Below are 131787 nucleotides of genomic sequence, written 5' to 3' on the forward strand. Positions count from 1 at the left end.
GTCTCGAATGACACCCCAATTCCTACTGAATTGCTTCTCTAGAACACAACTGTAATGTCTCAGCTTTTAAAAAAAAAAAAATACATGGTCAGATTTTTTTTAAGTCCCACATGCTCCCACCTACCCCACCCATCCCCACCACTCATTTTCACATTCCCTCACACTGTCTTGGCCAGCCAAAGACTCTCACATCCCTTTCTTTTTCTTCTTTTTTCATTTTTTCTCTCAAAAACTTCTCCTCTCACTCCCCCATCCTCTCCCACCGATGCCACTCCACACCACCATCTCCACAATCATTTTTCGACTAGAACATGGGAAAAACTTCTTAGGAACCTTAGCATCTTCATCCCTTTTATTTAAGGTAAAGATTTCTAATCTTTTGATGGGTTTTGTACTTTGGCTTGAGGTTATTTTAATCTAAGTTTTGATAATGATATTTATGTGATTTATGAGATTTGGAAGTGATATTTATTTGTTTATATGTATGGATTTTATCTTGATAGATTTATTTGACGAGTGGTGTAAGGTTGAATTTATTCAACCATCTAATTGGCTTTATTCCGTGCCAAATTTGCTTGTAATTCAGCATTTAGTAACCCTGTATTTAGGTGGGTTTGTTGTAAGGGTAGTGAGTGAGATAGAGTGAAGATTACTCAAGAGTGTGCAAGAAAACAGAGACTCGTGGCTGGGACTCGCGGGTGACTCGCGGCTGCAAGCCGCCAGAAGCAGCACACGTGCCAAGCATGCTGGAAGATGAACAGTCATGCTAGCTGGAGCACTACAGGACAACTGGCCAGACGGTTAACTCGCGACTGGATCTCGCGACTTAGTCAAGCCGCGAGGTCAAGCCGCGAGCCACCCCTGTTTTGTAAAACCTGACATTTCACATTCCTCTCCCACTCCAGTATAAATACCCCTTTTACCCACGATTGAAAGAGAGCTTCCAGAGAGAATTTTGAGAGAGAAACCCTAAAGAAAAACAAGATTGTTTCACCCACAATCTATACCTTAGAGTCTCTTCAAATTCCTCTACTCTCTTCCTCTCCATTGTCAAATCCTTGAGAGGCATTATACCAAACCTGGTTCTCACCATCATCATCATTGTGAGACAGTTGTTTGGATTTCTGGGAAGCAGTTAGGAAGGAACCAATCTTCATTGGTTGATGCTACGGTCTAGTAGCGGAATCCGGGAAGCTAGAAAAGAAAAAGGTTCGGCGCAACCTCGTTGGAGCAAGAAGCTTGGAGGGCTTAGGTGCACTGGGTAGATTAGGCTTGGAGGGTCTATTGCTGTCCTTGTATCCCAACTGTATTTTCTAGTGGATTGTTTACCGCTTGGAGGGCGGCGGAGAGGTTTTTCGCCGAGGACTTCGGTTTCCTCTTCGATAACACGTCGCGTGTTGTCTTTGTGTTTGCATCTTCCTTCCTCTCTATCTTTGCCTTTTTATTATCTGCTGTGGTTTTATTTTGTTATGGCTTAGATAGTCTTTAACCAATTTCGTATTATAGCATGTGTTAAGTTTCCGCACACTAGTTGTTTGACATATTGCTTGTATTGGTTAAGTTGTAATTTGAGGGTCTAAACGTTCAAAAGTGTTTTTTACACGTTTTTGAACTTTCAATTGGTATCAGAGCGGGTACACTGCTATTGGTTTAATTACCATTGTGTGATCCTTGACTCCCTTTTGAGATGGATAGGTCTCAATCCCTAAATGCACCTCCATATTTTGATGGTAGTAATTATGCTTTTTGGAAGGTTCGCATGAGAGCTTTTCTGTGTTCTATTGATGAATCCGTTTGGGATGCTGTTGAGATTGGTTGGACCAAACCTGAGGCAGCCAAATCCACATGGGATAAGGCAGCACTTGCTGCATCTAATGCTAACAGTAAAGCACTCAATGCTATTTTCTGTGGTGTGTCTCCAGATGAATTTCACAGGATTTCTCATATTACCGTTGCCAAAGAAGCATGGGAGATTTTGGAAACCACCTATGAAGGCACGAAGAAAGTGAAAGACACCAAGTTGCAAATGCTGACCACTCGGTTTGAGGAACTCAAAATGAGTGAGGATGAGTCTTTTGACTCTTTCTATGGGAAGCTAAATGAGGTGGTGGTCAGTAAGTTCAACTTGGGGGAGAAAACGGAGGACTCAAAGATTGTAAGGAAGATCCTTCGATCATTGCCGGAAAGTTTTCGTGCTAAAGTGACAGCAATTGAAGAGAGCAAGGATCTTGATGACATCAAAGTACAGGAGCTGGTTGGTTCTCTGCAGACTTATGAGATGTCGCTGCCCAATCAACGGAAGAGTAAATCCCTTGCTCTAAAGACCATTAATGAGAAGGTGGAAGATCAAGACTCATCGGGAGAAGATGTGGTTGACAAAGATGTAGCTTACCTTGTCAAAAATTTCAGAAAATTCTTGAAATTCAAAAATAATGGCAAATTTGATGATAAAAGAAAATTCCAAAATTCTAGAAGGGAGAAAAGGGAATTCAAAAGAAAAGATGGAAAAGAATCCCAACCCACACAAGGTGTCACTTGTTTCGAATGTAACGGACATGGACACTTTAAGAAGGAATGTCCGAATTATTTGAAATCGAAAGGTAAAGTGTATGCCACGACCTTGAGTGACTCGGATTCGTCTGACTTAGAATCTGAAGAGAGCTGTGATGGAGAGGGGAACTATTCGGCTTTTATGACTATTGCTCATGTTGAGTCTTCGGATGAGTTGAATCTGCTTGTACGAGACCTTGGAGAACATAGTGATGATGAATCACTAGGAATTGTTGAAGAATCAGATGCTGAAGAAGATGAAAGCACAACAAATCTTCAAAAGAATTATAACTCACTTTTGGAGAAGTCGGGTGAGTACACAAGGGTGGCCAAGGTTGCTGTGAGAAAAATGAAGAAGGTTGAGGAGGACTACAAAAGTCTCCTAATTCGATATAGGGAGGCCAAATGTGAGATAGAAACACTGAATGGTGAGTTGTCCGAAACTTACACAAAAGTGAGATTTCTTGAGAATGAGGTTGTGCAAGCGAATGCTAAAATAGAGAGGGTCACCACCAAGAAGCTAGATGATGTTATATCATCTCAAAAGAGCTTTTCAGACAAATCAGGATTGGGATATACCGGAGGAAGTAGTTCATTTGGAAATGTCACTAAAGAAGTGAAGTTTGTAAAGGCCAAAGATCCAGTTATAGCTGACCTTACTGGTGAGAAGCTCGAGGGGGAGGAGAAGAAGAATGTGGTGAACCAACGGATGCTGAATCCCTGTAATCAGTCTGTGGGCAGGTCTGAATCTCGTGCCAAGTCACGTCCACGACCACAAAGAGGTCCTAGAGGAACTTATGTGTGCCATTATTGCGGACTTCAAGGGCATACTCGACCAAATTGCCAAAAGCTGAGAGCAAAGAACAGTGCAACTCCTCAAAGGTCAGGAGGACCCAGAAATGATAGGAGAATTTGGGCAAGTGATCAATCTAGAGATCAAAATGGAGATCCCAGAATGATGAACGTGATGAAGATGATTGGTGCATTCACCAACTGCTTGGAAAGCTTCTCACGAAGGTTTGAAAACCCTAACTCTCGTACCCAATCCTATAAGGAAATCACCCCAAACGCAAGTGACGTGTGGGTGAAAAATGGTACTCATGCATAAGCATTACAACATGTCCATGCATTAATACTTCCTAAGCTTTGTGACAATGTTTGTTTGGTTTGCTTGCTGTTTTTGATGTTGGTTGTTTGCTTGTCTACTTGTGAATATTTTTGATTTTGTTTTATCAATCTTTTTGTTTCTTGTGTCAAAAATCCAAAAATCACATAAAAAATTAGAAAATCAAAAAGCTTGATTGACTTTGTTGAGTTTTGTCTCAAAACTTATTTTGTCTTGTACCTTTGTGCTAATGGCTTTGTGCATTTTCGAGCATTGCTTATTTTCATGCACTTATATCACTATGGGAAAAATCTTGAAATCTATGTGATTGTTGTAAATAGATCTTCAAACTTGTCATGAATGATTAGTGAATGGTTATATTGATCTTGAGACATGCATAGACTTGTGTCTATATATCTTCCCACTCTTTATTTTTGTTTTGCTAAAAAGAGCTCACCAAATGTAAATCTCCAAATGAAAAGAGATATTGAGCTGCAAAAGCCTGTCGCACATTCTAGTATTCGACTAGGAAAAAGGGTAAGCGACCTTATATTAAAGTGAATGTTTATTCAAAAAGCCAAAGGCTTGTTCTTTAAAGTAAAATGTCAAATATCACTCTCACAATGAGAGGTGATTGCCTCAAAAGATCAAAAAGATCAACTGTTATGATTAAAAGTGGAGTAAAATGTAAAGCTCCAAGTCATGTTTTCAAGTTTTGTGGGAGGTCATATATACATATTTCTATAATTGAGATAGACCACATGATCTAGTGCTAATTGTGTATGCCTTGGTTGAATCGATCATTGAAGCTTCACATTAGACGAAGGACTATATCATTGTTGATATCCACACACAACACACAAGTTTATGTTCAATAAATGCCATATTCATTTGTGTGATTGTACTTGATGAAATGTGTTTTCACATGCTCAATCTTTGTTAATTCAAGCACAAAAAGATTTTTGAGTGTTTTAGGTGTTTTTGGAAAGTATTTTTTTTGAAAAATCTGAAAATTTCAAAAATCCAGTTTTGCCCTGTTTTGGCGGCTCAGTCGCGGGTATGTCAAGTCGCGTGCCTTAGTCGCATCTTCGCTGGTCATTTTGGCGACTTGTTCGCGAGTGGAAGGTCCAGTCGCGAGGTTCACTCAGAGATTTTCGCGGCTCAGCTCGCGACTCACTCGCGGGTAGACTTTCCAGTCGCGAAAAACACTTAGAAAAATTTTCAAATTTTTGTTCTTGAGTGCTTTGGCGGCTTGAGCTGGCGACTGTGTGGCGACTTAATCAAATCGCGAAAATCGCGTGTTTGGCAGAAACAGGGGCAGTTTTTAAACCTCTTTTCAGTTTTCCCTCGAACTTTTGTAACTATTCATCTTCTCTCTAAACTATCTTCCTTCCAAACACTTCGTGAATCCTTTTTCAAACCTCATTGGTGCTTCATCTCTTATCCAATTCATCAAGAAAAGGTATGGGTTTTGCTTTCTCAATCTCATTTTCCTTTTTCCTGCATATTTTTGTTACCGTTTGGACTGATATAGTGTTCGAAATACTTTTCTCTTTGTGTAATGGGTATGGCGTGTCTTGTTTGATATTGTTCTCACCTGTTTTCATGCTGAGCGGTCACAATGTGTTTTTCTTTGTTCTGATATTTGCCTATTATTGAGTCTGAAAATCTTTTCTTAAATGGGTTTGGTGTCTATTTGACTTACTCATCTCACTTGCTTAAGTTTTGATGTTGGTGTTCGGTATTGGTTACTGAGTTTTTATGATAACATAATGTATGTCTCTCAACCATGTGCTCTAGTGTGGATGATTGGTTTTTTTTTTTGAAATATTTTCCCCTTGTTCATATCTCTGGTGGGGTGATTTATGTTATCTGCTCTAAATGTTCTAATGCTGTATCTGTTTGCATATCATGGTCATGCTAACCTGTCTCATTGACAGTTTTGTCAGTTGTGTTGTCTATCTATGTCTTGGTACACTATCACCATTTTGCTGCACTTGTTATTTTGTGCTTCTTTGTATTGTTGGTAGTTTGGTTGGGCCTGCATTATCTTCAGTTTGTGTTTATATATTGAAATTTTGTTTACACTAAATCTTGTTGACAATTATCTTGTGTGGTATTGTTGTTTGGTTCTTTGCTGTGGGCCTGTTCTCTTGCAGATGTCTCGTCGATCTTCCAGGGGTAAAGATATTGTTGCTGACGAACCAGCAACACCAGTTGCTAAAAGGACTCGACTATCATCTCAGGCATCTCAAGATCCCAATGAGGATAGGTTCAGACTTCCGATTAACTCACACGTCTACTCAAACGTGTTTGACAAGTCAACCACTATAGTGGAACGGGTGGTAGAGTTCAACACCTTAGGGACCACTTTCATCCCTCGAATCTTTGAGAAACGAGATTAGGCAAACTTGTTCGGGAACTTTGATGATCCAATGGATGAGCTGGTCAAAGAATGCTTCTCCAATGCAACTGATCTTGGACCTGAACTCATTTTCTGGGTCAAAGGAACAGAGTTTAGTGTTACCCCAGACTCCATCGCAGATCTTCTCGGCATCACCAAACCTCAGAATGTGAATATAACTCCTTACGATGAACGAAATCCAGAAGTTGGAGAAATTTTACAAATCCTAGGATACGATCATGAAGTATCCAGTGCAGGAACATCCATCAGCACCGCAAAGTTTGCACCTGAGCTGACCACACTGAAGTTGATCATGTTCACCAATCTCTACCCACTGTCCAACACTACATTCATCAATCTTGGGAGAGCTCTATTTCTTTGTGACCTTATTATAGGAGCCCCCATTGATATATGTGCTCACATCTACTACACCTTGAGGAAGATCGCGTGTCGATCTGCAGCTCGAGGAGTTATTCCATTTTGCAGTCTCATCATGAAGCTCATTCTTCTTGAAGGCATTATTCCTCCTGCAGATGGAAAAATGTTGACTCGTCAACGTCCCATTTCCTTGTTCACTCTTCAAGCTAGCAGAAGTCACTCCTCTAAATCACCAAGGAGTGCTCACATCTCTCCGGTTACTCCATCTGCCCCTGACTCAGAGACACCTGCACATACCACATCTACATCACGTGCTGTTCCTGAAGCTTCACCGGCTAGTATTCCACAAGCACAGACTGCTCCTCATACTGATAGAGTCGGCAGTGTACTTGAGCATATTCAGAAACGCGTTGATGAGCTTGCGGCACTTCTCTACTCCACAAACAACCATGTCTAAACACACACACATACTTTTGTCATACTTTTGTTTTTAGTCTTATCCTCTAAACTTATGGTTTTAGGTTTATGTTTGTTGGGTACTATTTAATGTTTTTATGGGTTTGATACACTGTGTTTTGGTGTATAGCTATTTCTAACTCTTAACCTATACTCTTGGTTTAAACTTTAATATATTTTGATGATGTTATTCAGGATGTTTTTGTGTTTGTACCCATGTGCTTTTGTAAGCTTTTAAGGTTAATGTTTTATGCATAGTTTGTAGGCTTTATGGTATGTACCTTGCTTAATGCAGCCTTTATGCTATGTTGAAATCAGTACTTTAATCTAAATGTTCTGCATTTTGGTTTATGTACTGTCACTCTTGTGCCCTTGTAGGATTGTTCCTAGATGCATATACCGTGTGTGTTATGCATTGGTTGAGTGTTGAGCATACAAGTGTCTTGCCTTGTGCTTGTTAACTTGTATGTCCTTGTGTTTATTCCAAGTGTGAATGAGCACCGTGATCACTACCTTGTGGTGTTCACTTGGTTGATCAAGCCATGATTTGTTTCTTAACTCCATCTTTGCTTGATCACATATTGCTTGTTTCATATGCATTTATAATTTTCTGCTTACAATGATCATGGTGTATTGTTGTGTTTCAGGAGTATTATGTTCATATGATTCAAGTGCTTCACAGCTTCTAGAGTTAGGTGTGAGCAAGTTTTGTTCAACTGTTCCTAACTCACATGTTAAGTCTAGAGTCTGTTTTAGGGTTTTGTCACGGAATAGCCAAAGGGGGAGATTGTAAGGTTGAATTTATTCAACCATCTAATTGGCTTTATTCCGTGCCAAATTTGCTTGTAATTCAGCATTTAGTAACCCTGTATTTAGGTGGGTTTGTTGTAAGGGTAGTGAGTGAGATAGAGTGAAGATTGCTCAAGAGTGTGCAAGAAAACAGAGACTCGCGGCTGGGACTCGCGGGTGACTCGCGGCTGCAAGCCACCAGAAGCAGCACACGTGCCAAGCATGCTGGAAGATGAACAGTCATGCTAGCTGGAGCACTACAGGACAAAACAGGACAACTGGCCAGACGGTTAACTCGCGACTGGATCTCGCGACTTAGTCAAGCCGCGAGATCAAGCCGCGAGCCACCCCTGTTTTGTAAAACCTGACGTTTCACATTCCTCTCCCACTCCAGTATAAATACCCCTTTTACCCACGATTGAAAGAGAGCTTCCAGAGAGAATTTTGAGAGAGAAACCCTAAAGAAAAACAAGATTGTTTCACCCACAATCTATACCTTAGAGTCTCTTCAAATTCCTCTACTCTCTTCCTCTCCATTGTCAAATCCTTGAGAGGCATTATACCAAACCTGGTTCTCACCATCATCATCACTGTGAGACAGTTGTTTGGATTTCTGGGAAGCAGTTAGGAAGGAACCAATCTTCATTGGTTGATGCTACGGTCTAGTAGCGGAATCCGGGAAGCTAGAAAAGAAAAAGGTTCGGCGCAACCTCGTTGGAGTAAGAAGCTTGGAGGGCTTAGGTGCACTGGGTAGATTAGGCTTGGAGGGTCTATTGCTGTCCTTGTATCCCAACTGTATTTTCTAGTGGATTGTTTACCGCTTGGAGGGCGGCGGAGAGGTTTTTCACCGAGGACTTCGGTTTCCTCTTCGATAACACATCGAGTGTTGTCTTTGTGTTTGCATCTTCCTTCCTCTCTATCTTTGCCTTTTTATTATCTGCTGTGGTTTTATTTTGTTATGGCTTAGATAGTCTTTAACCAATTTCGTATTATAGCATGTGTTAAGTTTCCGCACACTAGTTGTTTGACATATTGCTTGTATTGGTTAAGTTGTAATTTGGGGGTCTAAACGTTCAAAAGTGTTTTGTACACGTTTTTGAACTTTCAATTGGGTTTATAGTTTTTACAATGGTGGCTATTTAAGTGGTGAAGATTTGGGGGTTTTGGTTTTTTAATGTGAAATAGATGGTGAATATAATTTTTATTGATTATTTGGAGCTAGTTAAAGATTCAAATTGTTTGTCTTGGGGGATATTATGATTTTTGGTGTCATGCGTCTCTTGTTGATGTGGGGTAAATCTTGTGGGAACTACTTAGAAATTGTTGAGGTTTTGATATTAGAGATAACACCTTGGATGATTCATGAGTATAATTGGAGTCTATGCCTTGTAAATTAATTGGTTGAGAAACTTTGGAAGTGGAAAATATTATTTGTGAGGCTAAATACTAGGCTTGCCTAATTAAGTGCTTATTTGGCAATTCCTAATTTGTAGCTAGATACAATTTCAAACTTTATGCTTATTGTGATAAGTTTGCTTGATATTTTTTAGGTTCTAGCGAATCTCATTTGGAGCTTGGAGAGTTAGGCTTTTTGCGGTTGCAAGGTAAGTAGCTTTTTTAATGGGATTTTTAGAAAATAACCATGTTGCATAAACATTATTTTTAGGTCAAACACATTTTGGAAAATTATTTGTGGAACTAAGTTTTCTTAAAAAGTGTTGTGTTGTGTTGTGACCCTATTATATATGGTTATTTATGAAAAGCACATCATGTTTAATATTGCATTTGGGGAAATGCATGAATTGTTGACATGGAAAATATGAGCATCTTTGATTTAATCTTTGATAAGGAATTCATTGATTTTATGGTATATTGGAAAATTTAAAGATGCTTATCTTATCTTGTTATTTGGGAAATTGATAGAAAATCTTTTTTACTAGAATGAAGTTGAAAACCTAACAAACTTTGTGGAAGTTAGATTATTTAAATTTTTTCTAAAATTACCTGGATATAAACTATGTATTTAAAAGTACATGTAACCTGTGAGTTTTATGTTGTTTTAACCTTATGCCATGTGTGATTTCCTGGTGATTACCCGATTTGATTTTTGTAATCTTTGTAACAACAGTGTCAAATTTAGATCAGTGCCATTTCAGTTTGGATGACGCAGTCTTCCCTACTGCCTATGAGGGGAAGAGGTTCCTCGATTGTGCGTGGGTGAAGCTACTGCCCATGGGGCCAAAAGACCACGTACAAAAAAGGTCATATTTGACGCATTCTTCCTGCTACCCATAGGGGGAGAGAAAAAACCTTGAGGGTATGGGTGAGGCTACTACCCATGGGGCCAAGAGACTATATACCAGAGGACAATATCATGCCAGTTGTGAATGGGTGGATCTCTTGACCGGTCTATGTGATATTGTGGTTTCTTTGTGATAATTTACCTTATGTTAGATATTTTATGGCTTTGGAAATTAGATTGTTAGTGCTCACAAATTATAGTATGTAGTTTCAAGGTTATTACTTTGAGAAACTTTATGTTTCATTATTTAATCATTCTTGTCATATTATTATTGAAAATGATCTTATAGTATTCAGTTAGAAATTTCCCAAACTAGAACATGCTTTGTAAACTGTTCATCATCATGAAACTTGCATTTCCCCTACCTCCATTAATTATGCTACTTACTAAGCTCTGTCTCATCCCATTCTTTTACCAAATTTTTCAGAGTAGGCAATGATTGTTTTGAGACATAATTTTGTGGCTAGCAGTAGTTAGACTAACTCCTGATGGAGGCTAGACTTTTGTGATGGAGATATTTAGATGATGTATATCTTGACTCATTCTTTTGTATATTATAGTGGTTATGACTTTATTTCCACTAATGGGACAAGTTAATGATTTGTAATTGTATTTATTCAGACCTCTATTCTTTTGTGACCAATGGTCCTTGTAATTATTGCATAGAACTTTGACTTACTTTAGAAATATCATTAATGAAATTTTTATGATAATTCTTGATGTTGATACTTTGATAATGAATTTTAGATTAAATTTTCAAAAAGGAAAAATCAGCAAGTACCTTTGAGATGTTTTTCTCTTACTTTGGACCCTTTTGGGTTTGGGGCATGACAGCTCCATCGAAGTTGGCCTTGTACTTGGATTGAGTTGGCGAGCACCAATGAGGCTTGATGGAAGTCTGGACTACCACGGGCATGGACTCCTATACATTTAGGAAATCCTGGAGAATTCCACCTGCTGCAAGGACTATGTTAGCCACGGGTTAAGTAGGGTTGTTTAGTCGAGCTAAGCCGCATTTTGCCAATTCCATAACAGCCAAGCCATGATAATGAAAAACTCAGCTTTATAGTTATCAGAAACCTGCAAAAAACTTGAAATAAGATTAGTGAGGTCCCCAGGTGAGGGGTGAACAAAATAGTAAGCCCAGCTGAGATTTCTTCACACACTTTCAACCTCCATACAACCCCACACCACATGTAGAATATCTTTGGGCTAAGACTAGCTTGCACTAGTTACACAAATCAAATGAAACAATATGTGATGTACATATAGTAAGTTGTAAAATGGTGTGTTATAACAGATAAAGTAACTTTTTAATATGTCAAATGCTAAATTTTGTAGAAGAGCAAATGCTAGTGGTCTAAGTAAAGAGTTACAACATTTATTAATAAAAATAAATGAATAGAAGTGAAAAATAAGAGATGTGATGTTTATATAGTAAGTTGTAAAATAATGTGTTACAACAGATAACTTTTTAATATGTCAAACACTAATTTTGTAGAAGAGCAAATGCTAGTGGTCTAAGTAACTACAAAAAACGCAGGCTTTAGCCGCGTTTCAAAAATGCAACTATAGGCCCTAAAAACGCAGCTATAGGCTATAGCCATGTTTACAAACATGGCTTTTACTGCGTGACAATAGCCCCCTACGGGGTCTATAGCCGTGTTTTTTTAAACGCAACTACAAGTCCCCCTATATCTGCATTTTTCCACCCCCTATAAGCTGAGACTTATAGCTGTGTTTTGTAAAAAATGCGGCAAAAGGCCCGCTTTGGGCTGCGTTTAAAACGCGGCTATAGGTACAGTTTGGGCTACATTTTTAAAAATGCAGCTAAAGCCTCCTACAGCTGCATTTCTGAAATGCGGCTACAGGTTTTTTAAAATATATATATATATATATTCTAGGGTTTTTTTTTCCCCAAAAAATTCAAAATCAAACACAAACCCAGAAAATTCAAAATCAAATACAACATACTCACAATACAAACACGCCCAGAAAATTCAAAATCAAACACAACATACTGACAATAGAAACACATTCTGCTCCAAAATATAAGAACACAAACCCATGAATCTCCTCTCATTCAACAAAACCAACCCAAATCTAACACTAATTCCATTCAAGGAACACAAAAGCACAAGCTCAGAAACACAAAAGAACAAGCTCAAGAACACAAACTCATTTAAACATAAGCACAATATCAGTAACACAATAGCACAAATTCAAGCACAGATCCAAAAAATTGAAAATCAAAACTCAAATCCAAATCAAGATATAGACACAAATATTGCTAGAATATCCACTTCATTCAAAATTTTCAACATTTCCTCCATTTTCTTACTAACTAAACATAAAATAACAACAACAAAAAAAAAACTAGATCTATAGACAAATTAGTGTGCTAGAGATGAAGAAAAAAAGAAAGAAAGAAAAAAAAAAAAGTAGCTGCAAAGAAACAAAGAAAAAAAAAAAGTACAGCTGGAATGAAAAAAAAAAAAAAGAAGGAAGAACTTGGTGTGACTTGCAAAAGAAAGAGCAAAAAAAGAAGAAAAAAAGAAGCAACAACTCCAAAGAAACAAAGAAAAAACAAAGAGTTACAATGGAGTGAAGAAGGAAAACAAAAAAACAAAAAAAGAAAGAAAAGGAAGAACCTGGTGTGACTTGCAAAAGAAAGGAGCAAAAAAAGAAGCAGCAACTCCAAAGAAACAAAGAAAAAAAAATGAAGAAGAAGAAGAAGAAGAAGAAGCACTGAAGAGTTGTGCTGGAGTGAGTGAAGAAGGAAGAAAGAAAAAAGAAAGAAAAGATGAAAGTGGGGGTAGGTTGGAAAGTGGGGGGTACATGGGAAAGGAAAGAAAAAGTTTTTTTTTTTTTTTTTTTGGTGTTACATATAGCTGCGTTTTAAAACATGGTTATAGGTTAGCTATAGCCGCGTTTTTAAAACGCAACTATAGGTCCCCCTTAAAAAAAAAAAAAAAAAAAAAATTTATTCAGCTAGTCCTAAGAACGCGGCTATAGAATTAACCTATAGTTGCGTTTTTAAAAAACACAACTATAGATCAACTATAGCCACGTTTTTTGTAAACAAGGCTAAAAAAAACACGGTTATAGCCCGTGTTTTTTGTAGTGGGCCCATATCTGAGACCAATAGGGCATAACTCTATTACATAATAATGTATGCATTAAAAACATGACAGAATTGATAAGAGCATACGAGTAGAAGGTTAAGACTTCTAACAAGCCATTAAACCAAAGGAAAGCCCTAAAAAATGAAAAATAACTCTTAAACCACCTTAATTTCATTCCTAAGGTTGTTACCCCTTGAAGTTGGTTTAATGACCATTAAATAAATCTAGATATCCCAATGCAAATAGAATTCTCATATGAAAAATGTTTTGTTTTTGTTTTTTTTTAACAAACTAATTTAATGGCTATAATTGACCACCTCTTTTGACCCCTTAAACCTCAACATTATTTGTAAATACAAATTTGTAGCCCTGTGAATCACCTTTCTAACTTTGTTTTCTCCAATCCATCATTTAAGCCAAACATAATGTGTATAAAACAAGAAGATTTGCACAAGCTTAATCCAAAATGGATGTGGATTTGATGCGACAATCCTTTGATTGCTTGCTTCCTTTGTGGGCTTAAATTGAATTGAGTTGACCTTCTTTAATCTGATGAAAGACCATGTCAAAATTCAATCCATTATACGAGAAATTATTAGGTCTACTAAGCGAGCTGCTGAAGTGGTCCTCATGGTCTTTCTAACCAATAAAACACTACTATTTATACAAATGTGACATCACTTAATGGGTTTTAATTTTTAATTCTTGTGCTGATTAGAAATCTAACTCATACATTTGCATAAATGGCATTATTTTATTGATTGAGAGAACCACTTCAGCATTCCTCTTGGTAGCTCTAATAATTTCTCCTATTATACTCCCCTCTTAAATTAATCTACTTATGCTATTCTTGTGCAATTTACGCAAAAACTCATGTGAATTTGATAAAGCTTGTTAGAATTACATTCAAACTCCTTCAAAAGACATATCCATACCTTAAAACTCATTTTAAGTGTCCTTCCCCACACCCCCCCCCCCCCCAAAAAAAATCATTTTAAGTAAAAAAATTAATTATTGAACATTATTCCAACCCATATATAAAATGTATGAGTTAACATAAAATATGTATAATGATACTCATTATCAAGAAAGAGTATAATAATAATATAAATATGTAAAATTAAGCTACTACTCTTACAATAGCTTTGTATGCATGATGACAATGTTTAGGATTTGGAACATGTTATCTTGGATGGGTATGTTACATGTGTGTGTCTAAATATGTTGGATTAGATTGTTTGAGTATGTGTTGTGCGGATGTGTTAAGTTTCATATCAAATGTTTACTAATGTATATATTTAATTTATAAATAATTACAAGTAACCTCTCAATCACTACAGGACTAGTAAAAATGGTTGAATTAAATAAAGTTTAAAAAAATTTCTCTAAAAAATTTAAAGAATAGGGTCAAAAGATTTTTTTTTTTTTTTTTTTGAGAAGACGGGTCAAAAGAAATTAAAATTACAAAACTCAGGCTGTGTTTGGTTCATGTAAAATATTTTCCAGAAAATAAATATTTTTCGAAAATGTTATTTTCGGGAAAGGAAAATATTTTCAAGTGTTTGGCTGCATTATGAAAATTGTTCTAGAAAATGTTTTCATGTGTTTGGTTGCATTCTGAAAATGCTATTTTCCTACTATTTCTCACATTTTCTCACCCATTTTCTCAGTTAGCAAACAATTTTTATAATAGAAAATTTCAATACATAAACTTAAAACAAACAAAAATCAAAACAAAACCAAACAAAAATCAGAACAAAACATTTCCACAATTCAAAAACTCGGTCAAACGGAGAGAAGGAGGAAGAGAGAGTGATCAACAAGTGAGGGAAAGGGAGAGGTAGATCGAGAAAGAGAGAGATCGGGCATGGGTGGGTCATGGGTGCGATCTCAGTGGTACTACAGGCGACGCGAGATCAGGTGGGTGTGGATCGGGCAAGGTGGGTGTGGGTTTGCCGAAATGGGGATTGGGTTATGTTTCTTTGGGTAGCTTGGATGTGGATCGGAGCTCATGGTGGTGTGCGATCTTGCCGGTGCTGAGGTGCGGCGAGCCGGTGTTGGTGTGCGATCTCACCGGTGTTAGGGTGCGACGAGCTGGTGCTGGTGTGCGATCTCCGTGGTGCTTCAGGTGGAGTGAGCTCGCCGGTGCTGGTGTGCGATCTCTCTTCCTTGCTGTTTCTCTCTCTCTTCTGTTTTCCTGGGGTGGAATTGATTTGAAGGTAAAATACAAACAGAAATGGTTTTACAGGGTCAGGTGGCATATTTTACGATCAACGGAAATGATTTTCCGTTTGACCCAATTTTCTTTGCGCACCCAAACACCTGCATTTACAGAAAAACATTTTCGAAAGTGATTTGAAGCCAAAACAAACATAGACTAAATTACATTTTAGGTAAAATTTTAAGGTACAATCTTATAATAAAGTTTTCATTTTTTTTTTTTTTTTTTTTTGGCATTTTGAGTCTTAGACATGATTGCCACGTGCAAGATGTCGGAATTTTTTTTTGCTAAACACGTCGGAATTAAGTAATTTAATTTAATACACACAAAAAATTCAATCGCTTTCGTGTACTTAACTTTTGCGTTGCGTTGAGTCTTTCGTAGAAACAGAGAGACAGAGTAAGAGAGAGGGGCTATTTCTTTTGTCTTGATAATTCTGTCAAACCCCTCCTTCATTTTCTTCTTTTTCTTTTGTCGAATTACGATTTTTCTTCTCTTATAAATTGTTGATCTTGATCCATCAATCGATCACTGTGATGGCTACCACCGGCAACAAGAATATCAACGCTAAGTTGGTGAGATTTTTTTTCTTCTTTAATTTAAGATCAGTTTGACTGTGCAAATTCTGATGTGGGTTTGATTTGATTTTGAAGAATTTTCTCTTCTGGATGATTTTTTATGCAAATTCTGATGCGGGTTTTGCTTATTTTTCAAGAATTTTCATTTTTTGCTTGGTTGTTTGATAATCTTGATGCAATTTCTAATATAGGTCAATGATTTTATTTTGGGCTGTTCGCAATTTTGATGCAATTTTTTTGATGTTGGTTTGCTTTGATTCTCGAGGATTTTGATTGGGTTGTGCTGTGCATATGCAAATTCTGATGTGAGTCTTAGCTCTGAAGGATTTTGTCTGTGTTGAGCTTAATTTTTGGTGCAATCTTGTTATTTTTTCAGTTCTTGGATTTGCTAATGCTTTTCATTCAAACCCTCAGTTGAGGGGTATGAAGCTTTTTTTCTTTATTTGGTATATTCTTTGAACAAATTGTGATTAGTTCTGTAGAATCTTATGATGCTTGTCTCTTTTTACATGCAAATGCTGATGTTTGGTTTGATTTTGTTATCAATTATAACTTCAAAATCCGTACCGAAAAGTTTTTCTTCTTTTTGTTTGAATTGTTAATAACTCTTGTTTTGGTGTGATATTGTCAAGCATGAGTTGTATGACATGAGTTGCACGATTGGTCCACTTTGTTTCGATGAACAGCAAGGTCATTTTTCAATATGTATGGAATTTTTTGATTAGGGCAATTAACATAGGGTGTAATGTATATTAGGACACCTTTTTCTTTGATTGGTAAGCTATACACACCTTGTGGATCTTGAGCCATGATCTTATCCTCCATCCTATTATTGTGAGACGTGGAAGTGACATTTAAAGTAGTTCTCATTGGCTTGTCGGTTTGTTAGTGCACTAGAATATATGAAATTTAGAATCTTTAAGTCAAGAAGTTTGTTGAAATGCAAAGCTTTTTTTTTTTTTTTCTTTGTTGTATAGGTATGTTCTCATATGAAGATGGGGTTATAGTTATGAATAAAATTGTTAAGATTTTTCATTTCTTTCTTTTGCAATTTCTTTGAGATGATACTGAGTTGCATAAGGGTAATTTTGGTGTTTGCTTCAGGTGCTTCTTGGTGATGTTGGAGCTGGAAAGTCTAGTTTAGTGTTGCGCTTTGTTAAAGGGCAATTTATTGAATTTCAGGTTGGATGCTATCAAAATTTTGGGGTTTATAACATTTTCTATTGAAATTTTTTTTTTTTATCCTGGTGGTTGACACTTTTTCATTTACTGTTTTTAGGAATCAACCATAGGTGCTGCCTTTTTCTCACAAACATTGGCTGTAAATGATGCAACTGTAAAATTTGAGATTTGGGATACAGCAGGTCAAGAGAGATATCATAGCTTAGCTCCTATGTACTACCGAGGAGCTGCTGCTGCAATAATTGTGTATGATATTACAAACCAAGTAAGTTAATTATGACAATGTGGATGGCACCTTTCCTTTTGGTTGTAAAAAATTTGTAATGCTGCTGCAATTGTCTTTTGTTGTGATAATTATTCTGTAATTGTACTGGCAATGCTTTCTAGCTCAATCCCTTGTAAGTGTAAGGCAGAGGTTGATGTTGTGAGTTCAAGACCCACTAGTGCATGTGTACCGTACCAATAAAAAAAGAGTTATGTAATTGTAATGAATTACAATGAGAAGACAGATGTGTTATGTGTTCAAGGTTATGTAAAAATGCGAAATAACTCTCAACTATATGTACATATGGGAAGTAGGGTATGTATAGAAGACAAGAAATTCAATAGATTGTTGACCACGCATTGTTATATATGGTAAGGATTTATAAGTGAACCTCTTGTGGTTTGGTCATTTCACAATATTGTCCATAAATTTTCAATTGCTACGTTTGAACCCTTAAACAGAAACAACAAGTCTTTGTTCCAAAACTTTGGGTTTGGCTATAGATTCTCAAACAAACTAATCAAGGTCTGTCACATGTACTCTTTCTGCCATTCAATCCTATCCTAAATCATACTCTTTCACTCTTCTTCTACCTCTTTTTTTGTTCCATTGATTTGAATCTACTTATTTAATTGCTTTTCTCTGCACATGACCAAATCATCTCAAGTGACTCTCTCATTTTTTCATCAATATGGGCCACTCTTTATCTTTAGGCAGATTTCTTCATTTCAAACCCTATCTTTCCTTATATTTCCAGTCATCCATCTTAAAATTCTCACTTCATAATCACTCATTTTTTAAAATGTTACTTCTTAATAGCCCAATATTCAGGATCATTAAAGCATAGCTGTTTTTATAACAGTTTTATAAAAGTTTTCATTTAACTTAATAGGTTTCTACAATCACACAATACTCCTCATGTGCTTCTCCACCTTATCCACCCTGCTCTGGTACTACAATTCACTTCATTTTCATTCTATTCATCCTTATGAATTATTAATCAGTGAAAGCACTCACTCATCTAGTTTTGTTAATATACCTTCTATATTCTTTGTTGTAGTCCTACATGGTTGAAAACCTGTAGATTCTAAAACTTCTCTCCATATTTCTAACATTCAATATGAACTAGAGTAGCCTATGAAAGGTGATGAGAACTGAGAAGGCCTCACTTCAAAACTAGATCACAATTTTTGAATATCTTGGTATTCAACCTTGTTTCTCCTCATACTCTTTGCTAGTTGCATCAGGATTTTCTTGACATTTTCCCTAGCCCAGTGTGTACGCTGTGTCACTGTCACAAAAACCCCCCTCCCAATTGACTTGTCTAAATGAAATTGTTTAGGCTTGCTTAGCTGGAGATCTGTATGCAGCATGTCAAAAATTTATATATTTCTCTGTTTATTATTGTGTGCTTTCATATTTTTTATATTATTTTTTCTCCTTGTATGACATTATCTATTGCTTATATTTACACCTGAAATTTGTTAGCTTCTTGGATGGTTATAGAAGTTGGAAAATTATGTGTGCATAATTATGTTAATGATGCAGACTGTAGCCTCTTATATCACCAAAAAAAAGATGTTGACTGTAGCCTTGTTTATTGTAATTCAATTTAAGCCAAGTTCCAACATTGGTTTCTTCTTTTGTAGGCCTCATTTGAGCGAGCGAAAAAATGGGTCCAAGAACTTCAAGCACAGGGTAGTGTTTTACATCCTATGTTGTCTGTAGACAAACATGATTTTATGTGACTCTATTTCTTATGATTTTGTTATGCCATTCATTGATTGAACACAAACTTGTATTGACTGCAATGGAAGATATAACTCATATTACTAAATGGTTTTTGTGACTCTATTTCTTCCAGAATTATTAAATAATTTTATTTTACTTTTTGTGGACACAAGGAAATCCAAATATGGTCATGGCACTGGCTGGCAACAAAGCAGATTTGCTAGATGCAAAAAAGGTGGAAGCAGAGGCAAGTACATTAGTTTTGCTTTTAGTAATGTGCTTCTTAGTCTTTAATTAGCCTCAATTTCCCCTGTTGTAAATCATTGAATTTGAGATGACTATAACAGATTCACGAGATCACGAAATTCCAAAAAAATTTAAAGAGTCTTTTAGATTTTGCAGAGTTTAAAATATATGCTTAGATGTCTGAGTATTTTGTGATTTTGAGAGTTGTCTTTGTAGAGAATATGACAAATGATTTGCTTCACTATTCCACAAGATGACAGTTGACATGCATGTTGGGAATTTTTGCTTAAAGTAAATTTTTTTGCCACTTTTTGCAAGTCTCACTCCAATCCTCTGCTCTGAACGAAAAGTTAACAGAAATAAGCGGAAAATGGTGGATCAGACTGACGGTATTAAGATTACTGTCAGACTATGAGAGATTTGATTTCTAGCATAGTGGAAAAAGATGGAGCGAGAAACCAAAGAACATTACTTGTGAACTAAAGTCATGACCTTCCACTCTCTTCTAATATATATATATATATATATATATGTTTTTTTTTTTATAGGTAATAAAATCTTTATTGAAAAGAAAAGTACAATGAGTTCACAATAGTAAACTCACAGCAAAAAAATGGATACAAACAAATCAATGGGAAAGCTAATAGAATTAAGGAAATCAGACAAAGAAGTACAATGTGTAAAACTCCAAATTCGAGACCACTCAAATAAATTCCTAGTTAGCAAAGACTTCAACAGGTCCACAGTTCTATTCATGTCCTCAAATGTTCGGGCATTACATTCCTTCCAGGTTAACCACATAAGACACGCCAGTACCATATTCCAAACGCTTGAAGAATGATTCCCCAACCAATTCCACCATGTAGAAAGGAGAGAGACTACTGTCTTCGGCATTACCAACTGAACCCCAAAGAAGGAGAGGACTTCGCTCCACAAGGTATGGACAAACTTGCAATGGAGCAATAAATAATCCACGGTTTCCTCATCACACCGACATAAGCAACACCAATTAACAAGAGGGAAGTTCTTCTTAACAAGGTTATCTATTGTGAGAATCCCACCCCTAGCCGTTGTCCATAAGAAAAAAGACACCCTTCTATTCTTAACACTCCAAATGCACTACCAAGGTAAAAAAAAAAAAAAAACCAACAGAGCTTCCAATAATGAATTATAAAAAGAACGCACATCAAAGACACCACTACAATTCAATTGCCAAACCATGGTGGCATCAACCCCCCTTAGGTATTTTGGATGAGATATGCACAAAGAAAGCATAAAACCTTTCCATCTCCCAATCCTGAAACTCACAGCGAAAGAGTAAGTTCCAGCTTATATCACCCCCATCAAGTGCAATAACAACCATATCAGAAATCCTAGCTTCTTTATCCACAGCACAAGCAAACATTTCCGGATATAATTCTTTCAAAGAAGTAGGAATTCTCCAAGGGTCATGCCAGAACCGAATACCAAAACCCTCTCCTATCGCATACAACACATGACCAAAGAAACTCTCAGCCCCCTTCCTAATGTTCTTCCACATCCCACAGCCATGCATTCCTCTAGCAGCTTCAGTTTTCTCCTTTTGTCTTTCTATCTTTGTGTGACTGTATTTTGCCATCTTTTTTTTGGGGCAAGGGGTGGGGGGTTGGATCATTTAGGTTGCTTTCCAGAACTGTCTTGTTTGCTTATCTCACGTGTGTGTTGGAAAAAATTTTAATTTGTATTAATTTACTCTACTTTTTGCAATTCTCAGTCCTCTCAGAAAAATAGAGATCTGGGTTTCAGCTTCCTTTCCTTTTGTGGGTGTCTGCTGCTTCCTTTTGTTTGGCATCCAAAATTTAATGTTGAACCAGCCCTCTCAAAACAGTGCATATGCCAAAACTTTGTTTTAATCTTTTTTCTTCGTCCCATCCCCCAAACCCCCAAATTATTAACGAAAAATATTGGATATGCCTTTAAACTCAATTAAGACTGTCTTCCTTTTGTTTTATTCTATCTCTATCATCCCATCACCGAGACCCCCAAATTATTTATGAAAAATATCGGATACACCTTTAAACTCAATTAAGATTGCATTTAATGCAATCGAGAATGTCAATTTTTTTGGATGTTACACATAGCTGATATTCCTATGTTCTGATCAAACCTGTTAAGTGGCTAAACATGCTCCATGTGGGAAAGAAAAAAGAAAAAAAAATTAAAGGTAAACATATAATGAAAATGGATGTGTTATATCTAAACCATACATCTTCTGAGGGCTGATTTGTGATGTAGTCACCTCCTTGGAGTTCTATATTATACATTATTGAAGTGAGTTACATTTAGTAATTCTACTCTAGATCTCAGGCTGGAACCTGGCTCTTGTTTACAAATTATTTTAGTTTGTCCTAACTTCTGTCTGCATGTTGTATGTTCAAGGGTTTGTGTGTTGCTTATGTGATTATCACTTTTGTTACAGGAAGCACAAGCATATGCTCAGGAGCATGGCCTTTTCTTCATGGAAACCTCTGCAAAAACTGCAGCCAATGTCAATGACGTCTTCTGTGAGATAGGTATACTTCTAGGGAATATTACTTAAAGGTGCCTTGCCAGTTGAAACACAAGTTTGAAACTGAAATTTAATATAAAAGTATTAAGTTGGTCATTTAGATTGGGAAATCAGAAGAATATTTAAAGGTCTTGAATCAAAAACTAGTTTAAATTGTACTCAGGCAACAATAAATCTTGTATTTTGTCTCTAATTTTGTGAGACCTGTTTCTGTATTTAGACTTTACTGGATGCATTTGCTAAAGTTAATCTGAAGAAAGTTTCTTCAAATTGTTGACCTGTTAATTTGAGAATAATGCTGAAAACTTATGAATGACCAACATAATCATTTAGGGTGTTTTCCAAAGCCAACTACATCTTTCACACCTACCGAAACAAAATTGCTAGTGCTGAGTGTTTGTACATGTAATTTCTCTGTGAAACTATAGTTGATTATTTCATTTTTCTGTACAGCTAAAAGGCTACCTCGAGTGCAGCCGGCACAGAACTCATCAGGAATGGTTCTTATGGATAGACCTGCAGAAAGGGTTGCAAGTACATCTTGTTGCTCTTAAAAGACCCAGGGAACTTTTGCACGTTGCCTGCGCAGCCTTTGTGATGCACAGTTGAAATCAATGTTCTAGTTATCAAGTTTGGCTGTGGGTGTACAAGAACTAGGCTGCACAGCTGAAATCAATGTTCTAGTTATCAAGTTTGGCTGTGGGTGTACAACTCATTCTGAACTGTACATGCATGTTTGTTGATGCTGTATTTACTGGCAGTAAATGATTGTGGATATTGTGTTATGTAACTAATGGTGTGTTATGCTTTAGTTTCAGTTGCAAATTAACCGGGTTCAGTTGCCAGTAATAATTTTTTTTGTTTTTTTGTTTTTTAAAAAAATGATTCAGTAAAACATTTCCATTGAGAAGCAAACATGATTATAAGCTTACAATACATGTGACAGATCTACATGTAAAAGTAATAAATGCTGTTACTGGGAAAAATAACCTTGAGGTATATAACAATGTTAAGCAGCCAATGAAAGAGTGCCTGTTACCTTGAGAAGCAAGCATTGTTGTTCAATTTAAATATTTGGTATAGTTTCACTAGTAAATATAATTGATGAGTTTGACCTACCTTAAAATGTATAATAATGTTCATGTATTAGTGATCAATAGCTTTTATGGGGTAACATCTACATGCATACTTGTATCTTGAACCCATAATCTCAACCTTCAGGTGTTAGTTCGCATAGCTCTATGATTCTTCATTTTTACAAATTCTTGCTTTCTGTTTGAGGGCTCATAAATTTAGCGAAAGTCATTTGAGAGTTACATACTAATTTAAAATCAGTCTTCTCATCCCTCTCCTTGCCCCCATTTTATTTTCTTCTCCCCCTTTTTCTTTACCACTGCAAACCAGGTGGCCTACGGTTTGTTATGGTGAAGTTTGATTTTAAACCAGTGTGAAGCAAGGATTAGTTTTAAAATAAATAAATAAATTTAAAAAAAGAAAGAACTAAAAAAACAAGAGCTAAATTAAAGAAATATTTTAATAAAATAATTAAGGTTTGGATGTCTCTAAGGCAAAAATTCAAATAGTATTTATTTTATACTGAAATTGTGTCTTAAAGAAACACAATTTCAGTTCACATATGAGTTTGGATATCAAACATTCACAAGCAAAAATTCAATCTTATTCATGTTATTTAAAAATCATGTCTTCCAAACACAATTTTAGTTATACTTGTCAATTTGGATATCAGACATTTAAACATTTAAAACACAATTACTGTATAACATGAATTATATTAAATTTTTGCGTTAGAAATATCCAAACCTTCAAATTTTAGATATCTAATATCCAAACTAATATGCAGAACAAAAATAGTATTTTTAAGACACAATTTTTGTATAACATGAATTTTACTGAATTTTTACCTTAAAGATTTAGGATTTGGATGTTTGATATCCAAGCTGATATATAGAACTGAAAAAGTGTTTATAAGATATGTTTTCTATATAGCATGAATTCTAATGAATTTTTGTCTTAAAAATATCTAAACCTTAAAGGCTTGAATGTCTTATATCCAAACTGATAAGTAGAACTGAAATTGTGTTTTTAAGACAATTTCTAAATAATATGAAAAAGTAAATCATATGAATAAGATTAAACTTTTTAGTTAGAAATATCCAAAATTCCAAACCTTAATAGATATCCGTTCAGCTTTATTCCTAAAATTCAAGCCACAAGTAACTTCAAATCTTCATATTAGCTTTGCATTTGGTCAAACCTCACATACAAAATTTCTCCATTGCCTCTGTTAAAGGCATTCTCATTTTGTAGATCTACAAAAGAAATAGTCATTATTGTGTAAAAAAAAAAAATCATTTCCCAAAGAAAACCATTCTGTAAATTTGTGATTTCACGTATTAAAATTCTTTGTTCTTGCATGATATGAATTGCACACTAACTATCACAATGCAACGCCATGTTGTCTTGCTTCAAACAAACTCATCAACCAGGCCTCTAAGTCAGTTGCTTCCTTTATTGCCTCTATTTTTATCATATACTCAGTGCAACCGTGTAAACCCCGCATTTCATTAACTTAAAATTTTGGAACTTTTGAATTGAATGCTTTAATATTTGAATATTTGATTAGTTTATAATATTTAATTTTCTATTATTTTTGTTTAATGAGAGAATCAATTTGACTTCAAAAGGTTTGGTCTTAAAAAAATATCCAATTGACACAAAAATTGACGTGTATTAAGAGCGTAAAGAATATGTAATTCAACGGTTAGATTTTCAAAATATGCACTAATATTTATTTTATTGAGTGAGTTTGTAGCCTAAAACTACAACCAATTTTGTAGTTAAACTTTGTCCATCTATTAATTACCTATACATATATCATCTGGCTTGCAATCAGGCATTTAAAATATATTTTGAAAATATCCACACTCATAGGACTATATATGTGATTTGCATGCCATGTCTAACCATGATCAGTTTGGTTATTTGTATATATGGTATGGTTATGTCTATTTGATATCTCATATGTCTTTCAATTTTTACCCAAAATAAGAAAATCATTTGTTGTTGGAAAGCTTATGAGATGTAAATGGCAGCTATGCAATTTTTTGTTTCTACAATTAACCAATTTATTTCATGAAAATGCGGCACAAAGTTTTAAGTCGAAAAACTAGAGTTTGACTTATCTCTCAACCCACACCACCAATGGCCATCAAATTTTAAAGGCATGTTTCCGAGGATAATTTCATCAAATGGGTATATGCCACAAAAACGGTGCTAATTCAAGCATGATTCCTTGTCATTTTTTTAACTTAAAAAAAAAACAAAAACAAAAACAAAAAAGAAAAACCATTAAGAGACATACATACAAGAAAAGGGAAATGAAGAACGTAGAAAGCAATAATTCTTTATTTTATGTATATATTCTCAGTTGTTCAGACTATTTTACTTCCTACTTTTATGAGACATTCAAGAAACCACATAAACTAAGAGTCTCTTTGGGATTCGCTTATTTTGCTGAAATTGAAAAAATTTTGCGAAAGTACTATAGATAAAGGTAAATGTTAGTTGAAATAATATAGTGAGACCCATGAATAGTATCAAAAAGTGTAATAGGACCCATGAATAGTAATAAAAATAAGCTGAATAGTAAAATAAGCTGGCAAAAATAAACTAGCTAAACAGACACTAATAATGTGGTGAATTAAACCTAAAACCTCTGAATTTATGTCACGCTCCAAACTAATAAGCCTACCACCCAGATACACACATAGAGATTCTTTATTCACATGCCTTCGTTAATCAAGCTCACAAATAAATAGGATATTTGTAAGTGTTCAACGTTGTATTTTACTACCTCTCATGAACAAAATATTAATGTGAGAATCACACGGTGGTATTCTATTCAAGAACAAAACACACGATATCCACAACTTAATGCACTCAGAGAGAGAGAGATTTCCTTGTGTGTTGTTCTGAACGCCACTCAAAATGATTGTCTAACAACAAAGTGTAGTATCCTATATTCCTATTTGTAGACACAAAGCACCTCATCATGAAATTTTGGGGTCGTCAAGCAGTTGCAACTTTTGCCAAAGGTTATAATCCTTTACCAAGAGTCACGCCAATTCGCCGAGAATTAAACCAATGCATGAAGAGTCACAACTCCTCATTATGAATTGGATTGAGCTCACTTTGGGCATACTCATTTTGGATTCAACCTAGCACAATATTTTTAACAGCTATATTCTCACAATTTCAAAGTTTTCAAGCTGTCATTGGATGGTTCTATTCTCCAAGATTCACTGTCTTTCATTCTTATAACCTAAGTATAAGGAAAATTTTAAAAAAAAAAATTCAAAAACTTTTGTTTTCAATATTTCTTCTTTCTCATAATTTTCCCATTGAATTTAAAGTTTTAAGATAGTAGGTTATTGAGTTTTGAGGTGGGCATACTCATTTTTGGATTCAACCTAGCACAATATTCTTAACAGCTATATTCTCACAATTTCAAAGTTTTCAAATTGTCATTGGATGGTTCTATTCTCCAAGTTTCATTGTCTTACTTTTTTTTCTTTTTTTTTGGGTGGGGGACCATGGTTGTCAAAATCACAATTTAGATCACATGATCCTACAATCTCACATGCCCAAAACGATCTAGATCGTTCAAGGATTGTTCACATTCAAGGATCGGTGGTAGGATCGTTCAAGATCGTTAGTATTGTATGATCCTAACGATCCCACACGATCCTAGTTTCTGGCATTTTTCTTAAGCCTAACAGAAGCTCAAATGAAAAACAACGTCCCAATAGGTCCCATTTTGTTGTTCTAAGGTTTATGAGAAGAAAGAGAGAGAGTTTTTACAAAATCTACCCAAAACAAACTCACACATTTGTGAGATAGAGGGCTGAAGATCAAAAAGTGAAAGAAGTAGCATAGATCTTTATTCTACATAGCCATTAATGCTTCATAGTTCATAGATTTGCAATGAAGACTTTGAGTTGAAATAGAGGAGAAAAGGAATTACAAAAGAGAGAGAGAGAGAGTTCAAGTAAATGAGGAGAAAGATAAAAGAAGAAATTAGAAAGTGGAGGAAGGGAAAAATTCTTAGGTAATCCTAGAGTACGAAGAAATTGTGTTCCTTCCTCTCACATTCGTGGTAAACACTACCATGAATTTAATAAATATACCCCATTATGAATGTGAAATGAGGAAGTATCATTCTCTGTGTCCCGGGAGTACCTAGGAATTACTCAGGAAATATGGGGAATTGGGGTTTAAGATGGAGCTTGGAGTAGGAATGGCAATTTTGCCTCACTCCACAAAGGTGGTGGGACGGGAATAGGGCAAGATTTTAGCCCCGCACCACGGGGCAGGGTGGCGATGGGTTTAGACTTTTTAGACCCAACCCGCCCCACCCTGTCCCCCCCCTCCCCCCACCCCGCATTGATAAATGTTAAATTGTAAATTTTTCATACCTTAAAACTCTATTATTTAAACAAACGTATCATCAACTTATTTTATTCTACTTAGTAAGGCTTTCAGCCTCTTTTTTTTTTTTTTTTTTTTTTTTTTTGTAGCAAAGTTGGAAATAAGGTACCAATTTTAACATTTTCTTTTGTCTTTATTATAAACAAATTTATATACTATTGAATCATTGATTATTATATTATGAGATTTTTGTTTTTGTTGTGATATTGTCTCGTTAACCACTTTAATAATATTGTTCAATTTTTGCTAAAAATTAGTTTGATTTGATGGGATAAATTTATTTGTAATTTCAAGTATATTTTTACTAACGAAACAAGTTTTATTAGAAACAATTGTAATAGTTGTGGGCAAATTAACAAGAAGTAGAGTTTTCTAGGGTAGGACAAGGCTTTGTAGGGCCCCAAGGGGCAGGGATGAGGCAAGAAAATTTTTACCGTAATGCAAGGTGGGGCAGAGATGGGGCAAAGACAAAATCATGCATAGCGAGGGCAAAGACTCCATCCTTCAGACCCGCCCCACCCCATTTCCATCCCTAGCTTGGAGTGCCACATTTTGGGTTTTAAATTTTAATAGTTAGGTTTTTTTCCCCCTTGAAATGATGATGCTAGGGTATTAGTAAATTTGACTATTCAACCTTTCCTAGTATTTTGAATTTCAAATAAAACTTAACCTTTTTTTTTCCTTCTAATGCCATTGATGGTCCGGTTGGTATTTTTATAACTGAAGTTTTCTGGTTTTTTAATTTTTAAGCAAATTGAAATTGATGGTCCGGTTTGATAATAACTTGTTGTACTTGGTTCCTAATAAATATTTATTGAATTTTTAGGATAAATTGTGCTTAAATTTAAATATATTTATTTCGTTAGTATAAGCGTAATAATATATGATATACAAATTATCTCATATTAATGCAAATCTTTTTTCTTTTCTTTTTTCTTTTTTTATGAATGCATGATTTATGTGATTATTTAACATACAAAGTCACTACAATGTGAGTGAGTTCCAATTAACTCAATTGGTAAAGTTTCTAATGATTGAATAAGAAATCTAGAATTCAATCCCCACTTACACCAAAAACCAATTGGTATCTTAGTTTGATGATAAAGAGCTATCATCAGGAGCAGACATCATAGGTTGAAACTCTAAAAAAAAAAAAAAGTCACTACAATGTGCATGTTTTTTGCATTTTTTTTTCTAAAAAAATGTAAGATCTTACGATTCACGATCTCACCTACCTCCCACAATCCTAGGTAGGATCCCAATTTTAACAACCTTGGGAGGACCGACCTTTGTTTTCAAGATTTCTTCTATTTCTCAAAATTTAAAAGATGGAGTAAGGGATGACCTTTCCTATCATGCTCTTATCACTTATTTGTAATAGCTATAGCTGTTATTAGCTGTGGTAGGCAATTTCTTATTTACCCACTCAATTGTTGAGGAGATAAACACCTTGAGAGTATCTTTAATTAGTTAATATAATATATAGAGACAAATTTTAACCCAAAAGGCATAAAGACAATAGGTATGTGCTCAATTATATTATATTAACTACTTATTCTTCTCAATGTTATTCAATGTGGGCTTTACTAACGTTTATACCCAACATTAATTTTGGTCTAAAGTCATTTGAAAGCTAAGAATTTTTTGCAATAGTTAAGAGGACGAATAGGGTACTCTAATGGTCAATTCTAGTTTTTTTTTTTTTTTTTTAATATTTTTTTATACAAAATAGAAATTCTACTCTAACCTAATCTATATATGTGTGTGTGTGAAACTCCCTCCTGAAAACTTGAATCTCGGCTCTTACCCCCACACCCCACAGGCAAAAGAGATGTGATAGAGGCAAATGGGTACTAATTTCATCATCCAATTATCCATACAAAGGTCAATGCAGTAGGTGGTCTAATGGCTAGACAGTAGTCCAACAAGGCAAAGGGCCAACGCTAGGTTCATTGGTGCCCATCTTTCTTTGTGTTGTTCTAGGCATGTAGGGTTGCCACCTTCCCATTCTTATGCTTTTTGTTTTTTGTTTTTTTTTTCACCCAAAAATAAATAAATAATCTACACGAAGAAACGTATGAGAAAAAATGGAGTGAAATTATACTTTATTCTCTTAAACTATCACTTTTTTATACTTATCGCCTTAAATTATAAAAATGCACATTTACTCCATAAATTATTATCTATATAAGTTGTAACACTTTACACTTTATTTTATGAGTAATAGTTTAGAGAAATAAATGTGCATTTTTATAGTTTAGAAGAGTAAAATATAAAAGATCATCTTTATACTTACTCCTCTAAACTATGAAAATACTCACTTACTTTCCTAAAATATTAAAGGGTAAGTATAAAAGGGATATAATTTAAAATATAAACGTACATTCTCATAATTTTAAGAACTAAATGTGTATTCTGGTAATTTTGTGGGAAAGTATAAAAGGAGTATTGTTTAAAGGGATAATGCATAATTTTCCCAAAAAAAGAAAAAGTGTGGCATTTAAGGTCCGTTTAGATACAGCTGAAAATTGAAAAGTTTGTAACAAATTAATTTTTAAATATGTAAATAGTTCTGTGATGCTTATTTTAATGAAAAAATTGTTGAAAAGTAAAGTTTGTGAGTCCCATAAATAATACACGGACCCACTTGTGTGGCTGAAAAATAGTAAAAAAGTCAAATTGTGCTGCTTAAAAACCAAAAAAAAAAAAAAAAAAAAAAAAAAAACTGAAAACGCAAACTCAAATTGTGCGGCTAAAAATAAAAAATAAAAAATAAAAAAGCTGAAAACGCAAATATCTAGCGTGAACACGCAAACCAAACACATACTTAAGATATCTATCTTTTTCTTTTTTTTCATCCTTCTCAATATATATATGATTTAAAAAAAAAAAAAAATTTAAGCTGAAATGCCCGTTATATCCAGGCTCTCTCTCTCTCTCAATCTCAAAAGGGAAAAGGCAAACTTTAGCAAAGCTCTTTTGTCAGAAAATACAACTGAGGCTACGGCCTACAAAAAAATTGCCAATAATAACCCCTTCATACAGTCAGAATTCTTAGTGGGAAAGTAAAGGATCCAGACAAATTACAAATAAAAGTTTAAAAAAAAAAAAAAATACCAACTTTATTTTTTGTCACTACAGAATGCAATTACCAAATAATAATAATAATAATAATAAAAACTGATGGTAGCTTGGTAAAACAGAAGGGCAAAGCATCTCTCTCTCTCACAAACACAGTCACAGGGTCAGAGAGATCATTGACTGGTCGCCTTTGACCAGTCTTTTGGGGATGTCATTACCTGCACTTTTTTCAGATGTACTGCTCCCTCCCTGTACTACTCTTACTCACTGCCAACATTTCTCCCACCTATTTCTTTCTACCCTCATTAATGATACTTTAGCTACCTCTACCTCCACCCCAACCTTTTCTAAGAGCGTTCGCTACACGCTCTTACCCATTTCATCCTCATCAATCTCTAATCTCTTCCTCTAGCTAAATATAAATAAAGTTTTCTTAAAATAGATTATTAATATATGACTTAAAGACACACATTAGTAAATTTCTATAAATAAATAAATAATTTAGTAAGTTAAAATTTGAAAGAAAATTTTTTTTCACAATTTTTTTTTTTAATGATTACTTCTATTAATTATTGGAAAATGTTAACGAGCATGGGTGCTTATTAAGGTTTCCTTAATATAGGTTCTATTTAATAAAATGATTAGATAAATGAGAGAAAAATACATAAAAGTAGTCACAGTTTATTTTAATATTTTTTTTTCTCTTTATAAAGTTGTTAACGAGTAACTTACAGTACTCGTTAACACAACCTTTACTTGTTTGTAAATTGGAATCGATCTCTAATGGTCCGTTTAGATTGAGAAAGAGGGAAAGGGAGTAGAGTAGAGTAAATTTGGCCCAAAATCAATCTATTTGAGCTAACTCTACTCCCCTCCACTCTCGCTCCTTCCCTCCTCAATCCAAACGGGCAAGTTTGAACTAAAATGAAATTATAAGGATTTTGTCTAAAGTATTCCTAATAATTTCATTTTAAACAAAACTTTAAAAAGGTAAAGATGCAGTAATTGAAAAAACTTGTAAAATTAAATTGTGAATGATCCAAACCATGAGGAGTTAAATTGTATATACACAAATTACAAAATTTGTTAATTTGAACAAAATCTAATTATTTCATTTTAGGGTTTTGTTAACAAGTGTGCTTTTAAGGTATTTTATAATGAATTATTTTTAAAAAGTTTTAATGCCAAAAATCAGTTGCATTTTTATTTTTTCATAAAATATTTCTAAAAACATTTCTTAAACTTATACCCTTAGGATCTTTATTAGCTGTTTCCTTCATTTTAATCCAAAATTTAAAGATTCTAATAGAGCAATTGAAATTTTGAGAATTATTTTATGAGCAAATCATAAGAAAGGTAAATTGTAATTTATTCAAATAAAAATTCACAACTTTACTCGCACATTTTATGATAATATATAATAATTAGTAGATAATAAACATGGATCTCATTTAAAAATGATTACCGATTACAAATTGCTATCTTAACAATTTTCCCCCCCGGGGGGGGCCTTTTGATACGGTTTTCATTTGTTTTCTAAAGAGGATTTTTCATGTTAGACCCATATTTGCATGAGGTACTACTATCTCTATGCATATTCAAAGCTTTTCTGATTGTGTGACTTGTCGACAAGAGTGGCAAATTCAAATGCACCGTACTGTATGTAATTGCAAAGCATAAGGTGTTCTGGACTTCATTGCCCATGTTCGATGTCACACAAATCAATCATGGTTTTGTCTTGATGAAGTGGTCCTAGAAAAGATTATACAAAGTCATTAAATTGTGATGTCCCCTTTTCTTTTTCTTTTTTTGAGAATAGAGGAGGTATGTTGTGCCAAATCAATTTCACGTGTGTGTGTATATATATATATATATATAAGTTTTGTGAGTGAAAGTTCTATGTAAATACGTAAGAGTGTTACATACATTACAATACTTTTTTTGATCAAGTCACGTATAAAACAATATAATAGAATTAGAGCCTAACCCTCTACGTAAATACGTGAGTGAGTGTTACATACATTACAATACTTTTTTTATCAAGTCACACTTATAGAACATTATAATAGAATTAGAGCCTAACCCTTTAGGTTATAGGGTCAATATGAGAGAGAGAGAGAGAGAGAGAGAGAGAGAATTAGAAATAAAAGTGAATAAAATATTCAAACATAAAATAAAGCATGCACAAATGGGAACTTTTTTTTAATGAAAAGTGCACACAAATAGGATTAGAATTATTAACAAAAGTCAATCAAAAATAAAATAGAGCATGCACAAATGGGATCAGAATTATTGATAAAAGGGAATCAAACATGGAATAGAGCATGCACAAATGGGATTAGAATTATTGATTAAAGGGAATCAAACATGGAATAGAGATTTAATTAGAATTGTTAACAAAAGTCAATCAATTAAACATGAAATAGAGCATGCATAAGTGGGATTAGAAATTGGTTAACAAAAGTGAATCAAACATGAAACAGATGCACAAATGGGATTAGAATTATTGATAAAAGTGAATCAAACATGAAATAGAGCATGCACAAATGAGATTAGAATTTATGTACACCCAACAAAATAGGATTAAAATCTCTCTTTTGCTCTTTCTCTCTCTCTCTCTCTATCTTAATTCTTAGCTATAATTAAATGCATATTAATAATGTTTATTTACTAGTAAAGTAAGATCATTTTGGAGCTGATTGGGTCTTGTGGGAAGCCAAGGCATGGATGGAATCTGCCAGCTTGTTGATAGCATCAACAAGGCCATTAATGCCTTGCCTACTGATTTCTGTCTTAGATTCCTCAATCTTCAGCCTTCTCTCATGCAAATTCAAAAGTTCTCTGTGCCTCCTCTCTTCTCTCGCCTCGCTTGCTTGAAGGGCTTCTGCTATGATAGAAGCGCTTTTGGAAATGGCAGTGCCCACTTCATGTGATGAGCTGCTTGCATTTGCAGTGCCACTGGTCCCCTCTCCACTTTCACCTCCTTTTCTCCTTCTCTTTGCTGGTGAGTCTGAATGCTCACTCGTATCAGAATCTGAGCTATCACACATCTCCAAATCATATACATATGGAACTAAATCAAACCAAAAATAAATAAATAAAATACTGACTGAAAAATATTAATTAACATTCATCTATAACCATCAACAGTGATGATGAAATCACTCAAATGTTACCTTCATTTTTCTTCTGAGAATAAATTAATATTAAAAACAGATATACATAGTTGCGTGTGGTATGACATTAAATTTTGTGCATCTCAGTTTTATAATTCTGCTGAAAGTACATTGCATAGAAGAGAAATTAAATTCCATAATAAATGTACGTCATACGGTGAAGTTTAGGCATCAATTTTTTTTTTTTCCTTGGGTAGAAAAATGAATGGCCAAAATTTTCTGCTGTAATTTTTCAGGTTCTGTTGCTTTCCTTCAGGTTCTGTTGTAATCCAGCTTCTTTTCATTGAAATTGTTATGTTCCCATCAAAAAAAAGAAAAAGAAAAAAGAAAGTGGAGCTTTTGCTCCAGAGAGATTAATGATACCTACATTGCTGATGCTCATATGAGTTTGCTTAATATATTATCTCCTGATATGCTAATCTTAGAACTTGAAAAATGCATAAAAGAGATGGAGAGGTTTTTGATTCATTTAGAGAGAGTACCTACTGTGGGCGTATGCTGAGAATATGTTAGAGCAGGAATTGGTGCTGCTGGTGATGGCAGTGGAGGAAGAGTAGGTGCTGCTGGTGCTGGTAGTGCTAATGTTGGAGGTGGAGTAGTAGTAGCAGTAGTAGAAGAGATGTGATGCTGTGCTAGAGGCAAAGACGCAGGTCTGTCCATCACAAAGCCAATATTGGGATTGGAAGCTACAGACATAGGCACACCACTAGTACCAACCACAACCCTTTGACTTACAATTGCTCCTGGTTTCTTCTCCACAACCTCCACCAAAGCCTGATATATCTGAGGGGACATATTGGTGGGCAAGTTCCTCTCTTTTCTCTCATTCCTCTCAATATTCCAATATGACCCTTCAACATTGTTTCCTTCTCCTCTCTCAGCTATCCTCCTCTCATAGTCCCTCACTTTCTTGTAATCCCTCATAAGGTTATCCCACTTGTCATTGCACTGGTTTTGGCTCCTGAAACACCCTTTTCTCCAACAATAATCTTCAACCCATTTCCATCTTGGCTCTATAGATTTGCTCCTCCCTTCGCTACTAGTGTCCCCACTACTAATCCTCTTCGTTCTTCTCTCATCATCCATCTTCTTTGCATCAATCAAAATCATTGTCTCATCTGGCGTCCAGTTCCCTTTCCTATAGTCCCTCATTATACTATTACCCCCTTGTTCAGCCATCAACCAAATGCATGCAAGCAACACACAAACGAGTGAGAGAGAGGGTGTGTGTGCTTGTGTTTGAGAGAGAGAGAGAGAGAGAGCTAGTCTCTAGAAAAGATCAAGAAGAGTGGCGTCATGCAGTGAAAATTTGGTCCAAGGGGCCCTTATATATCTCTCTTTTGATTTGATGTGTTTGTGCGTGTTCAAAGTTCAAACTAGTCAAATCCCACAAAAGATTTCTAGTTCAGGTAAAACATAATTAAGGTATACCTAAACATACGGATCAGTGGCTCTAAAACCATAACACAGTCTGAGACAAAATGGGGTCTTGCTGTTTCCATGATTTTTGTGGTTTGTATGTGCATCTGAAAATGATTACATATCAAGATAATGATACACCAAAGGTGTGTTGATGCATGTTTTCACCATCTTTTTCTACTACTCCTTTTTCTTAAAATTTTCAACCTTTTTGGAGCTTTATCTTTGATTGGCACTCTCTCCCCTTAAAATCTTCAAAAATCTTCAAAGTTTAAAGGTGAAATCTAAATCTACTTATTCAAACCAGTGCTCCCCACAGAGTAAGGGGAACCCTGTGAGAGAGAGAGAGAGAGTCATGAAGCGTACCATTATAAGAAAAGGCCAAGCAAACCCATTCAAACTGACAGATCAACAAACCCCAAAAAATTTCAGAGAGAGAAAGAGAGATTTGAAGAGAAAAGATATGGTGTTTGTGTTAATGTGTACGAGCATGACTCCCACTACCCCTACTACACGTGGTCAAGCCCCCCAATCATCACACCCGTTTGAATTGCAAGTATTCATTATTTCATTATGTGTTAAAGACTTAAAGTTGCTGCAATGGAAGCCAGTCCCAAAAGTGTAGGGCTTGTGGGACTCTATGACTCTATACTCTATTTGCCTCTCTTTTTGATAATGAAATCAGTTGCACTTGCACCTATACCACAAGGAATTTTGTCTGTTTTATTTCTCATAGCTCACCAATAACAAAAAAAATTAAATGATATAATATGACATGCAGTCACATACACACATTATAATAAAGGAAGTAATATTTCAGAACTTTTTAAAAAAAGAATTAAAAATTCATCTCTATCACTCTCATAAGGTGCATGGGAAATATTTTAGTAAAAAAAAGTTACTTTAGTTTAAGACCCTTTCTTTTATTAGAGCATTTTCAATTGCAAATGGGAAATGTAGAGGAAAAGTACAATCAAGGCACAAAAAGGTGTTAGCAACTGGACTTGTAAAATGCCAGAATTGTAAATTTTTTTGCAATTGTATTACAATGCCATTTTAAATGTAGGATAATACTGTAGTACAATTGTGCAAATTATAATATATTTTAATTGATAAAGTGGAAGAGAGATGAAGAATTATATTGGAATATATTATATTATTTTAGTAGATAATATATACTATTTTAATGAGTAGAATAGGAAAATAAAAATTGGGATGTTGGGTGTGTTATAAAATGGTATGGTATAATTGATAAAATAGCTTTTTGAGATAGTAAAATAGGATAAGATACAATTTTCCATTGCGAATGCTCTTACAATCTAAATCTAACGAGTACATGTTACACCTATATAAGAAAGTATGCCTCACCTATATTCATGTTTAAGGCCTTTTGTACTTTTTATAAATTTTTTTTGATGAAAAAATAATAATTAGCTTGTCTTCTGCATAAAAATAAAAAGTTGTTAGACCCAAAACATTGATCAGATAGGTATGATATTTTGTGCCATTCCTCTGTGCAGACTTACTTTTGTTTGTATAGAATACTTGTGATGAACCAAATATTGCAACACTACCATCCTAAAAGGCACAACTTCATCGTGCAGGTCATTGAGACTTCCTTTAAGCTTTAAAATTACTTATGTGTTTTTAAAATTTATATTAAGCTATATACTGTTACCAATAAATGCAAGGCAAACTGTCTGAATCCTACAGATGAAAAAAAATTCCATATTTCAAAATTTTATGGTTTAGGGTTTAGTTCATAGTGAAATTATTTTTCAAAAGCTACTATTTAACAAATCATTCACAAACATTAATATAACATTCAGTACAAATTTAAGACTATACTTATTCAGCAAAAAGAAATTAACTATAATTTGACAAAAAAATAGTGAAGATGAAAGTTTGTACTCACTAGCTAGATGATTTGTTACCAAAATTAAGTTTATAATTAGAATGGTATCAATATAATTGATATGAACAATGCTTCAAAATAAACTTAACAATTATTGAGTTATCAAGTTATTATTAATTCTCATGTGAGTTTATCACTTATACTATTTTATATATATATATATATATATATATATATATAGGAGAGAGAGAGAGAGAGAGAGAGAATTTCAACCTATGACGAATGTTTCATGATGATTTGTCTTTATCTCAAATTAAAACATCAATTCACTTTAATGTATAGATGGTGTTTAAATCACATATCTCTTGAACTCACTATTGATACCGTTTTATTGTCTATTATTTACAATTTATCGCTCCATCGATTAGAATAAATTTGTGGAAAAAAAAAAAAAAAGGTTGACCTCAGACCCACTGACTAATTAATGGGGTTTATAACTTGAAAGAGAGAAGCCATGGGCCAATGTGTGCATGGTGGATGGGTTGCAGACTTGTAGTGTCAATGATGGAGTGCGAAGCACCGTAGTACAAATACTTAATTTGTTGAAGAAAATCAAGCAGAAGAAATCTACATCAAAAGGTTAAGCAGCCCCTAAATCCTAATCATTTGGTTAACCTCACAAATCATCATTCATATAAATCCCATGTAATCGCAAAGAATATATATAATAATTGCAAGTTAAAATTTAACCCCTATCCTTCCTCTAATTTACATGACCACCCCCAAAATTTGGATTTTGTGAGTTCTGACAGAGAGGACAGTTTTGTCCTTTTAAGAAAATACAGATGTCAATTTCGTCTTTTGAGGCAAGGACATTTAAAGCCTGGATGCCACGTAGGAAACTTTTTTGTTTTTGTTTTGTTTTGTTTTTTTTTTTTTTTTTTTTTTTTTTTTTCTTTTGTTTTGTATTGTGCCAGCTTGGACATGAGAGTTGTAAGAGTTTGAAAGGGGGGGGGGGGGGGGGGGGGGGTACTGGTTTGACTAGGGTTTGACCAGAGAGGACAGCTCTATGTTATGGAGGTCATGACTCATAAGAACCCTGACCAGTCTCTTTCGTTCTTAGTTTTTGGAGTCTAGCCTGCACTTTTTAGTGTACACCAAAATTAAGGGTAGTTTCGTCATTGGTAAATGCAAAATAAAATAAGATAAAAATAATAAATTTTTTAATAATTTCAATTTTTTTCTAAGGTAAGATGTAAAAATTGTTCTTAAAAAATATCCAATTTGCTCCATAAACAAAATCAACGCTTAAACTATTTGAAAGTTCTTTATTCCTTTAAGTCTTTAGCTCCCTTCCAAGTCTCGACAGCTTGATTTAACTACAAAAGAGCACTCGCATCAATTATGGTAAAATCGCATCAACTATGGTTAAGTAAAACATAAAAAGTACATTCTGATTCTAAAATATAGAGAAATTTTTTCCCAAGCAACAATTATATATGCAAGTGTTTGGGTAGTCAATAGTAAATAATAGAGGAGAGGAATAGTGGCATTAATATAAATTCAAGGGATGATTTTTGTATCTTACCCAATAAAATAAATCAAACAAATAAGATATTTGAATCTTGTGCAATAGTTAGCACTATTTCACCATATAATTACCAACCACGTGATATGTAAAAGTTTATTCGATAAAAATTCTATTGATCTTTCTAATTTTTTGACCTTTTCAACTTTAATATCCCTCATGGGATTGTAAGAAAAAATTAAGGACCATGCCCTTTTATGCCAAAACTTTGCCACAATTTTGATATAGTGGGCTATGAGTAATGAAGAAAAAATAATGGGTCAATATAAAAGTGACAAACAACTAACTATAATTTACTATATACAATAGTTATGAAAAAGAATGCCGATAAAAGGTGTAGTCTTACGAATCAGGGGTAGAACCAGGAATTTTTGTTTGGAGGGTTAAATTACAATACTAATATATTTATCAAGACAACCCTCCAACATACACACACACACACATATGTGTGTGTGTGTGTGTGTATACACACTTTTTATTTGATAAGTTATATATATACACACACCCAACAAAAAAAGAACTTAGTATTTTCAATCGAAATTATGTTTGATGGTGATCTTTCATAAAATAAAAATCATTTTTTACCATTTTCATAATAAAATTCTTAAAAAGTTTCATTTTAAATACAAACTAGTCGCTAACCCGTGCGATGCACGGGAAAACTATTAGAAAATAATAAAGCATGCATATATTAAAAGACAATTTAAGTTCATGTGTGCTTGTAAGGGATACATACCTAAATAGTTCTTACGGTAGAAATAAAACCTTATCTTTGAGATAAAACTAACTTTACATAAAACAAATTAAAAAAAAAAAAAAAAAAACATAAAACTGATATCACGGGAAATTCAACCACATAGTAGTAATATATAAATCTCTTAAAACCTAAACCTAAACCTAAACGTAAGGACTAAATATTTATGCGCCTTCTCTTGCTTTCTTGATGTATTTGGTTAAAAATATAAAACTGATGTCACGGGAAATTTAGCCACATAGTAGTAATATATAAATCTCTTAAAACCTGAACCTAAATCTAAACCTAAACCTAAACGTAAGGACTAAATATATAAACAAACTAACCTTACAAAAGCTGAACTTTATAAGCTAAAATCTATACCGTGAGTTGTAGATCTTGAATGCTATACCGTGCGTTTTGGGCTTCCTACATCTGGAGAGAAAGAGAGAGAGTTTGCAGAAACCAAAGAAAATCTCTCTATAACTTAAGAAACACAATATAATAAAATCAAAGAGATAAAATTTTCAGAGGACAAAATATTGTAGATAATTTAAAATAATTTTGGTTTAATTCTTGAACACCGCAACTCCATAAAATTCATACTAATAATAATATTTTATGATAGCACAGTTAGAATTTTGGTTTAATTCTTGAACACTGAATTGGAAATTGATTATATGAGTATTCAATGGTGAACAAAGTACTATGTATTAATCTATATGTAAACAACACTAACCTTACAAAAGCTGAACTTTATAAGCTAAAATCTATACTGTGCATTGTAAATCTTGAATACTTTAGGGCTTCCTACGTCTGGAGAGAGAGAGAGAGAGAGTTTGCAGAAACCGTGACTTTATATTTTTTAACTTGAGAGAGGGGTAAGGTTGCTAGGGTTTTGAGAAGTTATAATTTTTATTTATTTTTTATTTTTTAAATATTGTGCTGACGTGGAAAATTGTGGTGCCAGCAAAAGTTTCGATTTTATATATATATATATATATAGATGATCAAATTTTATACTAAAGTAAGTAAAAAATATTTCAATTAAACTAATGAAATTTTCAAAAACATGAATGATCCAAAACTTGGAGGAATAAGTTAGGCTCTAAAGTCCAAACATATTTGAAACTATCTTGTTCTAACTCATTATGTAACAACTAAAGAGACATTTCTTGTGTAGTTTTAGTCACAAGATTTTTTTTTTTAATGAATCAATGATTTGTTAATCGCCACATTGCAAGTTGAAAAATGATAGATCTAAACATGTTTTGTGCCAAATTTTATCAAATATTTAACAAATATAAAAGCACATTTTACAAAAAATAAATTAAATTAAATTGAGAAAAATAAAATTATGTCTTTATAACTATTAAACCAATTATTTTTTAAGAGAATTGTTGGACTAACTCAAATATTTGGAGGATGGAGGGCAACTCTTATTTTTGTAGGCTAAATTTTGAAAATATTAAAATAAGGGTTGTGTTAATTGGCATCGTAAGGTGCTCGTTAATTATAGTCTACTATACTTTTTATGCAGTTTCATTGCATATTTATGTCATATTTTTGCAGTTTTTAAGTTGTGGAGCTAGTTTTATAAAGAAAAAAATATTTAAATAAATTGTGGGGTCAATTTTATATCTTTTTCTTTTATTTATTCAATTTTTTTTATTAAATGAGACCTATATTAGTGTAACCTTAACAAACACGGTACGATATTCCCTTTAAATAATTATATAAATTCTAAGTAAAAGTTCAAAATGGGGGGCCCACCCATGTATGTAACTCCGACTTTGCTATGAATTACTGAAGGGTAATTGTATGATGCAGTAGTATCTCAATCCGCCGATTCTCTCTCTCTCTCTCCCTGCTATTAACTACTGTATTCCTTATTTTATAGTGGGCCACTGTGTCAGAACTTCAATTTGGATTTTGATAGAGATGCAAGACCACGTGTGTGTAAGATCAGATGTCCACACCAACTATGGTGCTACCCCCCTCCCCACATATCCAAACCACTTCCATAAATTCTATAATTAATTACAACTCATATATTTACCCCAAAAAAGAAAAGAAAAAAGAAAGGTAAGAAATATTTCATAATAAGATTGTTAACAATATTTCATAATAAGAAATAAAATAAATATCAGATATTTATTATTTCATGGGTTTCATTTAAGGTTTTTGTCCCCTTAGAAATGGGAATTTTATATTATTTTTCACATATTAATAGTTTACAAACCAAATTTATGTACAACATAGAGACGTCATATTCATGTCATCCCACAAATGATAGGGAGGCTCCACAAAATTTTTTTTTTAATTTTTAATTTTTTTAAATCTGATATTTCCATGACAAAACCAAAACTTAGGCATTTCAGGCCCACCCCTACTTGCCATGCCAATTTTCCTCTTTTTCTAAATATAAACTTCATGGGCTTTGGCCATGGCTGCGTTTGGGAATTTTTTTTTCTTTTATTTATGGGCTTGATTCCTTTTGGACATAGGTGGCCCTTTCAATGAAGAATGAAGATTGTAGGCCAGTGTCAATCGTGGGTTGGGTCAGGCTTTTGGGCCTTTGGCATAGGAAAAAAATGCAAAAGCAAAAGTGTCCTCTACACTATTTTAGTTGTCTCTTCTCCTAATTAACTCAATCCTATTTCCAATCTACCTAACCTCAACAATTCCCTTTTTAAGAATTTTTTTATATTATCCGTACCATCTACCTATTTTTATATTTTCTTCTCTCTCTCTCTCTCTCTCTATATATATATATATATATATATCAATTTTTTGTGTAAACAAAAATTGAACTCCAAATCTTTTATTTAACTATCAAAGATTTTATCAATTGATATCACTTGATATCATATTTAGTGATTTTTTTTTCAACTACCAAACTAAAGTTTTCAAAAAAAAAAAAAAAAAAAGGACAACATTATATTATATAAAAGTGAAAATTATTTTTTAATGAAAATACAAAGACATAAAAAGAAAACCAAAAATTATGCTTAAAATTTAAAACCCAAAGAATCAATGTTTAAAGTTAAAAAAATAAATAAATAAATAAACGTTATGGAAATTCATAATGAGTTTTTATTCGAACACAACAAAGTCTCACAACATTTTTACAATATGTTGACATCACTCACCATAGGTATGAACAAAATTATTAATTTTTTCAATTAAGGGTATACCTAGTATTTTTCATGATTTTTTTTTTACAGATATAATATAATCTTTTTTTTTTTTTTTTATAGAATATATCCTTTAAATTTGTGAAGCTAGTAGAAATTGTTAATAACAATTGGGTATTTCGCATATTACCAATACATTAGGGGGATATTGCCCGATTTAAAAGTTTATGGGAGATTGAATAGTACCCCATAGTTAAAGGGGGGAGTGCAATTAATCCAAGGTTAAATAATATATTAAGTTTTAAATTTATGGTCTAAAGTTCAATAGTCTAAAAAGTTTACAAGAGAATAAAAGAAAAACTAAATGCCCTGGACCAAATATCAACCTTAGGTGCATTTTTTATAATATATAAAATATGTAATAAAGTTAATAGAATAAAAACCAACATTTAAATTTTACTCAGATTTATCATGGTAGGCGTATGGGGTAGAAACCGAATAACTCTCTTGAGTTGGGCCCTTAATTGAAACAACTCATTTATAGAAATGGGCTTAAAAACTACTTTCAAAATAGTGAAAAGAAATTTTAAAGTAAAAAGACTTATATACTGTAAGATATGATATATGAAGAAAGTTCTTTTATAAACTCACCTCAGTTTGTCCAAGGAAGGCTAATACATAGTGATAATCATAATATAATATCCAAGTTTTTTACAATAATCTCTCTCTCCAGGCTTAATCTTATTTTTTAAGATCCTTAACACAATGGATCTTTTCCTATTTATAGGTTAGTTGCTTCCATCTCAGCTGTCCACTTGTAGGATGGATGATTCTTCAAGTGAGATACTTGTCTCATCTTTCCACTCACCTCCTTTTGAGGCTAAGATGTGAAGGTAACAAGCTCTCAGAGCACTATTCTGGAGGGTCATTCAGTCATAAATACGGCATAACTGGTTGGTGTAATATATTTAATGTAGAGGAGATAGTTGCTTTATTAGGAAATTTCCTCCAACCTTCACTTGAGTAAATTATTATTCTTTTGCCAGATTGTATCCTAGGTGTAGTCTGATAATCTTCAATTGCCTGCCTATGCTTCTGAGCTTGCCCTTCTCCTTGGTCCGTTTTCGAACAAGTCTTCTATGTCTATGGGCCAAATCTTTTTAACTTTGGATTTGAAATGCTTGGTTTGAACTTTGATCCTAATTCTCTTTCATTAGCGCACAATTGAGCCTTTTTAAAGCTCAAACCAGGCCCAATCCTCTCTGATTTAACCTTCGCCCCTACAGTAGGATGATGCATGTACGGTGTATTAGGTTGATTTAGCCCAAGTGATTCAAATAAGTTTAATAATATTTTTAAAAATGTCAATGATGTCTTATAGAAGGTAACTAACACTAAAAATATATTACACAAATTTTACTAAAAACATCTGCCATATTTAATACATTTTTTTTTTATAAATATTAAATCTATATAATAAATTTTTATGTACTATAAATGAAGATGACTAAAGAAATTTTGATATAAAATACAGAAAAGGCTTATGGGAGTTTTTTTTAATACTAAGAGCATCCACAGCAGTGGATGTAAAATTTTAGCTATTTAGCTATACAAAAAGTCACTTTATCTATTTTACCTACATACATGTTACAGCAGTGGATCTATTTTAGCTTTTAACACAATAAAATAATATAAACACTACAATAAAATAATATTTCATTCAACCACCAACGTTCAGCCACGACCACCGCCAAATCCATAAAAATCACTGCACAACCACAACAACCACAACACGTCGTGTCCATCAAAACCAGTGAAGAAGAACAAAACAAAAACCCAGAAAAATCAACACAGCCAAACTGAAACCCATGCCCGATACCCTGTCCGTTTCGGTACCGGCCGACGAGACCTGCGCCAAGGGGCATGGTTTCACGGTCTTCACTGACGAATCGAGCCCTAACTGATACTGACCGCCCGATTTCGCCGCCAACGGCGTGGCTTGGTCCTTCTCGATCGAAACGGAATGAGTGCAAAGCGAAACGGAAGGGTCTGTGGCGGCTGGGCTTGTGAGATCGACGATGGAGAGAAGGTTTGTGGCGGTTGGGCTTGTGAGATCGGCGATGGAGAAAAGGGTCGGCGGCTGGGCTTGTGAGATCGGCGATGGAGAGAAGGGTTTGTGGCGGTTGGGCTTGTGAGATCGGCGATGGAGAGAAGGTCTGTGGAGGAAGAAAGAAGAGATGGAGAGACAGTGAGGAGAGAGACACGGAGAATGAAATGCAGAAATAATAAAAAATAAAAAGGTAATGTGAACATAAAATAAAAAATTAATATTTTTTTTTAGCTTTGATGAACAGTGCACATCTATATATAGATGTGCACTGTAGCAATGGAGCTAAATTTTTTAGATTTAGCTCCACTGCTGCAGCCAAGTTTTTGTGTTTGTGGAGCTAAATTTTAGCATTATAGCATTATAGCTCCACTGCTGCAAACGCTCTAATAAATTCAATAATGGATATTGACCCGTACATATTATCCAAATATACCTTAAAAAATTACATCAAATTTTTTGTTTTTGTTTTGTTTTATATATATATATATATATAACACTTGGTGGTTACCTTGAATTGGAATGAATTTGTTGCAAAAGGCAAGTTTTATACCTTCTTTTACGGCTGAAATTGGAAGTTGTTACCATTAAATAAAATATATTAAAAAAAAAAGTTAAAAAGTTAAAATTAAAAGTAAAAAATAAAAAATAAAAAATAAAAATTTGTAGGAGAAAGTGGATGACTTTGCTAATGGGACCGGCTCACCTCCCATTTTTAAATAGATTTGAGACACCTGTCAAATGATAAATCTAATGGGCAAAAACAAAACCACGTTACCCAACCTTATTTATCACACCTCTACTCTCTTTTTTGTCTCAAACTCTCTCCCTCTGCAACATCACTGTTGCCTCACCATCACTGGAAAGAAGTCGCCGGAGAGAAGACGCCGGTGACTCCGCCCCCCACTACTGTCATCAGGGTTAGATAAATTTCTGGGTTGGTGTTAAATAATAATCAATCATTTGTTCAAAAATTTTCACAACTGCATCTGCCATAGAGAGTATTTCTCTTACTTTTTGACTTCATATGATATTCTCCTTTCCTTCATAGATTCTTGTGAAATTTGTACTGGGTTTGGTGTCTTCATTTTCTTGCTACTGCTTTTGCTCTTTTTTGCTGCTCAAGTGGGGTCTAATTCTACTGTTTTGCTCAAAACTGTGCCTTGCCTTTAGCTTTTGTGTTCAATTTCTGTCTTTATCTAATGTGGTATATTGACATTGGATGGTGTAAATATGGCCTTTTACACCGCATCTTTATCAAATTTTGTATGCACTCTTTTTTCAGTTTAGTATAGTTTATCTGGGAGAGTATTTACACCATATATATTCTTTATTATATAAGTCTCTCTCTCCTTTTTACAGGCACCAGCAGGAAACGCAGTGAACACACTACACAACACAACACAACACAACACAATCACAGCCAAGCCACCCTCTGCAGCCTCACTCCCAAATGGTTCTTATACTTTTTTTTTAGGTAAGGTTTTGTAACTATCCTTTCCACAATTACATTTATTTTTATTTTGCATCTATAGCTATTATCTATATATCTCTGTCTGTCACAAGAATTTCTTTTATTTATTATCAAATTTTAAATAAAAATAATTTCCACGATCGATTATGCTCCTGATTATTTGCTGGGATTTTATGCTATATGTGTATTTGTTGTTTTAAAATTTGAAGGAGTACTAGATGGTGCACTGTGTTTGTGTGAGAGAGAGAGATTGCTTTTCTGAAACCATGTTAAGTAAGGTCAGACCCAGTTGTGATTTTCCAATGCAGCATCTCTGAAATAGTCTTTCATTGGATTTGAAACCCATCGTTTCTTAGATTCGAAACTAAAAAAATCATTGCTTTCCTTTTCTTCAAACACTATACATACTCTACCAAGTGCTTTCAAGATAAAGCCTATAACAAGGCTTTTATGTTGTGGTCGGATGGTGATAGTTAGTACCCATTGGAGAAGTATATGGAAATTGTATGTGTAAATTGCATTGGGAGATAATTATGGATACAGGGCACCTATATCTTCGTAATGATATAGGTAAAGAAATGTGGGGTCTTGTATTTTGCTTGTTTTGGATTTGCTGGGTCATGCAAAAGGCGACAATTGAACTATTTGAAGAATTTTTGGGAGGAAGCACATGTTGGAGGGCACACTTTGGTGAACATTATAGCAATGAAATTTGGAAGGCAATTCCTTTGTGTGACGTGGTTTCCGTGGAGAGAGGATTGCACATACTTTTGAGGTTTGTGAATTATTAGTAACTTGGATCTCTTGTTTGGGTCGAGGAATTGGTTTGGGAATCATTCATCAGATATTTGGAATTTCATCCCGTTATGTTTGATGTGGCTATTGTGGTTTGAGTGAAATAGTTAGATTTTTGAAGATGAAGAAACATCAAGGGCCCAGTTGGAGTTATTGCTGAATTGAACTCTGTTTGATTGGGCTCTTGCGTGGGGTCTTACAAATTGCCACTCTCTATTTTGGGCATAATTCTTTTGCCTCAGATCAGCTTGACCTCCAAATCTCCTCTCCCTGCAAATTTTCTTTTCTTCGAAGCTATAAGATTGTTTTAAAAATGTTGTCGGCATTACATGTTTGATGATATTTTGTATGAAACATGGTTGTAGTAAATTATAACCGGTTCTGCACGACTCCTTGGCCACCATTTATTTGGCAATATGTCTAATTGTTTGATGAGATAATGGATAGAGGAAAATTGTGATTTAGTATATTAGACCAATTTGGGAATTGTATGACTATAGAGCTTGTTATGGTCCATGTAGGACCTGATATGTCATGCCTTAATAGTTAAATTGTATCTAACTAATGGTTCAAACAGTTATCATAATAGTGGATCGATATTAAGAAGATTAACATGGCAGTAAAAATAAGGGAATTATTTTAAAAGACCCTTGGAGATTTGGCTTTGCACTTTGGTGAAATCGTGTTCAAACTTTATAAGCATGTTCAACCCCCCCTCTCCCAAACCTTTCACAACTACTTTAGGAAGGGCAGATCATGGCATTTTACTGTGCTATTCTAATTGATGAGTCATGAGAGAATTGAGCTGGTTTGCACTAAGTGATGCACAAAAATTAGTGTTCGTGCTTAGTTCTAGGAAAAACACTAGAGTCATAAATTCTTTGAGTCCAATAATTTGATGATTTGTAGGCACCAAACAATTAGAAAATGGTTAGGGGGCATAACTGGGTTTGTGCCAATCCAGCTAAATTCTTTTATCTTTTATTTGTTTATCATGCATAGTTTCATCAAACATTCATCTTAGAGGTATCTTTTACAAACCCTCCAGCTCAGATTGAGAGGTGCAACACCTTCACAGAAAGGTGAGCAAGGCATCAACTTTCAGGAGAGCTTTCAATAATGCATCCAAATCACTCATGCTTAGAAAAGGATGCAATCATGTCTCCAATCAAACCATTACAATTTGCCTTTAAATTAGTAACATAATTTAATAAATATCTCAATGGCTCAACACTTGTATCTGTTATACACTTATTTTCATCAATATTGTTTGATCATGGTATAAATATTGAAAATTTTATTGATACAATTTGATAAAATGGAAAATATCACTTATCAAAAAAAATAAAATGGAAAATATAGAAAACTGTTTAGAAATGTTTTGTTTGATAAACTTGGAAAATCTATTTTAAACAAGAATTGAAAAATTGTAAGTCACTTTAACACCCAGTGTGAATGCCCTGTTTTGCATCTAGTAACAGTGGGTGTTTTCGATGGCATTGATATAACACTGGTTGGCAAGTCTTGGATAAATGATAAATTCTCCTAGTAGGTCATGCCTAGAGCATTTTAATGAAGCATAAGTGGGGTTTTTTTTTTTTTTTTGGGAGACACATTCCGGTGCATAATAGATGAAGTTATGAAAATTAAGTTTCCATTGAAAAAGTCTTTTGTTGTCGAAAAAGAGCGGACACCATAGGTTTGAAATACCATTGTATCTATAAAAATAATAATAGATACAAAAGAACTCAAGTTGCCTCTTATATAGAGTTGATGAGTTATAGTAGGTTTTTTCATTGGGAGGCTTTTTGCCTTCGCAAAAATAGCATTATTCTTGCATTGTAATTTCTTTCACTTTTTTTATTTTTTAAATTGTTGGTATAATTTCAACTTAGGACTTATCACACCCCATCCAACTTCATCTTCTCAAGGATTTTTTTTTTTTTTTTTCTCCTTTCCCTCAAACCTAAGATGGCTATATCTGATTGTTTTATTGTTTTGTTTGAGTGAAGCTAAGATTAAGATTGTGTCTATTCCATTATTAAATTATTAATGTTCTTCTATGTATGGGCTATACGTGCTGAAATTATTTGTAAACATTTTACAGAGCAAATTCCAAGATAATAAGAGAATCTCAGGATGTCTTCTTACCTTCATATAGTGTAATGGGATTCCCCAAACCTGATACTGACTTATTACACTTCTTAACCTGATCTCTGTTGATTGGACCACTTATAGCTTACTGAATTTTTTATTTTATTGATAGTTTCTTCCATTTTGAAGATGATGTTCATAATTATCTGTTTACTCTGTTCATGTCACATCCCATTTCTTATAATTTTGTTGGTAGATTCAGGTTTCACCCTCAATTGAGACAACTATTGCTTGGTCTCACAGCTGTTTGGCTACAGTATTTTTAGAAGAGCCCATTCCACCCAATGATATTGGGTTCCGTAATTTTTTGAGGTATTGTGACACAGATTACAGAATCTTTGTCACCTGTCTGGCTCTCTCTCTCTACCATACAAACGCCTGAAATCAGATTATCAACAGCTGGAAACTATGCAGACTGTTTCACATCTTCATTCATCCTTGTACTTCTCTAACAGGTTTCTCTCTCTCTCTCTCTCTCTCTCTTGCATGCATGCACATGCTTTGTGCTTGATGTCTATCAACTTCTTATTTAAGTTTTAAACAATTTGCAGAAGAAACACTATAAATCGAGATAGGCAGACAAAAATGCAATACTCTTATCAACATCGCTTTGCAGTAAGACCTTCGACTTATAAATTTCTAATGCCTGTGCCACCAACTAGATTGTGTGCTATTCCCAACGAAGGTGATGGTTACCCATCTGCCCATGTGTTAGAAGAAGATACAAATACCAACCACGCACCTAATCTGGAACCAGAGACTTTATTTAGCAAATGGTCACCACCTAGGTATCTGTGGAGGGGATTGACAGTTCCTATACTGGCAGGGCAGGTTATTATCAGGACAATAAAGGGAAAAGTCCACTGGAGGAATACTATCCAACAGCTGGAGAGAGTTGGGCCAAGATCAGTGGGTGTCTGTCTTCTAACTTCAGCTTTTGTTGGGATGGCTTTCACCATCCAATTTGTTAGGGAATTCACCAGATTGGGATTAAACAGATCTATTGGTGGGGTATTAGCACTGGCCTTCTCAAGGGAACTGAGCCCCGTGGTTACATCAATAGTTGTTGCAGGGCGAATTGGAAGTGCATTTGCAGCAGAGTTAGGAACAATGCAGGTTTCTGAGCAAACTGACACATTAAGAGTCCTTGGGGCAGACCCTGTTGATTATCTTGTGACTCCTAGGGTAATTGCCTCCTGTATTGCGCTGCCATTTTTGACTCTTATGTGTTTCACAGTGGGGTTGGCATCTAGTGCGCTCTTGGCTGATAGTGTTTATGGGATTAGCATTAACATTATCTTGGATTCTGCCCAGAGAGCGCTTAAAGCTTGGGACATAATTAGTGCAATGATAAAGTCGCAAGTGTTTGGTGCAATAATATCTGTTGTGAGCTGTGCATGGGGGGTTACTACTTTGGGAGGTGCTAAAGGTGTTGGGGAGTCTACTACTTCAGCTGTGGTTATCTCACTTGTTGGTATATTTATGGCTGACTTTGCACTCTCTTACGTCTTCTTCCAAGGTGCTGGAGATTCACTTAAGAATTGCGTATAAACAGTTGGTGAGTCTGTTGTTTAATGGGAGTTTCTGCCATTCTTGTCAGTCAATGGATATTGCCTAGAATTTAGATGAGCAAAACACACATCATGTATAAATAGTTGCTACTTTATGATTTTTAGCCATGTGCATTCCAGCTTGATTTCCCCTTCCTATTACTTTATTTTTTAAGGTAGAAGTGTTGGGGATGTCGCTTCCCCCATTATATGTTGACTTCCATATTTGTTGTTTAAGGACTTCTATGGGCAACGTTGATTCCTCCTTTTTTAATATTCAAGACAAGATGAATAAGGGGATTTTGGTTAATAGTACTTTTTTTTAATAATTAATTTTCAAAGTAGGATCACTTTGAATATTTTGGGAGCCTTTTCATAATTCTCTCTTGAAGGGACAAATTCAGGTATACACAACACATAACATACCTGACAATGCTAGACAACAAGTCTATGTTGAAATCGTCTTTCCAAAAGGCGAGTATTCTGAAATCGTCTTTGCAAAGGTCAAGTTCAAAAATCGTTTTTCCAAAAGATGAGTTCTAGACTTCTCTTTCAGAAAAACGAGTTCAAAATTAAAACTAAAATAATCTTTTAAAGATGTTTATAGAGTTTACATTTCAATGTATAAATCTATATGTCCAAATTGATATTGGATGGCAAAGGTGTCAACCATGAGTTCCAAGAGTTTATAATCAAAGAGATGTGTCAAAGATGAGTTACAATCTCCTTTTACATGTGCATTGTATGCAACTCCAATTGAGTCGCACCTACATATATACATAGACTATTATAGGGTGACATGAAAAATGCAGGAGTTTGCTAACATTTCAATTAACTCTGTGTCTTTGGAGTGTTGGACATGTTATGATAGGTAAGCCTAGTCAAGTAACTGCAAAGCAACATTCCACAAACGTCACTTAAAAACCATTGTGGTCAAAATTATGAGAAAGGATGTGAGTTTGAGGTGCTAAAGGGCTATGAGCGAGGCATCAATTTCATTATTAGCAAAACTATTAACTTGAAATATGATTAGGAGATATTTGACTTTTGAGATTCAAGCAACAATGATTTTTCGAATATCTACCTACACATCTAAGATGCTTATGTCCAACAAGTTTGCTGTTAATGTATGGTTGTGCATTAAAACTGTTTGTTTTTGTTAAATCATTACTTTTAAAATGAACTAGTTGCTAATTCGTGCGATGCACGGGAAAATTCCAAAATGAAATATTTATGAAGGAGTTTGATAATTGTTCTTTTGTTTGAAGAAAAGGAATGCAAACTAAGTAGTTCATAGTCTTAGTATAGTGGTTTGTTGGAGGGAAAAATAGACTTTTGTACTGTTTAGTTGGTTTGTATATTTTCTTTTTCCAGAATATATGGTAGAATTAAATAGTCTGAATTTTTTATCAGTCATGCGAGTTTGGGTCAAAAATTCATTAAATTACTTATTGCTCCACAGTTGATTTTCCAACTACTATAATTGCAATTAACACCTTCCTTTTGAATGAAATCAATATTGTTGGCCTGAAAAGTATGAAACAAAAATGCCATGAGCGTAGCAACAGAATTGTGCAAAGTCCTTCTCTAGTGTTACTGCTCAAGGCACCTTTTGAGGGAACTTTGTTGGAGAAATATAGCTACATAGGGCTGATTGAACATTTGATAGAAGTGGAGACAAATAACAAAGTCAAAACTCTAATCCAATTACCACTGGTACCAATCTACGCTAACATAGAACATTTGATAGAAGTGGAGACAAACAACAACGTCAAAACTCTAATCCAATTATCGTGGGTACCAATAGTCTACACTGACACAGAACATTTGATACAAGTGGAGACAAACAACAAAGTCAAAACTCTAATCCAATTACCTTGGGTATCAATCTACGCTGACACATAAAATTTGATACAGATATTTGGCATTGTAATACATACACAAATTTCTCATCCCACTATCACAAAGAAAAGCTGCTACAATATTGAAAACTCTAATCGAATTACCTTGGGTATCAATCTATGTTGACACAAATATTTGGCATTGTATTACATACATAGATTTCTCATTCCACTATCACCAAGGGAATTGGGAAAATTTCTTAAGTTGCAACAATATTGATTTATATAACATTGCCTTATTTTGCACACACTACACGAATTAATCTGAGTCGCACTAAAGTCATTGGAATCACACAAGATAAGACCCATTCCAAAAACTTAAGATGAATAGACCATAAAGAGGTAGAGCTCTGATTAAAAACTATCCACACCATAGCATGAAAGAGGCAGTAAAATAAATGTAAAAAGGGAATAAAAAACATCAAGCAAAAGAATAGAGCACAAAACAAACTGGGATTTAGAGATACCTCAACTAAATCATCCAGCTTTTGTTAGTATTTATATACTATGAGGAGAGGAGGAAGGAAGACAGAGAGGCTACCGTTAGAAGGTGGGGAAGGGGAAGGACCTAAATTTGCGTGAGAAACAAAAGGTGGAGAAGGCGAAGGAACTAAACATGGGGAGACTAGAATTTTAAACCGTGAAACAAAAGGGAAGGAAATACAGAAAATTGTAACCGTGATTTTTAAAGGGTTTTCAGTTGAAAAGGCTTGGGTTTGGGTTTTACGGTGGAATTAAATTTACAAGAAGTGGGCTAGTGGAATTAGATTTATAAGAAGTGAGCTTTATAGTGGAGATGGGCTGGAAATTATTTTAATTTTATTAGTATTTTAAAATTGTAAGACAAATTTAGAAAGAATGATGGAAATGACATGGTTACTGATGTGGCTTAACGTGAGCGTAGTAACATTAAATGTTACGCTTCAGCTTTTAGTATTATTATATAGACTGCATGTGGTTTATTATACCTTCAAACAATATATCTATATATATATATATATATGTGTGTGTGTGTGTGTGTGTGTGTATAATTTTTATTTAAATAAATTATTCAAATTCTTCATTATCTTAAAAGAGATTATTATGATAATCAAAATTTTACTCTCTAATTATATATTAAGTTTTGGTTATCATACTAAATATGTATAATTTATTCTCTAAATTTTATTATAGATAACTTGTTCTCTTTAAAAATTAAACAATTTCAAAAAGTAATTTCCATCACTCTATTTTTACAAATATATAATTTTATCATTTTGATTGATATTATTATTTTTTGAAATTGTCCATATTCTTCTAATTATTTTTATTATGCATTATGTTTTCCTAGTTTCTTTTGATGCAATTAACATTTTTAAATTTCAAAGTTATTATTCAAATTTCTCACTCTCTTAAGGAGATTATTATGATAACCAAAACTTATCATATAATTACAATTGATATTACTCAACTAATTGATAATACTCTCAACTCAAACTTGTTTTTTCTCATTCTTAAGTAGGTACACCGAATTGGACCGAAGTGATCTGAAATAGACCAAATGGACCAAATAGATCTAAGTGAAGTGAATGGACCAAATTGAAGTAAATAGACCAAAGTGGACCGAATTGGACCTAATGTACCAAATTGGATAGAATCGACCAAAGTGGACTGAACAGGGCAGAATTGATCAAAGTAGACCGAATGGACCGAAATAGACCAAAGTAAACAAATGGACCGAATTAGACTGAATTGACTAAAGTAGAACGAATTGACCTAATTGAACTCAAGTGGACCGAAGTAGGCCAAATTGGACCGAAGTAAACTGAACTAGACCGAACTAGACCAAATAGAAGAAGTGGACCGAATGCTGATCTGTAATTAACATAGCCAAGATTGTGTTATGATATAAACTCAAATTCTTACTTCCAAAATAATCACGTATTAACTCAAATGAAAATCAAACCAAAACTATTAGAGAAAGAGATGCTACTTGTAATGGGGACAAAAAAATTAACACCAAAGCAAAAGAACCCAAAATAGAGTTTTAAAAATCACGGTGATTCATCATGAGAGAGAGAGAGAGAGAGAGAGAGAGAGAGAGAGAGAGAGAGAGAGAGAGAGAGAGAGAGAGAGAGAGAGAGAGTAACCACTTTTTTCAAGAGAGAATAATAAGAAATTTATATAAAATAATATGAGAAGAAAAAAAGTAATAAATACCAAATTATCTAAGTCATGTTATATTATATAATAAAAAAATATTATATTCTTATATACTATCTTTAAAATGCAATAGTATAACATTTATGAAATCAAAGAGAATAAAAAATATAACAACTTAAAAACATAATTTAATCACATTAACCTAAAGTAGAGTTCCAAATAATGCAAAAATTTATCAACCTAAAGTAAAGATGCAAGAAAACAAAATTCCACCAAAAAATGACAAACAAAATTTTGAGAGACATGAGTGTTTTAGAAGGATTATTTTATTACGTTCTTAGTTGTTACTTTTTTGATTAGTGTGTGTGAGTGAAGTGAGTGTTTTAAAAGAGGTAGTTATTCATGATGGAAATAATAAAAAATAATGAAATAATTAATTTTTATTGAAATAATTTTTTTTGAGAATCTATTGAAATAATTTTTAAAATAGGTAATTTGATGTTGGTATTTTGAAATAAAAAAGTGGTTATATAAAATAAATAAATAAAATAGGTTCTTATACTAAAATAGATGATAAAAAAAAAAAAAAAAAAAATTGCTTGAGCCGAAATGCTCTTAAGAGGACATATTTATATCTATCCTATTATATTATCTTCTTTGTCATCATTATTTGTATCAGAGCTAGAATTCTAGGGTGATATAGTCAATATGGATAAAGCAATGCTGCAATTATTTTGATATAAATAATACAAATATGTGATTTAAAAGAAAGAGAACCAAATTTAATTTTTCCAAAAGAAAATGTTGAAAAATAAATAATAAAGAGAATCAAATTAACAATGGTGAGAAATTCTTAAGTAAACCATAGAAATGACTAAAAATTGAACACTTGAAGTGATATTTTGGCTATTTATTTCAAGTTTAAAAACAAAACAAAAGACTTAAAAAATTCATGAATAAAATTACATAATGAAAGGAAAATAAGATTATTTGATTAAAATAACATAAAAATATCAAACTATTCGGAAAAAACGGTGCAATTGGGTAATTTTCTTTTCGAGTAGAGTCTATTACACACTTGCTAATACACTTTCTTGTTTATACAAAAAATGAATTGAAAACCAAATTAGCAATCGTCTCATTTGTTGTGGACTTGTGGGTAAGAATGTGCATTAATGTATATCAGTATATATAACCACGTTTTCCCTTTTCTAAAACAAAAATGCTAGGACCACACAACGGAGTTGTGAGTGGTGGTAGAGTAAAGAGACCAAAATTTTACTTTACCACTCACAATTCACTAAATTGCGGCAAACTTGTGTCAAAAGTTGTGATTCTAGCATTATTTTTTTTTTAAATAGTTTGGTTGTTTTTCACACTTTCACTCTTAAATTTGAGAAATTATACAGTTTTCATGATAGATCACGTTACTTGTCTATCGTTTTATTGAAAAACTCTCATGATCTTATATGTTTAAAATTGCTGAATTAGTTTAATTAATTTTTTTATCATAACTTAACAATTTAAAACAAACCGGTGTCTTTTAGTGAAATAGTGGATAAATGACGGATCTATCATTAGTATTGTATAATTTCTTGTAAAATTGGGTATTTATACAATTCATCCGTTTGACTATTGAACTAAAATTCCCTTTGCGATAAGTGGATAAGTATGGAATACACAACAGACAGAAGCATGAATTGTTTGTTGTTAATGATGAGAGAGAGTCAAGAAGAAACATAATTGGGTAGTAATGATAAAAAAACAAGTGAAGAAGTCAAACAAAATTGGGTAGTAATAATTAAAAAAAAAAGTGAATAAGCCAGCGGGAACATCGTATCGTTTCAACTTGCTGTAATGTCATACATAGAAAATTATAGATATAGACGGACTCTGCTTCTGTTCAGTGGCCACTGGACGCGTTGGATACACGACACGTGTTGCGTATTTAACGTGTCCAATGGCACTGGCCACTGAACAAAAACCAGACCCGACATAGACACACACGCATGTACTCATTAACTTTGGAATAAAACCAAACTATAAATAAGGAGCAACCATAAAAGGAAAATGCTCTAGAAGAGTGTAGACACAGAAATCCGAAACCCATGTCCCAAGTTAGCTTTTTGAAACCCAGATACTTTTTTATTTATTTTTGTTTAGTGAAGAAAAGAATAAGAAAAAAAAAAAAAAAGGCTTATAAGACTTAGTTTTTAGTGTGGATTTTTATTTTTATTTTGAGTGGAGAGAAGAATGGAGAAAGAAGTAGTAGAAGATTGCTGCGTCACGCAATTGATTGACGCTAATGGGAATTTCAATGTGGAAGGGCTTGATAATTTCATGGAGAAAGTGAAACTCATCAACTGTGGCCTCTCCTATGCCATTGTAGCCATCATGGGTCCTCAAAGTAGCGGTATTCATATTAACTTTCTTCTTCTTGTTGCATTTCTTTCTTAATTTTTTTCCAATACAATTATTATATTCTTAATGAATTTTTTATTTAATTAATTATTTCATCTGAGCAGGGAAGAGCACCTTATTGAATCATCTTTTCCATACAAATTTCAGGGAGATGGATGCTTACAAGGGAAGGTTTTTTCTTCTTCTTCTTCTTATTGTGCTCTCTTATTTATTTATTTATTTGTTCTCCTCCTAATCCAATATTATTATCAGGCTCTGATTAATGGGTGCCTAAAGCATTCAGTTTGTTGGTTTTTTATTGGGATTCGAGTCATGTCACTTTCAGTTCAAAGGATGTTTGTTTTTGTAGTTTTGTTACTTTAGGTGGGGCCCACTTTAAACTTCCTTATGGAGTGCATAAGGGCACCCCTTGTTGTTATAACAAAATCCTTATTTTTGATATTGATTGTGTTATTATAGGATTCAAACAACTAAAGGAATTTGGATAGCTAAATGTGTTGGCATTCAACCTTTCACTATTGCCATGGATTTGGAGGGTACTGATGGCAGAGAAAGAGGCCTGGTATTCACACTTTTATATATATTTTAATATAAAAAAGGGATGCTTGTTATGCTTTTATTGCTAATAGAGCAGTATTAGTAGATGTCAACACTCAAGGGCATATGGATTGTGGTGTAATGTATTTCTCTTCAAGCGTTTCTTTAGCATTGAAGTCTCTTTCCGCTTTACTTTTAATAATTGTAGAGGTGTCTGAGCATTTTTTAAATTCTGAGGCCCATTCTCACTTCTTAGTTTTATAAATGGTGTTTGTGTGAACAACAGGATACATATGAATATATTTTTTTGATGAGTAACTTTCACTTGAAACTTTTATCAAACTTATAAACCTCTGTTGGAATTTCGTTTATACTCACTGTGTCCTATTTCTCACTTCAGGATGATACTACATTTGAGAAACAAAGTGCACTATTTGCTTTGGCAATTTCTGACATTGTACTGATAAACATGTAAGTAGTTTTTCTTTTTTAGGATCGTGATTATTATTACTGATTATATATATGTATATATTATGTTTAAAGGGTCCGGTTAATGTGTGCCCACATATTAAGCCATTCATTTTTGGAAACATTTTCTCGGAAATTGAAAAAGCTGTCAATACTTTTTCAATTCTCGAAATTTTTTTTTTTCAAAAAATGGTTAATTATTGTGTGCCCTTAGGGCACACATTAGCAAAATCCATATTAAAAATATATGTCTTTAGAAAGAACTGTGCTTTTTGGAGAGGCTGTTCAATTAATGAGCCTTTGGTCTGGTGTTTCTTAGATTTTGATGAAAATATGAAGTTAACAGTATTTTGTACACATATACATGCAACATTTAGTATGCTAATTGATTAATGTATGCAAGTAATGAAGAATCATTTTAGATTCCAACCAGAGATTAGATATTATGTGCAGGTGGTGCCATGATATTGGTCGGGAGCATGCTGCTAATAGACCGCTTCTAAAAACAGTTTTTCAGGTATTGTGTAGCCATGTTGTTTCCAATCAACAGTTGTTGGTCAGTATGTGATCTTATGGGTATTGTGTGGTATGTAGGTCATGATGCGTTTGTTCAGCCCCCGTAAAACAACACTGATGTTTGTTATACGTGATAAAACAAAGGTCTGCTCTAGATTGATTTATTTAGGCAATGTGTTTCTCAATACTTAGTCCTCTTTTCTTGAAATCCGCCATTTTTCCTTATTAAATCTTTGTCGTCTTTGTGGCTGTCCATGTAGACCCCACTTGAACTTTTGGAACCTGTTTTAAGGGAAGATATTCAGAAGGTTGTCTTTTATTCTTATATACAGATTTTTGTCTTTTACTCTCTTAATTTTCTTTAGCATCTCAATGGTTATATGTTCTGCAGATATGGGTTGAAGTTCCTAAGCCCCAGGCTCATAAGAATACTCCTCTAAGTGATTTTTTTAATGTAACATACACCCTCTCTCTGATCAGTTATTGTGCATTTTATGTTTTCTTGGTAATTAATCTTAACTTGTGTCTCTGATTTATTTTCTGACATGAAGGTTGAGATCACTGCTTTATCCAGTTATGAAGAGAAGGAGGAGAATTTCAAAGAGGAGGTACTCCATTTAAATTATTATTTTTTTATAAAATCTTCTCTTGAAGGCCCTTCTACTGTTGCTCCAATCGTTTCTGGAAATTTCGGATTCTTTATCATGTAAACTTTAATTTTTCTTTTTTGGATTAGCTACTTGTATGCTTCTCTTGTATTTCAATCATGCTTTGCTGGATTTTATAACAAGTTATCTTATTTAAAAAAAAAAAAAAATTTCTCAATAATTGGAACTTAAGATTCTAGACATCCAGGTGTCATATGATCAGACCTTGGAAAATTTCCATTTTTCTTGAGTTTAGCGTGGTATTATAGGCTTACAGCTTTGTATGCCATCTTATACAGGTTGCTCAACTGAGGCAGCGATTTTTCCATTCTATTTCTCCAGGAGGGCTTGCTGGTGATAGAAGTGGTGTTGTTCCTGCTTCAGGATTTTCATTCAGTGCACAACAGATTTGGAAAGTTATAAAAGAGAACAAAGATCTGGATCTCCCTGCACACAAGGTTATGTATTTTTTTCTTCTTCTTCTTCTTCTCTCTCTCTCTATGTGCGTGTGTGCGTGTAATTAATTCTAGTAATTTCATATGCATTTATCTTTTTGTTTATCAGATAATGGTTGCCACTGTCCGGTGTGAAGAGATTGCCAATGAGAAACTAAGTCGTTTGACCTCTGATGAGGTACTCATTTGTGCATCCTCTATTCCAAAGTTCCTTCTTGACAACAAAGAAATAATATTCCTTATCAGTCAGTATTGAATTTAATTTAGGGTTGGTTGGAATTGGAGGATGCTGTTCAAGCAGGTCCAGTATTAGGTTTTGGGGAAAAGCTCAGCTCAGTTTTAGAAATGTATTTTTCAGAGTAAGTTCCATTCTTCTTATGTATTTGATGTTCAAATTCTAAATACACATGTATATCCAAGCAGTAAATGACTTGCAATGCATAAGATCACAGAAGTTTCATTTAACTCTTTTGATCAAGGGAAAATATTTCTTATATAGTCTCTGTTTGCACACTATATTTTAGTTAACTTTGATCTTCTACATTCATTGCACAATCCTTACTTTTGGTAGATGGAAAGGTAACATTACTATAATTCATGACTTCGCATATACATCCTATGTTGTCTGAGGTCAGTCACTGTTAACACTTACCGTTGAGGGGTATGTCACTCTTTGTTGTGGTTGTTGTTGGTAAGTTATGCATGCACCCAATGAGTTTTTAACCCAAAACCTCACTCTCCACCTATTCATGTGAGAGAAAGAAGTGCCACTTGATTTAGAACTCATTGATTGAACTACATGCTTTGAATCTAGTGCTGCATTCACCTCTGTACTTTATTATTATTATTTTTTTTTTGAGAAGACATTCACCTCTTACTTTATTCTATTAATTGGAATGCATCCCACTGTTGCCCTATTGACCATAATTGATTTACCCCAATAAGAATCAGCAAGCGGTGTTTCAATCCCAAGTGCTTCTACACACACACACGCACGCACATACAATTCTTGATGCGGGAAGCTAAGAAATATTTATTTTGATTTTCGATGTCAATTTTATTTTAATTTTAAGTCATATTTTAATTAGGTTACTTTATTAATTTCCTAGAGTAAAAGGTATTTTTGTAATTTAATAATTGGGTTTCCAATGTCAACTAGAATTATAGTTTAGTTTTAGCATTCTCTCTTGCTTGGTGTTGACTCTTAGGTTTCCTATCCTCTATTTTTTCTGTTCAATTTTATTGTTGCATATTTTTTGTTTTTGTCTTCTGTCAATTTTTAGTATGTTATAAATAGTCTAGGACTGTTTTCTTTTTCTAACGTATCTAATCTTACTTATGCGTTGTCAATTTCTTTTCCCATAGATATGACATGGAGACAATCTATTATGATGAAGGTGTAAGAAATGCCAAACGACAACAACTGGTGTCAAAAGCATTGCAAGTAAGGCTTCATTTTTCTCAATTGTTTCAGTTATTAACATAGTTGTGCTTACATTATTTGCTAATTCTGTTGGCTATTTGATGCACCCTTGAAGATTAATTTGTTATTACATTCTAAATTCATATCTTCAAGATTTTTTTTTATAGGGCTCACGTGTGAAGTGTAATTGAAGTTAAATCATGTGGTTTTATAGGCCTAGTTATATGTGTACTAAAATTTTAAATTTGGATTTTTTTTTCAACAAATTATGGTCAATTTTGTACTTAGGGGAAAACTGTCATTTCTGTAGCCCTTGTGACTGTGATAATTTACTTGATTCTAGAATTTTTTAGGATATCCCAAATATTTTATTTTTTTATTTTCTTGGAGTACAAGTTAGTCTTTTATTATTCATTACCTTATTAGGTCTTTTGTTTGTTAGTCAAACTAAGAGTCCTAATATTACTAGTACTAGAAAGTTTTGATTGAGATTTGTGTGATGCAACCTTCTTTGATATGTGATGTCGAGGAAACCCTCAGTGTGATGCTTAGGAAGTCTAGGTGTGATGCCTAGAAGTTTATTTTTTATTCTTCTTCATCCTTAATTTCCAGCAACTTGAAACCTAGCAACTAAACATTGAATTTTCATCGTTAAAATTCTAAAATACAAAATTTCAAAACCCTAAATCACCCACTTTTTCAATAGCCCGAATAACCCACGAAGTGCCAAAGTACTGTTCCCGGGTTGCTCTTCACTGCCCTGGAACAGCAACCCAAATCTTAGGTCTTCCCCTTTGTTTCATCCCCAATACTCCTAGTCCTTTTCACCATTAGAAATCCTGTATTTATTATTATTATTTTCCACCAATTTCCCCACCAAACCCTATCCTAATTCTTCAAAACCCTGGCTGTCCAAAACTTCCAAATCTGATTTGGTTTCATTCCATTTGTCCTATGTCATATTCTGATATAAAATACACAGTTTATATTCTTAAAACTCTGTCTTAAAGAAAAGTTTGTCTTATTGTTAGTTTTCATTTCTATAATATGTTTTATCTTCAATTGATTATTGGTGTCTTATGAATTTTCCAGTTTGTGCACCCTGCTTACACTACCATGTTGGGACATCTGCATTATAACGCACTCGAGAGTTTTAAGACTAGACTGGAGCAGGCATTGCATAAAGGAGAAGGGTTTGCAGCATCTGTTTGTACCTGTACTCACTCTTGTATACTTGAGTTTGACCATGAATGTGCAGGTAATAGCAGATGAAGTTTTAATCCATACAGCATACACACACTTGTGCAGGGACATCATTATGTTTGTGTCTGTGGCTATGTTGTATGTCAATCATTAGATGGGTGTGCTTACTATTTTTGTTTATTCTACATTGAATTGGAGTTGTATTCTTCTTTTCCTGGTGAATTTTCTAGCTGCTTCTTAATATGCGTTTATCACATTACATTTGATGTGCAACATCTGAGAAGTTTGTGCAACCATTGTGAAAAGTTGAATCGACTACTATTTCTGTCCATGTAGTTTGTGAAAACTGGGTCTCATTTTAACAAAAAAAGAAAAAAAAAAGAAAACTGGGTCTTATTTTGTGCTAGGTTTACATGTAACGATTGGAATTTGCTCATGTCTTTGTTAATGAGATTATTGAACAATTGTTAGCAATTTTCACTAGTTCCTTATATGAGTGTCTCGCGTTTGGGGTTTTACAACTAGTCATTCTATTGCATCTTTTATAGAGTCATTGCCTTTTTGTACATAATTCTTTCTTGTTGTAATTCTTTACGCTACTTTGTGACCTTTATTCATTATGTAGTCTCTTTTAATAAAATTATTCTTTCTTACCTATCCCAAAAAAAAAAAAAAAAAAAAAAAGGGATGATGATAGTAATGTAGGAGAATTTTAGCCCAAAAGGAAATAAAAAGGTCCATTAGTCCATTGTTATATTTTAAGGAGGTGACAGAGTATTATTTTGGATAGGATAGAATGATGACAAAGAATTTAGGTGAAGTATCATGATTGGTTTGTTGAGGATCCATAGCCGACCATAGTTTTCGGACAAAGGCTTTGTTGTTATTGTATGTATTTAATATTTAAAAGGTCGTGTGACTAACATGTGACTTTTAATAAAGTAGGATGGTAATGATTTAATTTTTATATGTAAGAGGAAGATTAGGATTCTAGAAGGTTATCATAAATAGCCTCTTTTGAGTAATTTCCGGCAGACTTTTCTTATTTGATCTATAAAATTTCAGATTTGAATATTTCTTGAGCTCTTTGAGCCTAGAGATCAATGTTATACAGTTCCAAATTCCATCCTATTTTCTTCTCCCAGCTGTAATCTTGTTTTATTTCTGGAAATTTCTGCTTAAATTCTTCTTCTACACTTAAGTTCTCCTCACTGCATCAGATAGCCATTGGCAATGTCCCTTCACTTTCTTTTTTGAACTTTCTTGATCTTTTGAACTTTAGATTGTAATGGTTAGGGTACTCTTAGTCTTTGGTATGCTTCCTGTGTAATTAAGTGTTCTCATTTTTTTCTTTTTGTGAAATTTTATATATCAAAGAAAGAGGAACTCAAGGCGATTTCTAATGTGGTTGTTTGATATAGATTTGATTTCTGACGCGTCTTCTTTTATGAATATTTAGCTGAAAGTTTGATATCTAGTTTGCTTATATGCATGGTCTTATTAACACTTTAGTCTCTTGTGAATTAGTTTGGGCCTTGTTAAATGTACTGCTCTTTAGTTGTGTTGAAGGAAAATAATTTTCTCTGATGTAAGATCTTACTTTGGATATCTTATGTGTAGTCTACCAATTTCAGCTTTTAAATTACTGATTTGCCTTATTGGTATTTAAATCTTGTATGGAATTTTAATAGTCAATCATAGAGTCAGTCCTGCCTCCATTTGATGACCTTCTATGTTCTCCTTTCAGAAGCTGCCATAAGACAGGCTAATTGGGATGCTTCAGAAGTCCGGGACAAACTTTGTCGTGATATTGATGCGCATGCATCATCTGTCTGTAGTGCTAAGTTGTCTGAAATTATTGCCATTTATGAGGTATTGTCCATGATTAATATATGCTCTTTTTGTTTTGCTGTAAAATGTTTTACAAAAAAATATTTTCAGCATTTTACCATGTTTGTTTCATTGTAATATTTGGTCAAACCTGAAAATGTTTTTGCATAAAATCTGTTGTAAAACGTTTTACCCTTAAAACCTTGGTAAAACATTTTACAAAAACAAACAGTGGCTCTGCCCCCATCTGTTGTCTGGGTCGCTGGAGCTGCAGGTGCCAGCAATAAGGTGGGCAGTACTGGTCACTGGACCTTCAGTACTGGTGGCTGAGCCACCGATTTTGGTGGTCTGTGTTTGAAGAATTTTACATGTCAAACCAAACACCTAAAAATATTTTATTAAACATGTTTTACAAGTAAAATATTTTGCATTTGAAAACATTTTACAACAGAACAAATGGAGTGGCAAAGAGTAATGACTGGCTTTTGGACCAGGGTGTTCTTCAAATCTTGCCTGTTATATATCATTCGCCGAATCACAAACACTCCATTTGGAACCAATTCAAGGTTGACTTGAATTTATACTTATTGTGATGAAATGAAATGCAATTCAAATTTACTATTCAATTCATTCATTCATTCATGAATTGACTTTGTTATTCAATTTATATGTTTGAGATAGCAATATTGTCCAGAATTGATTGAAATCATTTGAGTAAATTGTAATTAATTGGAAATCGGGGAAAATTTGATGAAATCGGGGAAAATTTGATGCAATTGGTCCTTTGTTGGCCAATTCACTTGAATTCTAAATCAATTCAATTCATTAAGTTTATTTGGTATTCCAAAAACATGAATTGAATATGAATGAATTTTGTTCCGATGACATGATTTGCATAGAATGAAGTCCTATTTAATTCATTTTAGTCAATTCATTGGTTTCCAAAAAGTCGCTAAATGCAAATACCATTTTGTGTGCAGAAACAACTTACCCTAGCATTGAATGAACCTGTAGAATCCCTACTTGAAGCTGGTAGGAGGGACACCTGGGCTTCTATAAGAAAGCTTCTTAAACGTGAGACTGAGGTTGCTGTATCAGATTTTTCAAATACGATTGCAGGTTTTGAGTTGAAACAAACAACAGTTGATTCGATGGTGCAAAAGTTAAGGGATTACGCAAGAAACTTGGTAAGGAAAAAGGCAAGAGAAGTTTCTGGGAAAGCTTTGATCCATATGAAGGACAGGTAACAAACTTAAATATTTGGAATTTTTCTTTTTATTCTTTTTGTTTTTGGCATTTTAGTTGCTTACTGCATTGGTTAATAAATTTCAGGTTCTCAACAGTATTCAAGCAGGACAATGATTCGATGCCTAGGGTTTGGACTGGGAAGGAAGATATTAGAGCTATTACAAAGGATGCACGCTCTGCGGTAATCTTTAAAGGACTTTTATGAATGGATTTTAATAAGATCTACCTGTGTATTCCTAAAATGAAATCATCTACAATCTTTCTGGCAGTCTCTAAGGCTTTTATCGGTTCTGGCTGCCATACGCTTGAGTGAAAATCCAGATAAGATTGAAAACATACTTTTTTCCTGTCTCATGGATGGTGCTGTTGCTGTTCCATCTTCTCAAGATAGAAGCATTAAAGCTTCTACAGACCCTCTTGCCTCAAGCACATGGGAGGAGGTACTAGTTGTGTCTTTTAGCATAATGTTCTCATTACCAAACCAATTTCTCATTAAGCATCAGCTATAATATAGGTTTCCCCAATGGATACATTGATTACACCAGTGCAGTGTAAGTCTTTGTGGAGACAATTCAAAGCGGAGACTGAGTATACTGTTACTCAAGCTATTTCAGCACAGGTAAATTTCTATGCATTCTGTTTCTCTTTTATAAGTTATTCTGCATTTTTTCTTATGTTATTTAATAGTACCTGCAATATTTACTAATGGTTTTCAATAGAAATGAATAACCTTTTTCATTAATCTGAAGTTTCTATCATGGATTGACTATTAAGTTAATTAGAACTTGGAAGCTTTATATTTTAATGTGTGCTAAGTATGGTTCTGCTGAATAGAAATGAATAACCTTTTTAATTTGAAAAGTTTCTTTGTCTATCACTTTCTGACCCTTAACTTATGTGCTGATTGGTAAGCTTTAGATTTTAACAAAGTATGGGTATGCACCATCCAAAACTGTTTCTTAACATGTATTTTGATTTGTGTATCTAATATCTGAGTTTCTGTTACGAGTTTTGAGTTGCGATTTCTGTGAAACAAGCCATGCTATTGTGATTATTTGCACTACAGAGGAGTGATCCGAGGAGTTGCATCCTTGAAAAACTACTAATTGGTATTTACTATAAATTATAGTATATACATGAATTTGAAGGGGCATGTTGGGGCTGAATTCTCATTTTTAAATAAACGTTTTCAAAATGTTATGAAATATTATGAATTTTGAAGTGTGTGGTTGTATGAAAATGCTTGTGGATATGATATATGACTTGGTCAAATCTTTTTACAACCCAAAATAGAAAGGAAAACCCTCATACTATAATTTTTAGGACTATTGAAAATATTACAAGTTCACAGAAACAACTTGTAAAAAATTTACCTTTGTTTATCTAAAGCATGTAGAATTATTGAACCATTATGTGCCCCCCGCCCCCCACAACCACCACCACCACCACCACCACCACACACACACACACACACAAAAAGAGTAGAAATTATAGTTATATTTTTTACTATCTTTAGTGTTTGCATGCAAATAGACAGAGACAGGATATATATAAATTAGATTCATGAAGACACACGTATATAGGTGCTTCAGAAATGGACTAAGCCAAGAGAAGTGCCAGAACTTCTCTGAACTTTTTCAAAGAATTGAGCAAGAAATTACATTTAACACTATTTTTTTTTATATGTAAGTAAATAATTATTTTTAAGACGAGTAGAAAGCTCTATTATATATGTAGTATTCTAGAACTACTTTTAAACGTTACAATTGAAAGTTTAAAAGATCAATAAAATCTACAAAAAAAGTAGAATGAACCCCTCCAAAGGTAGACATCCAATCATACAAAATTCTCAAGAATAAAGGTTTTATTGAGATTAATGCAAGTTCAACACCTTCAAAAGCTCGACTATTCCTGTCTCTACAAATTGTAAGGCAAGGTGACTACGACCATGTTTGCCTTGCCAACAAAGTGAACAAACTAATAGGTGTCCTTGGCATCACTAATCTAACTCCGAAAATAGAAGACAAGCAAGCGAAGTTGGTTGTGTCTTCCTATGGATGCATGTCACAACATTTTAGGGAGACCATGATTATATGACAATGACATGATCCATCACACTACAGCTAATACATACTCCTTCTGAAGGGTAACACAAATACAGCTTGTCCTCTTATGGAAGATATCATAATTTTGTCTTGAGACAGCAGGTTAATGGCATCTTGACTGCTGAAAAGTTTGAAGTTGAAAATCAAGATATGGGACAAATTTGGGAAAGAAGTTCAGCTTTTGGAGTTTGATGATTATCCTGTAGAGATTTGGCAACTATTATAAAATTTTAAGGAGCTGTTTGTCCTACAATGAGAATTATTCAACAGGCTTTTGATTTAGTACCAAGGGCAGCAATAACAAATCTGCCAACTTACAGAATGCCACCTATGTAGTAGGCTGAAATGCAAAGCAAGTTGAGGAGTTGACTGCTAAAGGTATGGTATTTGAGAGCAAAACCCCCACGTGCTGCCATTGCTCTTGCTTATATCTAAAAATGATCGTTCAAGTAATGGATTCCAGTCCCTTGTTTATCATATATGCTTGACATGCTAGTTGGATCAAGGTTTTCTCCAAAAATAGACTTGGGGAGTGATATTGTCATATTAGATTGAGTGGCGATAAATGGAAGACTACATTCAAGACACTAGATGGGATTAATGAGTAGCTAGTGATGACATTTTGACTCTTATGCATCAAGCACTTTCATACATGTTATGGTTGAGGTAGGTAAACCTTTCTTGGGCTATAAGATGTAGATTTGAAACTAGAGAAGATCATTTGAACCAAGTTTTAGAGGTATCAACAAAGCGAAATTCTCTATGAACTTGAAGAAGTGCTCTTTCTTGCGTCGCAATGGTGGGTTTCTTGGTTTCTTGTTTCAGTAAATGGATTTTGATTGGATCTTAAGAAAGAGAGGGCTATCAGGGAGAGTGAACAGTACCATGATCTATGGGGGATGTTTGTAGCTTTCATGGATTAGCCTCATTTTACAATAGATTTATCAGAAATTCCAGCACTATCATAAGTCCTATCATTGAGTGCTTAAAGGTTGCTAATTCTGGGTGGATCAAATCAACATAAAAGGCCATTGAACAAATCCACACTAGTCACAAAATCTCTGATTCTTGTTCTATTGCTGGAGTTTCTTCTTAAAGCCTCTGTAAGTGTAAATTTGCTTGAAAGGTTGTATCTTTTTGGCTAGATTAGATAATACCTACATTCCCTTTTTTTCCGAGTGTAAGATGGGGGATTGAAATTAACCCACTGGTGCATGCCATTTGGCCATAAGGCCATTGACATTCAGATAAGGCCTACATAAGGTCTACATAAGGTCTATGTTTTTCTTGCTTCATTAGAAGTGCTTAGCACTGCTTGAATAGCTTTCTTATTCTCTTTTATTAATTTATCAATGGTGAGAAGTGTCCAGAACTTAAGGATGCAAAACCTGATCATTATGAATATAAAATGTGCAATTTAAGAGACAACTGCTTAAATAGCTTCTCACACTCTTTTTTTAATATTTCAATCAAGAAAAGTGACCACAACTAAAGGGAGCAAAATTCTTATCATTATGAATATGGAATGTGCTACTTAAGGGACAACGAACTGGGGGTCTATCCTTATTGGATTTGAGGTGAAAATGTTGCTTGTGGAGCTTGTTAGCTTGAGTGATGGTAGCATGGGTTCATGAAGTCCCATCTTTCAGTCCCAGCGTCACCAAACTTGGAATAGAAGAAGCCCTCAGTACAAACAGAGAAGCAATATAGATAATCAATTTTAATCTAAAGATCAGGCAGTAATAAAGTAGTGGTGGTGGGAGTGGTCTTTTGCTTTAGAAATATTTCTACTTAAGTAAGCCATAATCCCAACTGAATTGGGGATAGAGTCCTGAAATTTTTTTTTTTCTAATTTCAGTATATGTTTTAGATTTAGTAGTTCTCTCTCTATCTCTCTCTCTCACTCCAAACTAGAATCTGTCTACTCTTTTAAGTATATAGTTTGAGTTCTTGAGGTGTAAACCTCTATCAGAAACAGAACACTCTATGTGGAATTGAGTTTATTAAATTTTCTCTTCTAGTATATGTTATGAATCCTTATATTAGATGTTATTATATATTATATTTGAAACATATTTGCTTTACTTTTTATTAGGCGTGAACGTCTAGGCTCCAAGAGGCTTGTGTGCTTAAACAGACTTGACTCATATACCACCATTGTTTGACTTTGGTAGCACCTCTTCTTCCTCTTCAAGTTTTACATGGGTCACATGTGCCCTTGTGGACATGCATATGAGGTGTGTCCCTCTTCTTGTAATGCAAAACATAGCACCTTTGACCCCCAACCATCATTGGAATCAGCCAGATCGGAATTGCTTTGTACTTCATACCTTACTACGTCATTTCCCTTTTTACTCCTATCAATATTAGCAACATTTTTCTCTTCTGTTTGGATCATTATGATAGTATGTCAACCAATCATTTTTGCTACATGGCAACATGGAACACTTTGAAGTTTACACAACTGTTGAACCCCTTCGTGGTGCACCGTATACTCTTCCAAACAAAGGGTCTCCTCATATCATAATGCAACACCTGACTTTCTTCCATTAAGGAATATTGTTGAGCATCTTCAAGGTTAAACAAATCAACCACTCCTAATTCATCTCTGATGAATTGGTTTAAACCATTAAGTTAACATGATGTTATTTTCTCGTTAGTCTGATAGATGCCAACTCAAATAGACAGATTTTGTACTTCAAAGTGCATTATTCCACAAACATTCCACTTTGTTTCAATGTATGGGATCTTTCACACAATTCCATTGCATAATTAGTTGACAAAAATTATTACTGCTACTTTGCTTTCATGTGCTCTTGTGTTTGATTTTTTTTCTTGCCTTTTCAAGCATGCTGATCACCAACCCTCTTCCACCATTGAAGCACAATACCCTTCACTTTAAGCTTCACAAACAACAAATTTTATCTTCACTCATGGTCTTCTACTCAGATAAGCCTCCAAACTAGCTTCCCAGTCTATATAATCCTCTAAGTGCACCAACAGATCCTCCAATCTGCCTCCTGTGGCATTCTACTAGTTTGGCATCATGAAAGGGCTTTCATCTTCTATATCATGTTTCTCATCTTCAAGCCTGCCTTCTTGTATGTTTAAGGTTTCTTGGTTGCCTTTCAAAGTCTTTAATTATACAACTCATCTCAGCCATCTTTGTCTACCAGCCTTGATTTCCTATATCCCCATGACGTCTAAACCACAGCCTAAAGTTACAACCTTTAACTCAGATTTGAATAGTGTGGCTTAGATCTAGGCTCTTTTGTTTTTGTCCCATTTTATGTGGAAAGGAGAACTGAAGGTCCTGTGTAGATCTGATATGATCCAGTTGAAAGATGCCACCTTTCAAGCAAATTGATGTTTACAAAGGGTTTAAATAAGTGCTAGCTGTAAAACAAGATTATAGCTAGGAGAAGAAAATGAGATTGAAATTTGAAGTTAGAACGCTAAAAAATCAATTTCTAGGCCCAAAGTATAGGAAATATGAAATTTGATCTGTAAAGAAAAGACTGCTTACAATAACTCAAAAGAGAGTATTTATAATAGCTTTTAGTAACTTAGGATCCTAGCCCTTACTCTTTTTTTATAACAAAAAGAATCCTAACCCTCCATTTTATTTAAAGGCATATGCTAGCCACATGACCACTAAAATACTAAAAGAGATGTTAAAGAAAACATAACATAGACACATAACTATTCTTGTAATAGCTACGGGCTAGACGAAATGGTCTAATGGGCCTTCTTTGCTGTGCACTTAGATGCTCCTGCACCAGATGTATTTGTGTTGAATTGATTTCTTTATACTTTACTGAACTGAGGATAGTTTTGAGTCTAGGATACATTTTCTGGGAAACGGCTTAGCAGAAAGCTACTGCTATTGGTGGTGCTTCAGATGCCCCAACTACCTAACCTGGGAATATTGAGAATTGGGTGGAGCTTGCTTAACAGAAGACACTACTAGTGGCAGCGCATAGGATGCCCCAATTTCAACCTGGGAATATTGAGGATTGGGCTCCTTTTAAATCAGGGCATTCTTTATGTTAAAATATCAAAAAGGGGTAGAGGAGATGATTTTGAGAAGCTTTTTAGGACTTTGAATACTACCTTAATGATTGGAAAATTATCTTTAAAAGACCCTTGAGTTAAAAGTAAGATACCAGCCTTTTTCCCCCTCGTAAATCTAGGTGGTGTCATTGTACTGTAAATAAAATATGGTGATGTGAGGTTTAGAGGTTGTGAGCTAGTGTTATGTTAAAAAATGAAAAATAACTTGTAAATTGAGGGAAAAGTAGAGGAAGCGGGCAGATTGCCAAATTAATGTCAGCATTGTTTCTCTTGGAGAGGTTTCCTATTTGACTGTGCTGTATGTCACCACGGGATTGTTCACTACTAGGGAACTTGATCTTATGTAAACTTAATGCCAAGAGCTTTGTGGCTCAGTGGCATTACCCTTTTCAATCCCCCACTCCCACTTGTAAGCACCAAAAAAAAAAGGTCATTGTAGTTGTGCGGTTATTTTTAGACTATGCTTTTAATTATTCCTTCATCTATAATTGAGTCAATTTTTTTTCCCAATTGGATGATTTTTCTTGTACAAATTGTTTGGTGCCCCTGTTTATGTGATTAACAATATTGAAAATGCCTGCTTCTAAGATCTACACTGTTAATGTGCTCATAGGCAGGGTTTTCCTGTGGTGGAATCTGAGTTTACTGACATTGTGTTTTCTGGAGACCCAATGCATATTGGGAAAAACGCTTTAGTCCTAAGAATTAAGTACACAACTAAAACAAGGAATTATTTGTTTAACTTGTTCAATATGTTGCCTTGTTTGTCAATATCTCACTTTATTTTAGATTTAGCTTCTCCTCTGCAGCAGTTTGCTATTCACAAGTGATTTGTTGAATGCAGTTTGGTCTTTATGAAAAAATGAATTTGTATTGGGAATTTATAGTGTTTTAGTTCTTGGTCTTATAATGTGAAAATTCCCCCATTCATTTGTTTCTTATCTCTGCAGTTGCTCATGATCTTTTCACTTTATCTTGGCACCTATCCAGCACACTCATGTATGATCCTTTTTTTCTAGGAGGCTCATAGGAAAAGTAATAATTGGTTACCTCCTCCATGGGCGATATTGGCAATGATTGTCCTTGGTTTTAATGAATTTATGCTCCTTTTAAGGTAATTTTAGCTAATGCAGTCTCTTAATCCCTGTATAATTAATTTTAAGTCTGATGTTCTTAGCATTTGGCTCTTTAGTCTTCTTGTGTTCATTGACATGTTTTCTCAAATGAAACAGGAATCCGCTCTATCTCATGGCTTTATTTATCTTCCTTTTACTATCAAAAGCCTTGTGGGTACAGATGGACATACCTAGAGAGTTTCAAAATAGCACTGTGAGTATACAAGGAAAATTAATCACTTTTCCCTTTATTTAAAATAAATGAATCTTTAGGTGTAACAAAATAAAACCTAACTTCTTAATGTTTATGAAATAAGACCTGTTACAGATGACTTTGTTATAAGCAACTGCTATTTGGTCCATGAGTTTTTAAATGGTACCACTTCTAACATCCATACGGTTCCAATGTAAGGCTTGTTGTATCTGTATGAATTATTCTGGTAATATATCCCTTGTTATCAATTAAACATTAATGGCTAAAGTATATGCTTGGTCTCTAAAATTTTAATTCAATTTCAATTTTGTCTATCAGAAATATTTCAAGTTACTCTTTATGTTTTTCCCCCACTTTTTTATCAAATGAATCAATTTCATCTCTTAACACAGTTGTGACCAGAAAGGCTGATGTGCACTATTTTATTTATTCATTTTTTTATTTTTTACTTGATACATAACAAAATACACATCTTGCTTAGAAAGCCAACTCCCAAATATTTGTGGGGGAGAGTTTCCCCCCTTCATTTTCCTTCCCATTTTGCTGCACATGCGTGTAATGCACAGCACAATTCACCACTGATTTTTTTGAGAGTTGACTGAATAGGTAACATGTTTATTTTGGCATGCACCACCATGTCATAATAAAAGGGTACCACTATAGTCTCATCAGACTAAATGGACCCATTTGAAAAATTATTAGGACTAACTTGACACAAAATATTATCTAGGGATGAAATTGAAATTTGGCTAATTTTTTAGGAACCAAACATATACTTTAGCCAAATCCGACTTATATCATATCATAAAAAATTTTGACATTGCATAGTTTGATATCTAGTTGGTTGTAACTTTAGTATCATTTTTAGATAAACAAAGTTTAGAAACATAACAAGCCCCTTGAGGAATGATGTTGTAGGAGAGGCTGCTTAAATCTGAGCGTGTCCTTCTCTGAACAGATGCTGAATATTGTGTGTTTTCTTATCAGCTGGCTGGACTACTATCAATTTCATCAAGGTTTCTTCCCACTGTCATGAACCTTCTAAGACGACTTGCTGAAGAAGCTCAAGGGCATCCAACACCTGAAGCACCAAGACCACCATATTCTTCGGCTTCTCAGAGTTTCAGGAATCAAACCCCTCAGCCAAATCCTGTTTCAAAGTCGATTCCTGAGTCATCTGTATCATCTGATATTTCATTTTCTGATAGTGGTGTTGATTACTCAAGCCCAAACTTGATACACAGGCGTACTACAAACATTCAAGAAGAACTTTCTTGATGCAAAATTGCTCTTACATGTATAACGTGTATCATATTAGGATAGCTGCTCCCTCATGCAATGCTTTTCACTTTTACTCAAATTTTTTCCCTCCTTTTCTTTATTGAGAAAAAGGAAAGAAGGGGTAAGATGATGAGGGAAAGATGGTAATGTTGGGGGGTGGGGGGGTAGTTTTACAAAATAAAGTGAAGATTGTTAATGCTGTATAACATACAAATATTTTGTATATATATAATGTGGTTATTTTATGATGCTGACATGGCATTTTACGAGTTGTGCATCTTGTCTCGAAGTGTTTGCAAATTTTTACAATACAGAAGCAAGTATGGAAAGGATGAACAGTGGTGATTGTTGGTCCTTCGTTTCCTTTCTCCAGTTAAGAGGTTTTTTTTTTTAATTTTTATTTATTTTTAATAAGGCATACATATGTCCTATTAGCTTTCAAACTTTAAATATATGATGTCTTTTGATGTTGTATTGCTTAATTTATATTTTTATATTTTAAGATTTAAATTGTTTATATTTTTTAATTGATGTATCGTTATGTTTGAATTGTTTTTATGTATTGCAATACTTGAATTGTTGTATTGTTATGCTTTAAGAAGGTTTTGTAATGTTAGGACTTCTTTTTAAAAATAATATTTTATGAGTTTTATCAATGATATAGTTCAAATAAACTTGTAATAAGTTATATATATATATATATATATATATATATATATAAAACTCGATTGTAATAGGAAGGGCAATTACTGATTGGTACCCATTAGGACGGGCCGAGAAAAAAAAATGCCTTGAAGCAAGAGTGAGGTGGGGGGCAAAGAATAGAAAACCAGCCCCATTGTGATCCCCAAAGAATATCAATTTTATGCAAATAATTGGAGTATTGTAATGTATTATGTATAGTAAGATATTCATTATGTTATAAGAAAAAATTTACTTGGTTTTTTTTTCTTTAAATGTTAATTAATTAAAGAATTCAAATATTTTATGTAAACATCCCTCATTTATTATAAACATAACAATTTATATACATGAATATAAACATTTATGTAACAATAATTTCATTAGCAAAAAATTTTTATTTCCATAATATATTTTGTTTCTTAAACATCACCCTTCATGATATGTTAAATCCAAAATTATAAGGAGTGGAATTGTAAGAATAGTAATTTGGAGTTAAAATTAGATTTTTTTTCCACTTTAAGTTTTATCTTAAAAACATAGTTCTACACATGTATACAATGATAACAAATAGTATCATAACAAATTTTATCTTTAATCTCTAATGGGTCTCCAAAATTGTAGGGATTGTTTTCAAATAAGAAGTTGATTCATTTAAATTATTATATTAAGCTTACATTTAAAGATAAATCCAATTATAATCTTCTAAAAAAAAGATAAATACAATAATAACATTTTAAACATAACCACCTTAAAAATCTTTGACATTTTTTTTATAAGAATTGTTCTTTCAATTCAAACTCAGTTCTTGATATAATTAACCACCTTCTTTTGGGGTAATAAAATTAACATAAAAAAAGTTGTATAGGATATTATACAATAATCAAGAGTAATTCTATATCTGAGGCTCTTTCGAAGTTCAAAATTATAGTGGATTGCTTGTCATTGTCAGCAAAGCTAATATATACACTATGTCAAAGTTGATATAAAGAAATTAAACGTCCTACAAAATTTATTTTACATTATCGCAATATTTTCATACAATTCTTATATCATCATTTTTTTTTTTGGGTGCATAATTTGGTTTGTGAATTAAACCATTATTTATCTTTGAATATAAAAAGTTGTTGGGCATGTGGCACGTATAGTTTATGCTTGAAAATTGTATTCTCTGGGCCATATTCTAATGTCATTTTATTTGGTTAACAAGAATGGACAAAAAATTTAGAAATGAATGCTGAAATAATGATTGGACATAGGTTATGAAAAATATCAGTCTTGTGCTGGTATTAAAATTTTATAATGTAGTGTGAATTGTGAAATTTATTATTTTATAAGAAAATGTAAATTAACAAATAATTACAATATTTTACACAAAATCCCTTAAATATATCTATAAACATATAGAATCCTAAACATGTTCATAAACATATAAATAACAGTAATTATTTTAGGCAAACATTATTTCCATATTGAATTTTGTTTCTTAAACTTCACCCTTCTTATATGGTAGATCTGAAAGTAAAAGAAGTGGAGTTGAGAAAAAAAAAATGGAGTCAAAATAGGAATTTATTTTTCCACTTCAAATACTATATTAAACATATTGGCACACATAAACACAACATTAATGAGTATAAACAAGCCAAATTTTATCTTTAATCTCTAACACCATGAAAGTTATTTTTGAGTACAAAAATGTTTCATTCAAATATTATGTTCAACATATGTGTAAACATAATAAGAAAATTTTAACATTCTCTTTTAATATGCACCTTTATTCATTTAATTGTAACTCAGGCTGTGTTTGACAATATGTATAATGTTTTCCGAGTGTAAAATATTTTTAGTTTGAAATATTTTACTAAAAGGAAAATAATTTCATTTGTTTATTTGTGTCTTGTAAAAATTACCAAAAAAGTATTTTCAGTGTTTGGTATTGCATGTAAAAACATATTTTCAGAAAACCCAGTCACCATCATAATCCTAGCAACCACTAGCTACAATAAACCCACCACCATCAACAACCACATAACCAATTAACCTAAAAAATCATATAAAAAATCATAATTATAATCAAAATTCATTAATCTCAAAATCAATATCAAAACTCATATACCAAAACCCACAAACCACCACAGCCACCGATCCGCTACCCCTAATTGGCCACTATCAAAACCCAAGAAGAAATGTTATTTTACAATAAATAAATAAAAAACCCAAAGAGGGCTACAACGGCGTGGGTAGGGGATGGGTTGAGGTAGTGAGATTGATATGTGTGGAGGATCTGGGCTTGGGTTTGAGAGAGATGGAAGAGCAAAGGTCGAAAATGGAAGAGAAGAAGAGATGAGGAAGAAAAGGAGAACTCACTGGCGCAATCTGGGTGGTGGGGCCGCATGATCAGGGCAATGGTCTGAAGCTTGGCTGGGTTCCTAGCTCACTCTCTCTCTCTTCGGGTTTGTGAGTCTGGAAAAGCAATTGAAGGTAAATTGGATGTGTAAAATCATTTATGGGTCAAGGGGCCTTATTTTACGGCCAATTGAAATTATTTTTAGTTTGACCGTATTGTACATGTGCACCCAAACACATACGAGGCTATAAAATATTTTCCCAAGTCCATTTACACCCAAAACAAATATAGCCTAAGTTCTTCAAGAAATTAACTATTTATACATAGGATTTGGGGGGGTGGGGGGTGGGGGGAGGTGGATGCTACAAAATCAACTCCAAAATCTTTTGCATTACTAAGAAAGGGGCTTGTATTTATTATAATTCATAAATTACAGGGAAACATTAACTAAAACACAAACCAGTGTCTAAGTAGGATTTCTATTCCAAGGGTGATACCAAATTCATATGGGGCAACCCAAACTTAACCAATATGATAAATGAGGGTAGGGTGGATGAATATGTTTAATATTTTCTGGTCTATGGGATAATAAAAATACTCAATAAATAAAGTGATAGACAAGTTCACCATCAAAGTAAATCCAAAGGGATACAGATAACACAACCCAAATGAATTTAGTTAAGGATACAAAACTAGATTGACTCACCACTATGGGATACAGATTAACATCACCCAAGAGATATAAAAACCGATACTCGCCACCCAAAGGAATCCACTCAAGAGATAAGAGATAATTTAGAAGAAATCCATCTTCTGAAAAACACAAGGGTTTTAATTCTGAAAATACACTCAGATTTTTATTAGATTCAGCCAAAAGGCTTAAATAGAGCTTGGAACAACCCCACAAGCATAGGAAAATGAAAATAATAATTAAAACATATACTTAACTTGACCAAAGTCAGATTTGACTCTTAGGAACTAGAAACACAATAAAATACTTGTCTGCCTAGGAAAAATAAAATATAAATTCTGATACATCCTAAGAAACACTAATTAAATACTGTTTTGACTTCTTTATTAATAACAAAAAAAAAAAAAAAATTCAAAATAACGTGTTATTCTTCTAATTTTCAAGGAAAGCTTTTGAGCCGGATTGATATCAGATTGAGCTTGCTAGATCTTGGAACACTTCGGTGTCAAATGGGTAGGGGGAGATTAATAGATAAGATTTAAAGCAAAATTTGTCTAAAAATTATCAATCAAGATCAACAAAAATAAATAGAGAATTATATATTAATTCAATTTCATACAAATCGTAATATATATGTAAGCTATAATTTTTTTTCATTATTTATGCTCATATTTTTTTCTTCACAATCTCAATTAATTATAAGTTTGTGTATTTTTTTATTATCAAAAGATAAAAACAAAAAACAAAATAAATTAAACAAACAATCAATTCATTAATAATAAAATCAAATTAAAGATTAGCTTCAATACATAAAATTTAAACATGTAATTTGATTACTCAAAATAAATTGAAAAAAATAAAGCAATGTAAAAGTGTTTAAAATAGAGCAATAATTGAAAAGTTGTATATTGCCCACTGCCTTGATTGCATTTTAAAAACATGTAAAATATAACTTTCTTTTCCCTATTCTTCAAATTATTTAAAATTTGAGTTTGTAGTAAAAACCCAAAATTTGAAAGTGTGAAAAAGTTAAGAGATTGAAGGGAAAAAAGATTAGTGGAGAGAAAATGGCAATGAGGATTTATTGCCATAATTTTTTTTTTTAATTTTTAAAATATGGGACCCATTATTTTGATTTGAACAAAAAAAAAAAAAAAAACCATAATACAGGAAATTGAATTTTAGTTGTTGTGAAAGTATTATGTCGTGAGTCCATTGTATGTTTTTTGTTTTTAAATAATTTTTTGTACTTATTACTTAGAGGGGTGCTAGAAACTAATCTATAAATCCTGTCAAGGTCAAGGGAGCAAACTAATCATGATTCCTGCATGAAAGGAGGTTTTGGGGAGGTCATGGGGGCACTTGCCCCCTTCTCCTCTTGGCTTCACCTTTGATGCAAACAGAAGCTCATAATTCTTGCCACGTCCCAATAGTCTCTAAGCAAAGTGAGTTTCAATGGTTATTACTTGGTCCAAGATTCTTTAACCACACACATTCATTCATGATCATTTATACATATTCAATGTGCTCCCATACTATTCATCTATTCGACTATCAATCATATATAGCAAGTCATTCTTTTCTAACCAAATCAGTTTCATACAAAATTTTGTATTGAAACGCCTCATATTTTATACAAAATGAAATGATAAGTTGACAAATGAAATGGTAATCATCGACCAACATCTCAATTTTGTTGTTGTTATCTTTTAAAAATCATTCTTTATAATTTTTAGGGTTTCTAGTGAATTTATGGGGAAAAAAGAAAAGAAAAAGGAAAAAGAAAAAAAAAGCATCTTTACAGGCAATTGCTCCTCACACACATTCTTACTTCAACTATTGGCATTTTTAATAATGGCCACCTCCTAGTAGGACAAGAACAGATTGACTTAAATCCGAATGCTATGTGATGTGAATAATGCATATTAAATTTGAAACTTTGGAGACAACATCAAAATTATTCTAAGCTTTAAAAAGTATAAATGTAATTTAGTTAAAAAAAAAAAAAGAAAAAAAAAAAAAAAAGAGAGTCTAACACTCAATTTGGTTTTAAAGTATAAATAATAAGAAAGTAAGGACCAATCCTATTAGCGGAAGAAAATATACTTCTTTTGTCCTTATATTTTCTTTTTGGGCATCATATTTTTGGAATTTTAAATTTGGTTTTTGAGTTATTGAATTTCCTGTCATTTTTTATTCCTACCACTCAATGCCTGAAAAAACTTACTGAATTGCACATATGTGGCAAAAAAAAATATAACATGGAAATTTAATCGGTATTAAGAAAAGCCATCTCAACATTTAAATATATAAAAAATATTTTTTAATTTGAAGAAAGAAAGCATAAATTTAATTCCTCAACTTTAAAGAAAGAAAATTTTATTTTATTTTTTAAAAAAAGGAGCTTAAATTGACAATTTATATTTTTCTCTCATTTCAACCAAACATACAACATACGCAAAACAAATCAAATAATCAGGAGAAAATGGGCAAATGCCCATTTAAAAAAAAAAAACCAGCATTTTGTCCTATTTCCCAAACTAATTAGGGAAATCCCCTTTTTTGAAACTCAATTTTCTCAAAATCGAGTTATAAAAAAATAAAAAAAAAAATTCTGGAGCCTTATAATGACATTTTAAGGAGTCTATAGTGACGTTTTAAGGACCTATAATGGCATTTTGTAACTTGATTTCCATGAAGTCGAGTTACATGCAATTTTTTTTCTTTTTTTTTTGCCTATAATTCAATTTCAAGGAACTCAAGTTTCAAAACGCCACTATATGTCCTTAAAACGTCATTATAGGCTCCTTAAAAACGTTATTATAAGGCTTAACTCGATTTTGAGAAAATTGAGTTTCAAAAGAGATATATTTCCCTAATTAGTTTGGGAAAGAGGGCAAAATGCTAGATTGTTTTTTTTAAAAAGGCAAAGGCCAATTTTTTCCCAAATAATCAATCCTTAATTTCATGAAATCCTTAAATTTCCACCACAAACTTCAACAATACATTTCATTCTCATACCAGCTCATTTAAATGAGGGATTGATGAGTTGAATATTTCATTGGGGAAAACGTTGGAATCGGCCGGTGACCTCGAAGTAATTGAGTTGAAGAAACATGTCCGGCCTCCGTTTGTAGTTGAGTTCTCTAGCCTCCCTCAAATTATAAAAGCGTCTCTTTCACAATCACATAGACAAGCATTCATAAACAACGTTGGCTCCCTGAGTACTTAAGTATGACACCAGCTCATATATAAATAGTATCAAAAATAAAAATAAAACTCACAAATAGCAACCTGCATTAATGGGGAAGACATACATGCTCATCTACACTATCGGAGTAAGGAAAAAAAAAATATTATTGCTTCAATTTATTAGATGCCTTTCAATAACAAAAATTAGAAGAAATTTTGTTCAAACCTGAACATGTTCAGGTTTGAACAAAATTTCTTCTCATTTTGAAGGTGTAAGAGTTTCTTTTAAAGACATATGATATTGATATTGATAGGGTTTTTATAATTTGAGGTGTAAGAGTTTCTCTCTGACTTTCTTAAAACATATGATATTGATAGGGTTCATAGAAATAGATCTCATAAACGAAATGTACTTTTCATTTTGTAGTGGAAACTTATGTGATTTTGTAGTTGAAGTTTCACCACTAAAAACGCCAATTTAAGCTGCATTTTCTAAAAATGCAGCTCCAGGGTCGTAATTTGAGCTGCGTTTTTTAAAAACGCAGCTTCAGGGTGCTATTTGAGCTGTGTTTATTAAACCCGGCCATAGACCAGCTCTGAAGCTGCGTTTTCTGATGTTGGAGCTACGTTTACCCAGGTAGGAATGAAGTTGCGTTTCCAAAAATGCAGCTTTAGAGCCATCCTGGGATTTTTTTTTTTTTTTTTCAATATATCTCAGAGCTGCGTTTAACAAACGCAGCTTCAAAACTTATAGAGCTGCGTTGTTCTAAACGCAGCTCCAGACATGTTAAAGCTGCGTTTAAAACAACGCAGCTCTAATATGTGGTAGAGATTGATGGATTGATTTTTTTGGGTGTGTTGCGTGCTTTGTTGCCAATAAAGTGAGGGGGGGGGGGAATCAGATTAAGCCTTTTCTTTTAAATTCTTTTTTATCATTTTTTTTTTAATGACTTGGCTTTTTAATCCATTTAAATGTTGATGTGGTTTTTTTTTTTTAGTGTAAACTAAAATTTTTATTATTATTTTATTAGCCAACCACATCATCTTTAATTTTTCCAACTATATAATCCGTCAACCAAGCAAGTTTTATCATTGGGATGATGATAAAGATCAAAAAAATAATAAGTTCAAAAGGTCAAGGACTAAATTGAAAGTTCTAAAATATGAGAACCAAAATGAAAATAAGCAAAAATATATATATAAATCAAAAGATCGTTTTTCTATAGTTAAAGCTCTATTTGGTTGGGAGGATAGAAAGTAAGAGGATAAAAAAGATTGAGAGGATAAAAAATATGTTTTTTTCCAATTTTCATCATGCGTGTTTGGTAGAGAGGATAGAACACGGAATAAGGATATAAAGTAAACTACCATTATACATTTATTATTAAAAATAGAAGAATCAAAAAGTGGCTGGGGTAGTTTTTATTTTTATTTTTCTTCTAAATTCTCTCATCATTTTTCTCCAATTTGATAGATATGATAAATTTTCAATTTATATTGTTTGCTTTATGATAATTGTTTTTAATTGTAAGGCTAAAATATTAGTTGTCAACTTGTCATCGAACCTTGGATTCTTCATTTGATGACAAAAAACCTTCCAGCTGACTTAATTGAAATCCACTTTCCCAATTTGATGAGAAAAAAAAAAGTGTGTTTGAGTGGAAAACTCTATCTACCCTATTTCTTTCCTCTTATTTTTCACTCCAACCAAAAAAAAATTGAAAAGTCACATTTTTCTCTAGAAAACAACGAAGAATGGTTTTCCGTTTGTACAAGGCGTCCAAATATTCTAAAATGAAGATTCCCAAATCCAATCCCTAGGATATAGATTATAGACAATGACTCATACTATATTTTATCATACTGAAAAATAATAATATGTTTTCTTCTTTTATGAAATATATTTTCTAACTTTTGGGTTTGGGTAATTAGGTTAATATACATACATACAAGATAGGTTTAAGTTACATTTGGTGTGACTCTAAAAAAGTTACACTTTTTTATACCATTTCAGTCAAAAAAAAAAAGTTACACTTTCTTTAAACCATTGAATTTAAGTAGATCCAACGGTCAAAAAAGACTCTCATTAATACTAGTATTCTAATTGATTTAATTTATTATCATTTATTTAATACATTTCATACTTATTTCTAAACCCAAAAAAAATTATATGCCTGACTCTTTCTCTGTCTCTTTCTCTTTGCACATTTCTCTCTCTATCTCCTCCACAACCCTTCCACCTCCATGGCCAGGTCGCCGGCAGCAACCAAAAAAAAAATAAAAAAAGTCATAGCCACCAGACTTTGTTGAATAGCACAACTATTGCTTTTAGTTGTTCTCTATCTCCACGTTTCTAGACTTTGTTGTAGGTATTGAAAGACTCGCAAAATACTTTTACTTTCATTGACAGAAGCAACTTTCATTGTAGATATAGGCAGAGATCTAACATGGACACTGTGAGCCATGTGAAAAATGTTACAAGCAAAACCTTCCACTCTTTGATCCTCGGCAAGCTTCAACATATGGTAATGTGCCTTGCAATTCAAGTCCTTGCAAGGCATTAGACACTGCCTCTTGTGGCACTAATAAAAATACCTGTCAGTATGGTTATTTATATGGGGACCAATCATTCACTGATGGTGATCTTAGTGTTGAAACCTTAACCATTGGCTCAACTACTAGCCATCAAGCCACAATACCGAAGATTGTATTTGGGTGTGGGCATAATAATGATGGTACATTTGGCGAGGCAGGATCAAGCATAATTGGCCTAGGAGGTGACCCTCTTTCTCTAGTCTCTCAACTAAACAAGTCTATCGGTGGAAAATTTTCTTAGTATTTAGTTCCCACAGAAAATTCAAATGTTACAAGCAAGATTAATTTTGGTAGCAATGGCTTGGTTTCTGTTACAAGGTCAGAGAGCATGCTGTGACAAAGCAGTACATCACAGTTCAAATTTTAACTACTACTTTGCATGATTACTTTCAAGAGTTTTAGTCAAACCAGTGAATTAAGGTCACTATAAAAGTTGACACCTGCTTCTTTAACAATTGAAAGTCCAGCACAACTGCCTCCATGCCCAAAAACGTTGAGAAATATGCTCTTGTGCGAGGTTAGGGATGAATTAATTAGGAGAGAGAAAGAAAGTTAAAAAGAAAATAATGTAATATTTTCTCAAATTAATTAGGTTAGCTAATATAAAAAGTAATTAATTTTAAAGATGAAATTGATTATAGTGATTTTCTAACCTTTAGATTTCTTAAAAATCTACGGTATAAAAAATGTATAGCTTTTGTAGAATTACAGTAGGTGTAGCTTGAACCCATTTATATATATATATATATATATATATCAAATTATAAGTTTAATATTAATTTGTGACTTTTTTTTTTTTTTAATTGATAAACCCAAGTTCCATACTTACAAAGAAAATCTCATTGAACACAAAAGGGCATTTAAAGAAAGAAAATTAAAAATCCATGCAAGAAAACCCGGTCTGGTTCGGTCCAGAAATCTTCCAAGCCGCTCAAGCCAGTTCCCTGCAGGGCCTGCGCACATCGCACTGAGCTGCAGAGGCAGTGTCGTAAATCAAGCTCCTCCCATTGTCGAACCGGTCCGAACCGGGCGGGTGCATCCCACGGAAGTAGCGGTATATCCATGACAGACCGGCCGCAAGGGCAACACCAAAGCCACACAGGGACATGAACCCTGCGGTTACAACAAGGAGGAATGCCACAATGGGGAACCATATGGGGCTCGTGAAAAGGATTAATGGGGAGAAGAAGATGATGCAGAGGACTGTGGCAGTGACAGTGAGGCCAGTGAGGAGGAGCAAGATGGAGCCTGAGATGAGGAGGGTTGGTGCATGGTCTTTGATTTTACGTAGGAATGCAGAGGTGGTGGAGTTGGAGAAGGTGATGGAATGGTTTTGGTGGGGACGTCGCTCCTCCATCATGAGATATTGTGAGAGAGAGACAATGAGAGAGTGAGAAACGGAGAGGGTTTCTAATTTGTGACTTTCAATAATAAAGCATACTACTTATTATATGCTAGTAAAATAACAATTAGAAAAGAAAGGAATTCCGTGTTCCTCTCTCTTGGAGCATTCTCTCCATTCTATTCTATTCTATTCGTGGTCTTTGGTCTTATCCATCCCTCACCGATTCCTCTCTTCCTCTTCTAGAAAACCCAGAGTGGGAAAAGTATACACTCAACTAGATTCGGAGGCTTTAATAAAAATATTAAAAAAATTAATAGTACTTGTATGTATTCAAATTAAATCACTCAAAAGAAAAGTAGGCCAAGTATCATGTAGGAATTCTCGTTTTAGTTATGGACACGGACGGAGGGAACAATTTGAATTCCTAAAACATAGCTACTTTTTTCTCAATTAAAAAAAAAAAAAAGTACTAATTTTTGCAATTTTATTCTATAATATAGCCAATAAATGCCGGCTCTATAATAGAAGCTTGATGCGTTGCTTAAAACCCAAAGTAAAAAAAGGCCCCCAATTTTTAAATAACAGGGTCATTTTTTTAACTATAACAATATTACTTAAGTCTAAATATTTTTCACAATAAATCCTAAGTAACAGGTTGTTACAAGATGTTATTGATGACAAAAAATTAATTTCGGTGATGAGTTCAAATTAGAACTAGTAACAATTTAATACGTAAGATTTGTTGTGAAAATATTGTGAATGTAGCACTTCTCAACAAAAAAAAAAAGAGCAATACACAAAAAAAAAAAATACAACATTTTTCACAAGGTAATAGTTGACAAACTTTTTCTAGTTCTTGTATTAGTAGTAATTATGCATCTAAAACAAGATAATAGAATTTAAGTAACATTTATTTTTTTAAATCATATTTAAATATAGAAAAGACCTCAATTTTAGTTTTCGTCTTAAGCCCCTAAATGCATTAAGCTGCCCCTGACTATAGCCACAAATTTTTTTACAATATTTTACAAACGGTTGAGGTAGCAAATTATTATTGGTTTGCATTTGGGCTCACAATTTACACCACTATTTTACTTACTAATAACTACTTACCACATCAGTTATTTGTAAAAAAAAAAATTTAAAACTCTAACTTTTCTTCATTTTAAAGACCATAAAAAATTTATAGATTTAAAATCTAAAACAAAATATACAAACTCAAAAAAAAAAAAGTTCAATCAACTAATTTAACCCCAAAAAAAAAAAAAAACCCTGGCCCTTTAAAAAAATTTTGACAAAATATTTTTGTCCTTATCAAGCTGCTAACGCACAAAAAAAATAAAATAAAATAAAAAATCACTCAGTGACCAAGCAACAATAGAGTGGACGTTGGAGCCGCCACCGCACATAATTAGCAGTAGAGCCACCCCCTAACCTCAAGTCCTAATTTCGTCCTTGATTATGAAATACCCTAGAAAGCCAACGACCTGTACTAAAATAATGCCTCTCTCCAGATATGTCTAATTTGCTTTAGAGTTCTGCTTAAGCTTGATGAGTGAATGTGATTTCAAGAATGAAGAGAAAATCCTAACATTCACTTACCTAATGCATCCCTTATAATGCTTCCTAATATATAAAGCTGGATTAGAAAATCTCCTAACACTGCTACCTATGTTTGTTGTTACAAAAGAGTGATCGACAGGTATCCAAGTAATATCTTGAGTAGAGTAGTCCTTGTTTTGGAATATACTTAAATTGTTAAATTCATGTAAGGGAGGATTGAGTATCTCAAACCAGGCACAACATCATCGCGTTCGTTGACGCACATCATTGCGTAAGAGACGCACATCATCGCATACCTGACATACATCATCGCATAAGAGATGCATATCATCCAACAAAGCAACCGATGTCTTCTCAATGCCACTAGGAGGAGCTGAAGCGGAAGTAGATGGACCAAGAGCATAGGCAGCGTCTTTAGCAAAATCCTCTAGCAATGGAATACTAGCATTATTGCTAGGCTTTGTTTTCTTCCGTGCATTAGCAGAATCTTTTGGCAATGAATGAGTAATGATGTTGCACAGAATCAGTAGGCTGAATGCTCCGACTTCGGTGGGCTACTAGTGGCTATGGAAGGCCTACAAAGATGAACACACAATCAAAAGGAAACCAGAGTTGACCGGCCAAACACCCTTTGTTTCTCACAAAAATAGAGTTCCAACTTTGTAGGAGTAAAATTTCAGAAAGTACTTGCCTTGGTTTGATTCAGACCGGTCCTTTATATAGAGAACCTTGGAGCGGTTATTAACTTAGTAACTTCCCCAAGATTCGTGGAAACCAATGAGTCCAGACATAACTTCCTCAATGACTACAGAAGTTGCAACCGCTAATGGAAGTTAAGTATTTGATGAATTTATGGCGATAATCATGGGTTTGGTAACCGTTTCAAGGTGCTGAGAATTTCCTAAGTGTTGCACGTTCGTCTATCCATTTTATGGACGATTTGGTTGTTCTTGGACGTCTGATCATCGTCCATGGACGACTTCATCATCGTCCATGGAAGATTTCATTGTTCATGAGCAATATTCTCGTCCATGAACATCTTTCTAATCCTTGGGTGATTCCTGATCCTGCTTGCTCTCTGGGTCCTAGACGATACCTTTGGATGAATTGGAGGTAAACTAATTTTTCGCTATCCCATCAAGTAACATTACTGCCAGGCTTTCTTTTCTTTTGTGCATTAACAAGATCTTTTGGCGATGAATAAGTAACTTCTCTACTAGCCTCTAGAGCTACAAAATATTTGGTTTGCTTACTTATAGTGTCAGCTTGACAACAGATAGTAATTAGTAGAAGTAGAAGTTTTGCAAACCCACATGCTAATTGATGTATAACAAAATCAATTGGCTATCAAAAGAAAATGTAAAGAAAAAATAATTGATGAAATAAGTATATACCTCGAGCTGACTTCTTGTTGGTTTGATTCCTTTCCCTACGTTGCTCTAATCGTGACTTGCTCCTTTGCCGGCTAATTTTATCAAACAGCATAATTTTAAGAAAAATTTAGGAGAAATGCATTTGGCCAAACTTATTTAGTTATGAACTCGAATTTTGAGCAAAACTTGAGTATACCAAACTCGAGTTCCAAGCATTATGTTTGATCAGACATGCGAGTCCCATAATACTTGGTGTTGGGTGCGCTGCACCATGTTCCAACCCACACTTTGTCTTAGCTCATTAAATGAGCTTGTTGAAAAATTGGCAAGAAGTCAGCAAAGCAAATTGAACATGCTGGAGAAGCTTGTCCGAAAGAGAAGAAATTGGGTTCATCTTTTCCTCTATAATTATGTACAAAAGTCAAGCCACATAAATGAAGATGTGATGTTAAACTTGTGAGACACGTTAGAAGGAAGAAAGAAAAGAAAGAAGCAAAAGGCAAGGGTCATTTGGCTAAGGGAGAGCTGAAGAAAAGAAATTGGTTGAAGCAAAGTCAAGGTAAGTGCCTTGCATTTATTGTGACTAGATGTGAAGAGTGTGAAATGGAGAAAAGAAGGAAAAGATGAAGAAATAAATAGAGAGGCCATTCGGCCAGTGAAGATGGGCTAAAGAAGTGAAGTCCCAAGGGGGTGAAGATGTGAAGCCCCCAGAGAAAAAAGAGAAGTCCCAGCAAGTGAGACTGAGGACTGGTGCAGTATTGAAGAACTGCGTGAGTGAGAGCAAGCAAAAAAGAAGAGAAAAATAGAGAGGGTAAGAGAAAATACACAGTGAGAAAGAGAGCAGTGAGTGAAGAGAAAAAAAAAGAGTTTTTTTTTTTTTTTTTACTCAAGTTGTATCTCTAAGTGTTATAATCTCTATTTTATATAGTGAAATTATTCGGAATTTGTCCCGTGATTTTTTCCTTCAAGGAAAAAGGGTTTTCACGTAAATCTCTGTGTTTTTGTGTGGTTGTGCTTCCGCTGTACTTGCTGAAATTTATTCACAGTTATATAAAATTTTTCCTAACACTTGGGACTTTGATAAACTTGAGTTTAACTTGGAACACGAGTTTGACAAACTTGAGTTTCAAAAAAGTGTTACATAACTAAATAAATTTGGTTGAATACATTTGTCCTAAATTTTTCTTAAAATTATGCTATATGCCAAGAAGGGCCCAACTTTGCCTCCTCTCGTTGTATTCTTCCAAATCTTGAAACCTACGCTCATTTTTCCAATCCATTAAAAAATAAAATAAAATAATAACTCAAAAGGTTTTTTTTTAGATGGTTTTAGTGGCTGGGTTTGACCAATATAGAATCAAAATGGCTGCAAGTTAAACTCTTTAATTTTTTTTTTTTTTAAATATCATGTTCCATCATTGGGACAATTATTTATTTATGTATTTGTAACTCATACAAGTTGATGGGTTCGTATGTAAATTGACATTTGGCAATGAATCACAACATGCAAGTCAAAACAATTAATACAAATATTTTTGGGTAATATTAGCTTGTCTACCAAACTTATCTCTCACATCTTTGTCCAAAATGGTTTTGGGATTTAGGGTTGTGAGCATGACTGCTTGGATTACAAAGTGTGTATTTTAACCACACATTTTGCCACAACTTTTGCCTTCCCAAAACTATTGAAAAGCACAATCAACCCCCCAATTTCAAAAATATGTTTTACTTATCCCTTTGTCATATGTTTTGTTGTTAATTCTAACAAAATTTAGCATCAAAAAAACCAATTTACCTCAGCTACTTATTTTGTAGAGAGGAATAAATTATTTTTTTAATACTAAATTTTGTTAGACATAACACCAAAACAAAGAATAGGAAAAAACATTAAAACAAAGTTGTAACTTTGGGGGTCCAATCGCGCGTTTTAATAGTTGAAGACGTTAAGTTTAATTTGCCCTTTTTAAAAAAAAAAAAAAAAAAAAAAAAAAAAAATCTAAAGGAAACTAGAGGGGGAAGAGTTTCTCTTTGACTTTCTCAAAGCATTGATGGGGTTTACAGGTATCAAAAACCAAATGTTTAATTTATGTTGTGGCAGAAATTTATATGATTTTGCAGTTGAAGATTTTATGAAAGGGTTCGGTTAATGTATGCTTTTAAGGAATTGAAAAAACTGTATTGAGGAATTGAAAAAAATTGTCAAAACAGTAAATCACTTCTTCATTTTCAATATAAAGTTTTCTAAAATAGTTTATTAATATATATTCTAAAGGCACACATTAGTAAAACCTTTTATGAAATTAGATATTGATGGTTTTATTTTATTTTATTTATTTTTAGATTAGCTATGTGCTTTTGTTGCTAAGAAAGTAACAAATTAAGCCTTTTCTATGAATTTCTTTTTTCATTCTTTAAAATTCAAGAATTAAATTTTTTTTTATAACATGATTTTTTTATTCAACTTAAATGTTGATTTTTTATAAAACATAATTTTTGTGTCAACTAAATTTCTTTATTAATATTTATTAGCCATTCGCATCATTTTTAACTGTCTCAAATTCTCAATTGCGTAATCCATCAATCATGTAAGTATTTTTTGTCACTTAAACAAGTGCAAAGACCAACCAAATAAAAAAAAAAAAAATTCTAAAGCACGAGGATAAAAATAAAAATAATTCAGAAATATACCTACCAAAAAGATATTTTTACCGTAGGTAAAAGACGAAAAAGAGTCCCAGTAAAAAAAAATCAAAACAAGAGGGGTTTCCGTTCGTACTAGACGTCCGAAGATTCTAAAAGTGGAAAATCACAAATCCAATCCCACGGATAAAGACAAAGTATCATATTTTATAGTATATTTATACATCTTATAATGAGAATAATATAGTATATAAATAAATATAAATATAATATATATAATTTTTGAGAAATAAAAATATTATATATTAAATTTTTACCTACATTAAAAATTTATGGATATATTGACATGATAATAAAGAGTTTGGTCTAAAAAGCTGACGTAATAAATAAAAATAAAAAATAGTATAGTTTAAAATAGGAGATTAATTTTCTAAGTATATAGTAGTTAAAAAAAAAAAAAAAAAAAAAGTCCATAAGAATAAGATATAATCGCATATATTTAGAAAAGAAAGGAATTCCATCTTCCTCTCTCTCTCTCTCTCTACCTTCCCTGACTCATTCCCCCCTTTCTCCTCCAGAGAATCCGTTTCCTTCCTTCTGGATCTCAATCCATCCCCTCAAGCGCTTTCAGGTACACTTTTTCATTCCTCAAATTTTTTTGTTTTTTTTTTTAATTTTGAATTTAATGTCTGATTAGTTTTGATTTTTGGAGAATTTGGTTCTTAATTGATTTATCTCAAAATGAAAATCAATTAATTTCAGTGCTGCTGCTGCTTTGCCAAGCGATCGTCAGGAAGAAGGGGGCCCAGGGAAGGGGCTCGCTACTTTTGAAAAATAATCAGGTAATTTTTTTTTTTTTTTTTTGTATTTGATTTTTCTGTGCAATAATAATAATAATTGAATTATTGTTTTATTAAGTGTAAATTAAAATCTTAGGACATGTTCATGAGATTTTCTATTTTTTTGACTTTGTTGCAACAAACAACAAATGATTTTGCAAAAAAAAAACGTTGTAAAGTCAAGGGACCCTTATACATAAATGACGGATCTTACGTTTATTTTTTAATAACGGGACCCACTTTTATATGAGAGGAAGAAGTACCATGTCGCGGAAGGAAGAGGGAGTTGGTGAGAAGTAATGAATTACATTGATAATGTAAGGGGTTGGACTAGACAATAGGATATGTTCATAAGGATGGCCTGCATTTTTAACGTTGGACAGATTCTAAGTCTGGTCTATTTGTGCTTGTAGTGGTCTTTAAAGGTAGCAGAATTTTGTTTGTGGGTTTAAGGTATAGTTTCATAAATGTGGATTTATTTTATTTGACATTGCAGATATGCAGAGCCAGCTCGTTTGTAACGGGTGTAGGAGCGTTCTTCTGTATCCTGGAGGAGCGACAAATGTTTGCTGTGCATTATGCAACACAGTGACACCAGTCCCTGGTAATTTCTTTATGTTTTGTTTTTGTTTTTTGTTTTTCCTTTACAATTGCAAATTTCGAGCATTTACTGATATGCGAATACTTTTAAGAATTTCTTTGTAACTGTGTATATGGAAGCTTGATAGTCTGAAAGATTCTTTTTTTAAGTAGTAACTATGTGGGTTCCTTATGTTTAAAGTAGTTTATGCCACTGAATCAGAAAAATAGGTTTGGCTGAGCGAGAGTATTCATGGGTGTGTAAGCAAAATTATGCGATAAATAGATAAGAGAATCTAATTGGTCTTCAATGATGAATTTTGAAACTAATTGAATGCAAGGGCGCATAGAAGTAAAAAGATAATGAAGCCAAAACCTTATAGATTAGCATTTTAAATTTTAATCTGTCAGTTGAAAATCTTTAACTTCCATAGGGAAATTCATCAATAACAATGGTTTACAAGTGATGCAGCCATAGAAGATTAATTTTTTACTACTTAACAAATTCATCTATTCAAGATTTAGTTTAGGGGCATGTGTAATGTCCAATTGAAGTAAAAGTGTGTTTTTAAAGGTCTAGTTATATGTGTTCTAGGATTATGACAGTTTTTAATTTGGGTTTTCTATTTTACAAATTGTGCTCAGATTTGTATTCAAGTGCAAAACTGTAATTTCTGCAACATTTGTGGATTCAGGTTTATTTAATAATTTACTTGAGTCTAAAATTTTCTAGGATATCCTAAGTATTTTAGGTTTATTTTCTTTGAGTCCAAGTTAGTCTTTTATTTTCTAGAACTTTCTTTGAGTTTGGGACTAAGGCTTTTTCAATAGATAATGTGTTATACAATCATCTTTATGCAGCAACATTAGTATTAACTATATATATGCATTCCATGCGAAAAAGTCCTTATTTGCACCCCAAGTTGGTATATAATATATATATATATATATATAACTGATGTTTATGGTTTTATCATTGCATCAAGCCAAGTATCAATTATAAGTAAAAGTAATTTTGTGGTATAATTACATTATGTTTATCATTGAAAAGATGCAAAACTTAGTTGTTGTTGTTGTTGTTCTTATTTTGTTTTTTTTTTTTTTTCTTCTCTCTCTCTCTCTCTGTTATGCCCAAAAAAAAAAGCTTTGATTATTTCATACATGCCTTGATGAAAAAACAAACTACATGAGAGCTTTGATTTGGGCATTGAGAAAAAACACTTGCTATAGACAGCAACAACCATTTGATTGCCACACAAGCACTTGTGATCAAGCACCATTGTGTTTTGCACCTAATATCCAGGATTTTTGGTTCAGCAAAATCAGTTTGGTGACCATGCAACACTAAGTAAAGATCTAGATAACAAAAATTTGTAAACAATTTAAAACAAACAAAAACATCTACTCCCTTAGCCTGACTGTTTTAACACAATTCAAAACCCTCAAACTAAATACATTTTTGTACTTGACCATGCATTTACTCTAAAAAGAAATCATACTTCAATACCCATTACTCTTCCCAAATTCTTCTTTGTCATTTTGAAAAAAAGGCAGTACCCAATGCACAATGTTCCCACTTTTGTGGGTTTTATGAGAAATGATTGGTAGGCAACCTTATCTCCCCCACTCTCCACTATTTTTGAAAGGTTGATTCCTGGACTCGAACTCGCAACATGCTGTTTTGGATGGAAGATACTTGCCATCACACACCAAGGCCTGACCTTTATCCTATCCAAAATTATATTCCTTGTTACTTCCTTAATTAGCATGTCATTTTTACTACTTTACTATTGTAAGTTTAGGTCTTTTTATACCTATTTATATTCCATCAATTTGAATCAAATCACTCTTTCTCACTTGTTTATAATCGCTCTCTATTGCACATGGCCAAATCATCTTAAGTGATTTTCCGTCATCTTTTCGTTAATGGAAGCCACTTTAATTGTTAATCAAATTTCTTCATTTTGTATCATATCTTACCTTGTATTTCACCCATCCATTTTAACATACTAATTTCAACTACATTTAGTATTACATGAACATGTTATTTCTTAATAGTCCAAAATTTAGTATTATATAGCATGGCTAGTTTTATTGCAGTCTTGTAGAACTTTCCTTTTAATCTAATAGGTATTCTAGCAATCACACAATATTTCTGATGTGATTCTCCACTTCATCCATCATTCTTTTGTCTTATGATTCACATTCTCTTCAATCTCAACATCTTATGAATTATTAATCCAAGATATCGAAAGTACGCACTCTTTGGTATCTCTTGACCATTAAGCTTTACAACTCTTTCATCTTATTTATCCTGTTACTAAACGTACTTCATGTACTCTGTTTTAGACATACTTAACCTAAACCCTTTAAATTCTAAAGCATCCCTCCAGATTTCGAACTTGGCATCGACTCCACATCTAGCTTCCCATGCCTCACTCCTTACTAATCTTCCCAGAGCCATTCATCTTGTAGGGTTGTCATAAATTTGATTTTGTCTTTAATCGGTGATTATCTAAAACTGCTCTTGCTACTGTCATCACTCCTCCTTGGTATGTAGCACATGTATTATTAATTGCTCAGAGTTCTAAGCTAGTAAATCTCTAAGAACCTATTATTCCCACTGTTCTCTTATGGTTTGTTTGGATTGAGGGGGAGGGAGGGGAGTAGAGTGGAGTTGGCCAAAAATTAGCCTATTTCCGGCCAACTCTACTCTGCTCTCCTCCACTCCCCTTCCCTCCCCCCTCAATCCAAACGGGCCCTCAAAGTCAACTTTCAGTACAGAAATTTAATTCCATTAGAACCAGGGAGGAGATTTTAGTCAGATGTTGACTTATAACTTTGAGGCATGGTTGTCAAAGTACTTTTGCAAGTAATGATATGGCATCGGTGACTGCCTATTGATGGCTTAACGAGTGCCGTCGTCCATATTATAATTCACCAGTCAGGTGTTGCATATGTAGCAAAATCTTTGTTAATCTTGGCCTGCAGCAAGGAAACGTTGCTCTCTTTGTATATATATTGTTAGGAACTTGGGTTTGCTGATGGTTGACATGAGCTTCTGTCATGAATTGTATGTATTTTAGAACATGTACATAAAAATAAATGCAGACTGATATGGTGGTTGGCAGAATGGATAGTATGGAGGGAATTAGTGATTATGAGTGGAAATATGCAGAACATTTGCATTGACATATGCAGGAGAAGATGCTACAACATGCAATGTGGGACCAAACACTTTTTGGACTTGTATTTAACATGTTCATGATATAAGCATATTTAGAGGGGTTCAATTACTAAGTTTGTACGTTGCCTCTGCAGGGACGGAAATGGCTCAGCTTGTATGTGCAGGATGCAGGACATTGCTAATGTATACACGCGCGGCGACAAGTGTTAGATGCTCTTGCTGCAGCACAGTGAACCTAGCACCAGGTACAATATATGCTTCATGTGCATAAGGTGTGAATCTGTAAGTCAACGTGTCATGAAATTGCAAATCTCATTCTGTTCTGCCTGGGCAGTTGATGGTTCAATCTTGTGCTTCAGTGTTGCAATAGGACTCATCTTCTTGTCCTACTCTTTCGCAAAGTAAACAACTTAGGGGTTGGGATGCCCTTTGTAATGACTATGGGGAATTTTAACTCTACAAATCTACATCAGAAACAAGTTGAACAATGTATTTTTAACATCATTTCGTGCATGAAATTGCTGCGTCTGTGTCTTTGTGTGCGACTGTATAATCAACTTCCAGGAACTACATCATTCTAGTATACTTAACGTTTAGGGCCTATATGATATTGCATTAGACAGGCTTAAATCTGTTTAGCAAAAATTGCCACCCTTTTGGTAAGTTTGTTAAATAGCATTCTCTCCCAGTCTAAAGCTGGAATTCCAAGCTTTAGCTTTAAATTTCTTTGGGTAAAACTTAGATGCAGTTCATTAGGTTCCTCAATTGAATTCAAACACTTGGTTGTTTTGAATTTAATTTTCCTTGGAAAAGATGACACTATTTGTCTTATTGGTCAATGTAACCAAGTGTTTGAATTCAATTGGGGAACCTAATGCACTACACTAAGATATTGTATCTAAGTTTTATTCAAACTCTTTAGTGCATTGTTTCATATTAGAAGTAAAAAAAATGGATAGAAATGCCCGTGCTTATTTTTCAAAAAGACAGCTGATGCATAGGGAGTGAACACGGTTTGGTGAGGCTGATTTTAGGAAAAGATTTGGGCTGCACTGTAAGGGTCAGTTGTTTTAAATCCCAACTGCCGCACACCACAGGGTTGAAATTCCAACCCCATCAGTGGCCAATTTTGTTGGTGCAGTAGTTGGCTTCTGGCCGGCAAGGAAAAGAAGAAAAGTAAACCCACAACCATGAGAAAGAGAGTAGATCTGAGAGAGACTAATAGAGTTCAAAAGATCAAAATCCACGAAAATCAGATAGACTAAATCGCAACACAACCCACAAATCTCAAAAACGCTCTGCACTAAAATCTCAGATCTCAAATTCAGAAAATGAAGAAGTTTTCTTTTAGTGCAGATGTAAAGCCCTTTAGAGTAGATCTCTTTGATTTGGAGTTTGGAAACTTTTTTTTTCTTTGAGTTGGAGTGAGGGATGGCAATTGGAGCTTGAGGAAGGCAGAGGTGGTGACTGGAGAGGAAAGGGGCGATGGAGGGGACCGATTAAAAGAAAAATATATTCTTGCTTGCTTATCAAAAAAGAAGTTGCTTTCTGAGAACATTGGTAGTGGATTGGCCATTCTTTTTACTTTTATAAGAACAAGAAAACTGTAAGGCTGGTAACTAGCAGTTTGTCTAGTGATTAGTTGTAGTCTTTATTTTTTGTTTATAAGCACCCATGGTGCCATTTTTTTTTGGGAATGGTAAAATCTTTTAGACTTTTGCTCTTGCTTCTTATGACCAAACACTGAAATCTGCCACCAAACAGTAAACTGCCTTTGACACTTTTCCATATGCTTGGTACTTATAAAATGATTGTTCCATATGCTTCACAGCCAGCTTGTGAAATTTTCTGGCTTAGTCAGTTTCTTATTAGGTTTTATCATACATTCCTTGACATTTGACAGTATGCATGAATGGTCATAATCTACTACTACATTTCCTTGTAATTTTTGCTATGAGATTGTTTACTGACTTTTGCTGTTTTGGATTTTGTGACTATGAAAAAGTACCTACTCAGTATGCCCATGTCAATTGTGGGAGCTGTCGGACAACACTCATGTATCCATATGGAGCTCCATCTGTCAAATGTGCAGTCTGTCATTATGTTACTAATGTTGGTGTAAGTAGGATTGATCTTATCTTTGTTAAAGAAACAGTTGCTTATATTTGAATTTAATTCTTACTTCAGATCCCAGAGTTTTGTTTTTTTTTTTTTAATTCTTGGTCAATAATTTTAAGGGTTAATTGCACAAATCCACCCTAAACTATGGGGGTATGTGCACTTTGCACCCCAAACTATTAGAACTTGCAATCATCACCCCAGTGGTAACAAAACTTGCAAATTGCACCCTACAGTCAGATTGGCTGTTAAAACTAACGGTCATGTGCAAGTCAAGTGACCCTAAAAAAAATAAATTCCCAATTTTACCCTTACATGATGAAATTACAAACTATCCATACTAATTTCCCAAACAAATCAGCCTCCTCATCCCCCAATTTCACCCACCCCATCACGAAATTAGGAGGAACCACCTCCTGTACTTGTTTGCTTGATTGTAGCACATGGTAGGGTGAGTACTTTCTGGGTCATCTCTTAATTTTATCAATGCTCCAGAAACCATTCTTCTTATTAACTTTGGTAGGCTGACATTTTGATCCTCTGAATTCATCTTTTCATCTCCTATTAATCCAAATTCTAAGCCATCTTTTAATAGCTTGTAAGTTTTGGGTTATGTTCAAAGTGACTGAGATGCAAGGTGTAAAATATACCCTTCCTATTCTCAGAGTTTTGTTATCCCCTGAACTTTTCTATTACAAGCTCAGGAAGTTTAGTCGACTTTGATGTAGTAGAAGAATTTCTAGACTCCCTTCTGGATGGTGCATTATTGCTGCAGAAGATAGTTTTTTGCTAGCTAATAGGTCTTCATCTTCCTCAATAGTATATCTGATTTGAATTGGTCCACAGCCAGAAAAAACACCTTCGGAAACTCTACCATACAACCTTTTCACACTGATTGAAGTGCAAATTAAACCCTTCCTCTTGGCCAAGTGTAGCACAACTAGTGCTTCCCTTTGTGAATCACATTGCTGTGAAATTAGAGGAAGAGGTGGCTCATGTGTTTGGAAAATTAGTATGGATAATTTTTAATTTCACCGTGTAAGGGAAAACTGAGGAATTTACATTTTTTAAGGTCACTTGCATGTGACTGTTAGTTTTAACAACCAATCTGCCTGTAGGGTGCAGTTTGCAAGTTTTGTTAAAATTTGGTGGTGATTACAAGTTATAATAGTTCGGGGTGCAAAGTGCAAAGACCCCATAATTTAGGGTGGATTAGTGCAGTCAACCCAAGTTTCAATATACATTTCAGTTTGGTTCTATTCAGGCTTTGAACTTGCTACTTTGTAGTGAGCTCCCTATCTCACTTTTTGATTTGAGAAAACCCATAAAATCTGGTGTGCTTAATGAGTTCAGCTTGTAAAGTTTCTGATTACAAGTATACACACATGTATGCAAATGCATAGAAGCTGTGATTTGTTATTTTGAATCCACACAAATACTAAAATTTTCATTTTACTGATTATGTGATTGTCTTTGAAATCTCTGCTCTGCTGGGATGATACATCATGTTCTTCTATTTTTAAATATTACCTCCTTGGTCCCTTTCCCAAAAAAAAAAAAAAAAAAAAAAACCCTGGTTTTTGCTTGTCCTTTATCAGTTAATGGTGAGTGCTGTCTCGGTCTCATGCTTTGTTATATATCTTGTAGATGGCCAATGCAAGGCTTCCAATTCCTATGCACAGACCTAATGGGACAGCCTACTCTGGAACAACACCCTCTACTTCAACGGTAAGCTCTTTCTTCTTTTTCTCTTTTAACTGGTCTAACCATCAATAATTTAAGTTTGCTGGTTTTTTGTCTTTTTTAATGAGAAAGTGTAGATGGTTATGAAATATATGTTGCTTACTAAATCTTCTTTTTTTCTTGTATTTCCTGCAGTCAATGCCTTACTCTCAAAGCCAAACAGTTGTTGTTGAGAATCCTAGGTCTTTTGATGAAAGTGGCAAATTGGTAAGTATTGTACCCAATTTCTATCTCTCTTCCCTCCCCCCTGGGGGGCATATTCTCTGTCCTTCCAATCTTGTGAGCAGGAAAAGGTGTACTGATAAGATTTTGAATGTGGCAGGTGAGCAATGTGGTTGTTGGGGTCACAACAGACAAAAAGTAATACAATGACATATCAGGAACTATTGCTGCTAGTTTTATATTGTAAGAAACAATCCACGTCCATCTCTTGGGAGACGGACGTGGAAATTGTTTGTGTATATTTTGTTGAGATTGGCATCAGTACAATAATTTAAGAAACCATTTCCAATATAATGCTTGAGAGAAATTTTATGTGTGATGTATATTAAGGGGATAAGAAAAGTGGAGGTTGTTGTACTAGTCATTTATGATTGTCAATGTCATATTGAACCCATTCTTTGCAACATGTTTAGTAGTGAATATGCTGATACAGTATGTCTTCTTCAAATGCAAAACAATGTATAAACAGGATATTTTTTAGCCGTCCAAATTTTGGGATTAAGGCTTTGTTGTTGTTTGATAAAGTTGTGTTTCTATTATATTGTCACATTATCTGTACTGGGGTGACTTCAGAGCTTTGTTCTATGTTGTTTGGTGTCTGGTGGTGTATATGCAAATGGTTTTGGTTTAACATGCCTATGTTCCTCAAAATTGGTCAGTTGTAATTAAGGGAAGCGACATTGGCTATTAAAGGACTTGTGTCTGAAGACACTGTCAATATTTTTGTGCTGAAACCCGATAACAATCTTCTGTCAAAAATGCGCTGTTTAAGGGGTGTCATAGAAACAAAAGTAATGGCAGTGAGGCCCCTTTAAGTAGGTTCAATCCTAAGGTACTTGTGTTGTTTAGGAGCGAATGAGATGTTTTGTCAGTGTTGAATGGACCCTCGGAACAGAGCTGAAATTACTCAGTAGTAACGGCTATACACGGTTATTGCTGTTTTTCATTTTGGTTTTATATAGTGTTTTACAAGAAAAACTACTGTAGTGGTTGTTCAAGGCTTGAATAGTGACCACTGGCATCTATTTGGTAGTGTTGGGCTCGCTCTCTGAAGAACAGGTTCACCAAATTTGAGTCGAAGAATGCTGCAAAACTTGTCCGAGGATGGCAACTGCTTAACCATTTTACATATCTAATCTTACTGTTTCGTGCATCAGTAGACAAAGCATAAAAAAGTCGTGGGATAGTGTGAAAAACTTTTAAACATGCTTTGGTTTTCTCCACAAAAAAAAAAAAAACGTGCGTTTGGGATTCATGTAACAAAATTCGTTAAGACATTGAAAAGATATTGATGGAGATGGAGTGGATTATCCTGGTAGGCAAGAGATTGTACCCAATGGGACACAATCATTGGCAGTGTACAAACTTTTCTGTAGCCTTTTAACCAGTTTCCAAACAACTAAATATCTAACCACATGTGTGGGACTTCATTTTCCAAACCACCAACACCAACACTGGTCACTGGTCAGTGGATGGTTACACCACCCAAGGAATTTACTAATACACTTCACTTTAATAATATTGTTGATCCATTTATCTCTTCCATAGTCTATATTAAGACACCTCTCCCTGGTTACAAACTCAGTTATCTCTCTCTCTCACACACAAACACAAACAAACACAAAGATACAAAGCATAATGGCACTAGAAACTGAACGTAAAACAGAGGCTATCTTCATCTCTAGTCCTGCACAGAAACAAAAGGATAGGATCCTTTTGTTGCTGAGATTGGTTGCATTTTTTGCCACAGCATCAGCAACTATTGTGATGGCACTTAACAAACAGACCAATACCTTGGTGGTCGCCACCATCGGCAACAACCCAATAAAAGCTTCTCTTACTGCCAAGTTTCAACACACCCCAGCATTTGTGTTAGTCCTTTATTCACTTTTGATTCTCTCTCTGTTGCACATTTATAATGATTGTGTATGTGTTTCTCAAAAAAATAAAAATAAAACAGTGATTGTGTATATACGTGTGTTTTTCTATTAGTAAGCTACGCACACATCTAATAATGTGTCAGCTGAGTTAGCATTGAAGCTAATATAATATATATATATATATATATATATGAGAATGCTAATGTGCTTATATGCATCTGTACATATATATTAAATATTTGTTGCTGATACAGGTTCTTTGTGGTAGCCAACAGTATGGCCAGTTTCCATAATTTGTTGATATTAGTGGTGGAAATTGTTGGGCACAAGATTGACTACAAGGGTTTGCGCCTTGCCATCATCGCCATTTTGGACATGGTATTATTATTATTTTATGAGGACTTTTTTTTTTTTTTTTTTTTTTGAGAAGAATATGAGAAGGACTTTTTTTTTTGGGAAGTAATATGAGAAGGACTTGGTATTACTAACTGTAACCAAAAAATTAAAAATTAAAAATTAAAAATTATAAGAATTTTTTAGCATCACATTATTTGTCACAACTTTTGTTATAATTTGTTAAAGTGGTTGACTATGAGTAGTAGACAATCACTTTTACATGAAACTGTCACTTTATTTCTCCCGTCACAGTTGACCACATCAAAATTGTAACTCAAAAGTGATGCGAAGCTCAATAAATTTCATAAATTACTTGCTACTAGCTATTTAAAGAAATAGATAATAATTATGACAAAAAGGCAAAATAAACTATGCTAATATTCTTTTATATACTACCGTGCACCCTTGATGCAGTAGTCACTCTACAAATATAAATGTTTGTGAGATGTGAGGGTAAGGGTCGGGATTCAAGTTTTCAGGAAGGAGCTTCACACACATATACACTTAGATTAGATTAGGTTAGAGAGAAATTCTATCTTATATAAAAATAATAATAAAAATAAAAAGGTATTCTTATATATATAATAAAATTTAAAAAACCATGCTAGTATTAGTGTGCTACTGATTGCCTTTCGAATTCCATGTTAGCAATTATTTTATTTTATTTTTTGAAAACCCCACTTTTGCAATCTAAAATCTAAATGATCTTTTTTGACATTTAGTGTCCAATTTTATTTTCTTTCTCTTGTTTTAGTTAAAGAGCAAGGTTTTTGTGTGGTGCTCATTTGAATGGAAATTGATATATGACCATTTGAAGACACATGTCGTGTTCAGTGCTTAAAAATATTAGATGCAAGCTAAACATTTTATGTCACGTGTCTAGTCATTTTGCTTTTCTTAGCTGAGTTTTTTTTTTTTAAGGATTTGCTTAAGTTGTGTCACTTGTGTGTGTAAGAAAGGATTTTTATTTTTGTCTTGGAAAGGGACTACCGGTCACATGTACGAATTATGTGGCCAAGTATGAATTTCTTGCACCAAAAAAAAAAAAAAAAAAAAAAAAACTTTCATACAACATATATATACATGGTCCCCTTAATCTACTTATAGTTCCTAAAGCAATTAGCGATGTCCAATGAAGCATTATCTCTACCTTCAAAATCTTTCATTCTCTTAATTTTTTTACATGTTTGTCGCCAAGGCAATTTTGTAACTCATAATCTTGCTAGACATACTATTAATGTCGCAAGTCTTTCAGTGTGAATGGATAATATTCCTCCACACCTTCATGCTGTATATCAAGTCAATTTAACCTTTTTTTTAATAGAAATCATAGCTTTCTATTAAAAAAAAAAAAAGTTGAAAACAATATTAATTATTTTTATTGGTTGTTTTGAGAGCAGTTGATTGTGGTTCTGGCAGCAGCTGGGGATGGAGCAGCAGTGTTCATGGCAGAGCTAGGGAAGAATGGTAATTCACATGCAAGGTGGAACAAAATCTGTGACAAGTTCCAAACCTTTTGTGACCATGGCAGTGGAGCTCTCATTGCTTCCTTCGTTGGCCTCATTCTTCTCTTGATCATCAATATCATCTCTATTGCCAAATTGTTCAACCCAAAATCCTACAATACCATTTAATTTATGTAAATGTAGTTGTGGTGGATCCAATTCCATTCTCAGTCTCACTTGTGTATTTGCTAGCCTTTTGAGCTTTGTTCCACACTACTTGTGTTTGCTCAATTCTTAAGTGTAATTGTCTCTGTGATTAATGCCTATGTAACCATGGTTGTTAATTCTCTCCAAATTCAAAAACCTACATTTGTATGATATGTGAATATGGGGATGGTTGGTTTCCTATCCACGCGCATATGCGGTTATATGAGATATTTCTAAAAAACAACTACTTGATTTCTCAATGGAAATCATGGTCTCCAACTTATTTAGCCATTTTCGCACATTCTTTAATTGGATAAAATTGGTGGGTTCCACGAGGGACTACACACACCTTTTTTTTTTTTTTTTTTTTTTTTTTTTTGAGAAAGGAGACTACACACATCTTGTTGAATAGTTAGGTACCCGAATAATTATAAACACCTTTGTTAGTAACAAAATAAAATATAAAATAAAATTGACTATGAATTTGGCAAAGTTTATATGTGATGTTGACCTATGCTTTTACTGTGAGAGAGAAAAGTTAAGAAGCTAACAAGATTTGTAAGATAATAAATTTTTAATAATTATTAATTAAATTGACATTATTCTTAAATTATTTTGAAATGTAGTCTAAAAGTGATAAAATCCTATTTCTAAAATACAATTAAAAAAATGTTAAATTTCTAAATATCTTCAAAAGAATTTCAATTTAAATAATTAATATTAAAAAATTATTATTTTACAAATTTCGCCTAAGAAACACATGAGAAAAAGGAGAGTATTGAAAGCGTTAAAAATTAAAAAAGGAAAGCGTGGAAAAGATTTTAAAATGAAATAATTTGAGAAAGAAGCAGGCTGTGCTTCAAAATTGGAAAGACTAATAAGAGAGAATTAAGGAGGAGAGAAGAGAAAATAGAACTTAATGCCTCATACTAGCATGAGTAATTCTTGGGATTTCAGTCTTACATCAAAAATTTTAGTAATATTACAGACATAAACTATTTTACAACATTTTTACAAACTGCTGATGTAGTAAATTCTTACTAGTTCTAATATGGGTCCATCACTAACATCACATTTTTACTTTCAATAACTATTTGGAAAATAGTAAAGCCACATCAGCAGTTTGTAAAAATGTTGTAAAATAGTTTGTGTAAATATTTTGAAGACTTCAACAAATAGATATCACAATTCACAACCTACCAAATTGGTGTCAAAGAGTCTTATAAATGACATTTTCTAGTTTTCTCATGGAGAAAAATGTGGATTCAAAACTCCCTCCTCTATTGTATTAAGGGGGAAAAATTCATATTAGTGAATTGAATTGGAATAATTATGAACATCGGTCAATTAAATCTATTGGTACTACCATGCACCCTTGACGCGATAGTTACTCTACAACTATAAGTCCTTGTGGGGTGTGAGGAGCAAGAGATAGGGTTCAAATCTCCAGGAGGGAGTTCTACACACACATACATTTAGATTAGGTTAAAGTAAAATTTATATCTTGTATTTAAAAAAAAAAAAAAAAAAAATCCACCAGTTGAATCATATTGAATTTTCCTACTAAAAATTTATAATTTTCTATTTTGGTAATTCAAACTTGAAACCACAGTTGTCAACTGATTAATTGTATTACAAATCAATTTATCATTTTCCTATATTAAGATACATAACACTGATGATGGTTAGTAAAATATATAGAAAAAATTATAAATATACCCATATGAACAAAAAAATTATTTGTCACTAATTTAGAAAAATAAAATCAATGACTTATTTTTCATCACCCATGTAATAGTTTTTGAGAAATATAATAAAATAAGCATGTAGGTGGTTCCATTGAAAAATGGAACTGCAAAAATAACTCTGGCTCAAAGTTAAAAATTTTATTCTATTGACCATTTGTTTTTCCTATAATGGAATATTTTGGTGTCAATCTATTTTGAACATTCAATTCTATTCCATTCATTACAATGTTTTATCATATTAATTAATTAATTATTATTATTATTTTTTTTTTTGAGAATCTACTAAATTTTCAATTCAACTATAAATCTTAGTGATACTTTTTGGTATTTTCAATATATCGCTTTTAGTGGAACACACTTATTATCACACCAAGGCACTTACTGTTTACAAAGTATGAATCAGAATTGCAGTAGCTTAAAATTTAAAGTTGTTATGCATTCCTTAAAAAGTAAACAATTTATTTTTATTTTTATTTAGCCTTTCATCCAACAAAAATTTACATTTACATCAAAATATTAATATTAACTTATTGCCTTAATGGATAATTTTTTTTTTTAATTATCAAAGCCGATAAAATACTTGCTTTTTAAAAAAAAAAAAATTGATAACAGATAAAATACATGCTATAAAAAAGGGATAAATGCATATATATATATATATTAAAGATTAAATCAAAAGTATAGAAGAGATAATATTGGGAAAACGAAGGAAGGGGAAGATGGTTTGATATACGTGGACAAGATGATGCAAGCAAAGTACTGATAGCGAAATATAAATATATATAAATAGAAATAGAATCTAATCTTAATCTAATTCATTCGGTACTAGGTCTAGGAGAAGTACTACAGTACAACACAATACAATCTAGTATGTACGATACTGCTTCTCCTAGTACCGACCGAACGTGTAAAAAGTAAAAGTAAAAAAAAAAGTGAGACTGAGTTGTTACTTTAATTCACGTGCGTCTGTTTAAAGTCTCTCACTCCAACTCAAACGCCAAATGAGAGTTTTTTTTTTTTTTTTTTTTTAATATAAAAATTATACTCTAACTTAACCTAAGTGTAAGTGTGTGAAACTCGCTCATAGAAACTTGAATCCCGATCCTTACCCTCTACACCTCACAAGTACTTAAATTCGAGAAGTGACCATCGCACCAAGAGTATGTAGTAGTTCAAATGATGTTACTTTCACCAAAAAAGTCCAAAGTGTGTATGTATATTTTGTTCAACTTGTTTGATATCAACTAAATTAGTGATTTTAGTGTTTTAAAGTAGTAGATTAATGTAAAAATAATGTAATTAATTATCAATTAACACCCCCAAACACAAATTGTAACAGGTGTCTAATAAAAAAAATGTGACATCTAACAAGAGTGTGAGTAAGTGTGTTGTATAGGAGTGGTACATAAAACCCAAGTAAGCATTTGGGCCTTAGATTAGAACGGGTCAAAAACATATCATTCTGAGATAAGAAGCCCAACCACAAAAATACATACCTCGAAACACGGACCAAAAATTAAACAAGAAGTCATCAAAAACACCCTCAAGATCCTGAACCTCGGAATCCGACCAAACAAGACCCATCATCCTTGGTCCGAGCTTGAGTAAATCAAAAGAACATAGACTGCCCACGCCAATCTATGTTTTGAGCAACCAAATCATCCTATCGAGGTATTCGCAAAATATCTGAGGATGCCCTCTAGATCTTCTTGATAAATCTACAATAGTCCATCTAACATAGTTGCATTTAATGCAATAGATAACATATTAGAATAAAACAAAATGCTCCGAAAGTTTTTGTTCATCATAACCTCAAGAAAAGAAGAGCCTGATGGGACAAAAAACTGCCCAATTACACCAGGACAACACCTACTATGGCACATGCTGGAGAAGAAAATGAAGAGAACTAAGCAAAGGATAAGAATAAAGAAGAAGGAAGAGGAAGAGTATAAAAGAAAAGAAGGCAGACAAACGAAGACGGTTTTGGAAGGATTAGAGAAAGAGATAGAAGCCAAAAAAGAGAAGAGTGAAACACATAGTGAGAAATGTAACAGACAAATTATACAAATAAAGTCTTGGACACAATTTTATATAGTAGAGAGTTATCTAGTTCTTATTCAAATTTCTCGTTGTGGATTGTATTGCACCCTTAATAGAAATCAATTGTGATTACAAGCAAGTAATAAGCTCGGGCTAATTTCTTGCTTCCACATATGTGTTTGGGGAATCATTATAAGCTAGATTTTTGTTTATTTTATGTTTGTTTGCAGGTTCCACATTACTTTTTGTCTCAATTTTATTTCAAATAATTTAACTTTTAGTTTTTTATTTTATTTTTAAAAAAAAAAAGCTATTTTTATACTTTTTGTCTCATATTATGAAGATAAACTACAAAAAATAAACAATGCTCAAACGGACAAGCATTCACATTAGTTCATGCAAAAATTTGTATTTATTTTAGTAGAAGAGATTACTTTTTTCTATTTTACACAACCACTTTTCAAAAACGCCTATATCGTATTATCTATTATACACTTAATTTTATTAAAATATCAATTTTTTTCATTTTTTAAATTATTTTTCTTTCTTTATTCAAAACAATTATTATCCACTCTTGTCCTTCACTCTCGTAATATGTTAAAAAAAGAATAAAAAACTAAATGTAAAATGAATAATGTCCGTGCAAATTTACATGATTACTATATAACAATTTTGCAAATTTACATATCTTTAACTTAACTGATATGAGTGATTTTGTAACTTAAATATGTAAAATTAAGCACTGTTTTTATTTTGCATTGACTAATGCAAATGCTCTAAGTACGTGTTCTTAGATGACCTAAAGTTACACAAGCTTGTACCTTAAAGGTAAATTAAAATAACAATTGATTAGTGATCACACACTTTATTAATTGTCAATTTGTGATTGGATTAAATCATTTACATAATCATCCACAATTCGTATTTAAAGTTTATTTGGAATCCGTTTATTTTGCTAAAACTGAAAATTTTTTGCTGAAAATACTATAGATAAATGTAAAAGTTAGTTGAAATAATACAGTGAGAATGAATAGTATCAAAAATTGCAATGGATCTCGTAAATAGTGCCAAAAAAAAACTGAATAGTAAAATAAGCTGACTTTTTAATTTGGAGCCAAATGCGCACTTTTAATGAAAAACAGTCCAATACCATCACTAAATTTTTTTTTTTAATGGAATACAATCACTAATGATGCATGACAAAGTGTGCTCCTAAATTTTTCCATAAAATAAAATAATAAAAAAAGTAAAAGTGGTAGAAATAAATAAAAAGCTTAGTTTGTGTGACAAGTTAAAACAACTGAGGAATAGTACCATAGAACAACCAGAATACAAGGTTGGATTGTGACGCACACCGTTTTCTTTCCGTTAAATACTGTGTGCGTGCGGCGTGCGTTTTAGCGGGTTCGTTTCTTATACAATGTTGACTCTCTCCCTCTCTCTCTCTCCTTTGACTATAAATATCACTAAAATAGAAAAATATAATATTTACCTCTATTTTTTTTATAATAATCTTAAAAAATATTCAACTTCCTCGTTTGCTTAGAATTTTTTTTTTTTTTTTTTTAAATTCCTAAAAGATAGAAGGTGTTTAGGATTAGGACTCCTAATCAATTAGTAAAAGGACTTATTTAATCAAATCCCGCTTTATTATTATTCTTATTTTAAAGGTCTAAACAAAAATAAAACGTATTATTCTATTTATTTAGTAGTATTTATTTACATTGACAATACATATAAATTGGAGGAGCCGAGGCAGAAGGAGAGAGAAGAAGTGTTCAACTAAAAACTACACTTTACACGTCTTTCAATCTTAATACCTCCTTAAAAAACCTGAGGTGCCCGTTTGCTTTCTTTTTCTTTTTTCTCTTTTATTCTTTTTCATTGTTTCCATTATTTTTTTATTATTATTATTATTTTTTTTCATACTATTTATTTGTGTTTTCACATTCTTTCATTCTTGTTATTACTGCCCACTAATCATTTTTCTTTAATTAAATTATTTTGTTTACTAAGTCAATTCCCTTTTGTTTTTTTAATTTGAAAAATCAGATTGCATTCTTTTTTTTTTCTTTGTGGGGGTGGAAGAAAATATTTTATCTTTTTCAAAATTGTAGTTTATTGAATTTTCTTATAAAGATTATATTTTTATTCATTCTTTTAAGGGATTTTATTTTTTTGGCTTAAGTTTGCATTGATTCAGAAAGCAGAAACAAAACTGATATTTGGGGGGCTGCTACTGAATCTCTGGGAATTGGGTATATATTGATATTGATAGCCTTCTTTTTCTATCTAAATTTTAAGTCTTTTTTTTATTGTAAAGAATGAGAAACTGTTTCTGATTAATTGTTTCAGCATTTTTTTATTTGGGTTGCTCATTATGGGGTCTATTTCTGCAGGAATAGTTGGTGAATTAGGGTTTGCATTTTTTGTAATTGTAGCCAATGGCACAGTTCAATTTTGCAGCAGAATCTCATATCAAACAGGTTAGATTTCTTATTCTTTCTATTGGGTTGAACCTATTTATCCAAAATATCTGTTTTATCCATCCATCTCACATGATCAGATTATTTTTATGTTTTACTTTTGTTCATGTCTTTTTATTACCTCTCTTATAATTGATCCTCAGGCCTCAACACATTGCAAATTTGATCCCTTTGTTTTTATTTATTGTAAATTTTTGTTTGGCTATAATATGTGTTATGGGATAACTGTTTACAGTAATCTAATTCTGGGTGTTGAGGAGTATGATACTTTGTTATCCATTTCTTCACAAAAAAAACTTATGCTCATTAGATCTTAGGTTATAAATTGACCTTCTTGTAGTCTTTGTAGGATTCATCATGTACAATAGGTTTAGGACAACAAACTTAGTCAGATCTAGGATGTAGTCGTATACATGAACATGAGGTATTGGATAATAGTTTTAGAGAAAGCTAAGACCGGTATAAAGTTTAGCTTTTGAAACATTACATTATTGGATTGCATTTCTTGATTAGTTTGGAAAAGGAACCAGATTGGCATAAGCCAAAAAGGTTCCTATTTTTCTTGTACATATTTTTCAAATTGGTGCATTTTCTTTTTGAGGTTGTTTGATTTTGGAGTCTGTGCTACCACTTCTAAATTATTTCTTACTCTACTGTGAGGAACTTTGCAAAACTACCATTCTCTTTTGTTCTTGTCACATATGGTCAATAATTTTTGGCATGTTGCAGATATCAGCCAGATGGGATCCAGCTGGAGCATGCAGGCCTCTCATTGATGAAGCACCTGTATTTTATCCTTCTCTTGAGGTATTCTTCTGTCAAGAAATAGAGATCTGATGTCATCGTTAATTTTTCTTTGGCTGTAGTATTACTTTTTCAATTTAATTTCACATCATTCTTCTTATATCAGGAATTTGAAGATACACTTGGTTACATAGCAAAGATACGTCCGAAGGCAGAACCATATGGCATATGTCGGATTGTTCCTCCATCTTCCTGGATTCCACCCTGCCCTCTTAAAGAGAAAGATAAATGGGAACTTGCTAAATTTTCTACACGTACCCAGCATGTTGACTTGCTTCAAAATAGGGAGCCCATGAGAAAGAAAAACAGAAGCCGGAAGCGAAAACGAAGGAAGCACTCTAGAATTGGAACAACCAGGAGACATGCCAATTGTAGTTCTGAAGCTAATGTTTCTTCAGAGACTGATGAGAAGTTTGGGTTTCATTCTGGACCAGACCTCACACTTCGAGATTTTCAGAAACACGCTGATTATTTTAAGGAGTCCTACTTTGGAATGAAGAATGCTAAGGAGGACCTAAACTTTGTTGAAACTGTAAAGCAAAAAGGATGGGAACCCTCTGTGGACGATATTGAAGGTGAATACTGGCGGATAGTTGAGCAACCCACAGATGAAGTTGAGGTATGGAATTAGAATATACTCTGCCTCTTACATTTACTATTTGTATGTCTATTTATGAAAAAGATGTGAATTTCTGTTCTGCCGTGTTCCAGGTAATATATGGAGCTGACTTAGAAACAGGACCATTTGGAAGTGGATTTCCTAAGGCATCTTCCATGGTAAATGAAAGTGGTTTGGATAAGTATGCGACGTCAGGTTGGAATCTAAACAACTTACCACGCCTGCCAGGTTCTGTACTATGTTTTGAAGGAAGTGATATCTCGGGAGTTCTAGTACCATGGCTCTATGTTGGGATGTGCTTTTCTTCTTTCTGTTGGGTAGGTCAATGGAATTACTTCTCAAATTTCTACATGCATAATGAGTTAATCATATCAAACACAATGATAGATATTGGACTTTGTCACACACAAACACACACACACACACACACTCTTAATGCCTTTTCAGATGCTCTTTACATTCTGGAAAGGTACTAAACTAAAAAATTTATGACCTATTTTCTCAGGGTGATCTTCAAATTTTATGACCTATTTGCTCCCTAAATTGAAGTTTTTTGCATTAAAGAAAAAAGAAATTTAACTTATCCAAGCCTACAAATGGTGTTTGCCAAAATTTTTATTTGCTGTCTCTATGTACTAGGTTTCACTGATTTCCAAATTATCTATTTGATAAGTTAAATTATGACTTGTTACACAAGAATTATTGTTTCTAAGAGTGTTTGGTCTCCTGCATTACAACCTAAGCCTAGCCTTCAAACCTGGTTGACCAGCAAGGAAATCACATTCCCTTAGTAAATCCTCAAATACACACTGGTTAACACTTTATTGAACATTTGAATATTTGGAGCTTTCTGTCTAGAAAAGGAAAAAACTAAAGGCCATTGATATTTAAATGGTATATAAAGGTCGAAGGGTTTGTGTCACTCTTATTTTTGGGATGGTACATATTTTAAACTTCCTTGGAGACTCAATCGGTTAAGGATATGCAACAAGAACTAAAGTGGAAGATGTTTCTTTATTCAGTCAAATTTTAGATCAATATCATTTCGTTGAATTGGCCATCCAAGTTGTTATCATTCCTTCCAAAAAAAAAAAAAAAAAAACAAAAAACAAAAAACTGTGATCTTAAACCGAATGTTGCACTAATTTTTTTTTTCCAAATTAGTATGTAACCTTGTTTCTCTATTGTTGCGATTTGGAACAGCATGTTGAGGACCACCACCTCTATTCACTGAACTATCTACATTGGGGTGATCCTAAAGTATGGTATGGAGTACCTGGAAGCCATGCGACCACTTTGGAAGACACAATGAGAAAGCATTTACCCGATTTATTTGAAGAACAACCAAATTTACTTAACGAACTGGTATGATGATATATAGTTGATTGTCACTGTCTTCTTATCAATTTATGTTAGACAATCCATGAATGATCATAATACTTGATTATCCCAAAGTGATTTCATTTTAAGTTTATGCTACATACTATGTTTTAAGTAATGAAGAAAGGTGCCATTGCAGCAAGAGGTTCTCCATGCTCAATGTTTGGGTTCAATCCCACTACATTCCTATTGCGTTGGGTGGTACCTAGCTTTATACCACCACTCTGCTATTCTGTCTATCCTGATATCACAGGGACATTATGGTGTCTACATCCTATTCTGTCTCTACTTTGCTTATAAACTTTATGACCATATTTCGGGCTTTCATAAAATGATTTTCATCTTGGGGCAGGTCACTCAGCTATCTCCTTCTGTTCTAAAATCTGAGTCTGTACCAGTACATCGAGCTGTCCAGAGGTCTGGGGAATTTGTTCTTACCTTTCCGAGGGCGTATCACTCTGGATTTAATTGTGGCTTCAACTGTGCCGAGGCTGTGAATGTGGCCCCCGTTGATTGGTTGGTACATGGCCAAAATGCAGTGGAGCTTTATAGTGAGCAGCGTCGCATGACATCAATTTCTCATGACAAATTGTTAATAGGGTCTGCTCTGGAAGCTGTAAAGGCCCTTTGGGAGATATCTGTTCTTGGAAAGGAAACTCCAAGAAATTTGCGATGGAAAAGTTTTTGTGGTAAAGATGGAGTACTTACCAAGGCATTTAAGGTAATTTCTTCTTCTCCCTCACTCTCATTTGTTTCTCATTTTTCACGGTGAAATAAATATCCACATGTTCATGCACGAATCACGATTTAGAGAACTAATTTTTTTAATCATTACTACTATTGACAGACAAGAGTACGGATGGAAGAGGAACGAATAGATGGCCTTCCAAGGCATTTGAAGTTGCAAAAGATGGAAAGGGACTTTGATTTGGAAAAAGAGAGAGAGTGTTTATCTTGCTTCTATGACTTACACCTATCTGCTGCTGGCTGCAAGTGCTCCCCTGATCAATTTTCATGTCTTAAACATGCAAACCATTTTTGTTCATGTGAAGTGGACGATAGATTTGTTCTTATCCGCTACACTATAAATGAGCTAAATACCTTGGTTGCAGCACTGGAAGGAGGAGTGGATTCAATCAAAGTATGGGTATCAGGGGGCTCTGGTTTGGTTTCTGCTAGTGATAAGGTTGCTTGTGTAGCTAAGCTAGATATGGAAAGTGATACATGTGGAACCAAGAATCTTGATCAAATGGAAAATTCATCTTGTTGCCAAGGAACTGAGGAGAAGTTGAACATAAATGTGCCCTGCAGTTCATATAGCCATGTTTCTTCCGAAGTTATCCAGTCAGAGTCCCAGCATGGATCATTTAGTTTAGGCACATCTCACATCAGTACAGAAAGTCATAATGCTATTGTTAATGATGAAACTTTAGTCAGGAACAAGAAAGGTAAGTTGGGGCAGGACTGCTGTATTGATTTTAATCTCAATGTTATGTGTGATGAGCATAAAAGTGGGCTGCGACTTATATCTGATAGCTTTAATTGCAAGGGTATCACAAATGTGGAGGAGACATTTATACCAAACTGTGAACAAGAAAATGTTCATAGTTCAGATACAGAAAGGGAACCATGTTTAATGCAACAAGATAGTGACCATAATTTATCTGTCTCACTTTCACCTGTCCTTTCAAATAAAGATTTTCCTTCATGTTCGAGAGATGTTGAGCATACCTTTCTAAGAGACAGTAACAAGTTGTTTGGGTTTGATCTTTTGTTTTCAAGTCCCCGTTCTAAAGTGCCATCAGACAGCTCATTGAAATCAGAATTTGCGGATACCTTGGATGTAAAGATAACCACGAAGGACCAAAGCTTTCCAACACAAAAGTTGGATCCTTGTGTCGAACTTATAAATTTGGGGACTGTCACGTTTGGAAAGCTTTGGTGCAGTAAGCAGGCCATATTTCCGAAAGGTATGCTGAAGAAGCATATCTGCATGAATCTTGTAAAATACCATATTATTTGTTAATTAATTTGAAGGAGTATTCCATTGATTATTTTCCCCTCAATTTGGGTTGACTTGTGCAGGATTTCGAAGTCGTGTCAAGTTCTTTAGTGTGGTGAATCCAACAAAAGTTGGTAGTTACATATCAGAAGTTGTTGATGCTGGCCTTCTTGGGCCTCTGTTTAAGGTGGATATTTCCTCCCTTTCTGTTTTAAATATTTTTGTGTCAGTTTAGTAGGGATTTTAGTTTGATGGTGAGTATACATGGGTATATTCAACTATTTGGATTCTTGCATACGACAGCTTTTACAAAGAAGTCACAGTCCCTCCTCTTCAATGTCTTTGATATGTACATGTCACCAGAACATGTCTATGAAATCAGAGCTCCCATCATAAGCTTAAATTAGTTTATTTGCGTCATGTTACACTTGCCCTGGGCCTAGATTAATTCTAGGCAGTCTTGTCCAAGCTTGATTAATCTGGAAGGATATGCTACTGGGGCAGTTTGTTTGGCATGTTGCTTTCTGCCAAAGCTGAAATCATGCATTGCTCTTCTTGTCTTGACCATATTGATCAGCATGGGAATTAGTAACCCAAAAAAAAAACCATTTAACTTCAATCTGAATATGTCATGCTCTTTTGTGTGCATTTAGATGTTTAAAGGTGTCAGAACTATGACTTCCTTATATAACTGGGGGAGTTGCATTCACTAATGAATCACTAATAACAAATTATACTGGAACATTCTTTATAAGTTATGAGGAGTAAACTCTTTTACAACCCCAATAACAGTTTGTAATTTACTATCAGTTCTTTAAGCTGTTTATGTATTAACCTCTTGTTTTTAAATGAATTTCCAGGTTACTTTAGAAGAATCTCCAAGTGAGACTTACACAAATGTCTCAGCAAAGCTGTGCTGGGAAATGGTGCTACAGAGACTAAACCAAGAAATCATTAGTCGGAGCAGTCTAGGAGAACAAGGACTGCCTCCTTTGCAAAGTGTTAATGGGCTTGACATGTTTGGGTTTCACTCTCAGTCCATTATTAAGGTATGCTACCTTCATGCATCCTTAACTTCATTCATTTTTGCCTTCATATAAGGACAAAACCTAATCCCTTACACTATATTTTGCAATATCCGTATTTATTTTATTTTTTAATTTTTAAAATTTGTTGAGAATATACCAAGTTTTAATTGAATTGTACTTAGATCTACGGCCCCAAAAGAAGCATCAAAAGGATGTAAAATGTAACCTGGGTCATGCTTAAAGCCCTGTTTTAATTGTTGTTTGGCTTGTTTGATAGTTGACTCTTGCGAGCATGAATGTCTTGCTTGCTTGTGCTCACGCGCACACACACTTGCAAATGCATGTACACTCTGATTTATTTATTTATTTATCCAAATGTTCATGCGCATGCAGATGCATATATATTGATTCCCATCATGCAATGTCATGCATCAAATGTTCTTTAGCTTATAAATTTTATATTCTGGTACTAACAAAATTGGTCTCAGGCTATTGAGGCTCTTGATCCCAATCATCAATGCATGGAGTACTGGAATCACAGGCACATTAGACCTTTAACTATGGACAATATTGGCGATGTCAATAAATACTCTTTCGAATTGAGTTGCTCTATAGGAGACACAGAAGAAAAGGATTTTGGTATCAGTTTAACAAAGCATGACCCTGATAATCCATCTGAAGGACCGGGTAATAATTCAATTGATGAAGACGTACATTTGGTACTTCGAGGACTGTTAAAGAAGGCAAGTCCAGAAGAGTTGAGAATAATGCATAGGATTTTCTGCAGTGAGTCACAAAGTTCTAAATGGAGAGTGGCATTCACATCATTGATAGAGGAGATCCAGAAATCCTGTACATAAATTAAGGAAAAGAAATAGGTCCCCATCATTCTTTTCATTCAAGGTAGCTTCTTATTCCAGTTAGTCAGATAGGCCTATTCTTTCAAAAGATCCATAAAATGGGAAGAAATATCATGGGTTTGAGTTGTGCACGAATATTTGCGATGTGGCCACTCATGACCTTCAGAGTCTTGATTTAATGATACTGATCTCATTTACCAATTGCAGTAAAGGCTGCTTGTATATTAGAAAATTTTACTAACCATTCTGAAATAACAACCATTTCAGTTTTACAGTGTACGTTGATACAGTTTTGGTTTACCTATCTTATTGTCTTCTTACTGTCATTATTTCTATATGGTTCTACTAATCACTCTCTGACGTGGCAGCGAGCAAAATTTCATTTAAGTAGAGTTTCCAAGAAGGTCAAGCACAATAGTTTGGTGCCTCTATGGGATTATGAATGACACGCTAAAATTATTAAAAAAAAGAAAAAAAGAAAAAAGAGTACACATGCAAATTATTCGAGAATTAGTCCTATCAACCCAAAACAAAACTAGGCTTTTCAAAGTTGAGCAAATGTTTTGTTTATTAATAAGTTACGCACAGAGCTAATGAATTCTCTTGAATATATTACTTTACCATCAATCCCATTAGTATGAGAGAAAAAAGTAGCAGTTGATTAATCTGAATATAGATCGGAGAGAAGGCTCCATATGGCATTGAAACCAAATGAAGTGAAATTCAGAAAAAACATGAAAATAGTGAGTGTGAACCTAGTGGTTTTTTATTTCCCTTTATTTGTTTATTTTTATTTTTTGGGTCAAACCCATGAGTGAGCTTAAAGTCTGACCTACTGAAACTGAAAGTGAAGATAAGAAGACTCTTGAGTAATTTCATAACAATTGAGTTGATGGTTTTTTACTAGTTCTCATCTAAGTTCGCCATTGACATTAATTTATCATCTAGCATTCACAACTTGCTGCAACATTTTGTGAAAATTCGTATGCCTCTAGAATTTTTGTTGATCTCCACCAATGAACACTACAGTTTCTCAGATTTTGGCAGCACAACTATTGTTTCTCGCAGAAGCTTTTAGAATTGAGGGCAGGAAATTAACAAAGGCATGGAGTTTAAAAATAAATAAAAAATTGTCCCCAATCAGGATAACTGCTAAGATTAAAGAAATGAGGTAAGCAAAGAAAAATAGAACAAATTTGTTGTAACTTGTGTAACTGCATGGTGTTATTACAGGATTCATGTCAATGAATACACAAATTTATGTACAGCATGATCACAAGGCTTCTGTTCTTGAATCTTGATCACATGCTTGGTCTGCATAATTTTGCAGAGATCAAGATTCCTCCAAATTTAGAACAAACCCATCAAAGAAATGTCATAAAAAAAAAAACCCCCCTAAAAAAATAGGCTCATCAAAGACTCCATCAATGTGACATTGATGCTTGCCTACGTATATATGCTCTATAGCAAACCGGCGCAAACAATCAAGAAGAAGACAATCGGAAACTCACTGCACAAGGACAAGCGCGCTGCATCAGCATGTGGTATTGTTGAGCCATGATCTGCAGGTGAAACTGGCAGCTGTGGCTGCTGGGGTGGAGGTTTGGGCAATGATAACCCGAGCCCATGATCGCCGTAAATGGAGTAATCAAGAAGGGCTGCAATGCCGTGGACTGTGACGTCATTGGCGGCGTAGACATCGGGTCGAGTGATGGGAGAGTCGTTGAGGGTGAAATTGGTGGCAGAGGTGTTGGTGATGAGGATAGTTTTGTCTGGTAAGAGAGTTGGGAGGCGAGTGTTGGTGTTGAAAAGGAGGAGGTCAGAGAAAGAGAGGCGTTGAGGGACTATGTGGTAAGGTAAGAGAAAAGGGTCCATGTTTGTGTTCATGTTGAGAGAACCGTCTTGGTCTTGTGGAATGAAGAGAGTTGCGCTGATTGGGAGTGTTAATGGGTTGATCATTGAGATAATATTTTCCCAGTTGGTGAAATCACTTGTGCCTATTAGTGCCTCTATTATGTTGTTTATTTCTTGGGAGGATTGTGGTTGTGATGGGGATGATGGTGGCGGTGGAGGTGGTGATTGAGATAGTGGTGGTAAAGATGGAGGCTGTCGTCGTGGGGGTGGTGGAGGAGATGGGGGAGGTGGGCATGGAGTTGGTGGTGGTGGTGGTGGTGGAGGAGATGGGGGTAGTGGTGATGGAGATGGTGGTGATGGTGGGGGTGGTGGGGATGGAGATGGTGGCGGTGGCGATGGGGGTGGTGGAGGAAGAGATGGGAGTGGTGATGGTGGTGGTGGTGCTGATGGTGGTGGAGAGTGGGTGGAGTTTGGAGATGGGGTTGGTGAGGCTAAGGTGATGGTGAGTAGTAGAATAGAGAGGAGGAGAGAAAGTTGGTTGGCCATGATTGTGTTTCTTGAAAGTTGAAACCTTTTCTTCCTTTCTTTCTTTCTTTAGAAAAGAAAAATGAAAACTGAAAAATGAGTATTTTTGTTCTTGAATATGGATGGTATATATAATTGTAAGGTGAATATATACAAATCCAGAGTGAGTTTGTGTTTCTATCTGAATCTAGCTTCTAAGTGTTGTGTGCAGAGAAAATTGTTTTGGAAGATGATCCAACTAATTCCTAACCGACATTTGTACCTAACTCTTCCCGCCAATTACCAAATCATGCTAGTTGATAGTTGACTCTTGCGAGCATGAATGTCTTGCTTGCTTGTGCTCGCGCACACACACTTGCAAATGCATGTACACTTTTATTTATTTATTTATTTATCCAAATGTTCATGCGCATGCAGACGCATATATATTGATTCCCATCATGCAATGTCATGCATCAAATGTTCTTTAGCTTATAAATTTTATATTCTGGTACTAACAAAATTGGTCTCAGGCTATCAAGGCTCTTGATCCCATCAATGCATGGAGTACTGGAATCACAGGCACATTAGCCTTAAACTGCGGACAGTATTAGTGATGTCAATAAATACTCTTTTGAATTGAGTTGCTCTGTAGGAGACACAAAAGAAAAGGATTTTGGTATCAGTTTGACAAAGCATGACCCTGATAATCCATTTGAAGGACCACGTAATAATTCAATTGACGAAGACGTACATTTGGTAGTACTTGGAGGACTGTTAAAGAAGGCAAGTCCAGAAGAGTTGAGAATAATGCATAGGATTTTCTGCAGTTAGTCACAAAGTTCTAAATGGATAGTGGCATTCACATCATTGATAGAGGAGATCCAGAAATCCTGTATATAAATTAAGGAAAAGAAATAGGTCCCCATCATTCTTTTCATTCAAGGTAGCTTCGTATTCCATTTAGTAAGATAGGCTTATTCTTTCAAAAGATCCATAAAATGGGAAGAAATATCATGGGTTTGAGTTGTGCACAAATATTTGCAATGTGGCTACTCAAGACCTTGACAGGGTCTGGATTTAATGATACTGATCTCATTTACCAATTGCAGTTAAGGCTGCTTGTATATTAGAAAATTTTACTAACCATTCTGAAATAACAACCATTTCAGTTTTACAATGTGTGTTGATACGGTTTTGGTTTACATATCTTATTGTCTTTTTACTGCCATTATTTCTATATGGTTCTACTAATCACTCTAACGTGACAGCGAGAAAATTTCATTTTAGTAGTGTTACCAAGATGGTCAAGCACAATAGTTTGGTGCCTCTATGGGACTATGAATGACACGCCAAATTTTTTTTTAAAGAAGTACACATGCAAATTATTCGAGAATTAGTCCTATCAACCCAAAACTAGGCTTTTCAAAGTTGAACAAATGTTTTGTTTATTAATAAGTTCCCCACAGAGGTAATGGATTCTCTTGAATCCATTACCTCACCATCAACCACATTAGTATGAGAGAAAAAAGTAGCAGTTGATTAATCTGAATATAGATCGGAGAGTAGGCTCCATATGGCATTGAAACCAAATGAAGTGAAATTACAGGATGTGGTATTGTTGAGCCATGATCTGCAGGTGAAACTTGCAGTTGTGGCTGCTGGGGTGGAGGTTTGGGCAATGGTAACCTGAGCCCATCAGTGTCATGATCGCCGTAAATGGAGTAATCAAAAAGGACTGCAATGCTGTGGACTGTGATGGCATTGGTGGCGTAGACATCAGGTTGAGTGATGGGAGAGTCGTTGAGGGTGAAATTGGTGGCAGAGGTGTTGGTGATGAGGTTAGTTTTGTCTGGTAAGAGAGTTGGGAGGCGAGTGTTGGTGTTGAAGAGTAGGTCAGAGAAAGAGAGGCGTTGAGGGACTGTGTGGTAAGGTAAGAGCAAAGGGTCCATGTTTGTGTTCATGTTGAGAGAACTGTCTTGGTCTTGTGGAATGAAGAGAGTTGCGCTGATTGGGAGTGTTAGTGGGTTGATCATTGAGATAATATTTGCCCAGTTGGTGAAATCACTTGCGCCAATTAGTGTCTCGATTATGTTGTTTATTTCTTGGGTGGGTTCTGGTTGTGAGGGTGATGATGGTGGTGGTCTTGGTCTTGATGAAGATGGATGAGGACGTGTTTGTGGGGGTGGTAGAGGAGGTGATTAAGATGGTGGTGGTAAAGGTGGAGGGTGTCATCGCGGGGGTGGTGGAGGAGATGGGGAAGGTGGGGATGGAGATGGTGGCAGTGGTGGTGGTTGAGATGGTGGAGGAGGATATGGTGGTGGTGGTAGTGGTGATGGGGGTGGTAGGGATGGTGGTGGCGAATGGGTGGTGTTTGGGGATGGGGTTGGGGAGGATAAGGAGATGGTGAGAAGTAGAATAGAGAGAAGGAGGGAAAGGTAGTTTGTCATGAGTGTGTTTCTTGAAAGTTGAAATTTTTTTTTCATTCTTTCTTTACCCTATGTTTGGAAGTTTTGAGAGAGAGGAGAGTAGAGGGGAGTAGAGGGAAGGAGAGTAGTGGAGAGAAGAGTAGAGGGGAATGGTTATTCTTTACCTTATTTGGATGTTTTTAAAATCAAGTAAGGGGGAGGGGAATAATTAACATTTTCATTTGTAATTTTGTTAATATAATAAAGGTAAATTTGATAATTTATTTGATCAAGCATTTTTATGCTCCACTCTCCCTCCAAATCTCTCTAATTTGGGGGAATTAAAAATGAGGGGTTGGAAGTAGTTGAAACCCCTCCAAATCTCTCTCCCTCCTTCCTTAAAAACATCCAAATAAGGTATTTAAATTACTCTCCCTCCCTCTACTCTACTCCCCCTCCTTCCCCCAACATCCAAACATAGCATTAGAGAAGAAAAATGAAAATTGTTTGCAGAGAAGATTGTTTTGGAAGTTGATCTAACTTATTTCTAACCGACATTTGTACCTAATTCTTCCAGCCAATTACCAGATCATGCTAGTTAGTAGCTAAGGGGTGATTTGGAGATTAAAAAATAATCTCACTATTTTTATTTTATTAGAATAATCTCACCAATATATATGATAATTTTTTATTTAACCCTATATATGATATTCTTCTTTTTTTTGGGGGGGGGGGGGGGGAGGGGAGGGCATAGAACTTTTCAAAAGTCACCTTAAAAAAGAAGAATATTTTAAATGGTAATAACATTAATATAAAAAAAGGAAAATTTAATAAAATTACTACAATTTTACATTAATATACATCAATTTTACATCAATATATACAGGAGAGTATAAGGTTCTGCCGTATGATGCACTTTATGAAAAGAATTGAAATACTCAAGCCACATCAAAGATAAGAACAAATAAATTATTGACTTTTTGTTTTATTTGATTCAATGTTTTAAGACTTTTCTAATTTAAAAAAAAAAAATTCTTTGTATTATTTGGTTCAATATTTCAAGATTTTTCACTTCTCACACAAAACTCTTTGCATTTTAATTCACTATTTTTGTAAAGTTGTGATTTATAACTATTTTGTGTTGGCTTTAATTCCATGCCAAATTTGATTATAATTAAATCTTTTGTACCCTATATTTTATATGGGATTTTATTGTAAGGGTTGTGTGTGAGAGAAAGTGTGAAGACTCAAGGCAATTGAAGACCAAAGAAGTTTTCGCGGGTAGTTCGCAAGTAGCCTTCTAGTGAAGTGAAGCATGTGCTCAGCACATGACTGGAATGTGAAGAGTCATGACAGATGACGACAGCTAGTTTTCGCGAGTGTCTCACGGGTAAGGCCTTCCTACGAGATATCCGTGAAACATTCTGTTTTGCCAATTTGTCATGTCTGATACACCCTATTCTTACCCATACTATATATACCCACATTGCCCACATATGTTGAGGAGTGCTTTTCAGAGAGAAAACCCTAGCCATTACCCTTGAGAGTGAAATGTGCTTGCTGTGGTTTCACACATTTTTGAGCTTTCAATTGGTATCAAAGCGGGTATACTTGCTGTAGTTTCATTACCTAAGTGTGATCCTAGACCCCGTGGCTTGCTATGGATAGTGCTATGGCAAAGGCCAACATGAAGCATAGTTCATGTGTTTGTGATAATGACTTTATGAGCATCTTTGGAGATTGTCCCAGCAATGAGCTTTTAAAGTTATTCAAATCAAAGAAACATGCTAGAATTTTTGTACACATGCTGAAATCCTTAGAACATAGGAATCATGATATTCATAATAGATTCTGTGAGTCAAATTCCCTAATTGCTAAATACAAGAGAAGGAATAGACAATTGTGTGATAAACTTGATTGTTTGAAAAGAAAGATTCACTCATCTATGAATGAAGTAAAGGAAAATGAGTCATGTTTTGATGGTCAAGAATGCCTATCTCATGCTTGTCTTTTTGTTCATACCACATTGAAAGTGTTTAATTCGTGTCTGTGGTATCTTAACAGCGAATGTTCAAGACATATGACAGGAGATAAATCACTATTCAAAACTCTTAAGGAGAAGGAAGACGACTATGTGACATTTGGAGATGGCAGTTACTCACAAGTTCTTGGAAAAGGAATCGTTGATATTCCAAGACTTCCCTTATTGACTGATGTTCTGTACATTAAAGGATTAAAAGTGAACCTGCTGAGTATCACCCAAATATGCGATGAAGACTTTATCGTTCAATTTTCAAAGAAAGGTTGTCTAATCCTCAATGAAGAAGGTGTTCAAGTATTAAAGGGACATAGGACCACTGACAATTGTTATGGTGTCATTCCCAAACCAAGCATATCATGTTAGAGTGCTCGAGTGAATCTCTTGGAGTTATGGCACCAACGGTTTGGGCATGCAAATTACAAACAAGTGGCAAAAGTCTCAAAACTTGAAGCAGTGGTTGGTTTGCCAAAGTTTCGAAAAATTGAGAAGAATGTGTGTGGTCCATGTCAATTGGGAAAACAAACAAATTCAACTCATCCTAAAGTAAATATAGTTGCTACTTCTCGTCCTTTAGAGTTACTTCATGTGGATCTAATGGGTCCAACGAGAACGGAAAGCATGGGTGGAAAACGCTATATCATGATGGTAGTTGACGATTTCTCAAGGTACTCTTGGGTGGAATTTCTTAGAGAGAAGTCGTAGGCATGCGACAAGATGGAAAGGTTATGCAAGAGGCCCCAAATTGAAAAGGGAGTTTCTATAGTCAAAATCAGAAGTGATCATGGAAAGGAGTTTGAAAATGCAAAATTTGAGGCATTTTGCAATGAGCATGGTATCAAAAAGGAATTTTCAGTCCAAAGACTCCACAACAGAATGGGGTGGTTGAAAGAAAGAATTGAGTGATTCAAGAGAAGGCGAGAGTGATGCTTCTCAATAAAAACATTCCATAGAAATTCTAGGCTGAAATGGTGAACACTTCATGTCACATTGGGAATAAGATTTTCTTCCAAGCAGGAACAAAGAAGACATTATATGAAATTTGGAGGGAAAAGAAGCCTAAGGTGAAATACTTTTGAGTATTTGGAAGCAAATGCTACATTTTCAATGATAGGGAGAATTTTGGAAAATTTGAAGCTAAGAGTGACGAAGGGATCTTCCTAGGATACTCCATAAACAGTTGAGCATATAGAGTGTACAATAAGCGCACTAAGACGGTGATGGAACAAGTCTAGATTGGTGGCTCAAGGATATACTCAAGTTGAAGGCGTAGACTTTGATGAGTCATTTGCTCCAATAGCAAGACTAGAGTCAATCCGAATTCTTCTCTCCATAGCGTGTATTATGAACTTCAAGTTAAATCAAATGAATGTGAAAAGTACCTCTTGAATAGATTTTTAAACGAAGAAGTGTTTGTTGAGCAACCAAAGGGGTTTCAATACCCTCACTTCCCGAACCATGTGCTAAGGCTAAAGAAGGCATTATATGGGCTGAAGTAAGCTCCAATAGCTTGGTATGATTGCCTCACCACATACCTATTAGATCATGGCTTCAAGAGAGGTCAAGCCAATCAAACTCTGTTTGTTGAAAGAGATGAGAAATCTCTCCTTGTTGCTCAAGTATATATGGATGACATTGTCTTTGGATCCACGATTGATCACCTTGCTTAAGAATTTTCGGAAGAAATGAAAAGGAAGTTTGAGATAAGCATGGTGAGAGAGCTAAACTACTTCTTAGGGCTTTAAGTGAAACAACAAAAAGATGGAATATTTATATCTCAAGAGAAGTATGCCAAAAATCTTGTCAAGAGATTCGGCCTAGGCTCCAAGAAACATACTTCCACTTCTATGAGTTCCTCGGTAAAACTAAGCCTTGATGCAGTTGGTGGAGAAGTAGATTCGACATTCTATTGAAGCATGATCGTCAGTCTTCTCTACCTTACTGCAAGTAGATTGGACATCGCTTTTAGTGTAGGAGTATGTGCACGATTTAAGGCAGCACCCAAAGAGTCCCACTTGACAGCAGTCAAACGAATTATCTGCTACATTAATGGCACATCTGACTATGGAATTTGGTATTCAGGAGACTCGAATGAGTGCTTAGCTAGTTATTCGGATGCTGACTGGACCGAGTGTATTGATGATAGGAAGAGCACCTCAGGTGGCTGTTTTTACCCTGGAAATAACTTGGTGTCATGAATGAGCAAAAAGCAAAATTTAGTCTCTTTATTAACAGCGGAAGCTGAATACATTGCAGTGGGGAGTTGTTGTGCACAACTATTGTGGATGAAGAAACTCTTACATGATTATGGAATCACTCAAGACACTATGTGCGTGTTCTGTGATAACACGAGTGCCATAAACCTGTCAAAAAATCCAGTTCAACACTCGAAATCAAAGCGTTTCGAGATTTGGTACCACTTCATTCGAGACTTGGTGGAGGAGAAGATAAATTTAGAGTTTGTAAACACTGACAACTAGAAAGCAAACATATTTACTAAACCTCTTGATGGTCCACGGTTCGAGTCTTTGTGTAAGACAATTGGTGTCGGTATCATCCCTTGAACTCTAAATCTTGTGTGACCCTATTCTGTTCAGTGATGCATACTTGCTATATAGGGCTCACCTATTTAGTTAGCATGTTTCTTTTCAAGTTTGTTTGTACTTGTCACTTTTGTTGATCTTACTTTACATATCCTTTTTTTTGAGTGTGTTGAAAAATTCAAAAACCCATAAAAATTGAAAAATCTCTAAAAAGTTTGATTGCTTGTGTTGTGTATATCACATGTGAGTTTGGCCTAGTACCTTCGTACTAATGGCATAATGCATTTACGAATTTAGCTTGTTATGTATGCACATCTATCTTTGTGGGAAAAATCTAGAAATCTGTGTGATTGTTGTAAATCGATCTTCAAGCTTGTCATGAATGATTGGTCAATAGTCTTGATGGTTTTGATACTTGCATAGACTTGTGCCTATATATCTTCCTACACTTTTTATGTTTTTGCTTAAAGAGCTCAACCATCGTAAATCTCAAAATGAAAAGAGATAATGAGTTGCAAAAACTGTCGCACATACTAGTATTTGACTAGGAAAAAGAGAAAGTGACTTGTATTGAAATGTATGGTCCCATAAAGCCAAAGACTTATTCACAAAATTGAAATATCAAAAATTTCAGGCACCAATCTCAAAATGAGATGTATCGTTCAAAAAAAAAATGATCAAATGTTATGAATTGTAAATAAGCCAAATGAAAAAGCTTCAAAGATATGTAATCATTTTTATGGGAGATCATATGTGTTCATTTCTATAATTAAGATAGACCTCTTGACCTAGTACCAGTTATGCATGACTTGATTGAATTGATCATTGAAACTTCACTCTGGACTAAGGACTATTCCACATTTGATACTCACACACAATACACAAGACTTTTGTTTAGTGAATACTTATTTCATTTGTATAATTGTACATGATCAAATGTGATGTGTATACTCAAATGCTTGTCGATTAAACCCAAATTTTTTTTTTGAGTATTTCATATGTTTTTGAAAGTGTTTTTATGCTTTCGTGTTTTGAGTTTTTGTTAAAATTACATTTTTCATTTTTTTCTTCAAAAACTTCTTCAGTGGCATTTTAGTGAGAAGCTCGCGACTAAGCTCTTCCCGTGAAAATGAGCTAAGGAAAAATATTGAAAATACAAAATTTCAGACAGAGACTTTCACGATTGTCTTGTGACTGTTTCGCGAGTAAAGTCTTCCGCGAAAAGTTTTGTGCTTCAGAGGCATTTTTCGCGAGTAACTTCGTGAGAAGGTAACCTGCGAAAAATGCATGTTTTCAATTTTATAGGGCTAATGTAGACAGTTTTTCAAATCACTTGTTTTCCCTTACTTTGCCTCCCTCGTGCCTCCCTCAACCCCAAACTAATTTTCACTCAAAAACCCAACCAAAACTCAAAAGAAAACTTCTTCAAATCATATCTAAGGTATGTCTATACAATCTTTTCTCTTTATTTCCTTGGATTATGTAGAAAATTTCTAGGTTTTTCTTAAATTGGGGTATTTTTAAAAAAGGGTTGGGAACTCTATTTTTTGTGAATTTTTTTTTAATTTCTTGATTGGGCTTTGTCCCATTTGGGTTGTTTGGGTTTGTGTTGGCCCCTTGTGGCATTTTAACATGTATTTAGACAAGATTCAATCATGTTCATGCATTGCCCACATGTTATTTTTATAGATGCATATCAAGTGTTTGATAAAATGCCCAAATGGCATTTTGGTGTTGTTTTGGATTCCAATGAGTTCCAAACTTTGGAAATTACCATGATTATACATGTTTATCATGTTTTGATCATTGGTTGTGTGTTTTACACACTTTGACCCAAATGTGCTTAGCCATGCCTTGCACATGCATCACATAGGCACACCACTTGCACACTTGATGCACACACTTGCTCACTTATCATGTTTTGCATATCACTCATGCTAGATATTTGTTGTTTACATATTTAGCACTTATAACATGATTTTGTGACGTTGGTTATGTTCTTTTTAGGACTTTGTACTTATTGTTATGGACTAACTTGGATCTAATCAAGTTTGTGTTCCTGTTTTGTGTTTTTGCACTTGTTTCTTTTTGCTTTGTGTCTATTTTTGCTAATGTATCAACGTTCCTCTTGCAGTAAAGAACCTGTGATTGACCTTACATCATCACCTGTTTCATAAAGGACCCGACATTATTTCGAAGTCTCCAACAATGAGAGATTCAAGACTCCCCTGGACTCTCAAACTTTCTCCAGCATTTTTAAGGATGGCCCCATTGTAATGGAGTGTATTGTCCAGTTTGACACACTAGGATTTGCCTTTATCCCTAGGATCTTTGTGGATAAAGATTGGGCTAATCTATTTGGCAACTTCGAGGATCCGGTTGATGAATTAGTTAAAGAGTTTTACTCGAATGCTAGATTCACTAGAGTTGAATTAAAGTGCTGGGTAAGAGGAAAGGAATTCATCATCACTCCGGACTACCTTGCGAAGATCCTTCGCATCACTCGACCAGAAAATTTAGACATCTCTCATATGATGATAGACTTTCTCTAGTGATAGATATTCTACAAATTGTTGGAGCTAATCATGAGGTTTCAACCAAAGGAACATCCTTTGGGACTACAAAGTTTGAACTTGAATTAAAGACACGCACATTGATTATTTTCTCCAATCTCTACCCACTATCTAACACGAGGTTCATCAATCTTGGAAGAGCATAGTTCTTGTGTGATCTCATCACAGGAACTCCGATTGATACTTGTGCTCACATCTTCCAGACCATGGGGAAAACAGTTGCAAGAACAGCAGTACAGATGTGTCTTCCTTTCTATAGTCTCATCATGAAAATCATGGTACTTAAGGGTGTTCATCCGCCAAGAGATGGAACAATCCTAGTTCACCAACGCCCAATATCCATGCTGTCTCTTCAAATGAGCAATAGTTACTCTTCTGCTAAACGGGAAAAGCAAAATCCGTCCAAAACACCAAAGAGTAAATCTGTTCCACATGTCACTCCTTCCGGTCATGGCTGAGCTACTCACATTACCCTGGACATACCGAGATTGCATCTCCTCACATTCTTGAGCCTCGAACTACTAGCACTCAGCCAGGACAATCTAGTTCTCATGCCGACAGATTGACTATTTTGGTTGAAGGTTTGCGTGATAGTATTTCAAGACTTGTAAATGTCATCTACTCCACCAACAGCCAAGTTCAAATGCGTCTCACAACCATTGAGACTCAGTTAGATGCGATTCAATGCAAACTAGAGGAGAGCCTTTAGTTATTTGTGCCAAAAAAGGGGAGAGCAACTCATTGTATAGATTGGACGATAGCATATAGTAAGGGGGAGAGTATCACAAGAAGGGTGATACATCATAAGAAGGGTGATACATCATAAGAAGGGAAATGTGCATATTGAAAGGGGGAGTTTTGTGAGCTCAAAAGGAGGAAGCTGACACATACACACATACTTTTGGAAAGTTTAACCATTGTTTGGCTAGTTTAGTTTACAGCTTATTAGTTTTTGAGGGCTAGTCGTGTTTATAGTTCGTTTCATGTTTACCTTTATAGTTTTTATAACCCTTGGATATTTACATTGCTTTCTTTTAAAGCTTTAAGTACTTTGGTTTAAAACTTTCAATTTATATTCAGTACTTTCTTTTACATCCTTGCTTTGTAGCATTTTTTAAAGTACTTTTAGATTTTGTTGCATTATCTTGAGTAATACACACTTGTGCCCTTGTTAGATCTTGTATCTTTAATGCAAATACTTCTTGTATTTCGCATTGGTTTTGTGTTGGACATGCAATTGATTTTTGCATTGCTTTTAATTGTATTGCGTGTCCGGATGATCATTTACAAGCTAAATGTTCATTGTAGTCATTCTTCAATGACTAACCCTATTTGATCAAGATATGCTTAACTGTTTATATAGTGTTTATTACTTTGATTGCATTTTTCTTGCTCATATACGTACCGTGTATTCAACTTGTCATAAGCTTAATGAAAGTTTTGTTTGCGTGTGAGTATTTCAAGTTACAGGTATATACAAGCAAGTGCTTCATAGCTTCTAGATTAGGTGTGAGTGAGTCTTACCACTGTTCCCAAACTCACGTTTAAGTTTAGAGTATGTTTTAGGGGTTTTGTCACTGAATAGCCAAAGGGGGAGATTGTAAAGTTATGATTTACAACTATTTTGTGTTGGCTTTAATTCTGTGCAAAATTTGATTATAATTATGTTCAATCTTTTGTACTCGGTATTTTATCTGGGATTTTATTGTAAGAGTTGTGTGTGAGAGAGAGTGTGAAGACTCAAGGCAATTGAAGACCAAAGAAGTTTTCGCGAGTAGTTCGTGAGTAGTCTTCCCTTCAAGTGAAGCATGTGCTCAACACATGACTGGAATGCGAAGAGTCATAATATGTGGTGACAACTAGTTTTCGCAAGTGTCTCACGGGTAAGGCCTTCCCGCGAGATACAAGCGAAACATTTTATTTTGCTAATTTGTCATATCTAATACACCCTATCCCTACCCACACTATTTATTGCCCGCATTACCCACATATGTTGAGAAGTGCTTTTCAGAGAGAAAACCCTAGCCACTACCCTTGAGAGTGAGAGATTGTTATACCCACAATTTTCTACACAATCTATTATGGTTTTCCTCAACTCCTACATCTCCATTTTTAAATCATTGAGAGGTTGATAGCCCAAACGCTTACTACACCCATTTTGAGTGTAAAATGAGGTTTTGGTGTTGTTGGGAAGCATTGGAAGAAGCCATTTTTTTGGTGGATGCAATTGGGCTGAATTGTGTGATTTGGAGAGCTAGAGAAGACAAGGCTTGGCAAAGTCAGTTGGTAGCAGGAGTTTGGAGGGCTCGAGTACATGTGGTAAACTAGGCTTAGAAGTCTTTTGTTATTCATGTACTCTAACTTATTCTCTAGTGGATCGATTTACCGCTTGGAGGATAGTGGAGAGGTTTTTCGCCGAGTTCTTCAGTTTCCTCTTCGATAACCCATCGACGTGTTATCTTGTGTTTGCATTCTTCTTCCTTACTCTTTTAGCTTTCACTTTACTGATGTGATTTGATGAATATGGCTTAGAGTAGTTATATTGTTTGTCTGCTCACATTTAGTCTATTCCGCACTTAGTTTAAGTTAGAGTAAAATCAACCGAGTCGTTATTTTTAATTTGAGGGTCTAAACAACTCTTGTGTTTTCATACAGTTTTGAGCTTTCAATTTTCACCTCTTGCACTTCTACCCCTTTATATATACCTACCTATTGCCCTTCATGCTATCCCATTTCAAATACGCATGGACAAAAAATGATGTCATGTACCTTCAATCTTTCGGTGACACCTATCTAGCTCTAATATTGTTGTTTCATCTGATGTGCGTTGATAATAGCTTAATTTTGAATATTTATATCATTGGTAGAAAGCATTATCATACTTATTTTGAGGTAATTCATGCATTTTATATTTGGTTTTAGAATAATACTAAATAATCAATTTTGTGTTTTATTGAATTTTATTGCGTGAATTTGTTTTTTGTAGGTGAATGGAATTACATAAGTGGATTTGTGCAATGAAGAAAGCCAATGGATTTTACTTTTATAAGGGCCATGATGAAGTTAAAGAAGGCCAAACCAATTAAATTTAAGTCCAATTGGGATTTTCTCAGCATCTCGATCAAATATCACAAAAGTTGTTTTGTTAGTTGGATCAAAATCTTTAACTTGAATCATGTATATGAAGTAGTTTGCAATTGTATATATAGTACTTATAATGAGATGAAAATGTTATAAATATTTGGAGAGTATGTAGTTAATGCGAGTGCCTTTAACCTTGGGATAGGGTGATTTTTTATTTTTATTTTATTTTATTTTATTTTCACATTTTGCACACCAAAATGATCCTAATTGTGGTTTGACATTCTTTTCATAAATCACGCATGAAATGTAATACCAACCCATCGTTGTATCAATGTTGCTTGTTGCAATACCATAACAATTCACATCCTGAAATGAACTTTGAAGTTAATATGATTTTTTTTTTTTTTTTAAATGTAAATAGGATGATGCATTACTATTGTTTCATGTAAATGATGAGTATAATTTGAAATGATTAATAAACTTGCTTCGTAGGATCTCATTCAATGCATTTGATCTCTTCTATTGTCTTCATATTCTTTAAAGATAAATCCTCCTATGAAAATCGTTTTGCATGTATTTTTTTTATCTTTCTTGTATAGAATCATGTTTTTGATCATTCCTATCATTGAATTTTTTTAAAAGAAAATATTATGTAAATGGCATTTTGTGAGATAGTATATGCTATTTATCAATTTTTTTTTGTTATTAATAATTTTAAAAAATATGCATCTGTCAA

The 131787-nt window shown here is 34.0% G+C and overlaps 8 protein-coding genes across 17 annotated transcripts; 6 read left to right on the top strand and 2 right to left on the bottom strand.

Moving 5' to 3' along the window:
• Positions 1 to 15695: 15695 nt before the first annotated feature.
• On the top strand, positions 15696 to 22691 carry LOC126726709 (ras-related protein RABF2a). Its single transcript, XM_050432043.1, has 7 exons — positions 15696 to 15905; positions 17013 to 17090; positions 17188 to 17355; positions 19005 to 19053; positions 19260 to 19337; positions 21795 to 21884; positions 22334 to 22691. Exons 1-7 carry the CDS (start codon positions 15867 to 15869, stop codon positions 22432 to 22434), a joined length of 603 nt encoding a protein of 200 aa, XP_050288000.1. The 5' UTR covers positions 15696 to 15866; the 3' UTR covers positions 22435 to 22691.
• Positions 22692 to 32937: 10246 nt separating this feature from the next.
• On the bottom strand, positions 32938 to 35505 carry LOC126726710 (trihelix transcription factor ASR3-like). 3 transcript variants are annotated; one of them, XM_050432044.1, is made up of 2 exons: positions 34132 to 35505; positions 32938 to 33519 (listed from the first exon to the last, which is right to left on the bottom strand). In XM_050432044.1, exons 1-2 carry the CDS (start codon positions 34822 to 34824, stop codon positions 33154 to 33156), a joined length of 1059 nt encoding a protein of 352 aa, XP_050288001.1. In that variant the 5' UTR covers positions 34825 to 35505; the 3' UTR covers positions 32938 to 33153. The 3 variants fall into 3 exon arrangements, with proteins under 3 accessions (XP_050288001.1, XP_050288002.1, XP_050288003.1); XM_050432045.1 differs by having other exon boundaries at positions 32938 to 33503; positions 34128 to 35500; XM_050432046.1 differs by having other exon boundaries at positions 33225 to 33508; positions 34128 to 35498.
• Positions 35506 to 45245: 9740 nt separating this feature from the next.
• LOC126726711 (protein TRIGALACTOSYLDIACYLGLYCEROL 1, chloroplastic) lies at positions 45246 to 50767 on the top strand. Of its 5 annotated transcripts, none has more exons than XM_050432051.1 (4): positions 45246 to 45404; positions 45847 to 45961; positions 49104 to 49362; positions 49442 to 50767. In XM_050432051.1, the coding sequence occupies exon 4, from the start codon at positions 49493 to 49495 to the stop codon at positions 50456 to 50458; it is 966 nt and encodes a 321-aa protein (XP_050288008.1). In that variant the 5' UTR covers positions 45246 to 45404; positions 45847 to 45961; positions 49104 to 49362; positions 49442 to 49492; the 3' UTR covers positions 50459 to 50767. The 5 variants fall into 5 exon arrangements, with proteins under 5 accessions (XP_050288008.1, XP_050288004.1, XP_050288005.1 ...); XM_050432047.1 differs by having other exon boundaries at positions 49459 to 50767; XM_050432048.1 differs by having other exon boundaries at positions 49110 to 49362; positions 49459 to 50767.
• A 5815-nt stretch (positions 50768 to 56582) lies between these two features.
• Positions 56583 to 74306, top strand: LOC126726712 (protein ROOT HAIR DEFECTIVE 3 homolog 2). Of its 3 annotated transcripts, XM_050432053.1 has the most exons (22): positions 56590 to 56913; positions 57026 to 57092; positions 57381 to 57483; positions 57859 to 57929; positions 58380 to 58443; positions 58521 to 58586; positions 58703 to 58750; positions 58834 to 58896; positions 58994 to 59050; positions 59389 to 59547; positions 59654 to 59722; positions 59812 to 59903; positions 60910 to 60988; positions 62060 to 62225; positions 63918 to 64042; positions 64981 to 65243; positions 65333 to 65429; positions 65518 to 65688; positions 65763 to 65867; positions 72447 to 72541; positions 72660 to 72756; positions 73744 to 74306. In XM_050432053.1, the coding sequence occupies exons 1-22, from the start codon at positions 56754 to 56756 to the stop codon at positions 74032 to 74034; spliced, it is 2508 nt and encodes an 835-aa protein (XP_050288010.1). In that variant the 5' UTR covers positions 56590 to 56753; the 3' UTR covers positions 74035 to 74306. The 3 variants fall into 3 exon arrangements, 2 of the variants coding, with proteins under 2 accessions (XP_050288011.1, XP_050288010.1); XR_007656045.1 differs by lacking the exons at positions 72660 to 72756; positions 73744 to 74306 and adding an exon at positions 69449 to 69590 and having other exon boundaries at positions 56584 to 56913; positions 72447 to 72495; XM_050432054.1 differs by lacking the exons at positions 72660 to 72756; positions 73744 to 74306 and having other exon boundaries at positions 56583 to 56913; positions 72378 to 72495.
• Positions 74307 to 84313: 10007 nt separating this feature from the next.
• On the bottom strand, positions 84314 to 84951 carry LOC126729144 (oleosin-like). The gene has a single exon (XM_050434840.1). The coding sequence runs from the start codon at positions 84901 to 84903 to the stop codon at positions 84475 to 84477; it is 429 nt and encodes a 142-aa protein (XP_050290797.1). The 5' UTR covers positions 84904 to 84951; the 3' UTR covers positions 84314 to 84474.
• Positions 84952 to 90934: 5983 nt separating this feature from the next.
• Positions 90935 to 99710, top strand: LOC126726714 (protein LSD1). Its single transcript, XM_050432056.1, has 8 exons — positions 90935 to 91095; positions 91227 to 91306; positions 91800 to 91907; positions 95204 to 95314; positions 97075 to 97187; positions 98835 to 98915; positions 99066 to 99137; positions 99253 to 99710. Exons 3-8 carry the CDS (start codon positions 91802 to 91804, stop codon positions 99292 to 99294), a joined length of 525 nt encoding a protein of 174 aa, XP_050288013.1. The 5' UTR covers positions 90935 to 91095; positions 91227 to 91306; positions 91800 to 91801; the 3' UTR covers positions 99295 to 99710.
• A 1014-nt stretch (positions 99711 to 100724) lies between these two features.
• Positions 100725 to 103251, top strand: LOC126726713 (CASP-like protein 1B2). Its single transcript, XM_050432055.1, has 3 exons — positions 100725 to 101023; positions 101287 to 101410; positions 102829 to 103251. Exons 1-3 carry the CDS (start codon positions 100791 to 100793, stop codon positions 103060 to 103062), a joined length of 591 nt encoding a protein of 196 aa, XP_050288012.1. The 5' UTR covers positions 100725 to 100790; the 3' UTR covers positions 103063 to 103251.
• A 5339-nt stretch (positions 103252 to 108590) lies between these two features.
• On the top strand, positions 108591 to 116326 carry LOC126726715 (lysine-specific demethylase JMJ18-like). 2 transcript variants are annotated; one of them, XM_050432058.1, is made up of 11 exons: positions 108591 to 108706; positions 109268 to 109354; positions 110084 to 110161; positions 110265 to 110777; positions 110870 to 111094; positions 111981 to 112142; positions 112510 to 112878; positions 113005 to 114127; positions 114243 to 114346; positions 115020 to 115208; positions 115676 to 116326. In XM_050432058.1, exons 2-11 carry the CDS (start codon positions 109313 to 109315, stop codon positions 116045 to 116047), a joined length of 3177 nt encoding a protein of 1058 aa, XP_050288015.1. In that variant the 5' UTR covers positions 108591 to 108706; positions 109268 to 109312; the 3' UTR covers positions 116048 to 116326. The 2 variants fall into 2 exon arrangements, with proteins under 2 accessions (XP_050288015.1, XP_050288014.1); XM_050432057.1 differs by lacking the exon at positions 108591 to 108706 and adding an exon at positions 108837 to 109126.
• Positions 116327 to 131787: the final 15461 nt, after the last annotated feature.

The sequence above is a fragment of the Quercus robur genome, chromosome 5 (genome assembly GCF_932294415.1).
Source record: "Quercus robur chromosome 5, dhQueRobu3.1, whole genome shotgun sequence".
NCBI classification, from domain to species: domain Eukaryota; kingdom Viridiplantae; phylum Streptophyta; class Magnoliopsida; order Fagales; family Fagaceae; genus Quercus; species Quercus robur.

What these genes read in the sequence shown, in the direction of transcription:
- LOC126729144 (XM_050434840.1), bottom strand. Translation starts at nt 84,903, where the DNA reads ATGATGGAGGAGCGACGTCCCCACCAAAACCATTCCATCACCTTCTCC.
- LOC126726715 (XM_050432058.1), top strand. Translation starts at nt 109,313, where the DNA reads ATGGCACAGTTCAATTTTGCAGCAGAATCTCATATCAAACAG. An exon ending in TACTTACCAAGGCATTTAAG is followed by an intron (nt 112,879 to 113,004) that starts GTAATTTCTTCT and finishes TACTATTGACAG; the next exon opens with ACAAGAGTACGGATGGAAGA. An exon ending in GCAGGCCATATTTCCGAAAG is followed by an intron (nt 114,128 to 114,242) that starts GTATGCTGAAGA and finishes TGACTTGTGCAG; the next exon opens with GATTTCGAAGTCGTGTCAAG.
- LOC126726711 (XM_050432047.1), top strand. Translation starts at nt 49,316, where the DNA reads ATGCAGACTGTTTCACATCTTCATTCATCCTTGTACTTCTCTAACAG. An exon ending in TCCTTGTACTTCTCTAACAG is followed by an intron (nt 49,363 to 49,458) that starts GTTTCTCTCTCT and finishes AACAATTTGCAG; the next exon opens with AAGAAACACTATAAATCGAG.
- LOC126726713 (XM_050432055.1), top strand. Translation starts at nt 100,791, where the DNA reads ATGGCACTAGAAACTGAACGTAAAACAGAGGCTATCTTCATCTCTAGT. An exon ending in CAACACACCCCAGCATTTGT is followed by an intron (nt 101,024 to 101,286) that starts GTTAGTCCTTTA and finishes TTGCTGATACAG; the next exon opens with GTTCTTTGTGGTAGCCAACA. An exon ending in TCATCGCCATTTTGGACATG is followed by an intron (nt 101,411 to 102,828) that starts GTATTATTATTA and finishes TTTTGAGAGCAG; the next exon opens with TTGATTGTGGTTCTGGCAGC.
- LOC126726714 (XM_050432056.1), top strand. Translation starts at nt 91,802, where the DNA reads ATGCAGAGCCAGCTCGTTTGTAACGGGTGTAGGAGCGTTCTTCTGTAT. An exon ending in CAACACCCTCTACTTCAACG is followed by an intron (nt 98,916 to 99,065) that starts GTAAGCTCTTTC and finishes TATTTCCTGCAG; the next exon opens with TCAATGCCTTACTCTCAAAG. An exon ending in TTGATGAAAGTGGCAAATTG is followed by an intron (nt 99,138 to 99,252) that starts GTAAGTATTGTA and finishes TGAATGTGGCAG; the next exon opens with GTGAGCAATGTGGTTGTTGG.
- LOC126726710 (XM_050432044.1), bottom strand. Translation starts at nt 34,824, where the DNA reads ATGGCTGAACAAGGGGGTAATAGTATAATGAGGGACTATAGGAAAGGG. An exon ending in ATTCTCAGCATACGCCCACA is followed by an intron (nt 33,520 to 34,131) that starts GTAGGTACTCTC and finishes TATGATTTGGAG; the next exon opens with ATGTGTGATAGCTCAGATTC.
- LOC126726709 (XM_050432043.1), top strand. Translation starts at nt 15,867, where the DNA reads ATGGCTACCACCGGCAACAAGAATATCAACGCTAAGTTG. An exon ending in AGAATATCAACGCTAAGTTG is followed by an intron (nt 15,906 to 17,012) that starts GTGAGATTTTTT and finishes TGTTTGCTTCAG; the next exon opens with GTGCTTCTTGGTGATGTTGG. An exon ending in TGACGTCTTCTGTGAGATAG is followed by an intron (nt 21,885 to 22,333) that starts GTATACTTCTAG and finishes TTTTCTGTACAG; the next exon opens with CTAAAAGGCTACCTCGAGTG.
- LOC126726712 (XM_050432053.1), top strand. Translation starts at nt 56,754, where the DNA reads ATGGAGAAAGAAGTAGTAGAAGATTGCTGCGTCACGCAATTGATTGAC. An exon ending in CATGGGTCCTCAAAGTAGCG is followed by an intron (nt 56,914 to 57,025) that starts GTATTCATATTA and finishes TCATCTGAGCAG; the next exon opens with GGAAGAGCACCTTATTGAAT. An exon ending in TTAGAAATGTATTTTTCAGA is followed by an intron (nt 59,904 to 60,909) that starts GTAAGTTCCATT and finishes CTTTTCCCATAG; the next exon opens with ATATGACATGGAGACAATCT.